This window comes from Lissotriton vulgaris, chromosome 10 (genome assembly GCF_964263255.1).
Source record: "Lissotriton vulgaris chromosome 10, aLisVul1.2, whole genome shotgun sequence".
Taxonomy (NCBI): Eukaryota; Metazoa; Chordata; class Amphibia; order Caudata; family Salamandridae; genus Lissotriton; species Lissotriton vulgaris.
Window position 1 is genome coordinate 44,987,201 of NC_141698.1, and position 144,179 is coordinate 45,131,379.

General features: G+C 43.9%; 2 protein-coding genes across 2 annotated transcripts; both read left to right on the forward strand.

The window, feature by feature from the left end:
• The first annotated feature begins 25,712 nt into the window (after positions 1-25,712).
• Positions 25,713-93,450, forward strand: LOC147684533 (extracellular calcium-sensing receptor-like). The gene is made up of 7 exons (XM_086939693.1): positions 25,713-25,846; positions 36,674-36,965; positions 46,552-47,385; positions 50,009-50,236; positions 67,178-67,301; positions 91,875-92,758; positions 93,370-93,450. Exons 1-7 carry the CDS (start codon positions 25,713-25,715, stop codon positions 93,448-93,450), a joined length of 2,577 nt encoding a protein of 858 aa, XP_086795819.1.
• Positions 93,451-121,278: 27,828 nt separating this feature from the next.
• LOC147684534 (extracellular calcium-sensing receptor-like) lies at positions 121,279-144,102 on the forward strand. Its single transcript, XM_086939694.1, has 7 exons — positions 121,279-121,305; positions 125,174-125,463; positions 132,839-133,130; positions 138,650-139,486; positions 139,760-139,987; positions 142,619-142,742; positions 143,180-144,102. The coding sequence occupies exons 1-7, from the start codon at positions 121,279-121,281 to the stop codon at positions 144,100-144,102; spliced, it is 2,721 nt and encodes a 906-aa protein (XP_086795820.1).
• Positions 144,103-144,179: the final 77 nt, after the last annotated feature.

Consider the following 144,179-nt stretch of genomic DNA (forward strand, 5'->3'; position numbering starts at 1 on the left):
TTTAAGGGTTCAGGGCTAGGTTTGGGTTTTGGGGTAAAGGGGTATTTTTAGGGTTCAGGGCTAGGTTTGAGTTTTGGGGTACAGGGTATTTTAGGGTTCAGGGGTAGGTTTGGGTTTTGGGGTACAGGGTTATTTTTATGGTTCAGGGCTAGGTTTGGGTTTTGGGGTACAGGGGTATTTTTAGGGTTCAGGGGTAGGTTTGAGTTTTGGGGTACAGGGTATCTTAGGGTTCAGGGGTAGGTTTGGGTTTTGGGGTACAGGGTTATTTTTATGGTTCAGGGCTAGGTTTGGGTTTTGGGGTACACGGGTATTTTTAGGGTTCAGGGGTAGGTTTGGGTTTTGGGGTACAGGAGTATTTTAAGGGTTCAGGGCGAGGTTTGGGTTTTGGGGTACAGGGGTATTTTAGGGTTCAGGGGTAGGTTTGGGTTTTGGGGTACAGGAGTATTTTAAGTGTTCAGGGCGAGGTTTGGGTTTTGGGGTACAGGGGTATTTTAGGGTTCAGGGGTAGGTTTGGGTTTTGGGGTACAGGGGTATTTTTAGGGTTCAGGGCTAGGTTTGAGTTTTGGGGTACAGGGTATTTTAGGGTTCAGGGGTAGGTTTGGGTTTTGGGGTACAGGGTTATTTTTATGGTTCAGGGCTAGGTTTGGGTTTTGGGGTACAGGGGTATTTTTAGGGTTCAGGGGTAGGTTTGGGTTTTGGGGTACAGGAGTATTTTAAGGGTTCAGGGCGAGGTTTGGGTTTTGGGGTACAGGGGTATTTTAGGGTTCAGGTGTAGGTTTGGGGTTTGGGGTACAGGAGTATTTTAAGGGTTCAGGGCGAGGTTTGGGTTTTGGGGTACAGGGGTATTTTAGGGTTCAGGGGTAGGTTTGGGTTTTGGGGTACAGGGGTATTTTTAGGGTTCAGGGCTAGGTTTGGGTTTTGAGGTACAGGAGTATTTTTAGCGTTAAGGGATAGGTTTGGGTTTTGGTGTACAGGGTATATTTATAGGGTTAAGATGGTTCAATGTTTAAGGGTGTTGGGGTATTTTAAGGAGTAAGGGTGGGTTTTGATTATGGGGTGCAGGGGTATTTAAAGGGAGCAGGGTTGGCACCCGGAGCTGGAATGTACAAAACCTGGGAAGAAAACACAATGAAATATTGGACACAACGCTCGCTTTTTTTTTCCGTAATCCCGCGCCTCGCACACGCCCACGCCCCCAGCACCACCCACAGCACACAATATGAGACATGGCATAAGGGCGGAACGTACCACACGCCCCCAGCATTTGTCACGCCCCCAGCAAACACCCACAGCACAACGCAGACACGCCCACAAGGGACTACTATGCTGGCATGGTTCCTTTACCTTTTAAATGTATATGGTGGGCATCTGCATAGCCTATGTCCTTCTGCTGCAACTGCCCTTTCCAACTCTGTATTGGGTGTTTTGATTGGTGCTGTTGTTCCTGAGATTACCCGCCTCAAAGGTTTGGGCTCTCTCTTTATTATATTAGTATAGATATATGAAGCACATTTGTTTGTAAACTTTAACTGTTATTCATTTGTTCTGTCTTTTGAACTCTGATATGTGAGAGTGAAAATAAAGTCAACCAATGATAAGTAATGGGCGGGCTGTGAGGCCACAGTAAGTTCTTGGTAAGCTGACAGTAGGTCTTTTGCAACCAGATAGCTTCACTGTCTGGTAGGCTCGACCTAACAAGAGTTGGAGTTAATTGTATTCGATCAAAAATAAATTGATTAGTGACCTGACTTGTAATGGACCAAAGAATGAGCACCTTATACTCTTTTGCAATTATGAGAACCTGCTTGCTATTTATAAGGAGTGATTGAGAAAGCAAATCTACTACTTTTTTCAAAATGAGGGATAAACTGCCCCACAAGCCTTTCGTTTAAACCTGGGGCGACTTGAAACAGGAGGTCCCAGCAGCTGTACCGGTGACCCTCCTTGACCGGTGTCGTCATCGGGAAATGATGGAATTCCCACTGCTGCTTCACTGCACAGCTGGCATCCAGCACTTGCATCAGCCTCTCAAAAGATGTTGATTGATGGTCTTGAAAGGTGCCACTTTTGTACTGGCACTACCCACTCATTACCAGGCAGAGGATGGGCTGTGGGAGGGCAGGTGGCTGTCAAGAGATGCACACAGGTGACAGCTCCAAAGCCAAATCCCTGGGCTCACCCAGCCCATGGAGTGGAAGAGTCCATATAAGGAGCCATCACTGGGAAGCCATTGGCTCTTTGGGGCACTGCACTCCTGCGCCCAGAGGTCGGAGATTGTAGACTTGTCTGACAATTCAGTAAGTGCTATTTTGATGAACCAAATGTTTACTTCTATTCATTTACTGCAAGAAAACCAGATCACGAGTTTGGGCCAGAGAGCCTATTTTCATGCTGTTCAAGACCTTGTTGTGACCACATGAGAAATGGGTGGATTCTATATGGGACGGGGATCTGCATAAACACATCATAGAAAACTGTAAGAAACAGAGGATCAAGCAGCACAATTGTTTCCTTTCAAACAAAAAGATGAGTTAATGGGAGCTCAGTGTGTAGGAGGAGGTCTCGGGAGAATTTCAGACAGAGAGGGGATTCAAGAGCAGTGTGTCATATGCGTTTGAATGGGTTATATCAGCGCGGTGCAGGAGGCTGGTAACAGTACCAGTATGGGGCAGGGCTGAGTGACAGAGGGCCCCTGGCTTGCTTAGTATGGGGCAGGGCTGAGTGACAGAGGGCCCCTGGCTTGCTTAGGCTGCCCCCACCTCTGGTGTGCCACTGTTAGTTCAAGCACTCTGGCGGGATGTATGACGTTACCACGCACACTCTTAGCACGCATACCTTTACCATGCAATTTTTACAACGCAGGATCCATTACAACGAAGTACCAGTACAACGCATTTTTTTACAACGCAGATGCCTTTACAACGCATACCATTACAACGTAAGTATTGGTAAGTATATAATATTTTTAAAAATGTAAGTAATTTAAATTAATATAATTTAATTTATTTTAATTTTAATTTAATTTTAATAAAAACCCAAACCTATCCCTGAACCTTAAAATACCCCTTTTCCCAAAAACCCAAACCTAGCCCTGAACGCTAAAAATACCCCCTTACCCAAAAACCCAAACCTAGCCCTGAACCCTAAAAATACCCCTTTACCCAAAAACCCCAAACTAGCCCTGAACCCTAAAAATACCCCTTTACCCAAAAACCCAAACCTAGCCCTGAACCCTAAAAATACCCCTCTACCCAAAAACCCAAACCTAGCCCTGAACCCTAAAAATACCCGTTTACCCAAAAACCCAACCTAGCCCTGAACCCTAAAAATACCCCTTTACCCAAAAACCCAAACCTAGCCCTGAACCCTAAAAATACCCCTTACCCAAAAACCCAAACCTAGCCCTGAACCCTAAAAATACCCCTTTACCCAAAAACCCAAACCTAGCCCTGAACCCTAAAAATACCCCTTTTCCCAAAAACCCAAACCTAGCCCTGAACCCTAAAAATACCCCCTTACCCAAAAACCCAATCCTAGCCCTGAACCCTAAAAATACCCCCTTACCCAAAAACCCAAACCTAGCCCTGAACCCTAAAAATACCCCCTTACCCAAAAACCCAAACCTATTATATTTTAAATATAATTAAATACTTACTAATACTTACGTTGTAATGGTATGCGTTGTAAAGGCATCTGCGTTATAAAAAAATGTGTTGTAATGGTACTTCGTTGTAATGGATCCTGCGTTGTAAAAAATGCGTGGTAAAGGTATTGCGTGGTAAAAAATGCGTGCTAAAGGTTGTATACCACTCTGGCCTCACAGCAGCCGCCATTGGAGGAAGGCGGGCATGGCCCCACTTATTCTGAATAAAACAATAGGAAATTAAATACATGGGTTTGTGGGTAAACAAAAGGTGCGTGAACTTTTAATTAAGCAAGAGTAATCTGAGTTATTTCTATAATTGTACATTACTCTTGGGATGTAAAATTACCAAAAACTAAGTGATTTTGTGCGAATGCGAAATTAAAAGCAATTTTAGGCAAAATCCTACATCAGTAGCACAGTTACAAGGAACTTAGCAAGCCTCTGCTGACTGCTGCTGCTGCTCATATTTTGTTGCGTTTAGTGCTGTTTACGTAATGCAAAATGCATCCTCCGGCCCATTTTGGTTGGGAGGTTGAATTTTACAATAAACAATGGTGCTAAATAGAAGTTTGCATGCCTAGTGTAATTCCACATAATAAGTTTGTAATTACGCTAAAGCAAATGACACGAGTTACACCCACCCCTAGAAAGCAGCCCTCTCAATGTGAAATGTCCAAAAGATTGAGTGAGCATTTGCAAATTTGGAACGGGCAGAGGTGAGCCGGAAAGGTTGCCTTTTGCCATCGGGGAATAGAGGGCAAACGAGGGACCCTGCCTCCTCCATAACCATCTTGTGTCTGCCACCTTCACCCTCCCACCGAAACGCAAAACAATTAAGCTAATGACAGGGTACCATCTGCAGCAGAGACATCCTACAGGCAAACAGGGAAACACATGAAATAAACAATAAACATAACATACTGTTTAGAGAAAGATGTGACTCCAACACTAAGGTGTTGTCTCGCACTATGGTCTGTCTACTAAAGCATATCTGAGGGTGCAATTAATCAACTTCTTGGCGCTAACGGATTATATTGTGTTGTTTGCAAATAATGGCACCTGCAGAGTGAGGGGCCCAGTCGTTGATGTTTCCCTCTCCAAATGCCACATCAGATTTCAAGGGTGTAACTACTGTTGGTGCAACAGGTGCAGTGGTACCGAGCACAATTGAACCCTTATAATTGCTACATTTTACTACAACACAACAGTCAAAAGGGACCATTTTCCTTGCTTGCAACAGATCCCCTGTCCACTTTTCTATGCCACTTTCAGCATGCCCACTCTCACCCCTCTTGCACTGGAGTGAGGAGTGCGAGAGCAGCATGGAGCTGTTTCCCTGTTTGCACTATTGTCAGTGTTACCAACACCAGGCTCTCACACCCTTAAAAGAAAAGCTCGCTATGGTTCGAACCAGCTCCACAGTCCTTGCCCACTCTTTGTTTGAAGCAGATGCGCCAGGGATGGGAGCATATGGGCTGTGATGGCACATATTAGGTTGAAAAGAGAGGTGCTTAGAGTATATAGGTGATCCCTGTTCCTGTCTGGATGTTCTGAGCATTTGTAGCAATAGCTGCCCAAACCGTGCTGCACTATGGTGATACATGTGCACATGGGACTGCAGAGAGCATCCTAGGGTGCACTTGTGCATATGGGGCTGCAGCGAGCATCCTAGGGTGCACTTGTGCATATGGGGCTGCAGCGAGCATCCTAGGGTGCACTTGTGCATATGGGGCTCCAGCGACCATCCTAGGGGTGCACTTGTGCATATGGAGTTGCAGCGAGCATCATAGGGTGCACTTGTGCATATATGGCAGCAGCTTGAATCCTAGGGTGCACTTGTGCATATGGGGCAGCAGCTTGCATCCTAGGGTGCACTTGTGCATATGGGACAGCAGCTTGCATCCTAGGGTGCACTTGTGCATATGAGGCTGTATCGAGTATCCTAGGGCGCACTTGTGCACATGGGGTTGTAGCGAGCATTTTAGGGTGCACTTGCGCACATGGGGCTGCAACGAGCAACCTAGAGTTAACTTGCACACATGGGGCTGCAGCAAGCATCATAGGATGCACTTGTGCATATGGGGCTGCAGCGAGCATCCTAGGGTGCACTTGTGCATATGGGGCTGCAGCGAGTATCCTAGGGTGCACTTGTGCACATGGGCTGCAGCGAGTATCCTAGGGTGCACTTGTGTATATGGGGATGCAGTGAACATCCTAGGGTGCACTTGTGCACATGGGGCTTCACCGAGCATCCTAGGGTGCACTTGTGTAAATGGGGTTGCAGCGAGCATCTTAGGGTGCACTTGTGCATATGGGGCTGCAGCGAGCATCCTAGGGTGCACTTGTGCATATGGCGCTGCAGCGAGCATCCTAGGGTGCACTTGCGCATATGAGGCTGCAGCGAGCATCCTAGGGTGCACTTGCACATATGAGGCTGTAGCGAGCATGTGGGGCTATCACTGCTTGGGCTGTACCAAGCTTTTAAAGCTTTACCTGCAATAACAGAGATGCTGATAAAATAATAGGCTCTTCTTGCCCATACAGGCTGCGTATTCTCTATAGTGAAATCAGGGATTAGCATTCATGTAACTTCCTGACTCTCCTGATGGTCTCTCAAGGCTCTGCATTGTATATGCAGTTATTTGTGGGATTAAGGGTACAGCCAACACTGGGCGTGTTCCTAAAACAGAAACATGCCCTGTGATCACAGTGGAGGTTACGCCCCAGACCTAGAATGCTTCCCACCCGGGCGTGGCACTGACTGTGGGACAGTGAGATTCACTGCAGGGACAATCAAGCCTGTCCCTCCCCGTGAAGGGAGGGTGAGGCCATCTGTGCAGGTGTCAAGGTGACCAGTCGGTACCTTGGGCCTCATTTATGAGGCTGTGCGTCACTTTTACGCCGCCGGTGCATCACTTTTTGTGACGCACCAGTGGCGTAAACAATGCGCCTTGTTGAGCCATATCTACAAAGTGACGTATCCTTGTAGATGTGTCACTTTGTAAACCCCTGCGCCACATTATACCTGCACCAGGTATAATGTATGCAAGGGGGGGCGTATTGACGCAAGGAAGGGTCGTAGACGTGACGCAGTGAAATTTATGAGGCCGTGCGACATATTACGCCGCCGGTGCTTCACTTTTTGTGACGCACCAGTGACGTAAAAAATGCGCCTTGTTGCCCCATATTTACAAAGTGACGCATCTAGGTAGATGTGTCACTTTGTAAACCCCTGCGCCACATTATACCTGCGCTAGGTATAATGTATGCAAGGGGGGTGTATTGACGCAAGGAAGGGTCGTAGAAGTGATGCAGTGAAATCTATGAGATTTCACTGCATCACTTTTAGGACGCCGTTGCATCAAAATCTTGCACCTGCCTCACAGCAGGCGTAAGACTGATGCAAGCCCTTTCACATGGGGCTTGCCCCATGTCAAAGGACGCATTGCTGGAGTTGCATCACTTTTGTGACACACTCCAGCAATGCGTCACTTTTGCGCTTACAGATAAGTCAGAAATACTGACGTATCTGTAACTCCTTGCGCAATGATGCGTCATAATGTAAATATGACGCATCAGGAATGTCGCAAGGAGTGCGCACTGAGAAGTGACGCATCGCTGCTTTCACGCAGCGATGCGTCATTTCTCATAAATGAGGCCCCTGGTTTCCAGCACCATAGTCAGCAGTCTAGCCGACGGACCACATCCTCTCCTCTATTTATCCTTTAATTAAATTATTCATGCTGATAATAAGTTATGCCACTCTTTCTAAATTAAATGCGGCACTTTACTTGCTTGGAGCCCTTTAGATTCCAAGTTGTCACTCAGGGCTAACAAAACTAGTGAAATAATAAAAAAAAAATTCTAGGGGATTATTCCTGATTATTAACAATGCAAAATGATCAATGATGGGGCATAATAATAATGCAAGCCCCTAGGCATTTCAAGCTCGGTTTCACTTTTATTGGCCGTTGATAAGAGCTGATTGATAATAGCTAGTTCTACTCAAATGCAAATTAAATGAAGGGGATGGCAATATTACAATTTGTTTCCAATTAGTACTAAGAGTAATTTCCCCCAAAAATAAATCTGCTAGGCACATTACCCTTGTGTGGTCATTTGCGTAAAAAGTGTATGCAATATATACTGTTGCAATGCGACACAGGGAACGGCGTCAGCGCACCATACGCAGCCGCGGCCACGTCCAGTTCCGATGTCCCTTCAAGATGGTTTCTGCTCGAAACAGTCCCACAAGGGCCAAACACTCAAACAAGCATTGGCAAAGCCGGAAGGTCTGGCTTTGGATTTAGGGGTATTTGCTTTGCTAATCCGTGTTTCCTTTACTACAGTTTATTAGGTTTACTTTTCCAAGATGGCAACTTGATAGGCATCTTAGAAAGGAAAATCTATGCCAATGAAAAGCAGAAGGATTTGTATGTTTCTCTAAAACTATTATTAGAATGTCACCTCTACCTGCAAGAGTCATGTCTAACATACAGTGCATCATTTATAAATAGATTAGTGCCAGGGCCCTAGTCAGGAGGCCACTGCACATTGCATCACCAATTGCCCCTACCAGAGCTGCCAATGACAGTACCAACACAACTACTAACCATCATACACCTACGAGTGCGACAATTTAGTCTATTCTAAGCTATAAAAAAGTGTGGGCATCAGATATTACTTCTTTTTAGTGAATATTAAATTAATAAATAACTGTTGTCCTTATCTCTAAATTTAACAAAGAGTGCCACCGAGTGGCAGACTGTCATAAGTGATGGTGTTGACAATTAAGAGCCTGTGCTGAGTACGGGAAATCACCAGCTCAAATTAAGCACTGCTAACACAGAGAAGTACAAATGTTTTACTCTTTGTGAAATTCAGTTTTACCCTCTAAAAACAATAATGCACATTGGAGCAGAACTTGCTGAATGACTCTTCCTCACTACGCAACTAATGGCCGTTGCACATAGACATTGCACTTTACCGAATTCGTAGGATGTGTAAAATAATCAGAGAATATCTATGAAGTGAGTGGGTCTGAGAGTGTTATTTGGGTCACATTGCTGCAGAGGCGGCTCTGCCAGCCACCTATAAGTCAATAATGCAATTAAGAGAAGCAACTGAAGTCTAGTTTCAATGTTGCTAATTGTGACCATAAATTCATCATATTCTGTAAAAAGGTCAATACTATCATGTAGAAGAGGGCAAATCACCTGAAGCTTGAGCCAGGCTCAATGCACAGATCTGGCTCTGGATCAGATTGTGGTTCTTTTGGAAACTCCAGCCCATGCTGAACCCTGCTTTCGTGGGGGCGATATGGTCCAGTGACTACAGCTGCAGACCATGTAACCTGGATAAACAGGTTCGGATTCCAGCTTTGTCTCACCATCTCTTGGATGTCATTCAGATCTCCTTGTGATAAAAACAAATATGTAACATAGGGGGTCCTTACAATGGCGGACATGCTTCCGTCTGTCCGCCACAATTGCGGTAGTGGGACCGGCCGCCTACGAGGCGGCCTACCCACCGACCGCATTGGGATGCGACTGCCACCGCGGCTGTCGCGTTGCCTATCTACTGTATTGTGGCGGAGATGCAGTTAGCAGATGCCTCCGCAATACAAATAAAAGGTCATTTGCATATCCCACCTCTACATGGCACACAGGATGCAGGGATGTGTGTGTGGGGGGGTGCACCTATGGTGCCCTTGCCCCAGGCCCAGAGTAGAAGAGGGGCCGGCTACGGGTCCCAAAATGTGTTTCTCTTTGCCATTTCGTGGCTGGTTGACCGCAGTGAAAAGACTGGTAAAAAGGGATATCATTATCCCGACTGCGGTGCCTCTGCTGGACAATGCGACTGCTGCGACAGGTGGTCGCAAAATGACCGCCTGTCGGAACCGCGGCAGTCCGTCTTTCCGACCGCCACGTTTCCTCCTGCCATTGTAATCTGGTGGGCAGAAAATCACAGTACGATGGCGGAAGGCTCACCACCGACAGCCTGTAGGTGGCCGGCACTCCGCCATCGTAATAACCCCCATAGTCTTTGTCTGTTGTGCTCAGTTGTGTCCTTGGGTAAGATCATGCTATGTAAAAGCGCCATAAATAAAACGTGGTATATGTCCATCACCCGCAGTCTAATCTCACTCTACAATTATTAAGGGAAATGCAATAACACCGGTGGCCAAATTTACTACGTTTTCACACCCCACAGCATAGCAAGGCGATTCGCTGCTCTGAGTTGCATAAAAGGAAGACAGGAGAAATGGTACATATTTTCAAAGACATCCACATTTCAGCTGTCTCCTAGTACTGGTTCACTGTTTGCCACCTAACCCCAATGTAAGCACCCTTGCATCATGGTGCAAGTGTTACTGCATTACAAACAGGATAGTGTTTGTGCAAGAAGGTACCCTTCCAGCTCAAAACAAGTGACATTTTCTTCTTTCTATGGATGCTGCAATCAGCACACAAAGAAAGAGGAAGTAACAAGTAGAAATAAAGATATTTATTTTTATTACGCCTCGGTCAGGGAGGAGTAACATTTTGGCACAATGCCAGGTTTACCGATCTTAGTAAATCTGTGATTGCATCAAAGTCCATAAGTAGATGCACAAACAATGCCCATGCTCCACACATAGTACAACTAGCAAAAGGAAATGGAACACAATGCAGCGCAAGCCAGTGAGTTGCAGTACAGTGCTTTACAAAGCCACCGAATGTCACTCAAATCAGGCCTTGCATGGTTTAGTAAACCCCAAATAAGCCTTTGCGTTCCCTGCATCAATGTTTGTGACACAAGGGTAAAACAAATATTTAGTAAATCTGGGCCTTGAAGTCAGATAGAGATACCCATTTACTGACTGAATTGCAGTGTCACACTGGAACATCTGGGATTAGCCCCAGCTTCCCTGCTTGACTGAATTTTGTGATCTAAGCAACATTTTGAGCCATCGTCACATATTATTTTGTAAAATGTTGATCATGTAATTTTATATGAGCAAATCTGATCGGATATGTCCTGAAAGGTTGTGGCAGAAAATTGCTGTTGAAATTCTGGGATCGTTTCCTAAATCAACTGAGGTATCTCATTGTGAAAATTGACAACCTTTCGCAATGGGTAGAAGTAAAGAGCATGTTTGAACCTACAACTTGGGGGCATATTTACAAGCCCCTTGCGCCTCTTTTACTCCACTGTTGCGTCACTTTTGTGACACAGCGGCGGCGCAAAAGAGGAGCCATGGGAAAGGGTATTTACAACGTGACGCATCTCCCAGATGCGTCACGTTGTAAAGCCCTGCGCCAGAAGGAGGCGTTCCATCGCAGGGGGAGCGTTCCGGCGCAGAAACGCCTCCCAAAAGTGGCTGAGTGAAATCTACAGCTTGAAGCAGGCGTAAGAATTGACGCAGCATTGTGGAGATAGAGCCCCCCAGAGCATTGGTGGAGCTGCATCGCGCATGTGACGCAACTCCATCAATGCGCCGCTTTTATGGCACATATGCGTGACACATCTGTGACGTTTTTGCCCCATGGTGCGCTGCATTGTAAATGCGGCGCATCCAGGGTGGCGGAGCTGTGGCGCACAATTACTGGCACATCCCTGCTGATATGCAGGGATGCCCCAGTATTTGTAAATCTGCCCCTAAATGTTTTATAGGATTTTTCTAAGAAGTTTCTGCAAAGGAAGGTTGTCCTGTGTGAATTTTTAATGGACACTGATGTCCAATATAAAATTGTGGTTGCGAAAGATTTTGGATAAAACACTTGCACACACCACTCTCCTTTTTGCAAGTTTTTATAGCACATACTCAACCCAAAGGTATTGCAGTGTTTTACATGAACACCACTTACATTTCACAAGGACACATGAATTTTGTTAGACAAGGTAGATTACGTTGTTTGCCCTGAATCACAGGATGGTGAGCCAACGCCGAGACTCCTTGTTCCCCAGTTCCACAGTCTGCAGCCCTGAACATTATGCAGTTTCCTCTACTCTTCCTATCACCCACAATTCAATGTCAAAGTGAAAGGATACAACAAAGAGTTGGTGTATTATTTCCTGAGTGCCCTGAAGTCAAGAATAGATTGCACTGGGGGCATTAGGGAATTGTTGTGGGCCTACCGAACAACTCCACATTCAACCATGGGACACATTATTTTTGAATTGTTGAAAGGGATAAATGTGGTTTAAATCTTTCACCATTTTGGATGGGGGTTGTTAGAGGACACAAGTATGATATTTTAGGAGTCTATCAGCAAAAGTAAACTAGCCAGTCATGCTGCAAATGTAGTACAATATGTTCACGAATATGGGTTAAGAAAGAAGACAGCTACAAAATTGTGTGTGGGAGATTGTGTCCCCATGAAAGATAGTTTGCTATTAAGAAAAGGATTGTCTAAATTCAAAGAACCTGTACAAATTATTGAGCCATGGATTAATTATGTATATACTTCAAGTGGCAAGTGGTGAAACTCTTCATGAGTGGCCAAGTCTGGCAAAGATGGTTGGGTCTATGGCAGGATGAATAGTTTTTGGCTTTGGCCATCTGGACACCGTTAGTGCCACAACCAAAGGTCCAGGACTGATGGGACACTTCTTGAGGGTCAAGAACTCACTCAGGCTGGGTCCAGGCGTGGGGTCAAGATGATGGGAGCCTTTTCTGTCTCTGAAGAGGAGGCCAGGAAATTATCTCTTGTAGTCATTCTAGTAGTCCTGGGTACATGTGAAGGGCCAGGGCTCAATAGCAGGGCTAGCAACTGAGGGTTCAAGGCTGCCTGCAGGCAGCAAAGTTGCCCTTTCAGGTACAGCAAAGCTGTATTCCAGAGTGCGCAGCAGGTCAAAGCAGTGGGCAGTCCTGTGACAGGCTCCTTCTGCAGGTCCAGGAGTGAACTGAAGAGTGGACCTGAAAATCCTATTTTTATACCCTGGTGCCCTTCCTCTGGAAGGTGCAAGAAGCTTTTGGAAAGGATCTTTGAAGTGAATGGCATTTTCTGACTCCTCTGCCCTGGCTCCAAGCTGGCTGAAATGAGAATGTGGGCTTGTTAGGTCCTTTATGTGAAGGCTGAACAAACCCTGCTCAGTAGCAAGTGGGGCTGGGCTTAGCTTCGCCCCCACATCCTTCCAGCAGATGGCCGATTGAGGCACACATTATCCCTTTATTGAATTCACAATTCAATCATTGTCAGCTCCACCCAGTCATGTGACACAAGACAGGTTGCAGACCCAAAGGGTTAAAGGCATAAAAATGGCAACTTTCTTAAAGTTGTATTTTCAAAATTGTAATGACAGCTCGGGTTATGAGGGTTTATCACCACAATTTCATAGATAACTAACATTACATAGCTTCCTGCTCCCAATTGTAAATTACAATTTATTAAAGGAAAAATATAATCCCCAATATTATCAGACCTGGGCGTTAAATTCTGTACCGCTCTCGGAATTTGTGGAATTTGGGTAATTTCGCATTCGGCGAAGAACACAGAATTGCTAAAAATTACACCATCTGTGGCTTCGCGGAATGTTTTGCTTGTTCGTGCTTTCAAAATGCGTGTTCGGGAGATATTTCTTCCCGAGCACGCAAACAGCGTTCGCGAACAGGAAAAAAACATCGCGAACGGGCGGAACAAGCAATTTTGCGTGTTTCGCTGAACTTTTGCGTGCTCGCAGAGATCTTTTACTGTTTCACTGAGCTTTGCGTAGCACGACTACACAAATTTCGCCCACCCCTAAATATTATCCTATGAGAGGGGTAGGCTTCAGAGTACCGAAAAAAGTGAATTTAGGAGTTTTTCACTACTAGGACATGTAAAACTTACATGCCCAGCATTTTAATTACACAGCACCCTGCCCTATGGGCTGCCTATGGCCTACCCTGGGGTGAGTTATATGTACTAAAAGGGGAGTTTAAGGCTTGGCAATGGGGTTATATTGCCAAGTCAAATTGCCAGTTTAACACTGCCTTCATGCTGCAGTGGCGAGCCTGGGGCTTATTTTAAGGTGCTACCTAAGTGGGTGGCACAATAAGTGCTGCACTTTCACGGGTGGCATTTAATTTACAGGCCCTGGGTATGATGTACACCACTTGAAAAGGAATTTTAAGTAAATTAAATATGGCAAACAGGTGCAGGCCAATCAAACCAAGTTTTAGGGGATTGAGCACAAGCACTTTAACATTTGGTAGCAGTGGACAGAGTCCTAAAGTGAAAAACAAAAAATGAATTCAGCAGAGAGTGAAGGGTTAAAACAGTAGGTTTGGGGGTGATTCTACAGGGAGCTCGCGATCCAAAAAGAAGATTAATAGTTGTTACTTGTTTTGTCTTTATTATGTTTAGTTGTGTACGTCTTATGTTAAGTGGTTTCTGTTATGCTTGCTTTCTGTCTGTTGGATATTTGTTTAGCTTGAGTTGAAGATGTGTGGCATCTTCAGTTGTTATTATTTTGTAGAGTCACTTTCTGTTATGGGATGTATACTGTTTACAATCAATCTATGTGCCATTTTAAGAGGAAGTCATTGTCCTTTTACTTTAATTTACTTCTTGCTCTGTACAACAAGAACTACTTTATGACTGTACATGTTCTCAATGCTGATTGATTCACTGCATACTTTACTTCACAGAGCCTCCTTTTGAAGAAAAAAATCTTGTTTTCTTGATGTTAAAGACTACTATTTTGTTCCATGTTTTGTAAGAATCTTGCCAAAATATATGGCACATATGACCCCGGACTTGCCTTTTTGTTCACTGCTAGGATTGTCTTCAGGGCAGGGGCAGGAATGTTTCTCAGTTCATGTTTTAAAACTCTCTCCTTTTAATAAATACTTCTCAATGCAATGATATAATCCAATGTGCAAAGATGAAACAACTTCCACATGTTGAAGACAACTTTTCATATTCTAAAATGCATGATTTACATGCTAAATATTTTTAAGGGATTTGTCATGCACAGGTTTTTAGAGACAGACCGGACACTTGGATCGGCTGTGGTTAGGTTCTCCCTGTTAATTTGTTTGGTCACACACCTCTAATATCATTACTGAAGAACAGAAAAAAAACATTGTGTTGATTTTTCTGGTACAAATTAATTGCACATTAAAAAGATGGATACTCCTCTCTAATTTAATTGAAATTCACCTTCACAAAATATAAATGGCAGTATATTGTAATAGCCAACTTTGTTCCTTGCTTTGACAAGAGGATTATATATACTCCATAATAAGTAGAAAATGTCAGAGGCACAATGCAATTACTTTGCCAATAGTATGCATCAGGCATAAACATGAACATGAATTTGTTCCTGATGTGTACAAATTAAGCTGTGATAAGTACATGTCCACTATAACAAGTGAATGTATCAATTCTATTAGTAGCTTTGGCATATTTTGGGGCAGAAGTTTCCAGGGCCACCCCTGTCCACTTTTTCAAAACATCCTGTTTGCCTTACTGCAAAGAGGCCCAAAAAGCAATGTGCAAGGGTGAACGCAAGATGGCGAACGTCTTTGGCACCTGGGCTCTGAGGTTGAGGGTGTGAGTGAGGAGTGTACTATGGTTGGCCTAGTGTACTCCCATATCTGACACTAAAATCCAGTTTGAAGCAGGCACTGTACCCACAGCAGACCCAGAGAAAGAAGTTTGATATGACAAAAGCAGCATCCTTTAGCAAATAGACAAGGGGTCCACAGTAATGATCTTGGCATCCTGTTTTCTTCCTTTCAAATACAACAAAGTGGTTCACTGACAGAATACCAACACCATAAACACAAAATATTGTGTTGTAAATATTGATGTCAAAAATATCAACATCCTATATTTATAATGGTAATTACAAAAATATCGAAAGAAATATTGGTCATTAATAAAGTTGTACAAAATATAGGGGCATATTACCAATCAATAGCGATAATTATCGCTATTGCTTGGTTAGAGACAAACATTTACCGCTGAGCTGCGGAGATTTTTATTGCAGATAAACCTTGGTATTACCAAGGTTTATCGCAAATGCGATAAAAATCCGCCGCAATGCATGAATATCGCTGAAAAGTCAGCGATATTCATGCATTACCGAGCTAATGCTCTTTGCCATGTTATCCACCTCCCATTGGATAAAATGGCTAAGAACTGCTAAGTGCAGGTGTTAGCTTTTGGAGATATTTGCGCTTAGCGCGAATATCTCCAAAAGTTGGTAATAGGAGATAGCGATGTTAGCGACTGTTTCCAGTCGCTAACATCTTGGCACGCCCACTTTGCATGTCATTAGTGATAAATATCACTGACATGCAAAGTGGGGCCCAAGAGGTCGCTATCTCCTACTAGCTGTCGCTAACTGGTGTTAGCGACAGCTAGGTAATAGGGAGATAATTTTATCTCCGCTTTCTTGGCTTTTAAAGCCAAAAAAGCGGAGATAAACCCCCTTGATATTATGCCCCATAATTCTTTAAGTATATATAAAAATAATAAATATTAAATATATATAATAAATAGTAACATTAATAAAAAAATAGATTTAATATACATCCTAACAAATATAACAAATAAACGTCATTAAAAAAGTTAAACACACATATAATATATATATATATACATATATTTACTTTCAAACTCTTATTAAACAAATAATTTGAATGTATTTTACAAGTTAAAAATGATAAAATAACAAATACATGTATATATATTTAAAGACTTATGCTTAAAGACTTTGCTGTAGATATGGCAAACAACTTTGTCCCTTTCTATCTCAGCGTGGATGGCACTGTGCTAATTCTATGCTTCAAGACTTTGATAGAAAAGCAGTCATTTGAGGTGAGCAGATCTAGAGTGTCGCTGGTGTTGAGGGTGCTCTATACAGGAGCTGCTTTCCACCTAAACCTGAGAACTACCCTACTAATATATACTAATAACATACAATCTATAACAAACAAACCAGAATCAAACCTACACACTTGCGGTCTCCAGTCCCGACCACGAGCATCATAATTGGGCGGCCAGAATGCAAACTGACCGAGTTGGTCAGAAGGGCTCTGACGCGGGAGAAGGTATTCCACCCAACATCATAATCGCCCCCTAATTATTAAATATTAAAAAAAATACTTCCCACCTTTTAGCCCTACCAACCCAAAACCTACACCCCAAAAAAGGTAATTAAACAATAAACAAAGTTAATTATCAATTACTTATTATTAATTACCAACTAATGATTAATTAATTGAAAATAATTTACTTTCCAGCCTTTGCCCCTATAAGTCCCACAACCCGCACCTAAATATAATCACCAATCACAAGTACCATAATGAATTATAAATTAATTAATTATTAATAATTAACACCTAATTAATTATTAATTACTGACTAATGAGTAGTTGATTAAAAATAAATTACTTCCCACCTTTTACCCCTATAAACCCACAACCCACACATATAATTTACAACCAAAAAATTAAAAGCACAATTAACACTATTAAATATCAATGAAATAAATATTAATAAATAAAAAATAATTATTAATGTATTAAAATTAAACTACTTCCCACCCTATTCCCCTATAAATCCACAACCCACTACAGAACTAAAAAAGCAAAGTTAATTAAAATAAAATGAATAACTACAAAAAACACCTACATTAAAAAACATAAACAATACTAATACAAAAAAATACATCACATACGTTTAAAATATATACTAAAATACATAACACTATTTAAAAAATCGATATTTTAAACAACTATTTTTTTGCAAACGATATTAATGACTTCTATATTTTGGAAAAAGATATTAATTACTTCTATATTTTGGAAATCGATATTACTTACCTTACAGTCAATGTTCTTGTCCACGATATTCTTGCTGTCGATATTTCAGTGTCACAATATTTACAACTCAATCATTGTGTAAGTCAATATTAACCACTCGATATTTTGTCTAAATACGCATCTAAGGGGCTGATTCCGATCTGGGTTAGAAATCTCTCCAACCAAGCCGGATCCGGAGTGTTTTCCGAACGAGCCCGACCCCTGCAGTCCGACCGAGCGAGAATGGTGCTGCCATATGCTGCCGGATTCAGGTCAGTCGGGCTCTCATAGAAGTCAATGGGAGCCGATTGTACGACACGTATATGGGCTCCCATTGACTGAATGAGTATGTCTCGCACAAAGACCCCGCACCGTACATGCCTGTGTTGGGGAGACCCTGTGTTGGGGAGACCCTTTGGTCTCCCCCTGTGTCCGAGTCGTAAGGCTGCGGGTGACAAGGGTCCGACGCGGACCCCCAAAGGCAGCTTCCCGGATGTTTTGCGAGCCGGAAACATCGGCTCGATCTGACTGTCCGACGCGTACATCGTACTCACTCGGGCGTAAAACATCTCCATTGCGCGGTGTGAATCGTGTCCGTGCGTGTCAGTTGGAGCGGGTTGGATTTGGAAACGGTGGGGTCGGAACACATGCGTACAGTTGCATTGTACTTGCTCGCTCGTACAGGTGTCCGAGTCGGTCAGGAAACACGCATCCAACTCGTACCTTTTTCCGGCCGGATCGCATTTGGAGCCCTTTTGACCGAGATTGGAATCGACCCCAAAGTGTTAATAGTGACTCAACAGACCTGTGAAGCAGAATTTGACACTTTCAGACTGATTATGATGTTGTTCAAAAACTGTTCCGAATGAATTGTTCTCTGACTTGTTTCCAAATAAATGGGGTTCTGCTTCCCAGCATCGTTCCATCGTTCAGTCGAACTCACATTGACTTCAATGGGAGTCTGTGTTACGCACAAGAAGACAGGCTTCCATTGAAAAAAGGGTGGGTGGTGAAAATCTTGCACCCTGTGGCAGGCACCCCATGGTGACTGCCACATTTTGCATTCTTGGCAAGCGGGATCCCTTGGAGTACCCCCACAAGCCCCATTCGGACATCTCTAGGTGAAGGGGGCCCCCAATGGGCCCCCAAAGACAGATTTCGACAGACATTTTGGCTGTTCGAATCGAGCACCGTAGTTGCCCATAAGGCTAACATAGGGTGAGTAAATGTTACTTAAACTGAAGGTTTTTACCTGTCAAAAGAGTTATGTAAACAGGTTGCACTGCAAGTTTAAACTGCAGCAGTCAGGCTACATAGGGTAGGACTGAATTCATGTTTGTATGCCACTGTAGTGGATAGCATAATAGGTGCTTTAGTATTTCAAGTGTCAATTCAATTTCATACCATGAGTGCACTTTCAACACCCCGTTGTAGAGACAAATTTAAATATGTCAATCAGGAATAAGCCAATTTAGCTGTGTATTGAGAGGAAGCAAAGGCACTTAGGTAAGCAAGTAAACAAATAAAATGTGTCAATTGTCTGATTAGTTAAAATCATTACAATGTACATGAACCTAAAACATCCTGTGATAGTAATTTAACAAGTACTGAATTGTTTCCAATTGATCAGAATGTTAAGGAACATTATTATTATTCCTATTGCTCAGCCAGTGTGACTGTGGTGGTGGAATGTGTGTGTGTGAAGTGGCTGTGGAATTTTGGTGAGTGAGAGAGTCAGTTGGAGGATGGGCTGAGCAGCAGGAAGGCTGCTCCTGGTGGGGCTCTACATCATAACATCTACCTTGAATAAACCAACCGTATTATCTACATGGACCAGATATCATTCTCCAACATATTTTGGCGACGATTCAGAAAAAGAATCTACGCATGCTGCGGACTTAGAGAGAGAAACCATAATCCTAACCTATAAGTAACTACTGGAAGAGGAATTGTAAAGGAGCCAAAAAGAAGTACAGTATGCCCCCAGCCCCACCAGTGTCCTGTGATATCGCACAGCCTACCAGCCGGGACATACTTGACAGCACTGTTTGTGAGCTGTGAATTGCGTGTGCCTTGCTGGGTTGTTTTACTACACAGAGGATCTGCACTTTTGCTGAACTTGTGTGGACTTTGCCTTGCCTTGCTGCAGAAAAGCCACTGTTGATGAGCTATGGTGAGCGATTAATGTTCCCAGAATCCTTTTATGACTGTTGCTGGCCCGTGGCATTTTAACACACCGTCAGGTGCAGCGCCTGTGCTAAACGCTGCCACTGATGCCTGCTCATGCGCCTACTTAGTTTGATGGTACTCGTGAATCTGTCTCCCGATCCCTGACAAGGGCCACAGCACAAGCTGCAATAGAAAAATTGATGTTTTCAAACATCCCTGCACTGTGTGGCAGGTACCATTCGATGCCTTTACCACATGGTGCAGGGATGCTTCAGGACACATAGCAGAAGACCAGGAGGGAAGGGAGCTTTGCTAGAGGCCCCCAAAGTCACTGTCCACCCGCCATGAAAGGGCAGCTGGAAAGCAACATCGTAATTCTGATGGCAGAGTTGAAGGTGGCTCCGCTGCCCCAATTTGCTCTATGTGCCTGTCGGAAGCGGAGCGAAATTCCCAAGTGGGTTTCCCTCCGACCGCCAGTATCATAATACGGTGGTCGGATGGAAACCTATGATGTCGGGTGTAACGCCTCTGATGAGCTGTTGGTTAGTTTTCCCCCCGACATCTTAATAAGGGACTTTGCTATGTGCCTTCCTTAGCCTGTACCTAGCTCTTTTTGTTAGGCCATCCGTTTTGGAGGAGATTGAGGAGTTAGTGGTGTTTAATATATGGATAATTTCTCCCTCTTATGTAGTTTCTTATAATACCTTTTCGTCTGCGTCTATTTTTTTTAATTACCAAGGTTTCCTGTGCTTTACATGTAATGGCTTGCTTAACAATTATGTTTTATCATTCGGGACAAGGAGTACTAGTTGTGAGGTTAACACATCAGTGACTTGACATATAGCGTGTCTAAGGCCCACTAATTTTGCAGTGTCCATGGGCTTGGGTTTTTGTAATGTAATGTTGACATAGTTTTAACTTCCTCCACGAGAATGCCAACTATATATGGCACTTGATAACTAGTTACCAGGGGTAAAGAGCACAGATTTTTAAATACAGCAAAAATGTAGTTACCAGCTAAAGGTAAAAAATCCAGAGTGATCACGCAGAAATGTTGGATTTCCTACAGTTATGTATATAATTTTAATAAAATTAAAAAGGGGTTGCTAACAATAGACCTAAAATGGGTATACAGTATGAAAGTAACATTTTTGCAAGAATTTGAAATGCGATAATTGGTATATATGCAAGATTTTGTTTGCATTATCCAAGGTGTAATAATATGTATATCACCTAGCAAGTGCTGTCTCCTTATCTCAATCTTACAAGTAGTTTTTCTTTTCATCTTTCTACCTTTGTTACTGTTTTCTCCCTCCTTCATTCTCCCTTTTCTGCCTATTTTTCCCTTGCTCTGGCTAAAAGTGTGATGATGAAAATCTAGTTCACACTTCCTGTAAACCATCACCACGAACTAAACACTGATTAACATGTCTATTTGGAGATAGATGTCAATAGCATCCACAGAAACAAAATGCAGACTGTAATTTCCTGCTGGTCTGCCGGTGTTGTTTGCGTCCATTGTATATCTATGAATGTGTTTAAAGCTCACAAGCAATACTTGTGCTCATTATATTCTCATCACTACCTAATTTTGGTACCTTTTTTAAAATAATAGGGTATTGGTTGAGAGGGGTAGAAGCCTTACACAGGCAACACCCACAATGTTTGTCAGAGAGGACCGCAAAAGGCACTAAATGAAACTGTATTTAACCCTCAGACAAACGCAGTCAGACTTTACTTAGAGGCACTGTGTTAAGAATTCATGCAGCATACAAACAGTAAAAAAGTGAAAACTCAACAAAAGAATAATCCCACAATAATTTAAAAATAGAGGAAAATTTAATGAATAAAATACCACCAAAAATTATTAAATTCAATTAGTAGAACAGTAGTTATGAATTTGTAATGTTTGAAGTGAAAATGAGCACCTAAAAGATCAAAGCGCCATTTGTTGACATCTAGTCCGTGAGTCCAGGGCATAGTCAAACATTATGGCCAACCGCAACGGAGCATGGTTCATGAAATACAAGGTGAATTTGGCTCGGTCTTGGCTTAACTGCGGACTTGGAAGAGAAAGACATTTTAAAGAAATGTTCTTGAGAAGGTAACGTGTGGAAAAGCAGCCAACAATGTCTGAGGAGAAGGCATCGTCACTAGGGAGTAAAAGTAAAAAATTCTACGTTCTTTGTCACCTTTTTGGAACTTGAAAATCTCCAGCATGAATCTGCAGGCTGTAGTCAATATGTGCTCCACAAGCCCAGATACCCTTTCTGAGAAATCCAGCAGTAAAGGATATGCTGCTGTTTAGAAGAACATGCAAAAACCACAGTTGATGGACAGAATGCAGAACAATGTCATACATTCACCCCAGTACAGAGATCTGGGCCCAAATCCATCGTTTTTTTGCACTCCACACCACCCCAGTTCAGACATGGCCATATGCAAATCAGTCTGACCCTGTGCCTCATGGGAACATTCCAGCCCGAACTGCCAAGCCATGCCTTCCCTGGACCGGAAACAAGCTTCCGAGAACCGGTTTCTGGCATTCCAGCCGTCTTCAGCCCGGCTTGCTTGAATCCAGTGGTATGGAGTGCATGGGACTCATGTCTGAGATTACCCATCCGACTCGGGGTGACAAATGCAAAAACCACAGTTGATGGACAGAATGCAGAACAATGTCATACATTCACCCCAGTACAGAGATCTGGTCCCAAATCCATCGTTTTTTTGCACTCCACACCACCCCAGTTCAGACATGGCCATATGCAAATCAGTCTGACCATGTGCCTCATGGGAACATAAGAACATAGCAGGAGCTACAGCAAAGTCAGATTGCACTACTATGCACCTTAGTGGATCTGCGAGCAGGTAGATCTCTATCTCCCGTGAGTTCTCACTCCACATTTTGGTGAAAATGTTCTAAGTCCCAAGGCAGCACTTACAAGGGTCTAGGACTAGTTGGGCCCCACTTGGAGGGATCAGGACTTACTACAGGATGAGGCTCGGTGCAGGGTTCAAGATGTATAGAGCTTGCAGCTCACACAGGAGACAAGCCAACTAGCCCTTGGAGTCACTCTGAGAGTCTTGGGAGCAAGCAGCATGGCAGGCCTTAAGCAGTAGGGCTGCAGTAAAAGAGGAATTCTTTTTAGACCAAACTGGACATTTCTACCTATTCTCAGTTAAAAGTAGGCACTTATTAAATGTAATACGGCAACCCAGTGTCCCCTTATGGGAGAGGTAGGCCTATATAGTAGTGAAAAATTAATTTAGCGTTGTTTCACTACCAGTGCAAGGAAAACGAAAAAACACATGCCCTACCTTTTAAATGTAATGCATCCCACCCTGTGAGCTGTATACGGCCTGCCGTAGGGGTGTCATATATTTTTTTAAAGGAAGGTGTAACCTTGGCAACAGGAATATTTTGTCAGGTTGAATTGGCAGATTAAAACTGCACACAGGCTGCAATGGAAGGCTTGAGCCATGCTTTAAAGTGCTACTTTAGTGGCTGGCCCAAATAAGTCCTGCAGGCCCACTAGTAGCATTTGGTACACAGACAAAATATTGAGTTTTAAATTTCGATATACAATTATATCGAAGTTTAAATATCGATGGGACAAAATATAGAAGGTAAGTAATATCAACAGTCTTAATATCGATATTAGTATGATATCAGTAATATCGAAGTTTTAAATATCGATGTAAATAATATCGAAATAAATAATTTCGATGTTACTAATATCAATTTTTAAATACATTTAGTGTATATTATATTGTATTTATTATGTTTTAGTATGTATTTATTTTTAATGTAATTTAATTAAATATTGTCTTTTAGTACTGTAGCAGGTTGTGGGTTTATAGGGGAATAGGGTGGGAAGTAATTTAATTATGTTAAATTAATTATTAATTAGTAGGAATTATTAATTAATTAATTGAGAATTAATGTTTAATTAATTGTAATTAATTGATTAATTGATAAATATGTTCTGTAGCGGTTTATGGGTTTATAGGGGAATAGGGTGGGAAGTCATTTAATAATAATTAATTAATTAATATATGTTTGTAAATATTTTAATTAATAATTAATTGGTAATTAATTTATATTAATTAGTTAATTAAATAATATAATTTTGTACATATTTTTAATTATTAATTAGTTGGTAAATAATTAATATTAATTAGTTAATTACATTAATTAGAGTAATTTGTTTTATATATAATTTGTTGTTATTCTTAATTAATTAATTGGGAAAAAATAATATTAATTATTAAATTAAATTAATTACAGCTAATGTGCTAATATATTTACTTTATTGTTATTGTGAATTAATAATTAATTGGTAATTAAATATTATTAATTAATTTTGGGTAAAGGAGTATTTGTAGGGTTCAGGGTCAGTTTTCAGTTCTTGGGTAAAGGGGTATTTTTAGGGTTCAGGGTCAGTTTTCAGTTTTTGGGTAAAGGGGTATTTTTAGGGTTCAGGGTCAGTTTTCAGTTTTTGGGTAAAGGGGTATTTTTAGGGTTCAGGGTCAGTTTTCAGTTTTTGGGTAAAGGGGTATTTTTAGGGTTCAGGGTCAGTTTTCAGTTTTTGGGTAAAGGGGTATTTTTAAGGTTCAGGGTCAGTTTTCAGTTCTTGGGTAAAGGGGTATTTTTAGGGTTCAGGGTCAGTTTTCAGTTTTTGGGTAAAGGGGTATTTTTAGGGTTCAGGGTCAGTTTTCAGTTTTTGGGTAAAGGGGTATTTTTAGGGTTCAGGGTCAGTTTTCAGTTCTTGGGTAAAGGGGTATTTTTAGGGTTCAGGGTCAGTTTTTAGTTTTTGGGTAAAGGGTTATTTTTAGGGTTCAGGGTCAGTTTTCAGTTTTTGGGTAAAGGGGTATTTTTAGGGTTCAGGGTCAGTTTTCAGTTCTTGGGTAAAGGGGTATTTTTGGGTTCAGGGTCAGTTTTCAGTTCTTGGGTAAAGGGGTATTTTTTGAATTCAGGGTCAGTTTTCAGTTTTTTGGTAAAGGGGTATTTTTAGGGTTCAGGGTCAGTTTTGGGTTTTTGGGGTACAGGGATATTTTTAGGGTTCAGGGTCAGTTTTGGGTTTTTGGGGTACAGGGATATTTTTAGGGTTCAGGGTCAGTTTGGGGTTTTTGGGGTACAGGCGTACAGGGTAAAAATAAAATAAATTTACATTAAATCAGTTTAATGAAATTAAAAAAAATAAAATTACATTAAATTATTAAGTGTTTTATTTATTTTAAATGTATATGTATTAGTTTTAATTTTGTTTTAATATTTTTATTTAATATTTGTAAAATTATATGTATTTTAAAATTATTTTTACATTATTATTAATCCATTAAAAAAACGATATTTTTAATTTCGATATTTTTGTACGACGATATTAATTTTTTGATATTTTTGTACTTACCTTTATGAAGATATGACTCCGATATTTTTGATTTCGATATTTTTGTGCCGATATTTTTGTATTTCAATATTCTGTCTGTCGATATTATGTCAGACATTCGTAGCATTTCATGTACAGGCCCTGGGTACAAGTAGTACCACTTTACTAGAGACTTATCAGTAAATTTAAAGCGCCAATTGGGTGTATGAAATTGTTTCCATGTTTGAAGGAGAGAGCACACGTATTGTAGTACTTTTAGCAGTGGTAAACAAAATTCAGAAAACAGGAGTGAAAGAAAAAAGTTTGTAGATGTCCCTCCAGAGAGTGCTAAGTCCAACAAAGAGGTATGCAGATGTTACTACCACTAGAGAGAAACTGGTGCAAACAGTACAAAAAATCCCAGAGCAGGATCAATTTGAAATCACTTCTTGAATGTGGATCTTGGTAATATGGTCACAAATGCAGTTTGTGCTAATTTATACAACATGCATTCTATCGTGCATACCTCCTTAACTGCTTTTGCTGTTGATGAATGTGTGATTAGGAATAGTTAACCATTGCACAATGACTCCAGTTTTTCTTTTCTAGCCCCAGTTTCATCCTCATGCAGTGAACACCTGATACACACCAAGTACTGCACCTTGGAATGCTTCTGGCACACCTGATGATGCTGGCACTTTTGTGGTCGGACACTTTTGGAGGTGAACACTCAAAACCCCACTGCAGGATGTCCAAACGAAGCACAGATATGTTTTCTAAAGAGGGAGATGTGATTTTGGGAATTCTAGCTACTATTCACCAGGATACTATTTACCCTCCAACCACATTTGCTGAGCCCCCTCCTCCTAGACGCTGTGAAAGGTAACTATATCTCCTTTTGTAGAGTCATTTCTTCTTTCATTGAATGTTATGATATGTCCAACATGAAAGAGTGCATCTACCACTCGACGGTCTCCTGGCACCACAGGTATGGGATAGGAGAAGAGAGGGAAATAAAAAGTAAAAAGGTGACTAGTGAGATTGATAGGTAACATATATGTTGCTTCAGACACTTGTCCATAAAACCAATACACAGTTACAAAATTCATTAGCATACCAATATTCAGTTTAGGTTATATGTATCTAGGGGCCAGGTGTACAACAGTTTTTAGTGGTTGCAAAAAAAAATCATCTGTTTGCGACCAGGAAAGAGCGTTGTAGCTTGTACAAACCCAACTTTGAGAGTCAGTAACCTATTACCAACTCCCAAAATAGGGTTTGCGAATTCCTATTAGGAAAGGGCATGCCAAGGGCGTCCCTTCCTAATAGCGAGTCACAGGGGGATTTATGATTGTTTTGCAACCGCAAATATGGTTGCAAAACAATCTCAGTTACTACCCACTTTGGGTAGGTGGTAAGCCAGTTGCAAACAGGATGGGGTCCCCAGGGGACCCCTTCCCCTTTGTGTTTGGCAGCAAAACTATTTTTAAGAGAAGGCAGGGGTCCCCGAGACCTCTGCCTGCCCTTAAAAAATTAAAAGAACACTTTTCATTTTTTTCTTTTAAATACATCCTATTTTCCTTTAAGGAAAACAGGCAGCATTTGAAAAAAATAAGTTGCTTTATTTAAAAAGCGAACACAGACATAGTGGTCTGCTGTCACCAGCAGGCCATCATCCCTGTATTATTTCCCATTCCCAATGGGCCGCAAATTGCAACCTGCCTCATGAAAATTGCGGCGATAGGTCACTTGCGACCCCATTGGGAGTCACTAAATGTGTCTGAGACACATTAGTATATTCTGATTTGCGAGTCGCAAAAATTGCACTTTGCCATCCGCAAAAATGGAATGGTCATACATCTGGCCCTAAATTCTCCACAGATCACAATACATCTTCCAAACCAACTGTAACATCTTGAAATCGCATATTTAATAAAATGTACCCCATATTTTAAGACAAAAAATGTAGATGCATGTTAAAAATTTGAGGGCAATCAATTAAAACATAGACAATGGTACACTTCATCTTTAAAGGTCATATACAAAAGCCTCCCTTTTCATTAACTGTTATAGCCAGACATGAGACCCAAATTAGAGGGTTCCATCCTAATTTATATTTTAAAATTTCATGAAGAAGAAATGGGTCTGGCAAATCAAAAAGGGATGGAATCACTTCACGATTCCCCATATAATTTCACATGGACAGTATCAAAACACCTTCTTTTTATGTGCAAATGGACCGAACTCCCAAAAGATCCTGAAGACAAAAAGTACTTTTGATGTTATTTGTGAGCTTCAAAATAACCTGTGTTAATTTTTTCTTGCTAATTTGTCCTTCAAGCCAGCAAATCTGGCATAACTTATTTACACTGCAATCTAATGGGAGTTTAAGCTTGTATTTTAACTTCCTCTACTCTCATGTTATTTGAAAAAACAGCTCTAATAAGACCCTCTATTCCCAAAAACTAAACTTACCTGTTTCCATTTTTCCCTTTAAATGGTCTGTCATACAATCCTCTTCTTTTGGAGACCCTTTAGACTGCGTAGTCTAATATGTGGGTTCCTCCCATTTTTGGTGAAAAGGAATTTGAGGTATTTAAAGTACACATATAGTTTGAAAAAAATGAGGGTTAGAACATACCGTTGGCACAGTCCATTGCCTTTATAAGTCTTTTCAGTGAGTCGCCCAGAAGGGTACATTTCAACTCGGGTCCAATTCGATGTATGCAGAGCTTGAAATAAATTTAGTAAACCCCTCTGTATTTTCCAGGATAACAGTTTACCCTGTAGACTCCCTCTATTTCTGGTTTCTTTCAATTGAGTCTTTATAATTGACCACAAGGCAGACCAATGATCAATAGGGGAAAACCTCTCTGTTCTTGGGGCAAAAGATTACTCCCCATAACCCAATCCTCAAGGATGGAGAGCAGGGTTTCAGAAAATATCTTCACAAAAATATCTAAAAGGCTGATTAGCGTATTACTTGCGAGGAATCTCCATCACCTTTCTTTAATAATGGTGTTATTAGAGAACCCCTCCAGGTTTCAGGGATATTACCCGTTTCTGATGTCCACTGAAATAAAAGCTTAAGGTTTACTGTTTTCCAATCAAAATTAGTCTTAATAGAGGTTACTGGAACATTATCAGATCCAGCACTTCTGCGCAACTTAAAAGCTAATAGTGTTTCTTTTATTTGAGAATAAAGTGATTACATCTTTATCTATTACATAGGCCTATTTTTTGTACATGTACTGAGGGAGCACCATGTAAAGTGTGCACATGTAAAACCCATTCTTCTGCTACCGTACGGGATGGTGCTGCTGCACATACATAAAATATGTTACTTACCAATCCCAAAATATTTTTCCGGACCAATAACTGTATCACTTTCTTGGATCTGGCCTTCTATGCAGGATCACCCCCCACACATTTTGCTTTCACCCCTCCTGTTTTCTGGATTTCTTTTGTTGGTTTCAGGACTCTGTGAACTTTACTACTGCTAACCAGTGCTAGAATGTGTTTGCTCTCTCCTTAAAGCATGGTAAAGTTAGTCTACCCATATTTTGCACATTTAATTTACTTGTAAGTTCTTAGTATGTGGTACTACATGTTACCAGTGTCAGGTCGAGAGATCCTCAGAAACAGTACTTTCCAAAGCCCACTTTCCAGCAGCTCCAACTCCGGTTGGAATTTCCATAGTGTAAGTGTAGCTGGGCAAAAGGAAGGGAAATTAGGAATCGGACTACTGAGAAGGAGACCTGCAAGAAAAGAGTTACACCGAAGACTTCAACACTACTATAACTGGACTCTTTCTAAAACACTAGTGTCACCGGAACATACCTATGGCACTGCTAATAACATGATCCATTGAACTATTGCCATGAACAGTTATCAATACCAGCAATACATAAAACTCTCATTTCTCAACAACAATATTGACAAATGCCAAAGAAAATCGAACATCATACAGTTATGAATTCAAATGACACTACTTGTTTTACATCACACAAGATTGTACCACATTGTAAACAAATTCCACAAACAAAAGTTTGGCTTTCCAAGACTTGGGGGCGTCTTGGGCGAAACACTGGAAATAATGTTTGATAAGTTGGTCATAACTCTCTGTTTGACTGTCACTTTGAGGGTGAAAGCTGGTGGAAAGACACAATTGAATTCCTAAATGACAACACCAAGTTTTCCAAAAGCGGAAAGTAAGCTGGACCCTCTGTCTGAAGTAATAGTTCAAGAAAGTCAATGAAGCTTGACTACATGCTTTATCATCATTTGAGTTATCTGAGACGCTGTGGGGAATCCTTGCATGGGTTGAAGTGAGCCATCTTGGTCAATCGATCTAGGACCAACATAATAACACTACATTAATTCTGGAAGGAAGTCCCACAGTTAAATCTGCTGAAATATCCCAAGCATGCTTGAGAGAGTGGGTAAAAGTAGCAAGAGCCCCCTAGACTTTGATCGATCTGCCTTGGCTTGGGTACAAATGTCACAAGTAGTTACATATTCAATCACATTGTGGGTCTTTGGGACCACCAAAAATTTCTTAATACTATTTTCTGAGTCTATGTCCTTCCTGGATGCCCTAACATGGGAGTCTGGTGACACCAAGCATAAAGGGGGGGTAGGTGCATATAGCTTGGACCCTTAAATAGGTAATCCTTCTTAAATGCTTTGATCCTCCCTTGAAGCAACCCTTGCTTCAAGATCTACTAAAGAGGGGACATTTTTGATGTCATCTATGAAGGTTTGTACTACATTGGTGTAGACTCCTATCAAGTGAGAGGATTATATCATGTACTAGCAGCCCGCCCCAGCGTTGCCTGGGGTAGAAGGGGGCTGGGGGCTGCATTTCAGGTTTGCGTGCTCTCCCGCCCAGGCCCCCGCCCGCCACGACATTGTCTGTGTCCCGGACAATGTTGTGGCGGGCGGGGGCCGGGGCGGGAGAGCACGCAAACCTGAAATGCTGGCTTCCCCTACCCCCGCCTGCCCTGACATTCCCCAGCAGCCCGTGCCCCGCCCGCCCCGACCCTGGCTGCCCCGGATTCTTACCTTGCCTCTGCTGCTCACACCGCCGGTCCATATTTCTCCGGTGCGCCGCTCTGCCACTCACCACCTGTCCGCCGCCGCTCCTCCCCGCGCCATATCCGCCTCTCCACTCCGCCGCTGGCCTCACTTCACCGCTCCTCACCTGCGTGCCATGTCCGCCGCACCTGGGACGCTGCTCCTCCCCTGCTCCTGACGTGACGACGCACAGTCACGGCCGGCGCTACTTTGGGGGAACTACTTTTTGTAAAAATGTAACTTTTTATATAAAGTTTAATTTTTTAAAGCCTATGACCATCTACACACCCTGCCGATTTCAACGGTGTATCGGGTGTGTAGATTGGCGCTGTGGTTCCCGAGTTTACCTTGCCTAAAGGTGCAAGTTCTCTCTTTCTAATAGTAGTATAGATATAGATAAACTCACATGTGCAAGTACAATCTTGTAGGCCCAGTTACAGCCATCAGATACCAAATCAAAACCTCAGTTGCCCAAGGTCAACCATTTCATGTCCATGCTAGATCATTATATGCCAAGACTCAGCCATCATTCACCCAGGCGCTATCATCATACACCCAGGCGCAATAAAAATATGCTCCGGCTCAACTGATCCCGGCAAACCCCTCAAGTGCACAGAGATATTCTTACATACACAAAATCTATTCAGTTTGGAATAGTATGTCATTCTCAAAGAACAGAAATGGCCAATGCTTTTTTGCAAGTTTCTGCTGAAGTTCTCATAGAGCCACATTTCCCATATTTTCAACATTTTGGGCTTTTCTCATATAAATCCTAGAATCTTGACAAAGGCTGGAAGAGAGCAGGAGGGACAGCTCAGTCTATGTGCAAAATGGTCAATGTCCAGTGACACCGTCATCCAGTCTTGGCTTTTGGAAGATAACACTTTGCCGGATGTGACACAGAACATGGGACCCGTTGAGCTCTTGTCAAGTCCAGAGCATGTTTTGCTACCTGCCCACTTTTCCATCACATCCAGCTTCCTGCTTCGCTGGCATTAATAGCGCCAGATTGCATCAGAAAAGAGTAACAGTTCTCCTCATCTAAATGCAGGTCTGTGATTGGATAAAGCCCCTATGAGAATCTTACTTTTAACCAATGGTGGCCAAATTCACAAAACTATTTGCATATGAAAGTTCAAGTTAAATGATTCGCCTTTTGAGTATTTAAAATTCAATTTTGTAATTCTCAGAGGGGAATTTGTTGTCATTGAAGGATTTACCGCATAATTCTACACATGAGTAAGTACACTCTCATAGGCGTGGAGAGGACATCTCAGGGCAGGAATCAGCGTGGGAAATTTGAACTCGCGAGTTTGCAGGTATTCGTGTCCATGACCCATTTAGAGCCTGGAAATAGGCAGAGATTTACCCCTGTAGAGCAGGAGTAAACTATTTTCCATCGTGGGAATGGGAAGGGAATTCCCCCAAAACGGGTTGAGGTTTTCTTCAGGGGATTTCTTCATGGGAACATTTTTTTCCCCTTTGAAAACACATAACATTAGGACCTGGCTTCACCGGCACGGAAAATGAATTTCACCAAATGCCTGACCCCTGAACCTGTTCCAGGTAGCCAGGAGAACTCTCACAAACATTTGTGATTTCACGAAAGATTTAAGTCTGCGTCCTCTTGAGGGAGTAAACCTGCAGGGACAGATTTGCAGACGTTTTGTGAGTCGCCAGTTTACAGGCGTCCTCGTTCCAGGGGGCAGGCAGGCTCTCTGTACATCCTCAGTTTAAAAGGAAAGCTTTGTTTTTGTACCACATGGCCCGCGGTTTAGATTCCCTCCCCAAAAAACAAAGAGATCTGATTCTTTACAAATCATTAGATGTCTGCTACCAAGGTCATTGGCAGTGATAGCTGAGCAGGCAGGGGTGTAGCTTCCATGGGTGCAGCAGGTGCAGTGGCACCGGGACCCACAGACCTGATGGGCCCCCTGATTGTTAGAGTATTCCATATTTCAAACAGCAGCCAGGGGGGCTATTTCCTCCGTGCACTGAGACCCATGATAAACTGACTACGCCACCGTACCTGTGAAGAGGGGCAATGCACAATAGCTCGGTATTTAAGTGCCTGTGTTTAAATAAAAAATATGCATGAGACAGATATAAAATGCATTCTCAATAAAATAGTTTATTTTGAGTAGAAACCCCCTAGCTTTAGGACGGATCCTCAAAAGAAAGTCCCACGCCAACAGTGAAAGGCTTACAATTACCTTCAAGGTATACTTAAATTCTTTCCTTGAACTCGCAACAATTTCCAGCAGCACACGGCTTTGCGTTATGGACCGCACCCCTCATACAGAAACATCTGCACCAGGGCATGTTCACCTCGGTGTAAACAACAGCACGTGTAGCCACAGGGCCCAGATAATGGGGCCGAGCCAGCCCTTCAGACAGCTGTTTCCTCTTATGAGTCCCTGGGGAAGGCTCGTTTATGGAGAGGGTTTTCAACACCGCATAATCATCCGAGCTCGGATCTTCCGTCGCCCCCTGACCTCTGACCCGCGGTGGGACTTTGTTCTCCAGGCATTTCCGAGTGCAGTGCAGGGAGTGTTTGAAGTGCCTGTGATTAGCGGGACCATCGCAGCATCCTGTGCCTCTCCTCCCCGTGCTGACGTGAGCACGCACGTCGCGGCCGGCGCTACTTTGGGGGGGGACTACTTTTAAAAAAAAATATAAATATTGTAAATACCAGTTAATTTTTACATTTATCTAGCTTATAACCATCTACACACCCTGCCGATTTCAGCGGTGTATTGGGTGTGTAGATTGGCGCTGTGGTTCCCGAGTTTACCTTGCCTAAAGGTGCAAGTTCTCTCTTTATAATAGTAGTATAGATGAAAGGTCCAGTGATTTCTAGATGTTACCCTCTTCATCTCGTTGACCCTGATCAGAATGTCACAATTAATTTTAATTCAGCAAAGAAGAGTGACCATCAGAATTGCCATGGTGTTAAAGCCCTAGCATATCTTAAAAATTGTAGATTGAGGTTATCAGTGAACACCATAGTTGGATATATACTTGCAAGGAGGTAATGTTGCCATTCTTTAAAGACAGTGCAAATTGCCAGAAGCTCTTTTTCATGTAATTGTGTTGTTTTGTTTAGTGGCACTGAATTTCTGGGACAAGTACGCCACAGGACGTAACTGCCCTGAATTAACATCTCTCTGCTAGAATATAGCGCTGATTGCTTCATCTGCTTCTACAATGAACAGCCTTTCTATGTCTGGATGAGCTAGAATGGGAGCAGTCGTGAAGGCCTTTTTTAACGTGCAAAAACTTGTTCAGCTACTGGAGTCCCGATTAAGTTGGTATTCATATGCAGTAGCTTAGTAATCAAAGTTACTGTTGCGGAGAAGTTGTGAAGGAACTAGAGATAGATGTCTGCAAACCCCAAATACTTGTGAATTTCCTTTAGATTTTTTGAGGTTGGCCAACATTTGTATTGCTTTTAATTTTACTTTCTATCATAATTTTCCCTTGTTGAGTAAAGATAAAACTGAGGAATTTGATCTCAGTGGCATGCAACTCACACTTGTGTAGTTACAGAAAAGCCCATGCTGGTGCAAAGTGTTCAAAATGGTATTGACATGTATTAGATATTCTCCTTCCAAACTAAGAGTAAATGTCATCTATTGGCATGAAGACAAATTGATGTAAATACACTTGCAAAACATCAATTAAATTGAAAGGCTTCTGCCGCATTACAAAGCCCAAAAGAAATGACACAATACTTGTACAAGGATAAGCGGGTACAGAACGCGGCCTTCAACTCATCACTAGCCCTGATTCTGACCAGATGACAGATGACACTGAGATCCAGTTTGGGGTAAATTTTGGCTTAGTGTTCTTGGTTCAATGAGACTGAGACGAGTGGTATACGGTAACAATTCTTAACATGTAATATTATTTAATGCTTGACAACCAATACATGTACGCTGCTCACCATTGTACTTGGGGTTTGAAAATCAATGGTGAGGCTGTCGGCAATTTTGGGGGCCTGATAAAACAATAAAAAAATATATTTATCTACATATTCTAGTAAATTGAGTTTTTATTGTTTGGTTAGAGCATGGATGTGACTACATATAATTTTGGTAGCTGTTTGTGTTTGAGGAGGAGGCTTTGTCATAGCGGAACAGCTGGATGATGTTGCAATGAAGATTTCTACGTCTGGATTTTGCCACTTTTTTAAAAGTCAAGATTCTCTAGTGCAATGAAGCTTCAGGCTGTAGCAGATGAGGGCCTCATGAGGGCCAGATGTCTTTCCAGAGAGGAGCCTCTGAACAGAATTTGCTGCTGTGGAGAAGAACATAGCGGGACCTACTGCAAAGTTAGGCTGGCTGGTCACTCCTACTCAGATGAAGCAATTAGGGCTATATTCTCGCAAAGAGATGTTTATTCAGGACAGTTAGATCCTGTGGCGTACTTGTCTCAGAAATTCAGGGCCATTGAACAAAACAAAGGGCTTTATTTACAAGCCCATTGCGCCATCGATACATCACTTTTAACATGGGGAAAAGTGACTCACCGGTGGTGCAAGGGTCTTGTAAAAAAGATCCAAAGAATGGCAACATTACCTCTTTGGAAGTAAATACCCTATATCCATCTCAAGGCTCACTTCCTATTTAATGATTACTTCATCTGATCCTTCCACATATTTTCAGAAGCCCTGATTTTCACCCTTTGCTTTTTTTTATCTTTCTCAAATTATTGATGACTAATTCTGTTTAAGAAAGTCTTATGAGTTTTCTGAGACTGTCTTGAAGGCAATGTAGTAGGTCCTGCAGGTCTGAAGAAGAAGTAAGGTGATATATGTAAGGGGGGATTCATTTGGTCATATTTATTCAAACTTTCTTTAGCCAATATATGATGTGCAGGGCAGCTTTGGGTTAAGTGCTTGATGTTTCAGAGGGAGCAGCATTTAAGGAACTCCACTTATCTGAAAGGAAGAAGATATGGCACCTGACTACATGGCATGGCACTCCAGCAGGGTGTATATGGCACATGTCACACCTGCTAAAGTAATATACTGCTGAGTTGGGAATTTATCAGGTTCGATAAATTCTGCCTTTCACAACTGGGCTAAATAGTCTGCACAACTTGAAATTCTGAACCACGTGCAAACATGAGCTTGCAAAAGGGGTTGGAATGTATTCAGACTCCATTGAGACTATATTTAGATGGAGGTTTTGAGACTGTATTTAGATGGGGGTTTGGGTCTCTTTCGATGAAGTAAGGTGTTATTTCTCACAAGAGTGAGAACTGGTGCTGGATTGTCTCAGATTGTGTTGAGAACTGTGGTTTAACTTTTGTTTTTGGAAGATCGGATATTAGCTTCATTTTTGATAGCCATTCCTGTATCCAAACGTGTTCAGTGTTGGCAAAGTGAATTATTTTAAGGTTCAGTTCTGTTTGACATAGGAAAAAAACAACCCGTCTTGGAGAATGACAAGTCCCATAATTTTCAGATACATTTGAAAGTCATTAGTGTATTCTTGGATTTTGGTTCTGTGTTTAGAATGAGTAATCAAGTCAAGTCAAAAAGGCTTTATTTCGATACAAAAGTTATCATAAAAGCTACACAATAAAATACATAGGTTCATTTGAGTAAAAAGTGAGAAAAGGGGGAAGGAAAGTACATCGATTTAAGTACAATTGGTTAAAAAAGTTTCAGTTTTCGTATAAAAAAACATTTCATAAATAGTTAGTTAAAAAGGAATTAAACAATTGCTTTAAGCCTTTTAGTTCTAATAATCCAAGCCCATGAAAGGAACTTAGCAAGAGTACAAACATACAAGGTGCGGCAGTCTGACATTAGAATGCGTAAAGCCTCCTCATGGCACTTGGTCCCCAGTTGGCGGCACAAGTGCTTGAGCCATTTCCTTCTTGGTAGGGCATACTCGTGGCATTCAAACAAAAAGTGTGTCACTGACTCTGGTCTGGATATGCACACAGGGCAGAACTCTGTAGTTTGAGTTGGTGGTTTCCACCGGGATGTGAAAGCACGCAGAGGAAGAGTTCCTGTTCTAAATTTAAAGTAAAGGACCCTATCAAATGGTTTCTCAATGATGTCTAAATAGAGTTCCCGAATTGGTAGGTCCTTGAATTTCAGGAAATCCTCTGTGAGTCTTCCCAATGAGCAGTTAGTACTCCGTTGGGTCAGTATCCAGTTCCAGTAAAGGTTCTTAAGCGTAGCCTTTGGGGGAGAAGATCTAATGAGTAATCATGGAGATTGAAAATTGAAGTTCAATATAATGGGGAGAGGGTAAATCCTGCGGTGTTCCAAAAGACACTAGTAGTCACTCATTTTAGAGAGTTCGTCTTGCTGATTATGCTAATTGAAGCTATAAAGTGATCAATTAAGTATGATATCTGTAAATCCCATGCTTTGCTGACAGGACATTTTTTGGGTGCTTGAAAGTCAACCACTTTAAGTTCCTTAGAGAATATATTGCCGTTCCTTCTGCATGTTCTTTAACATTGTTTTGTCATCCCCTGCTCAAGGTAGAATGAGTGTTTTGCTAATATTATGACCCCCCATGACATTGTGAAAATAAAAGATGTGTCTATGACTATGAATCACTGTTGAATTCACTAATGTTTTCTTGAACAATGTATTTCTATGTCCAGGATCAATACAATATTTTACCAAAGCATCCTTGCCATGAAGTTTGCTATCAATGAAATCAATAGCAGTCCTACACTTCTGCCTAACACCACCCTGGGATTTCAGATTCATGATTCTTGTTTCTCTGAATTGGGGGCTATTGATGGGACCTTGCAGCAGCTTTCTAATGTAAAGGAGACAATCCCCAACTATAGCTGTCGTTCCTACCCAAAGCTGGCTGGTTTCATTGGAGATGGCCCATCGGCAGAAGCGCTTCCTATGGCCAGAATACTGGGAGTTAGCTGGTTTCCCCAGGTACAAAATATTCAAAAGAAGTACGAAGCCATATTTAGAAATGATGTTAGACATAATCTGAATAGATCCTGAATAACCTGCATGAAATCATAACAATTAGTGCAAGATCTGATGATTGGTCAATAACCCGGAGCTATGAAGATTCCAAGGGTAAAGATTTGGATTGAACAAGGGAGCATTTTATACCATTTCCAATTCCAGATTTCAACGTTGATTACAGTGATCTGATTTGCTTGTCATTAAGGAACATTTTGTTTTATTGCAACTATCATTCTTCTATTCGGGTGAACCAAACCTACTTGTGAAACCTCTTTTGCAGATAAAATTGTGATGGTATGAGAGAGTTGTGTAGTGTTGCGAAGTATCTTATATTCCGTTAATAGACTGGATTCCACAGTACAAACAGGTAGCTTTTTTATTTACTCATTAGTTTAGGTTCAGAAAACATGAGATTCAGTTACTAGTACGTTTCTACATGATGCCCACCATAAGTGTATACTTCCCTGTTCAGCCTCTGGTCTTAACCGGTGTAACTAGTAGATAGGCACTCTAAGTGACCTAGGAATATTCCATGGAGCATTGCTCTCTTAGTGGAGATGGGACACATATAACACAAGGAAAGCAAAACACAAATCATTGCACTCCTTTGGAAAAACAACAATAGGTGACAAGAACAAAAACAAGGTAAGATTGGGCAAACATGTTGAAGTGACTTTGGGACCAAAGCAGAGCAGATAGAAGCATACTACAGACTTGCAGAGAATTATTTCATCATGACACATCCTTCATTAAGCAAAGTACACCTTAAAACACCACCAATTGCTCCTCAGACTCACAGCCAACCAGTCAATGGAAACATGGATATGGGTCTCTTTCTACTCTCACTCTGAATAGAAGAGGTCTTCTTGTTAATACATCAATAGAGTCCAGATTTATTAACATTTTGTATTTGGGTTGCATCACTTTTTAGATGCAGCCTGAAGCAAAATGTATTTCTGGATTTACTAAGCCACGCAAAGCCCGATTTGTGTGACTTTGTAAAACAAAAAAGGAAAAAAAGGCAATACATAGAACTGCCATGCACTACTTTGAGCCGGGAGGCGTTCTATTTGTGAAGCATGGGGGATCCTGTCCACCCACCCATGTATGTTGATGCACAACCCAGATTTACTAAAGTCAGTCTTTTGCCAGAACAAAAGTCTCCATTTCTTTCGACTTATATCAGTAAGTTTTCTCCAAAGTAGAAATTACAGGCACACCTGCAGAAGCAGTTATTTTTGTCATTCCAAAGGAAGGTAAATAGCTTTCATTTACCAAAAATTGCAGGCCGATATCATTGATTTATATAGATTGCAAAATCTATGCCAAAGTTCTTGCCACACGGTTGGATAAAATGATTCCTAAACTAATTCACCCCACCAAAGTAGGATTCATTAGAAATAGACTGTCCAGTGATAACATTAGGTTGTTTTGCCATGTTTTGGAAAAAGCCTTGCTGTCCACTTCCCCTGTAGTTGCTATAGCAATTGAAGCCAAAAATGCACTTATCACGATATTCTGGCAGTTCTAAACAAATTTGACCTAGGAGAAGACTTTATTAAAATGGTTAATACCTTATACACTCAGCCTGAAGCTTGAGCCAGACTCAGTGGTACAATTTTGACCCAAAACAGGGTATGAGGCAAGGCTATCCACTTTCACCCTTTATTACAGGCCATAATCGACAACAAGGGCATTGCAAGTGTTACATTTGGTGATCTTACAGTTAAGCAGCAGCATACGTGAAAGATATATGGTAATTTACCAAACTGTATCCTCTATTCATGCCTTGACAAAAACTATTGAAGCTTATTCACGAGTATCAGGATATACATTAAATAAAGATACATCTGAAGTGATGCCCTTGAATAATATATGGGGAGCAAAGAAGTACTAGGCATGTCTGGCCTATTTTGGCAAAACACATTTTTAAAGTACCTCAGTATTGAATTCATGATGATCTGCATGAATGCCTTAAGCATAATGAATCAATCTCATTACAAAAGAATAACAAACATCTTGAAAAGCTGGTCCCCAAAATTTCTGATTTGTAGGCGTGAAATTGAATACTACAAATGATGATCACACCCATGATTCATTCTATGATTTCTATATGGCTGAGATACCCGCCACCCCCTCTCAACACGATCCCAAAAGGAGGGAAACCGGAAACAGTTCTTGAAAGTTTTTGGATGTGGGAGGGAGTGACCCTCCCGCGGCCGTATTTATTAAAACAAAAAATTAAACATTAAACGTTTCATGTTATGTACAATTTCATTATCACATTGCGATGTTTGGCTAACCTTAACATATTCTCTAATACAGAGGTTCTCCTAGCCGAACTAGCATCCTACAAAACATTCTCTATAACACTGAAATTGTACATCCTAACGTTTAAGGGCCAACGGCAAGGTCATAACCGGTGTCAAGATCCCTAACCAGACTTACCCCTCCCACTTGGGAGGGGCGACAGCACAGAGGCTTACCTCAAGTGCAACTACTAACAATTTCCCTTGACTTGACGGGGGCACTTAAGACTCGACGCCATTTAAAGGTCGTTCGAAGACTTGTGTGTGGTATCTAGAAGGTATCGTGGACCTCCCCCCACCCCACACAACTTACCGCATCTGCCGTCGCAGATGACACTGGCCCCGGGAAATTCCACAGGAGGGGGCTGTAACCCCTCCTACAAAGGAAGGGGCCTTGACCGCCTTTCCTTTACTTCCGGCGACCCGCCCTTAGACGGGACCGCCTCCCCATTGAGGGGCCAATGGCCACCTCTCCCGAGCGCTCCCATCCGTGTTGGGTGACGCCCACTCATAGGGATCTACCAATTAGTGCTCACCGATCATGACCTTACCGCCTACCAAAAATAAATACGACAATTTTACTCAAATCTATGAAAACATTGGTCGCTACGACCGAAAGAGCATGCTTCAAATGCAACACTACATCAAATCATTTTAATTGTAACAAACTACACGATAATCACCATACTTTATTATGATCAACGACAAACTGATACTTTCACAGCCTGTAAACAAAACAGAAAAACATACTTATAAGATTCACTTTATTGCACAACAACTTGCTGTCCTCAGGGGCTGGTGGGTGGGTCAAAATTGGCTCTTCGTTCTGTCCCGAGCTCACGTGTAGCGAGGAGGTGCAGCTTCGGAGCACAAGAACAAGAGGACGTCTTCTGGTCTTGCGTCCCTTTTTATCCGTCTTCAGGGCGGGCGTAAACCCGCCCCTGCCCGCCCCGGGGGCGTGGCTGGCTACGTCGGTGTCTAGGCCAGCCCACTCTAGGGCGGGAAAAAGCGCGCCCCGGCTACGCCGCTTCGGGCATACCAGCCGAGACGCGCCTCCCGCCCCAAAATGGCTTCCCGGGGGGATCGAGGCACTCCGCCATACGTGCGGGGGGACCGAGTGGTCGCCCCTTTCCATATGGCTGAGATACCCGCCACCCCCTCTCAACACGATCCCAAAAGGAGGGAAACCGGAAACAGTTCTTGAAAGTTTTTGGATGTGGGAGGGAGTGACCCTCCCGCGGCCGTATTTATTAAAACAAAAAAATTAAACATTAAACGTTTCATGTTATGTACAATTTCATTATCACATTGCGATGTTTGGCTAACCTTAACATATTCTCTAATACAGAGGTTCTCCTAGCCGAACTAGCATCCTACAAAACATTCTCTATAACACTGAAATTGTACATCCTAACGTTTAAGGGCCAACGGCAAGGTCATAACCGGTGTCAAGATCCCTAACCAGACTTACCCCTCCCACTTGGGAGGGGCGACAGCACAGAGGCTTACCTCAAGTGCAACTACTAACAATTTCCCTTGACTTGACGGGGGCACTTAAGACTCGACGCCATTTAAAGGTCGTTCGAAGACTTGTGTGTGGTATCTAGAAGGTATCGTGGACCTCCCCCCACCCCACACAACTTACCGCATCTGCCGTCGCAGATGACACTGGCCCCGGGAAATTCCACAGGAGGGGGCTGTAACCCCTCCTACAAAGGAAGGGGCCTTGACCGCCTTTCCTTTACTTCCGGCGACCCGCCCTTAGACGGGACCGCCTCCCCATTGAGGGGCCAATGGCCACCTCTCCCGAGCGCTCCCATCCGTGTTGGGTGACGCCCACTCATAGGGATCTACCAATTAGTGCTCACCGATCATGACCTTACCGCCACAGGTCCGGATAGTTGACCGGCTATCCGGACCCCCCACAAAACTCCTACCTAAAGGTCATGTTTTAACGATTTTAACCAAGCTAAGAAGTCTCCTATGAGTAACTCATTGCCCACCCTCGACAAATGCACACCATCCCCCAAATACATACTGTCATCATTAATACAACTATGCGAGATCGAATGCAATGTCTTGGAACGGAACAACCTACTCACTTTGTTATTCAATTTTCTAACCGAATGATTTAAAGCAGGGATCGAGATAGCCCCCCGCCATACTTTTCGTGGGATCATATGAGACCATGCAATTACGCACCCCGGAACTCTCCTTGCTAACCAACTTACCGTGGAAAGCATAGACTCCAGGAGAAGCCGTCTACCGGTGGTGACCAAATCATTGCCCCCCAAATGCACTATGACTATGGACGGCGGTGACCTCATCCGCTCTAACAAACCCTCAAAGAATGCCTGAAACTGGTCAATACAGAGACCGCCCCTTCCGTAGAAGGACACTCTGTACCCGTATTCCCCAGGTACGTGAATCATGTCACCTGCTTTGAATACGTCTGCGGCCCGTCTCACGTATGAGTGGCCCACGACCCACACCTCCTTCCTCTCAGCCGGTGACGTGCGACCGCTGGCCTGGTGTTGGGTCGACTGCACAGTCCGCCCTGCCGCGTAGGCTTGCGCAACTGAAAACAAACAAAAAACAAGAAGCGTGAGTACATGATTACAGCTTCACAACATGTGCAATCGCACGTACCTCTTATAACAATTGGAGGACCAGCGCCCCACACGTTTCACTTGTTCTACAGTAAGACCCCCGGCTGCAGCTTCAGTGGCAGCCCCTATTCGAAAGGAATGGGTCCCAAATTCGCCCGGGTCCAAGCCCGCTGCGGCGATGGCCATTGCAAGCACCCGCTGAAACTGAAACCTCGTCAGCGGGGTGGCGTCTGCATGCCTTAACAATGTCCCTCCCCATGATGCCACCCTTCGTGCTAGGTAATCTTCTAAGCACTGTACCGGACACATGGATGACCCGGGGATCCTGCGAATGATCGTGCAGTCCCCCCTCCCATCTTGGTCGGTCTTGGACCTGAGAAAGGAGACAATCATCGCATCGCCCCTGATCTGAACATGCTCCCTGCACAAGCCCCCCGCCACATCCTGTTTGTTCCTTGCAACCAGCTCACTAACTCTCATAGCCCCGTGAAATGCTAGCGTAAATGCAGTCCGGAACAAACAGGTCTCGAAGGGAGACGAGCATGTATTAGGGAGCGAGGCCAGTAACTGGGACAATCTATCTAGCCCTATCGGTCGTCTTACGTCTACACTGCGACCCTCTAGGCGTTGCCACCCACGCAGCGCCTTTTGAACTGTAAAAGACGCTGTCGGGTCCTGGATGCCATGGGCCCTGGCAACAAAGGAAATGGCGGCACGATGCCTTTGGGCCGTAGCCACCGATTTCCCAGCCCTACGTAAAGACATCAGAAAAAGTATTACCGACTCCTCCTGACCCCAAAGTCCCCCTCTCTCTGCCCCCAAAAAGGCTAAATAGGCCCGAAACGCCCCTTCATATGCCTTCCTTGTCCTGGGTGCTAGACTCTCTCCCACGAGGTGACGAAGTTCGGGGCCCCGAGAGACCAGAGAGCTTCGGGGAAGGGTGCCGGCTCTGGGTCCGCTGAAGGAAGGAAACCCGAGAAAGCCTGCATGTGAAAACGAGACAGTGCATCAGCAGCCTGATTCATCACCCCTGGGACATGTTTTGCTCTGAATATCACGTTCAGTTGCATACACAGTAAGACAATTTCTTTGAGCAGCCTCAAAATCAATTTACAACGGGCTGCCTGACTATTGATGCATTCTACCACGGTCATATTGTCGGACCAGAACACAACAGAATGATCTCTCAACCCTTCTGGCCAGGTTCTCAGGGCCACCAGAATGGGAAACAGTTCAAGGAAAGCGATATTACCCGTCAGCCCCTTCTCGTGCCACCATAGGGGCCACTTTTGTGCCGACCATTTTGTGCCGAAGATGGCGCCAAAACCTACGCTTCCTGCTGAATCTGTCCATAGCCCAAGCTCTTCGGAGGACACGGCTGGCTTGCTCCAGACGACTCGGCCATTGAAGTCCGCCAAGAATGCTAACCAAATCCGCATGTCCTGGCGGACCTCAGCCGATAACCTTGTGCGATGATGACCCTCCTTCAGGCCCACCATCGCTTGGGCAATTGAGCGGGAAAAAGGGCGAGCCATTGGTATCACTCTCAAGGCAAAGTTCAATTTTCCCACTAATTGTTGCAACTGATGCAGTGTAACTTTGGATGCATTTAAACAAACTTGGAGGGCTGCCCTGAATTTCGAAACTTTGCTTGCTGGTAAACGGAAGCACCCCTCCCTTGAGTCCAACTCGATCCCCAAAAACTCGAGGCAAGTCGTGGGACCCACAGTTTTACCCGGTGCCAATGGCACGCCAAGATGACCCATTAACACACAGAATTCAGCTAAGGCCTGGGCACATTCGAGATTACCGGCGGGGCCAAGGAACAAAAAGTCATCAAGGTAGTGCATTACATTTCGGAAACCCGTTCTCTTCGTGAACACCCATTGCAGGAAAGTACTGAATTGCTCAAAGTAAGCACATGATATAGAGCATCCCATTGGCATACACCTATCCATGTAGAATGACCCCTGGAACCCGAATCCCAGAAGACGCTGATCGTCTGGGTGTACCGGGAGCAACCGGAACGCTGACTCGATATCAGATTTCGCCATCAACGTCCCGTGCCCCAGGCGATTCAAGATGGCTACTGCCTCATCAAAAGATGCATATCGCACCGAACAAACCTCTGGATCAATTGCGTCGTTCACCGAAAGACCATGTGGAGCAGACAGATTATGGATCAAACGAAACTCACCTGGGTCCTTCTTGGGGACTACCCCTAACGGAGAACAAACGAAATCCGGTACCGGGGGTACACTAAACGGGCCGGCGACCCGTCCCCGGCTAACCTCTTTCTGAATTTTTTCTTGCACTACAGATGTATGTTGTAAAACGGAAAGTTGGTTTTTGCACATCCCTACACCCTGAAAGTCCCCTACCGGGATGCGGAAACCATGTGTAAAACCGTTCCGCAGCACCCCGGCAGAAGTACGATCCGGGTATTCGCTGAGCCAGGGAATCATTGCCAAGGTATCAATCGGGGTTGGTAAAGGCGCCCCTCGGCCTAGCTTAGACCTGTTTGGCGCCTCCCTTACCCCCATTCTCACTCGTTCTGGCTCTGCACGATGACTCAGGATGGGATGACCCACACGTACTACATTCGTGTTTGAATTTACACGATCCAGGAGGCCTGGTACATTTCCCCTTGTTGAAATTAAAACAGAAACCCTTTCTCCCTGTATTACCTGCGGGCCTCGACTGGTCGCCGGTGCTCGTACTTGGTCGAAAGGGCGTCCCCACGTTTTGGCGGGAGTAATCAACAACATTGCTCCCGGCCAATGGCATTCTTAACATTCCCGATTCTTTCATTTTATCCCATGTTAGAGAATCGTAACAATCCCAAGTCAAACTCTTGTTATGTTCCTTTTCTTTCCTGAACAGATTATCGTAACAAAACCAATGGTTACCTTGATACGTTGTCGAGTAACCCATAATCCTTGATTGATAAACGGGAAACTCAGGAAGCAACTCGGGCCTACGTTCCCCCAAAATCGATGTAAAAATACCCCATGCATTGCCCCAATTGCCAATGTTCTCATTTACCTTAAAGGCGGCCATTTTTGCGCGCCAAACACTCGGATGCACTAAGTCCTTCTGACTTTTCACATGCTCCACATCATAATGATCAACAAGCAAGGAAAAAATATTCACGTATTCCCCTGCCCAGATCTTTTCCTTTATAGCTAACGGCACATGTTGTCCCAATCTCTCTCTACGAGAGGGTGCTGACTCGTCCCTTGCAATCGGCAATGGCCGCTTACCTGAACTGGACGCAGCTTCTGCCGCTTGCGGCTTGTCTATCCCCGCCAACGGCGCAGCCACTCTAGCTGCCTCTCTCTTCTCACGAAGCCCTTTTATCAGTGCCTGTGCCTCGGCAGCCGTGGCGCCATCACTAATATCCCCCAACCAAGCTGCTAGCTGTGCTGCCAGCTCGGGGGGCATGTCTTCCTTAGATGTCGGGGTGACGACAACGGGGATTGGATTCCCCTCCATCGGTACTGGGGTCGGCGCCTCGAGCGGGGCAGAGGGAACCGGGACGTCTCCACCGGCTGGAACCCTTCTCGGCCTCTTAGGTCTCCCGCCAGCCGGCGCAGGGCCCGAACCCTCCTCCCCATCTCGCTCCGCCAACCGTTTCTTTATGTCGGACACCTCTTTGCAAAGGGCCCGCACCATCTGGTCGGTCGTCATTCTCTTTGCTCCTTTCTTGGGCATCTCTCCGAGGAAGAATCTAGAAGACAAAGAAAAAGATCAAAACGCTCAAAATTGGCTCTTCGTTCTGTCCCGAGCTCACGTGTAGCGAGGAGGTGCAGCTTCGGAGCACAAGAACAAGAGGACGTCTTCTGGTCTTGCGTCCCTTTTTATCCGTCTTCAGGGCGGGCGTAAACCCGCCCCTGCCCGCCCCGGGGGCGTGGCTGGCTACGTCGGTGTCTAGGCCAGCCCACTCTAGGGCGGGAAAAAGCGCGCCCCGGCTACGCCGCTTCGGGCATACCAGCCGAGACGCGCCTCCCGCCCCAAAATGGCTTCCCGGGGGGATCGAGGCACTCCGCCATACGTGCGGGGGGACCGAGTGGTCGCCCCTTTCCATGATTCCAATCTCCCTATCAAAAGGTTTATTTTGCAAACTAGATGATATTTTCAACAAATTTCTTTGGAGTGGCAAGAGACCATAGATGTCTTGAAAAAAAACTTGGATTACCCAATCCTACATAATGCATTCCCTCACACTATATCCTTTACTCTATCTATCCTTCCTCACTTCCTTCATGCTTTTCTTTCATCCTCTCTTCCTCTGCTATTTTCTTTATTCCTATCTTCTTTCCTTTCTTACTTCTTTTTTTCACCTCTTACTTCTTTCTCCCTGCTTTTAATCCTTCCTTATCGATACCCTGCATCTATACTTGCTTCTTTTCCTATTTTTCTTCCTTCCTTCATTCAAATTTTCTTTCTTTACGCCACCCTTCTATAATCTCTCATTCATGGAACCAGGTCTTGCTTCCCCACAAACATGTCAAGATTTATAATTGTCTATCTAGTACTTTGCAATTCCCTCATCCAGCCCCATGCTGCAAAGAACTAAATTGTAAAAACTATTTGTAAGAAAATAAATATATGTTTATATCTCAACAGATAAGTTATGCTGCAGCGCTCCCAATCCTGAGCGATAAATTCCTGTTCCCATCTTTCCTTCGGACAGTGACCAGTGTCTCATTCCAGCCATATGCTTTGGTGCAGTTACTGCTCCACTTTGGCTGGACATGGATTGGAATTCTATCCTCCAGCAGTGACCTAAGTCTACAAGGCAGTCAGATGTTTAAGAAGGAGGCAGCAAAAAATGAGATCTGCATTGAATTCTATGAGACTCTTCGCACAGAAACCTTCAAGACCTCGCTAGCAAATTTAGCTCACATTCTGGAGACGTCCTCCGTTAATGTCATTGTCTGTTTTACCGCTTCCGATATCCTCCCAGTACTTAAAGCAGTGTCTCCACCAAAGATGACCAGGAAAATCTGGATTGGTGTCACAGGCTGGATTCCTTCGCAAGTGTTTTCCTTTAGGGACCTATGGGAAATACTGAATGGCACACTGGGACTGGCTGTGTACAGCGGACACATCCCTGGGTTCAAAGATTTCCTTCACAATATCCAGCCTTTTAAAGAGACTGAGGATGTATTCTTGAAGCCGTTTTGGGAGTCGGCCTTCAACTGCAAATTGGTGAATGGATTTAATGAAACAAAAGATGGTAACATTGGGTATAATGGTAAAATTTGCTCAGGGAAAGAAGAACTGGAGTCGCTTGATGTTTCAGTATTTGAAAAGAATGATTTTAGGTTTCCATACTCTGCATACAAAGCTGTCTATGCCTTTGCCCGGGCATTGCATGATCTGCTTAATTGCAGGCCACATGAGGGTCCCTTCACCAATAGGTCATGTGCAGATTCTAAGGATTTTAAACCTTGGCAGGTATGTACCTTATACATTATGTGGATATTCCTTCTCAGGCACCGCAAAACATTAACGTTTGTATATTATGCCTAACAGTTTGAAGACCCTCTTGTCCCTATAACCATTGACACCTCTATAAATGTCCTCTACAGTAATGGTTTATGCATGTGAGTGTTACTCCACTTGATAGCTGATCTCTGACAATGATACTTTCATTGCAAAAACCAAATGCTAAATGTTTTCCTCTTCAAAGTCAAAACAATTTTGGGATTTCAGGTGTGCTCACAAATCCACAAACTCTTGAGTAATGTTTGCAAATTGTGGTCCTAGTAGGGAAATCTTAGGTGGGGATCAACATATTGCAATCAACAAAGTGTATCACTGCACACAGCAACTGATGTTTTTACATCCCCATGCAGTCATGGAATTCCTAGGGAAGGATGTGGAAGAGAAAGAACGCAGCCCTGACATAGGTCTTAGCTCTCACAGGGCCCAAACAATGAGACTCCCAAACGTTAATAAGCTTCTATGAGGAATTTTGCGGCTGGAGTGGTGTGGCTCACTGGTTTGAGGCAGCAGACCCGGAAGCAGAGAACGGCCTGGGACCAGGGTTCAATTCCCGTTGCGGCAGAGTCGTGGACCAGGGTCTGCGGACTCGATAGTTCTCGCCTCGGTGCCTACTCCAGCCAGGGCTCACACTCGGCAACTCTGGGCATTAGCTTGCCTCACCTCTACAACGGCCCCCCACATTCGCCGGGGATGCCTGTTTTCACCTTGGAGATACCCAGTAGGGACCATCTCACAGGGAAAGCCAGGACGGGTTCCCCAGCGGTCTACAGCGCCACGACGCCTCAGGGCAGCAGTGCGCTTTACAAGACACATACATTTACATACATTTACCTTTGGCAGCATGGTATGACTAGTAATGCCTTCCCCAGAAAAAAATGAGTTTAGCATGCGTGCAATAACTAGAAAAAAACAACCAAAGCAAGGAAATAGAAAATGTGAATGGTCTTAACTAGGGTACAGATATACAACTACGTTTGATGGTTACAAACACTCCAACTTGAAGTTTATGGCAGCCAAATGCTGTGTTTAATGTTTTAATCCCATTTTAGGAATAAGCGAATCAGTAAATGTTTTCAGACTCCAAAAATGGGATAGAGAACCCATAATGATTTGTTATTTGGAAGGGATGTGTTGAAGGCATACCTTCTACACACTAATATGCATTGTATCAATGTTTTACACCTGAACACCATTGAAAAGCTACTGATGAAGTGGCAAGTCATTTGCAAAAGAGATCAGACACACGCGGGTGCCTTGTCCCACTGACAGCTCTAACCTTCAGTCTAAGAAACACTTCTAGAGGAAAATATCTTCAACTTTTCAAAATGTAAGTGCTACAAAGTATCTGTTATATGGATTAGGAAAGCTTTCAACAACCTCAAACCTTGTGCTGCAAAGCAAAGTTAAGCCCCCATAGTAGTATTCGTTTCAGCAAGAGTTTCAGGTCGGCTTTCGTCCAGTACATCATTTTTAAGTTTTGGGAGCTTTGCTAAGTTCAGACATATTCATAAGTAGCCACTCAGACGCCAGACCACTTCTTTTATTTAGAGGGGAGATCCCATAACTCAGCTTCCTGGTCCACAAGAAATGACCAGTAGCACTGGTCTAATGAAATGCATTCACATGAAAAAAAAACGTTCTCAGAATCAGGGTGTTCTACACCCAAACCTTCCACTCCAAGTTTATTTATTTATTTATTTATTATTTAAGCTTGTAGAGCGCGACAGCTACCCGTAAGGGTCTCCCGGCGCTAAGATACTGCAGCTAACAAGGGATGGTTGGCCAATTAGTTATAGATCGAAAAGCCAGGTCTTAACGGCTTTACGAAAACAAATAAGGCTGTCCTCAGACCGAATGGCCAAAGAAAGTGGCCAAGTGGCATATTTATGGCAGATGTGCACCATCCTTGCACCACACAGTGTGGTACATGCACGACACAAACTTCTAAGTCAGATATTCTTTGCATGGGTTAAAAAATCTGGAGGAATGCAATGCAGTGCCAATCACTGTGTTGCATTAATCTGCCCAATGGAGTCATTCTATGGGTATTGCAAGGGTGTTCCCATGCGACTTCCTTGGTTTTGACGCACTTCCAGATTTACCAAACCTATTGAACCTGGGAATGCATCAAAAGGATTTGCCTCCCCAGGAGAGGTGTAACGAGGAGGTTTTCTAATTTCTGCCTCTCAGGATTGTTTATGTGCAGGAAGGTGCCCTTCCTGCACAAAAACAATGCTGCCTACAATACAGACACCCTTGCACCATGGTGCAAGGGTATCTGCTTTAGCATAAGGCTGCCAAAAAAGTGCCATCAAAAGGGAAAAAGACGGGAATGCATCATATTGGATAAATAAAAATCATTCCTGGACCTTCCCTGTGACGCAGGGCGGTGCAGAAGGTGACTTTCTGCGCTGCACTGCGAAAAAAATGTTTAAATATGCCCCCAAGTGTATCTATCAAAGTGATGTACTATTTGTCCTGGTAATTTGCTTCATGCAGAGAAATGTGAATTTCTTTACAATGATCTTCATCTGGATACCTTTTGAAATCTTATTTTATGATTTGTGTCCAGATGCTGCACTATTTGAAAAATGTACACATGGAGACGACTAACGGCAGTCATTTGCTTTTTGATGCAAGTGGAGACTCACCACCATTTCTGGACTTGCTATACTGGCACGTGACCTCTAATGACACAAGCAGTTATATTAAAGTGGGAAACTATGATGCAGCTGCTACTCTGGGCCCTAAACTGATCATTGAGGAGAGTTCAATCCTATGGGGTGGAAAATATTTTCAGGTAAGACATATTTTGATTATCTTTGAGGCAAGACAATTACTTCAGAAGTTGCAGATTCGAAATTAGATAAATAACACGATTTCTGGAATCTAGGTGCCAGAGAGTTACTAAAATACTTAATGGCATTAATTTGTTGCTAGGTTGTGGCTAGACATGCCTTACCAGGGAGAGGCCACAGCTGGCACCACAGAGGACACATCACTACTAAGTTTCAGCTAGGATCTATTTCTGAGCTCAGGAAGGGGGTGGGGGGATCTGTGGAGTGTATCAAGAGTGGGTGGGTTCTAGCAAGGCTATAAAGAATGGTGTTTGAACCTCATTGAAACCACAGCTGAGCCAATACATCTCGTGGATCAGCCGCGCTGGGGTCTTCCAGGATCATGTCCACTGGGAGCCAGCTGGAGACAGGCAATGTCAAAGGCCTCAGTGGCTGCCTCTGAGGAGTCAGCAGTGGTGGCGTGAGATGCTCAGAAATCCCTGCTGGGCCACTCCGTCCCCTACCTGATGATCAATGGAGAGACGTGACGTGGAAGGGACGGGGGCCTCAGAAGTGAGTAGCCACCTGCTTGAGCAGCCAGATTACAACCCCTGCCACATCCCTACCAAGGCTCACTCTGACAAGCTGGGATTACAGGGAGTTTGCATTGTTGAGCCTCAGAGACAGGAGGGGCAGCAGAGGAGCCCAGCATGCCCCCCCTCATACCACAAGTATAAATAGTCTCCTTAGTGCCTGTCCCATAAAGAGAGGGGGTGCACAGCAGCCCCCTTCTATGACTCTGCTCCACTGTGCCTCTGCCCACTGGAAGGGTGGGGTGCCCAATAAAAACATTATAGGGCCCTAGATTACAGAGAAGGCGTTATGCTGCAGAGACGGATGTGTAGCCAAGTGTACCTCCCACCCAAAACCACAAGCATAAATAGTCCCCGCAGTTCCTGCCTCATAGGGAATAAGGGAACATGGTCTACTTCTGCAAGGATGCATGATGAGTCCAGTAGATCATGTGGTCAGTGAATGCCCTTCTTTCATTCTTTTTGCGTGCTCTCCCGGTCGCACTTGTCTGTTTCAAGTGTGAAGTCCTATATCAAATAGATCGTCTTTATGTAGGAGAATACCTTGAGGCACTGCGTAGAAGAGCCCATGCTCTCTAACGTATATTGGTAATTCTCCACAATTATTCAAATTCAGCTCAGTCATTACTGAGATTCCCCTTCCATCTGCCTCTAACAACAATGATGCCTTCATGCTTTAACTGAAAAGGGGAATACATGCCCTGAGAAAATGACAGACAAACAATTCTCACTGATATCCTGAGTTCCACAGAGTGTAATCTATGATATCACCAACTCTAAATCACATCAATATTCTCAAGTGACAATCATGCTTCCATGCCTTTTGTGCATGAATGCCTTCTTTGAAATTTCAGTAACCTTACGAGCAGTTGTGCACAGATAACACTGTTTGAATCAGACAACTAAGTAAATTACAAATGCTCTTAATAGCTCTAACTGATTCACTGCTGACTTACATGCTTAATCACACTGAATGCTCACCATGACAGTCATAAAAAACCTATGTATCTGCATTACCACTGCTTGTCCCAGCTACCCTTCATCCTCACAGTGACATGGAAATGCATTAAAATGACCATACATTGGTTACACCATTTCCCCAAATATACATCACCTAGCTATTTTCTTCTTTCTCCTCTATTCATGCAGAACTCGAGACCAGCTGTGCATTAGTCCTTGTCCTTATGGCTACTGTGTTAAAGCACCAAAAGCTATCCAACATGCTCATTGTTAGTCATGTGTTTTGAAACTCTAGTTAATTAATATTGCGTTTCTCAAAACATCCTCAAACTGAATGAATTAAACTTGCTACTGTGCTTAAACTGAAATTGAACCTGAATAGATTTCCCTCTTAAGTAATATGATCAGTTAATTCCCTGTAGAAGCTGTGTTGAAATGGAGAAACTTACATATTACTATTAGAATCTACCTTAATGACTCAAATCAATGTGACACATTTTAAATTGTGAACCCACCTGCTAATGGTACTAATAATTAACCTGCAAAAACAACATATTTTAAACAATTTGACATGATGGGTTCTTAAATATAAATAACAAGACATTTTAAGGCACTCATTCAGCCCTTTAGGGTGAAAAGTATCCAAAGTCTTAACTCAAATGATTATCCCTTGAAGACTTTTTTGCCCATATCTGTGGCTAGTTTTCTGATATATTTTCCAAAATCCGGAACCTCAAATGTGTTACTTTATGTTTCTGCTCAACAAAATCATTAGCCGCTGTGGATTTTTTTGATATCTTTGAATCTTGCGTTGTGTTCTGTGATATCTGTTTCCTTTTTTTCTTCTGATTCCCTATGCACAATAAACCACAAGAACATTTCAAGACATAAAGGCAGTTTTTAGTGTCAAAAATACCATTGTGTTGAAGTTTAATACAATGTCATTTATGAGGGTGATTAACCACTGTCCCTTTAATTACATTTGTAGTACATACAATATCCACATGATGTGTTACACCTGATAGTACTATTGGTTTGTCTTAGAGTAAGTTGTGACATTACTATTTCTTTTAAGTTCTCAAATAAGCAACTGCTGTTTTATTGCTAAACAAAGTACTGAAATCTTCTTCCACCTGGAGTAATTCCCATATTTTGTTTATAATCCTTTTAATACCAATCTAGTATTCTCTCTCTTAGTCGATTTTTCAGTAGCCTGTCTCTTGATAGTGCATCATCTCACATTTTTGCCACTCTGATCACTGTTAATGGATAGCCCCTCTTATAAAATCATCCATCATATTTTTCTGCAATGGATTCATATTTGGAAGAATCAGAAGTTATCCTCTTTAATCGGCCTAAAAATTGAAAATGGCAAATGTTTCTTCAAGAAGGCTTCTGGATGAACACTTGAATAAAAGTGTGTTGTTTTTATCTGTATCTGTCGGATTTTTATATACCTTAGTAGTGATGCTTGAATCTCGAATGGTTAATAATGTATTCAAAATAGATATTTCATTCTTACGGGTGATGTAACTGAACTTCAGATGTTGATTCTTTTAATGTGTTCCATGATAACTTTATTCCAAGACGTTCATATTCCCATTCCAAATCAGGAAAATATCATCAATGAATCTTCCATACATCAGAATATCATTTTGCCATTTTTCATCTTTATGGATATGTACTTCTTCAAATGGCAATTCCAATCTCTACAATCATGGCTCAAAGACCATGTAAATTCTCATTCTATCTTGGTAACTTATCCAAGCAAAATTCAAGCGTTGGTCACCATTAAGCATGGGCGAATTTTGCGAATCTCGCGTTCGCGAATTTTGCGGATTTGCGAACTCGCAATCCGCAAAATCCGCGAATTCTCGCGAATTTGCGGATTTTTTTTTTTGTGTTTGCGCGGGTTTCTGCCAGTTCGCGAGGGTTTTGTACAATGTCGCAAATTGCGAACTTACCTGTCGGGTCGCAAGTTTCGCGAACTTGTTGTTTCTACGTGTCCAGCCTGTTTGGGACACTCTTCTTCATCACTGCCACTCTCTGTCACCACTGCCACTCTCTGACTACTCATGCCACCCTCTGGCCCACCCATGCCACCCTCTGTTTCATCACAGCACCCTCTGGTTGTCCAGTCAGTGTACATAATTGTGGCAACGCAAGCACACCTTCCCTGCCTCAAGTGACCTGAATTAATTTGGGGCTGATTAATGTGTCACAGAATATTTTTTTAGCTGGCACCTGCTTCCTTAGTGCTTCCTGATTAGTGATCTTTTGCACTTGCTAAGTGCTTTCATTGTTGCAAAATTAGTTACAACACCTGCCCTGCCCCAACTGACAATAATGAATTAGGGGCTGATTAATGGATTTGAACTTCCAGCCTGGCTCCTGCTTGTCTCCCTTAGCTGTAATTCAGGACCTTTGTGGCATATGTGTAACTATTCTGAGGTTCAGAGCAGGGTCACATAATAGTTGCAACTGGCAACTGAACTCTGGAGGGGCCCCTCAGGAAGCACTACAGGAAATGGCTACTAATGATGAGCCTGAACTTTTGAACCTGGTAAGTAGTTTCAGTTTTGCTAAGATCGTATTTCTGCAATTTTGCACTTATTCGCGGGGCGCGAAGTTGTACTGGGAAGCCGCGAACTCACGCGAACAGTGCGAGCAAAATCCGCTGCTCGCGGATTTGCGGATTTTGCGGGAGATTCGCGAATCTCGCGGATTGCGAATTTACCGAAAATCCGCAAAATCCGCGAGCGAAACGGATTTTCCGCCCATGCTTAGTCACCAGTGCAGAATGCATCATGCATCGAAAGAGGAGGTAATGGGGTCAAATAAATATTTCTCCTCACTACACCTTTCTGTGGTAAACACCTCAATTTGATGCAATTACAGCTTTACAAACCAAAGTAAATCTGAAAACGCATGAAATCCACGGGTGGGTGCATGGGAATGCCGATACTCTACCCTTGTAAGAAATGTAACTAATTTCAAGGCCACAAACTTGTGGGGCTTGGTAAATCCACAATAAGCCTATTGCAATGCCCTGCCTCTAAAGGCAGTTTGCCCAAGACAGATAACAAAGGTTGCTGAGGCTGTTGCCAAAGTCTTGGGGTATTTTTACATCCACTAATGGACATTGGCTTCTTTGAACCTCCAAATTTGAGCAGGAAACCTACTCAGCTCAGGGCTTTCTAGCTCCCCTTGCTTCCACTGTGTGACATTGGCTCTTCACTGAATGACTATGTGAAGGGAGCTGTTATTATGTAGGTCATGCTGGCACCATGTGAGTTGGCAGGTCCAGTTTGCCGATTTCATGATGATCATATCGACTTTTCTTGCACTGAGGCAATTGGACTTTATATAGGCTTTTCTATTTTTTACTGATTTAGGTGTATGCAGCGTCTTAGAGAAATATCTTTCCACATATTGACATAGTCATATGGTTACTTATTGATGGTTTTGAATATTTCTTGTAAGCAATTATTAGTAGTGATTTAACATGTGTTTTTAAGTCTTCTAATGCAGATGCTGGAAAAAGGAGCTGCGTGTGATTCTATTGACAACTTGTCTACAAGCTGTCAAATAGGGTCTAGGCCAGCATCAAGTGGAAATGTCCAAACTCTGGCTCATTGAACCATTAAATCTTAATGGCAAAGACCTCTAAACATCAGATGCCGGGTGCTGATAACCTAATTTACCTTTTTTGACTTAGTTTCCAGGTAATTGTGAAATGTCCACAAACCTTACAGTAACTCACAAGGTCCAGACAGGATTGACCAACTTCATTGTCACCTATTTGGAAAACAATGTGGTCTACAGCTCAGGTTGTTTCCCACAGGTTGGACAACAAGACTACTCTAGTGAACAATCAAAGCACCTTTCAGGTTGGGATGAATACCTGTCCTTGATGGAAGTGGTAGTCATTAGTAAATTGGCTATGTACATATCCTTTTCCACAGAACTGCCAGAAGTTTTGTTGTGACTCACTGTTTTTCAAAAAGGCAACATTGGGACATTCAACAGCTGTGGAAATTGGCTCCTTCAGTGTCGTTTTTTTTGCTATCAGAAGATCTAATGCTCTTCAAACAGTTTGGTCCAGCCCAGAAAGTGAGGCCAACAAATCATGGCTTGTGAACCACAAGCCAATTTCAGTTTTAAATGCTTAGGCCTATTCCAGATTTTGAATATTCTAAGTTATCATGATCAGCGTACACAGTAGCTAGATGTTGGGTATCAACCAATGGTACCTCCATTCATCCATTGACTGAGTTGATAGCTGAAAGTCCATACCTTCTATGTTTCTATTAGTTTCTGGTCCTCGGAAGCTTGTTTCCGCTCCAGGGAAGACATGGCTTGGCAGTTCGGGCTGGACTGTTCCCATGAGGCACAGGGTCAGACTGATTTGCATATAGCCATGTCTGAACTGGGGCGGCAGAGTGGGCTAAAGAACGGTGATGGATTAAACCTAGATCTTTTGACTGGGTGTGAGTGTTTGATTGATTCAGATGCTCCGTCCATCACCACCCCCTTTTGTACCGCTTTTGGCCGCCATAAGTGTGGCAGGGTATGCTCAGACTTGAGTCCCTTGCTCACTTTGCCACTGGATTCAAGCAAGCCGGGCTGAAGACGGCTGGAATGCCAGAAACCGGTCCTCAGAAGCTTGTTTCTGGTCCAGGGAAGACATGGCTTGGCAGTTCGGGCTGGACTGTTCCCATGAGGCACAGGGTCAGACTGATTTTCATATAGCCATGTCTGAACTGGGGCGGCAGAGTGGGCTAAAGAACGGTGATGGATTAAACCCAGATCTTTTGACTGGGTGTGAGTGTTTGATTGATTCAGATGCTCCATCCATCAACACCCCTTTTTGTACCGCTTTTGGCCGCCATAAGTGTGGCAGGGTATGCTCAGACTTGAGTCCCTTGCTCACTTTGCCACTGGATTCAAGCAAGCTGGGCTGAAGACGGCTGTAAGGCCAGAAACCGGTCCTTGGATGCTTGTTTCCGCTCCAGGGAAGACATGGCTTGGCAGTTCGGGCTGGACTGTTCCCATGAGGCACAGGGTCAGACTGATTTGCATATAGCCATGTCTGAACTGGGGCGGCAGAGTGGGCTAAAGAACGGTGATGGATTAAACCTAGATCTTTTGACTGGGTGTGAGTGGTTGATTGATTCAGATTCTCCGTCCATCACCACCCCCTTTTGTACCGCTTTTGGCCGCCATAAGTGTGGCAGGGTATGCTCAGACTTGAGTCCCTTGCTCACTTTGCCACTGGATTCAAGCAAGCCGGGCTGAAGACGGCTGGAATGCCAGAAACCGGTCCTCGGAAGCTTGTTTCTGGTCCAGGGAAGACATGGCTTGGCAGTTCGGGCTGGACTGTTCCCATGAGGCACAGGGTCAGACTGATTTGCATATAGCCATGTCTGAACTGGGGCGGCAGAGTGGGCTAAAGAACGGTGATGGATTAAACCTAGATCTTTTGACTGGGTGTGAGTGTTTGATTGATTCAGATGCTCCGTCCATCACCACCCCCTTTTGTACCACTTTTGGCCGCCATAAGTGTGGCAGGGTATGCTCAGACTTGAGTCCCTTGCTCACTTTGCCACTGGATTCAAGCAAGCCGGGCTGAAGACGGCTGGAATGCCAGAAACCGGTCCTCGGAAGCTTGTTTCTGGTCCAGGGAAGACATGGCTTGGCAGTTCGGGCTGGACTGTTCCCATGAGGCACAGGGTCAGACTGATTTTCATATAGCCATGTCTGAACTGGGGCGGCAGAGTGGGCTAAAGAACGGTGATGGATTAAACCCAGATCTTTTGACTGGGTGTGAGTGTTTGATTGATTCAGATGCTCCATCCATCAACACCCCTTTTTGTACAGCTTTTGGCCGCCATAAGTGTGGCAGGGTATGCTCAGACTTGAGTCCCTTGCTCACTTTGCCACTGGATTCAAGCAAGCTGGGCTGAAGACGTCTGTAAGGCCAGAAACCGGTCCTTGGATGCTTGTTTCCGCTCCAGGGAAGACATGGCTTGGCAGTTCGGGCTGGACTGTTCCCATGAGGCACAGGGTCAGACTGATTTGCATATAGCCATGTCTGAACTGGGGCGGCAGAGTGGGCTAAAGAACGGTGATGGATTAAACCTAGATCTTTTGACTGGGTGTGAGTGGTTGATTGATTCAGATCCTCCGTCCATCACCACCCCCTTTTGTACCGCTTTTGGCCGCCATAAGTGTGGCAGGGTATGCTCAGACTTGAGTCCCTTGCTCACTTTGCCACTGGATTTAAGCAAGCCGGGCTGAAGACGGCTGGAATGCCAGAAACCGGTCCTCGGAAGCTTGTTTCTGGTCCAGGGAAGACATGGCTTGGCAGTTCGGGCTGGACTGTTCCCATGAGGCACAGGGTCAGACTGATTTGCATATAGCCATGTCTGAACTGGGGCGGCAGAGTGGGCTAAAGAACGGTGATGGATTAAACCCAGATTTTTTGACTGGGTGTGAGTGTTTGATTGATTCAGATGCTCCTTCCATCACCACCCCCTTTTGTACCACTTTTAAAAAGCTGTAATTTTCCTCTCCTAAGCATTTGATGCCTGCATCCTGTGTCCTGGGTCACATGACTGGGTGTAGTTAGTAGTTGACCCTTGTGTATTCCTACCAGAGAAGGAGACAAAGGGAAAATAGGTGTTGGCATGATGGGTCATTGGCCAGGATGGGGGGTGGAGCAGTTCCCTGCCCCACTTGCATTTCAAAGCGCAGCCTCCAGCACACTTACCAATACCTTGACACCAGCCCTTTTTCACCCTTGACCTCTTGGAGCCTGGGCAGGGAAGGAAAGGAAATTTCCAGAACCAGGTGTGGGGGAAAATGTAGACGTTACCCCACAATTCAAAGGCTGTTATCAGGTACACATATTGGACCCTAAGACTTCAGTATACTCCTGGACCTGTGGACATACAGAAGTAGGCCTGCCGTCTTCACCAGAGGACTGCCCTGCTGATTGTGGCCGGCCTTGTTCCCCAGAGATCTGCTCTGCTGCTTTAGGCCTGCCTTGTTCTGCCTTCTTCAGAGAACTGCCCTACTGCTACCAGAGGAATACCCTTCTGCATGAGGCCTTCCATGTTCTTCAGAGGACTTCTCTGATGTTTGAAGTCTGTCCTGCTCTGTGAGAAGGAAGACTAGACCTACTCCCCCAATCCCAGGCTAACCTGAGTGACTCCAAGGGCTTGTTGGTTGACCTCCTGTTCTGAGCTACAGGAACACAAGCTCATGAGGCCTGTCTGCAACCATCCAGCTGACCCTGATGGGACATGTAACTGGACATGACTGGACCTGCAACTGGACCTCCCTGAGTCATGCTGGCCTCAGCTGGAGTGAGATCCTGAGTACCAAGGAGTACCTTCCCAAATCCTGGGCCCCATGCTGGCATCAATTGAGCTTCTCTGAAAACCTGAAGATTTGAACTTTGTTTATTTGATTTTGGGAAGATAACATTTTTAGCGGGACTAACCTGCTCCCTATATCTGGCCCTCATTCCATTTTGGTGGGCCTGAACCCGGTCTACAACAACCAGATACCCACAGTTACCTCTTCCTTCTTCTTGGCACTATTTTTACTTACACCTTTAAAATGGCACATCTCTGGTCTACAGATTGGATGTTTGTCAAAGTTGTTCTTATTTTAAAATGTATGCTATTTTTCTAAGTTGGCTTGGAATTTTAATTGTGTTGTGTTTTCCCTGTATTACTGTCTGTGTGTTGCATAAATACTTTGCACTCTGCCTCTTTTTTTGCCAGGTTACTATAGGGTTAAGCACAAGTAGTGGCTTTTGTGGTATCCCTGACAATGATTGTGGTTGTTGTTTGAGTAAGCTTTCACCCCCTTCAATCCATACCCAATTTCTTACATTTTTACCCAAAGTTTTTTATATCCTGACGAGAGCACAGCAGCTTCTTCAAAAGTTATGATTTGCAAAACCCATGACCTTTTTTTGCAAGAGGGATTTGCCTCCAGTCAGACATAATTAATTTTCGGCTTTTTTCCCTTCATGGGAGATAACCAATTGGTCCACAAGGAAAGGGGAATCTTATTGTATTTGCATTTAGTGGATGCCCCAAAATTCTAGAACTGTCTCTTACAAAAAGTTGAGGAAAGTGTGTGATTTTATCAAAAATATGAGATTTACAGACCATTCTGTGGAAGAACGCATCTTGTGCACCACAGTGTTTCTAATTTTCAGCAATGTCTGGGTTTGGTGGGATTCCCTGGGATTTGGCAAAGCCCACTCCCAAACACAGCAGCAATCCAGATCCCCAAAATGAATAATAGGCCCAGCCATACCAGTGGCATAACATTTTTCCGCAAGAAGAGTGACAACTCTAGGAGGTAGAACATGTTTGGATTTCTGCAGATTCTATAACTTTGGCTGCATAAATATCAGGACAATATGTCGTTCCTGCCAAAGTTTGATGTTTGAAGAACTTTTGGGTTAGGAAACATAGGGGCATCCAAGCTGGTTACTTTGCCCTGGACTCCCACGAATGTCTAGTTTTCAGAATGTCTAGGATTGAAAGGTTTTCCAGGGTGGTGGACTAACTAGCCTGACTCTGAATACCACACCTACCCACATCACTAGAATGGGCCAATTTCCGGTTCCTTTATAATCTGGAGGGGTGTGAGAACAACGAATAGTAGAACATGTGTTATTATCAACTGAAATTCTTTCAATTTCGGGTTCAAAATATAAACTACTGTGCAAGAACGTGCAGCTTATCTGCAAAATTACCTCTGAATCACATGTTGCATGGGTAGTCCCGAATTCACAGGTGTGCAAATATTATTATTCTCAAACTCAGGATCCTTGGCATATTTTAAAAAATGCATACCTTTCCCTCATACCTATTTTAAATTCATAAGATTTTACCACATAACTTGATGCAGAGTCTGTACTCACTGAAAACAATAATTTTAGGCTGAAGGTAAGTTGTTGGCTCACAGTAATGCTTGTCTTTCAATAACTAAAAAAACACTATAAATTCCTGAGACTAGGGGGTCCATTACGATGTCGGGCGGATCACCACCGCCATGGTGGCGGTGGCGATCCGCCCGACATTCATGCCTGCCCGCCACCCATTTCCCCCCGCCATATTACTATGGCGGGGGGGACCGCAGCGGACGGAAACACCGTCCGCCGCTTTTCCGCCCCGGTCGCCTTGCGGCCGGGGCGGAAAATGTATAATATGGTGGAGGTGTCTATTAGACACCGCCAGCCATATTATGATGGGCTTTCAGACGTGCCTTTCCGTTGCGGCAATGCCGCCACAGAAAGGCTTGCAGAGACTCCCTGCGGGGGCCCGTTACAGGCCCCCTGGGACTCCAGGGGGTGGGGGGTGCACATGGGGGGGTACCTATGGTACCTCTTCGCATTTTAAAGTGCAACATGGCAGGCACCACGCGGTGCCTGTCATGTTGTGCTTTGAAATGCACAACGTGCAATTTTACCATTGCGGCAGGCGGCGCTTTCAGCACCGCCAGACGCAATGGTAAAAATACAGGGTGCGCCCACCAGTGTGGCGGGCGCATCCTAATTGCCAAGGCGGGACCACCGCTCCTATGGCGGGCGGTCCCGTTTTGCACAGGGATGGCGGGCGGGCAAAGTCCGCCCGCCATCCTAATGGGGGCCTAGGTGTGCCTGATACACCTAACAGTGTATTTTGTTTGTAAATTGGCAATAAGGGCAAAAAACAATTAAGATTAATATGTCACCTGTAGTGGCCAGCTGGTCACTGTCCTAGTCGTTGTCAGCACCAGCCACTCCCAGTGGGCTGGCTTACACCCCACACCCATCCAGCACAGGTGTCACAGGACATGTTACCCTGACAATAAAAGGGGCTGGGCACATGTGCCCTGGGCAAGTTCTAAACCTTAACTAACTGTGTCTCTGTGGTCATTGCATATGCATAAGGGCCTAGGGTCCCACAGCATTACATTGGCGACAAGCGGGCCGAGCCCACGTGTGCAGCCGCCTTGCTTGTTTGATGGTTGAAGGGGGAGAGTGTTGCCCGTGTCAAGGGCACCCCTTGCGAGCAGGCGCAGGATGCGCCTGATGGCCCGTGGGGCATGCGAAGAGCCCCGGGGATGAAGGAGGTGATCGGGAGCCCACCCCGCACCTGAAGTGCCAGCAAGTAAGTGATGGTACAGGCATGCGGAGAGACCTCGTGGTGAGAAAAGGAGCCAGTGCCAGGACCCTGCCACCAGCCTGCCGAGGCCCAACTGATGTGAGAGCTGAGCAGAGCCCACCCACATCGGAAGCGACTGCCTACTGGGCCAGAGGTGAGCCACAGGGTCTGAGCCAGAACACTGAGAGAAATTTGGCTGTGTGAGCCGGTGAAGAGGTGTGTAGTACCCTGAAGCGTGGTGGCAGGTGCACAGCCCAGAGGATTACTGCGCCCCTACCGAAATGGAAGGTGTACCCCTTCGTGGTGCGGACCGGCCAACTTCGTGGTGTGCTGTCGGCCGTGCAACGGTTCAAGTAAGGAAGTGGGCAGGTTAAATTAGTGCCCTCCCCACACCACATAAATTCTGAAGCGAGTTGGGTACCAGAGTGAAGAGAAAAAAGATAACACAAAAAAAACTACTTGGCAAGGAAAGGACATGAGTGTGTCCAGACGCGTGACATCAGGTAGCAGCCTTCGGAGACGGTACCCCACCCCGACGGAGGAAAAAGAGCGGTGTCTCTGATCTCCACTGAGGCGGGGAGGAGGGTGAATCTGATTGCACTGAGCAGGGGCCTACCTTGAATTGAAAGCAGGAGTGAGGACCTGCGCGGGTGTGAAGAGAAACCCACACCAATCTGAGAGGAGGACAGAGGCAGCCTGCACTGTCCAGTTTGTGCCTCATGGTGACAGGCAGCTGGGAGGATGATGTCTGATGGCGGCAGAATAACCTCTGAGATAGAGAGCACAAAGACCTGCAGCATGAAGGATGGTGCCGGGGCCTGGGACTGAGGCAACAGTGCCATCTAGTGGCCGTTTTGAGATTTATGTAAATGTAAATGTAAATGTGATTCGATTTATATAGCGCGCTTTAACCCAGGGGCCTCAAGGCGCTTGCTTAGGGAACCCGTCCTGGTATTCCCCTGTGAGATGCCCCAGCCGGGTATCCACAAGGTGAAAGCCAGGCATCCCGCCGCGAGGGGCCGTTGTGGAGATTAAGCAAGCTATTGCCCAGAGTCGCAGAGTGTGACCCCGTGAGTCGAGTAGGCACCGGAGCGAGAATTGTCAACTCCGTGGAATTTTGAGCCCGAGACCCGCCGAGGCGGGGAATAGAACCCTGGTTCACGGCCGATCTCAGCTTCCGGGTCTGCCGCCTCTAACCACTGAGCCACGCTTCTCCATTTAGGAAGAGAAGTTATCATAGACAGGTGTGATACAAAGGGAACTGACCGCTGTGGCCTGCAATCAGTGCCAGGGGAGAGGCAGCTAGTTCCTCTCCAGAAGAACAACATATAAAGGGAGAAGGAAGGTCGCACAGAAGGGGTGCTGCAAAGATAAACACTGGTGCAAGAGCAGTCTGCTGTGTGCAAGGCTGATATGGCTATGATGTGGAGCACCAAGAGCCAGCTGGTGGTGTCAACCAAACCCTGACGGAAGCTTAAAGTGAAAGGCAGCAGAATGGCTGCGATGGCACATAGTTAATGGGGGAGAGAACTGGATTTGCCTCATGAAGAGTGTACCTCGGAAACGCTAGTACATTGCTGGTCGAGGGAGGCAGCATGGCCTGCCACGTGAGGGAAATGCACAGCAGCACAGGAACAGCTGCTTCAAATCTACATATTTGGGGGAAAGAGTACCTGCCCAAACTGAACTAGCAGACCCCAAAGACTCTGTCATGCGAGAGAGGCATACAGGGCGACATACTCTGCGAGTAAGCACTGAAGGTACTTTAGGTGGAAAGGCTGCCAGAGCCTGAGACGGAGAGTGAGTGCAGTGATGCCTAGTGGCCACAGGTGGTCATTGCAACAGCAAGGACATAGGAAGAAGTGCCACCAAGTGTGGTACAGGACACAAACCCAAAGTAGCAAGTCCCCAGAGAATGGAAGAAGGTGTGCTGCATGCACGCCCAGTGGCAGAAGCACGTCGCCGCCAGGGAAAGAAGTGGGTGAGCAATACTGGCCAGCAGGACAAGAACCCATCATTGAAAGACTGAAGAGAATGATCTTAAAGTGTGTCCAGTTAAGTAAGGATGACACTGCAGGAGGAAGAACCAGGTGTGCACGGCACCAAAGACAGACACAGAGAGGGTGATTGCCAGGGCTGGAGCCCGAGAGTGAGCACCCTGCAAGGAAGAGGGCCCAGGTAGTCACACGGCGTGTGGGGGCTGCAAAGGGAGAGCCACTTTGGTGTGGTAATGAGGCGCCTGGAGCGCGCCCTCAAGAGGAGATGACCTGCTAGAGGTCGGTTGAGATGACCTGCAAGAGTTTGGCGGAAATTACCTGCCAGAGGTCAACAAGGATGACCTACCAGAGGTCAGCAAAGAGGATCTGCCAGAGATCAGCAAAGAGGACCTGCCAGAGGTCAGCAAAGAGGACCAGCCAGAGGTCAGCAAAGAGGACCTGCCAGAGGTCTGAGGAGACAACCTGCCAGAGGTCGGAGAAGCAGTGACCTGAGAAGAGGTCTGATAAAAGGACTGGTCCATGCAGAGGACCAAAGAGCTAAGAGAGGTCTGACAAGATTGACCTGAAGTTAAAAGTAATGAATGGAAGAAGGTCGTGACAACAGGTCTGGTCACTGAAAGAAGAGAATCCATTGTCCTAGGGGTAAGACTGGACCAGGGAGTCCTAAGTTAAGTGCAAGTCACACGGAGAGGCCTGGTCAGTGAAGAAGAGCAGGAAGATGGATTTAGATCGCTTTGTGAAGTGAAAGAACCAGAAGGAGAAAATTTCAAGAAGAAGAGAAAAGAAGAGACGAGTGTGTGATCTGACAACTTGCACACCAGAAGGCAAAGGTGACCGAATGCAAGAACATCTGGAATGGAGTACAGTACCTGGAGAACATAGGTGGCAGTTGGAGAAACTAGCCATCCAGGAGTTTTCAAAACAGCAAGCAAACCTGGTGATTGCATAAGAGAGCAGGCTGGACCATTTGTGACATCCACCTTTGGGGTCACACAGGAAACTGGACTGTGAGACTGCTCGGACGTCCTGAAGAAGAGGATCCGAGCACTGGCCTCTGGGACTCCAGTGAGAGCAGGTCACGCCCAGAGAGATGAGTCTACAGCCGCTCTTCCGCAAGACCCAGGAGGATGAAGATCTGGCGCTAAGTGGCAGGAGTAAACAACTACCCTTCAGGTGGAGTTAGAGACTCAAAGGTGGGACTCGTAGCGCTTCTTCCATGTACCGAGCGAGTGGCGTTGGAGTGTTATTGCAAATTACATCCAGTGGATGCCTGGTGAAGAGGGCCTCCGGGACATCCCGTGAGAGGGGTATACCTGTGACAGGGGCATCCTAGTGAGGGAGGGATGTTTGCAACTACTCCATGAATCTGTAGAGAGAAGCATTGCAGCGCTTGAGTGGATGCAACAACAACCAGGACTGATGAGTGATTCACCATCACTCCACATGCACCGTCACAGACAACAGTACAGAAAAAGAGACTTTGGTGCCTACTTCCACATCTTGAGTCCAAGGAGGACCAGACGCGCAGGGCACCACTGCATTGTGCCCAATAGAACTTGTGGTCCTAACTGCAGGTGTATCATTGTCTTGTTTGGCAAGCAGCTGAAGTGAATCAGTGAAAGTTTCTATTGATGTTTTATTCTCTCCCAAAGGTTGAACTTTATTGTTTCCAGTTTGAACCAAGTTTGAGAGGGATGTAGTTACCTGTAGTTGTTGTCAGCACCAGCCTCTCCCAGAGGGCTGGCTTACACTCCACCCCACACCCATCCAGCACAGGTGTCACAGGACATGTGACCCTGACAATGAAAGGGGCAGGGCGCACGTGCCCTGGGCTAGTTCGACACTCTAACTAACTATGTCTGTGTGGTCATTGCATATGCATGGGGGCCTAGGGCCCCACAACATGACATTACTTATTTCCATTTTTTCCTAATTATTTCATTTACTTTTTTCTTTTCGATGATTAGTTTATTTGGTAAAACCATGAGTGGTCTATAATTTAAGCAAAATATGCTGTCCCCAACCTCAAAATTGGTATTATGTAGCAGGCAGAAAATGTTCCCTGTCATTAAAAAAAAGCTTGGCCTCTGGTATGTCACTCCTGGACACTCAAGTCAAAGTCTATGACCTAGCAGTGTCCAGCAGCACTGCTTCTCGGAATAGGAGGTTGTCATACTCCTGCAGCCCTGGCAAGAACAGACTTACAACTACTGCATATGTCAGCAGTAGCAACATTCATATCCATAACATTTAAAAAGCATTACAGGCTATTGTACTAGGAAGAACAGGCAGCAAAGCTTTTAAACAAAGCAGTGGGCTCTCGTACCGGATGGAAGAAAAAGCGTGCACCGTTATGTATTCCTATGAACTGAGGCCCATATTTATCAAAGTTTGCATTGGCCTTGCAAGGGGACGTAAGGGCGATGCAAAACCTAAAGGAGAATTACCAAGCCGCAAGGCCACCTTGCGTGGCCCTGCGTGGCTTGCTAAATCCCTTGGCAGCACAAATCGCTGCCTTGCATTGCCCTGTGGCAGGAAGGAATGCCTTGGGTGGAGTGTATGTGTTCCCACATATCCACTCATGTATTTTGACACATTCCAAGATTTACCGACATTAGTAGACCTGGGAATGCATCAGAATTGTACTTCTCCCCTCCAGAGGCTCATACTCTTTGTTTCCTCTTTCTAAGTGTGCAGCATTTTGCAGTACACACAGAAAGAGTAAAATGCCTCTGAGGATTGCTTTTATGCAGGAAGGTGTCCTGCTTACAACACAGGCCCCCTTGCACAAATGTTGCCACTAGGCAGCAGTTTGTGCACCAGTTCAGGCAGAGAGCAGGAATGCCCTCTCCCTTTCATGCACCGCCATGCAGCAAGGTAGCTTGATGTGTTGTGTTGAGTGAAAGATTGATAAACATGGGCCTGAAAGTATCTGGGTGGAAGAAATGGCCTACAGTTCACCCTCCTTTTATTGTTTGTGCTCTGTCGCTGAGCCAATAAAAGGAGGGCTAGCCTGGTTATTTTAATGACTATCTTTTTTAATATTGTGGACACTTTTGTAAAACTCGTTGAACAAAAGTGCTGATTTCACGATCTATTTGCAAACGAAAAAACATGATTTTCTGTGAGGTCTGCTTGGAAGTCAGCTATGCATTACTGATCTACAGTGATGAAACACCACAGCCTAATGTGGACAGTGCAGTGATTCACAAGCACATTCACCTCTGTTATCTTTACAGGTTCCTGTGTCAGTCTGCAGTGAGAGCTGTGCTCCAGGATCCAGGAAGTCTGGCATTGCTGGACGCCCCATTTGTTGTTTCACCTGTGTGCCCTGTCCTGTTGGGAGCATCTCCAATCAAACAGGTGGGTTCAGTCCATTTTTCATAAGAAGAAGTTTGGATCAATGTTTAATAAAAACTAAGGGGCAAGAACAAAAAACTCTGGGCATCCTACCTAAGGTTATTGTAAACTAGTGAAAAGCATCTATTGTGAAAATATGAAATTTTTGGGCACAACATAGGGGCCGATTAGGATTGCGGTGATTTCGCATCCTCCGGGCAGGCGCAAGCCACTGCCGGCCCGGAGGATGCGGAATCACCGCAGCAGTGCCTTCAAAGACCACCCGCCAGATTAGGATGGCTGGGGGTCATCGGAGGAAAACCGTGTGCCGCTTTTTCGCCCCGGTCGCCTTCCGACCGTGGCGGAAAAGCTCTAATATGGTGGCGGTGTCTATAAGATACCGCCAGCCATATTAGGATGGGACAGGAAACATGCTTTTCCACGGCGGCTTTTCAGCCGTGGAAAAGCATGTGGTCTTTTGAGTTTGGGGGCCCGTTGCAGTCCCCCAGGGTGTCAGGGGGTGGACATGGGGGTACCTATGGTACCCCCCTGCATTTACATGAACAAAACGGCAGACACCACGCAGTGCCTGTCGCTTTGTGCATGTAAATGCAATACATGCATTTTTAACCTTGCGGCGGGTGCTGCTTCAAGCAGCACCCACCGCAAGGTTAAAGATACGGGATGTGACCGCCAGGGTGGCGGTCACATCCTAATTCAAATGGAGGGACCGCCGCTGCCCCTGCGGACGGACCCTAAACCTCGGGGGTAGCGGACGGACGCAGGTCCGTCCGCCATCCTAATGGGCTCCACAATTTGGTATATTGAGTGAATTATGATACCGAGGCATTTGGCCAGGTTATGTAACCAGCATTTGTGTAGTGCATTTCTACTAAATGGAGGGCCCTGCAGCCCTTTCGGAGGCAGAGCAGGATTGCCAATTATTCCATCTAGGGGTGCCACCTGGCTGGTTTTTACCAGCCTGGCCTATATTGTTAAATCCACGTGGTAATAATCGTGGGAAAAGTAGTGAACTCCTGTATTTTTCTGTCTAAAAGAAATGTAAAAAAGAAAACATAAAAGATAATCATTTAAAATGTATTTGAGAGCTGTCTAAATCATTTTAAAATAGATGGATACATTTTTGCTACAGAAGAATCTTGCCAATTTTACAGGATTTTTTATTCACCTACCAGCTCTCGACTCCACAGGGAATTTCCAGAGATGGAGAGGCCAGAGGTGTTGGAGCCATCTGAAGCCTTGTTTTGAAGATCAAGGAAACCTGCCTGCGTCTCCCATAGAGGGGTTTATTTCACCATAAGTGGCAGGGTGCACAAATCAGTCATATTGACCAACTGAGACAATGTGAAGGAATTTAGGGTCAATGCCAAAGCTCTCAATCATGGCTCATTATGAACAGTGTTTCTAACTGAGAGCACTAGAGTTGAGGCTGAAGTCAGTGCAAGTGTTTCAGAGTGCCTTTCAGTGGGTCAATATCATAACATGAAAAATCGATCGGGTCACCTCCTCCTGTCCTCTTCTACTCGGTGCTCCTCGGTTTTGCGGGAAGCACATGGCTTCAGACCCAATAACCCTAACCACTCCAGACACTGCTTTCATGCGGGTGATAATGTTAAGCAGCATGAGAGAAGTGCCAGGATTGGTTGGAGCGTGCTGGCTCAGCGGTCCCTCAGGCACTGGGTGTCTGCGATTGCTCCACCCAGTTGTCTAAGGCAGCTCCAGTTGGAGAGGTTTAAAGGGAGCATGTCTGGGTGGCTGTCGCAAGACAGCTGGCCAAAGTGACATGCACACATTCAACTTAAGTGCCCACCACTTCTCCCTGCTGCTGCCACTCAGGAGCAATGGCCCACCCCAACCTGAAACTCAGCATGTGAGTAGTGAAAAATAATATGATAATAAATTAACTTTATTAGCATTTTATTTTTTTACTCTACAGCATTTTATTTAGTGGGGCATGGCTCCTCCCCCCTAATGGAAGAGCTGTGGCTGGTCAACAGGAACAATAGTCAAAAAAGAGAGCTGAAGAATGTCACAGTGAGAGAAAACAGGGACAAAAATTGCTTTTTACATGAACAGGAAGGGGGCTGGGGATGTTTTCTGGATTATAGCAGGGAATGACTTGAACATTTTTGCCAGGGTTTCTTCTGGTTCCCAGTCTGACCCCCTGATTGAAGCTGAGGCGACACTTGAATGTTGATAAACTCATTGTTTAGAGTCAATGCAGTCCTGTTTCCTTTTGTTTGGCTCTAGCAAAATGTCGGGGAGGTGAATTATTTTCTCTTAGTATGAATGTGCATTGGGCAGCTCTAATGTGTCATGTCACAGATCTTTATTAGCGCATGATGTGTTTGGAGGTCTATGTCTACTGATGTAGTTGTTTCTTATACGCTCACTTGTGCAATGTCACTGTCCTATTGAAATACAATCATACAGTTAGAAAGACAAATAAGACGCAGGAACAATTTTATTGCCATTCAAATGTCAGGGAAATCAATAGTAAACAAAGGCCGAGCAGACCACAAATCAGGCCCATAATGAGCTAAAAGCTGTCCATACATTCAGGGCCAGCTTTAGCACTGGTGGTGCCCAGTGCGACTATGTTTTTTGCCCCCCCCCCCCCCCCCCCCACACCAATGACCACCTCTGCCAGGGGTTCCCTCCCTACCACTCTTTAACTGTCCCCATAATCACTCTCTCTCTCTCGGATGAATTTAAATAACTTTATAGCGTCACTCATAAAAGTGAAGGGTGTCAGAGCACTTTACATAACACACACATTACACTGAGACAATCAATCATGGGTGTGTAAATCAGTGAATTGGAAATGTTACATAAGACAGAGGACAACAAGGGGTGGATTCACATGTCATCCATACAGATTCCCCAAGATCAGGCTCTAGAGACACTAGCTTGGTTCTTGGAGACACGTGTCAGACCTTGCCAAGTACCTTCTGATTTCATTGTACAGCTGGCATCCTTCGCATTGAGAAAGAATTTTTTCACTTTTGATTCACTTTTGATTCCGACTACTTCCTTCAGGTGAAGGGAGTAGCCATGGGATGTCCTTTTGCCCCGGAACTAGCAATCATGTTTATGGGCCTTTATGAGAAGAAATTTATTTACAACGACAATCCCTACAGTCATCAGATTTCGCATTATATGCGGTACATAGATGATATCTTTTTCATCTGGACTGGGACTACAGAAACCCTTGATGGGTTTGTTGAGTGGCTCAATGGGCGCTCAAGCGACATTAAATTTAATTGCACATCGTCCAGCCAATCTATCACATTTTTGGACGTGAAAGTTGTCCCTGATAACGGAAACCTGGCAACAACTTTATTTAGAAAAACAACCGATAGGAACAAGGCTTTGCTGTTTACCAGCAACCACCCCCGGAGTTTGAGACAGAACTTACCCTTTGGACAATTCCTGAGGATCCGCAGGAATTGTTCAGGCAAAGAAGATTATTTCTACCATGCCAATTCACTCATGGAGAGGCTTCTCCTTAGAGGTTACCCGAGAAAACTCCTAAAGCAATCTCTTAAGCGAGCATGGTGGACGCCCCGCGAAACACTAATGGTTAAGAAAGCCAGGGTCGAGCAAAATCGAATGGTTTGTGTATCAACCTTTTGCCCTGCTGCCAATCAACTTAAAAGGCTGATAAATCTTAATTGGCATCTAGTTAAAAACCTACATGAGGACTTGAGAAATTTACCATTATTTGCATTTAAGAAGGAGAAGAGCGTGGCGAACCATATTGTAAGGGCAGCCTTACCTAGTAAACAATCACCAACTCTAACAAGCCTTTTTGGCTTCCCCCAGACAAAAGGACACCACAAATGTGGCACTTGCATCTGTTGTCATGACACCATGGAAGAAACAGTATTTTCCTTTAACAACATCCACTGGAAGCATGAATCATTCACCAACTGCAAAACCAGGAATGTAGTTTACGCGATCGTCTGCCCCTGCCCCAAACTATACATCGGGAAAACATCCCAGGAGGTAAGACAACGTATCACGCAGCATAAATCGAGACTGCGTAGAGAAGTGGAGAATGCGCCATTGGTACATCATTGGTTGACGAATAAGCATGATAAAGATATCCTCAAATGGACCGTCCTGTCCAAAATCGAAAAAGATCCAAGAGGAGGGAATTCAGAATTAAGATTAAACCAAAGAGAGGCACTTTTGATAATGAAGTATGATACAGCAGTCAGTGGATTGAACGAAATTTCGGAAATCTACAAAACTTCTCCATGATTCAGCCCACAGGACTTCATCTCCCAGAATTCTCCTTGATGAAACTACAACTCCCTTCATGCTTTGGGAGGCGACCTCTACCTTCAGTCATTCAACATCACGACTTCAGTAATCTGCAAGTGATTGCTGAGTGAGGAGCGAGGACGTTCGAAATACTGTTTTGAGAGTTTTCAAGTGGTTTTTCAGGCAAGCGGACATCGGAACGCTTCAGCGCGATCTTTAAGCAGCTGACGATGCGCTCTCTCCCGCCTGCCGAATTCAAACGTTTACCGTCATATTTTATCCCCAGAGGCACCGGACCCAGAAATTGCGGACCGAGCGCCATCCAACAAGCATTAGTGAGCGCACACGCGCTGCAAGGTGAGCACACGAAACCTTCCAGCCCCGCTCTAGTGCAGACACAGTTAGCATGTTGTGAGTCGGCATGACTGAACGCATGTATTCTTTTCTCACAGCACCTCTTCGCTCCCCTACGATGGGAATACATCGGCTTTCATTTACTATTTGAGGAGCTTTGACCCACATATTAAGGTAGGCTGAGTGCAGTGGGACATCGGTTGAGATGGTGATCTCCCAGGTTCAGTATAGTGATTGTTGCTTTCCTCTTCCCCTTTAGTAACACTGTGGTCCTGATGAGAACCCGCTAAGGATAGGGTTCGAAACGCGTCGACCTGACCCGGTCCCATATCATCATTGTTGTTATGGTTGTGTCATTCGAGTGATGGATTATTATTCCTTCTAAAGAACTGAAAAAAAGTTTCACTTTCGTTTGAAATTTACAACTGTTATTATTCTTGCATTATTACAAACTGTATTGTGATGATGGGACCTGTATGAATGTTTTTTGTATGTCTGGATGGCCAAGAATGTGTTGAATGCTAGTTTGAGTGAATTATGTACATACCAAAGTGTGTTTTTTCTTGTTTGTATGTAAATGTATAGTTTTTTCCTACACAATTTTTTGTATTCTCATGCCAGAAAAAACAAGCAAAAGACTAAAAAGCAAAATAGTCTGCAAAAGAATTAAAAGAAACGTTGCAATTTCAAAAGCCATTGTTCATGTTTATTGTTCATGTACAATTATCAAAGTATTGTTTCAAGGAAAGCTGCTCAGTATAGGCAGGTGTGTTGTTTTTCAATCCATACAGGTGGGCAGAACAGTTAAAGAGTACTTGGTCTGGAGAAGCACAAACTTTGAATTTTAAATGTAACACAATGGATTGGGGCTCTCTTTAAAAACAAAAACTGATTTATACCCAAATGAACCCTTTTTTCAAAAATTTGAATAATGAAAGTCTGGGGAAACATCCATACACTCTTTGATGACAGTTAATAGCTCACTGTAAACTAACAAAAGGAAGTCTCTGACAAAAGCAGTAACCCACTGACCTGTTTACATTATATTCACTTTGTGATCTGCATGGTACATGTTCTTTGCAGCCGGCATATTAGCCCTCTGTGCTACCTTACCATGAATAAAAACTTCCACAAGTTAAAACTTCTACTAAACAAAACCCCAACCTCGCCAGGAAGAACATGAATCACAGAAGTTTTCTTGACATTTTAATTGTTGTCTGAAAAATACTGGAGGCCAAGAATGAGGCAGGCGGTGCTTTTAAGCACAATATATATTAGCAAACAGCTGCCCCCATGCAAGGTCTGCACCCGGTGCAGTGTCACCGGTCGCACCATCCTAGAGCCGGCCCTGCATACACGGACCTGTCAGACCAGCCCATGGGGCAATGTCTGTTTGCCCTATAGGCAGTGCCTTCTAAATGCATGGGAATGCTGGGCAGTTGCCAGGGGCCCCCACAAGCATAGTGGCCCCCATGGTGACCAGAATTTAACACTAATTTTCCATTATTATTCCTGTGAGTGGTTGTGTAGACAGGGCACAGTGCACTGCTTTGCCCGGGGGCCGAGAATGCTGTTAAGATGTCCCTGCCTATAGGCCAGTCCTACCCTGGTAGAGTGTTTTCAAGATGCAAAGTCAACCCATCCAAGATTTGACCTCAGAAGCGAAACAGGAACAAAGGAGCTGTCCAGAGGAGTAGCTCAATGCCTATGTGAGTTTCACTCTGCTCTACATAGATGTTGTCCTACTGGGATTTAGGCAAGTCATCCTCATCCAGAGGTCCGGGGCAATGCAGAGTCCGCAAAAGGTGCTGGTCTATCCACTCCACACCCTGGGCCTCCTTTACAGGGCCCTAGCAGCCCTTTTCTGCTGCTGGAGCATCACTTTTTTTATGTCCATTGATGCAATGTGCTGAAGCATATTTCCAAGGCCACACAAAGCCACTTTGCATAGCTTTACATGGCCTTGTAAATATGTGCCCCTTTCACTCAGAACACTGAGTGAAAGGGGCATTACATGGGTGTTGCTGTGGGTGTTCCCACGCAACTCCCAAGGAATCTGAAGCATTCCCAGATTTTTGAGGAATCGTAAACCTGGGAATGTGTCAAATTCGAATGCCACCCCAGGGGTGACATAAGGGAGGTGCAAAGAGGAGAAATATCTGCAGCATATATAGAAAGAAGAAAACACCTCTCATGATGCATTTTGTGCAGGAAGGTGGCCCTTTCTGCTCAAAAGCAATCACCCCTACAGCGCAGCACCCTTGTACCCTGGCACAAGGGTGCTTGCTTTGGTGCATGACAGCTCATTGTGCGCTAGCGCAGGAGAAAAGGACAGGAATGCGTCTTATCTTGCAGATACAGCGCATTCCTGCCCTTTTCTCTTGATGCAGGGCAGTGCCTATGATTTCTTAAGACAGGTTGTATGAAGGTATAGCGCATACCGTTGCAACGCATGCCTTTACCACGCATGCGTTACAACGCGAATGCCATTACCATGCCTAACCTTAACCAAGAAAATGCCTTTACCATGCATACCTTTACAAAGATTTTCGTTGTTAAAGTCATGCATTATAATGGCATGTTCATGGTAAAGGCTCCGATTGGTGGCCCCAATACAGCGGTGGGATTCTGTTGTGTTACTCCGATAGATGGCACATGCTGCATTTATATGCAGTTTGCTTTCAAGAATGATCTGTTTTAATTCATTTTACAATTCATGTCGATATAACAAGTTACAAATAAAAAGTTCCTTTGCCCCATTCCTTCTTAGAAATACCCCTGCCCTTAACATTTAAAATATTGCCCTGCGCAACACGACTCCCTCAACCCTTAAATTGTTTTTAACTAAAATTCCCCAGGACCTCTCCTGTCTATGCTCTTTCTACGTGCGTTGTATGTCGTAAAAGAGGAAGCAAACGTGTTTTTCTGTTTCCTCTAATGATGCTGATTGCCGCCACATCGTGACGGAAACAGGGGCTTTTTGGGGGGGGGGAGACCCCACGAACCCCCCTTTTTGAATCACACACTTTTTTTGGGTGGGAGACCCCCCAAGACCCCTTTTTTAATTTTACCTTTAGCACACATGCCTTTACTACGTATTTCGTTGAAAAGGTATGCGTGGTAAAAGTTATTCGTGGTAACCACGCATGCGTTGTAATGCATGCATGGTTATGGTAATGCGTAGAAACGGCCGCGTTGTAGTGGCCGTTTCCCCTTGTGAGACTGCCCTGCGTCAAAACCTCGTTAATGAGTCCCTCTGTTATGAACTTTGAATAAAGCAGTCAAGCACAGAGCAGCACTTGAGAGGGGGAATCACATTGGTTTGTGATATCCTCACTAATTCTTCTTTGTAATTTTAATGGATCACCATGTAAGGCATGTCGGCTTAGATTTGTGTTGTTTTAAAGTGACAAAAAGGCTTGGAGGGGGGGGGGCTCTTCTCACAAAAAAAGTGGGTTGTTCTGTGTCGTTTTTCATCAAGGGGGCATTGCTGGGGCATTCCTTAGGCAGATCATATGTTTTGTCGTGCACCCTGATCTGCTAAAATAACCAGCCCAAGCTTTCAAAAACTATCATTTGTTTGAATTAGGCATTGACACGAACAAATGTTTTAATTACTCAAAACCCCCTGCATTGCATGAGTGCGGAAGAGTGCGGCATAAAACCAATGTGTGGGATTCTTCTCAAATGTGTCTGTGCATAGAATGTTTCAGTGGAAGGATTTGATTCAGTTAAAATCCTATGTTAGACAGCACACACTGACCTCTGCACCACAGTATGAGGCTTTGTATTGCACATGCAGACTAGTTAGAGGCTAGAGCCCCATCGCTGGGCGATGACATCAGCAGCTGACCAGTCCTCAAAAACATGGCTCTTCAGCATGTTTTATACCTTGTACAATGTAGCACAGCATATTTGATTGCTGCGTTATGTGAAAAAATATGTAAATCCACCCTCCAGTGTAATACACTTGGATAGCTCGTTAGAATTGCAAGTTTGAGTTTTACTTCTATAGGAGATATGTCATAATTGATCCATTTGTAATGTGAGTGTTAGTGCATTATTGTTTTCTCAATAAGTATATTAGCTTTTTTATATTTTGTATAAGTATTCAACATGATTTTCTTTTGAACCAGTGTGACTAGAGGGTGATATATGGAATGTATCGGTGATTGAAAGCTCTGGTGGGATCAGGGGCCAAATGTGGGTGGCCGTTTCAGGCCATTTACCGACCAGTAACGGCCGATTTCGGCAGTTACCGATCGGTAAATGGGTGACAGGTATGTAGGGGGCATTATTTTACCGAATCGGTAAAATTACCTATTCGGTAATTTTACCGATTCTGTAAAATAAAAATTCGGTAAATTTACCGATTCTGAGGCACCCAGATGTAGGTGGGACTCTTCAGAGTCCCAGAGGCCTTACCGAATCGGTATTTTACCATCAAATCCAATTTGATGGTAAAATACCGATTCCGGTGTGCATGCACATGTGTGCATGCACACCTATGCCATGTGACAGGCAGACCTGCCCTTAGGGCATGTATGCCTGCCACATGGCACCCAAGCCTGTTTTGGGGGTGCCAGAGGGTGTCAAAGTGACACCCCCTGCACCCTTGTGAAAATCGGTATTTACCGATTCGGAAAATACAGAATCGGTAATGCCCATTCATTCCTATGGGCTTCAAAGCCCATAGGAATGCATGGGCATTACCGATTCGGTATTTACCAAATCGGTAAATACCGAATTCTTCCGAATCGGTATTCCAGCACATCTGGAATACCTACATATCCACCCCTTAGATTTACCGATTTTTAATTACCGAATCGGTAAAATTCGGTAATTAAAAATCAGTAAATCTATTTCACCTACATCTGGCCCCAAGTTTGAAGGGGATCCGTGATCGAGAGTGTAAGAGATGGGGCGTGGAATCAGTGGCGGTTGATGATCTTTGAAACTGGAGTGGCGTAATACAGTCACTGAATTCCAGTGATCTAACCCAACTCATTCTATGTGCCTATGGTCACTCACACTCATTCTCACTAACACTTATCCTCACTCACTTCTCATAATTCACCGCACTCATTCTCAATCACTCAAGGTTATTCTTCCCACTATTCACTTGTAATCACATGCTCTCTCACCCACACACCCACTATGTTCACCACAGCATTTTCGTTTGCGACTGTCACTATGGTAACTGCTGTGTATACCTCCTTTACACATAAAATGGCAATGACTATTGGCACATATGTGACCATCATAATTGTGTGCTCAGCAGAGACCATACCACAGACTGGATGATAATATATTCTGCACACCTTTAGGACCCAGTATCAGCACAGTTAAAATCTCAAACTGCCTTCAGCCTCAATTCTAGAGCAAAAATCCACTCAGCCCAACTGGAGATTTTCACTTTCAAAAAATAGTACCAAAGGTGGTATTGTGGCCTTGTCTAGGTATATGTACATCTAGTGACCATGTGGGTGCAGTGCCCTAGGAAACTCTGTCTAGGGTTATGTCCGTCACGGGGTAGTGTAAGGGCGTAGAGAAAAGCTTTTATCAAAGCTTGATGTCAAAAGTGTAGAGCAGTATATGGAGAGTCCCGAATGGATCTCTAAGTAGTAAACTCACCACAGGGGATATCATTGTTGAGCCTTATTTTAGGTATAGCTCAATCAAAAAAAAATGTTTTGGGGCAGATTTATGTTGGTAATGCGCCACGTTTGCGTCACGCAACTGCGGCGTAAACATGGCGCATCCCTACGACCCATTTACAACGTGACACATCTAGGCAGATGCGTCACGTTGTAAAGCCCTGCGCCGCTTGTGGGCGTTCCGGCGCAGGGTGGGCGTTCCGGGGCAGGTGCACCTCGCAAAAGTGGCTGAGTGAAATCTATAAGTTTTCACTCAGTCACTTTCAGGCCAATGCTGCGTCAAAACCCTGCGCCTGCTTGAAGCAGGCGTAAGGCTTGACGCAGCATTGGACAGATAAGGCACCCCCGAGCCTTGCTGGAGCTGCGTCGCGCCGAAACTCCAGCAATGCGCCACCTTTACGGCACAGATGCGTCACGCATCTGTGCCGTTATTGCCCCTTGGTGCGCCGCATTGTAAATGCGGCGCACCATGGGTGGTGGAGCAGCGGCACAAAATAACTGGCGCATCCCTGGGGATGCGCCAGTTATCATAAATCAGCCCCTTTATCCCTATGAAATAGGGTGTTTTTATTTATCTGTGTGTGTGCCTCCAAGAATGACCAAAGGAAATCATCAGGAGTATGCTGTGTGACAATAACATTTGTGCTCATTCTGGTAGTGTCTTGTTTACAGCATATGCCACTGCGGTGTTTCATGGTTCTGATCTTCACTGCACATATGTGCCAATAGACTGTGGCCACATTGGTGGATTTCTGTCAGAGAAATAATTCAACCTCACCCTTGTATAAATCTTTTTAACATGCACAACACATGCCCCTTTCCGGTCTGCCCTGTATGCTCTTTGAACAGCATGACTAAATCTAGAAAGTCAATAAAGTGGTATTTAGCCTACATACCCTACCCTGGTGTATACTTTTTTAGCATCTTGTCAACAATATTTAGCCATATGTAATAGCTTAGGTTGAGTGAGAGTTTGGTCTAAACAATGCAGATGGAAATGATTTCGACCAAGTTCTCTACAGAGTCTGCTGATTCTAGCCAGCCTATTATCCTCTGCTGTTGTGTAGCTATTTATTTTTTATTGAAATCTGAAGCACGAAACCCACCATCCGTGATCAGCTGTAGTTTGTAAAAAAAAAAAACTACATCTGCCTCACCGCTGCAAGAATCATGGGTATGTTAAGAAATAGCGTAAATGCACTGCACTGACTGCACAGCACAGAAAAGTGCCTTTGCCATGTAAAAAGATCCTGTATTTATTTAGCTGTAAGTTTGAACCCTAAAATGTACCTTGTAACCTTATAGAGCAGTGTACCCCATATTTATAAATAAGGCCTGTGATATGTTGCCCTCACAGTGAAATGAAAGTCAAAATCTATGTGACTGTGTAGGTCTGGTTGGGCTTTTCCCTAATAATCCTAGTTGTATTTAACCTAATTGTTTTCAATTTCTACTGAGGAAAGGGAAAGAAAAGTGGTTACAAAGTAAATGTAAATACAAAAAGATGGAAATTTACTTGATTATACCCGTTCCTGTAACAAAGAGTAATTTGGCCCAAATATCCTACTGCAGGAATACAAGAACAATAAACTTAGCGAGCACGAGTGGCTGCATTTAACACTAATTTCTGAGCACTGATGCATTTTGGACGCACACTTGCATTTTTCAGTAAGAAAATAGCTAAAAGCTGAATTACACTCCTTCAGTAATTCCACGTAACCTTGCATAATTTTGTTGTAAATTCCCATAATTGTGCTACAGAAAATTGGGTGAGTGAAGAAAACTCCCTCACACAGCAAGTTCAGTTCAGGAGTTTTATTTCCAGACTTCGCTCTCTGCCACAGAAGAAATAAAATCCCTACAACAACAACATTCTAATGTCAGCTCCAGGTAGAGGGAAGAACCAAGGAAGGTGTAGGGGGAGACAGAAGAGGACAGAACCAAGTCCAAATAGGTAGGCTAAAGGAACACGGGGAAAAGGCACCCAATAAACCTTAGATGTAACAGTGAGTGACGCCAATCCCTACTACACATCTTGCATGGGATTTGTAATAAAACTTGCTCAGAGAACAATAACCTGCCTTTGAATGCAGGAAAGATCACTACGCATTAACTGCTGACCACTTTACAAGGATTCACTATCTGGGAGTGGATCGGAGCAATTAGCAGAACAAAAGGGATGTATGTCGTTACAACGCATACTTTTACAACGCATACCTTTACAATGCATTTTTTACACCGCAACATCCATTACAACGCATTCCATTACAACGCATGCCATTACAACAAAATCTTTGAAACTACCTTTACAACACATTCCACTACAACGCATACTACATTTACAACGCATACCATTACAATGCATACCATTACATTGCATGTATGGTAAGTATTGGATAGTGTAGGGGTAAAAATTACTATTCTAACTCCAGGGGTGCAACAGTAGGGCAAGTATTGGATAGTGTAGGGGTAAAAATTACTATTCTAACTCCAGGGGGTGCAACAGTAGGGCAAGTATTGGATAGTGTAGGGGTGAAAATTACTATTCTAACTCCAGGGAGTGCAACAGTAGGGTAAGTGTTGGATAGTGTAGGTATGCGTTGTAATGGATTGACAGTGTGCATGCAACGTGGAGGTCTTGAGGCGGAAGCCGGGACCTGGTATGAACGATTGATGTTCTGTTACTAGCGGAAAATAGTTTTTAAACCTGCGAACTTGATCGCTTTTAAAAGAATAATTTTTAGAAGTGTATTTTCTGTTGTTGTGATACTGACGCCTCTGTTGGGCCTCACCTCACTCCCTTGTTCCCGCCCCACCGCAGCTGTCAGGCGCTGCCCGGGACCCTAGCGGAAATCACCTTCAGGTGAGGAGCAGGCGAGCGGCACAGTGCTCGGCCCCTCCCACCTTTACGGCTACTAATGAACCACCCCCCCCGCAGGAAGCGCAGCGGACGAGCGCAGCGGGCGCGTCGACGGCGCACCGAAGACGCGCCTAAGACAAGCCCGTCTGCGCCCGTCCGTGACCGGCCGGGGCCAGGGGCAGACCATGCTGCCCGTCCCAGCGCCTACCCGAGGTCTGTCCTCCTGAGTTACAGAAACAAAGGACAGGGCTTGTTATCAAGGGACACTCTTAGTCGTCTCTGCTCCAACGGCATCCTGTCCCAGGGTTGTCATTTAACCACCCCAGCGCTACAATACACGCAGAGAGACCCACTCCTGCCACCGCTCACCATCTTCTACCTGAACACTCGTTCCCTGGTAAAACATCAGTTGGACATTTTCCTCCTATTAGATACAGAGAAACCGGACATCCTCCTGCTCACGGAGACATGGTTAACCCCTAACTCTGCCCCCGATATAATCGTGGCACTCCCACCCAACTATTACATCATCCACACTGACCACACCAGCGGGAAAGGGGGAGGAGTCGCAGCTATTATTCGTTCCAACCTGACCGTCTACTCCCTCGCTGGCCTTTCGCTGCAGGGGTCAGACAACCTTGTGCTGAAAATCACCACCCCTGACTCGACAATTGCGTGTGTCCTACTGTACAGACCCCCGACCCCAATGCCTACATTTCCTATGAATCTGACCGACCAACTTGCTAACTTAGCACTCGAACACCCCAAAATCTTTCTGATAGGAGACCTAAATTACTGGTACAAAGATCCCCTAGAAGGACCCCACTCAGCCGAACTGTCGGACCTCCTTTCCAACCTAAATCTCACCCAACTGGTTGACTCTGCCACCCACTGCAAGGGCCACATCTTGGACCAGCTATGGTCGAACACCACCTGCACAACTGCCCCATCCATACTACAATGCATCTGGTCTGACCACGCTCTCCTTCAATTCAATCTATACATTTCCCCTGCGACTACTACCGCACCAGCCGGAGGTGGGCCAGCCAGGAACTGGAACTCAATTAACAAACCTGCTTTTTTAGAGTCATTAGCCAACACCATCCCACCCACTCAAGACAAGATCAACTCCTCTGTCTCCTCGCTTACCAGCTGGCTTAATACGGCCAGGGATTCTCATGCCCCTTGTTGTAAATAAATAGTCCAAGGTGTAGGCCGAGTGGTAGGTTCCAAAGTAGTTCCTTTATTAGATTCAGTTACAGTTGTAGAAGATGAAGGTAGGAAGGTAAATAGGATAGAAGTAAAGATGTATAGGATGTACAGCCCCACCAGGAGCAGTCTCCCTCTGCTTACCTTCCTACCTTCATCTTCTACAACTGTAACTGAATCTAATAAAGGAACTACTTTGGAACCTACCACTCGGCCTACCCTTGGACTATTTATTTACAACACCCCTCTTAAAAAAATCAAACTGGCAAGACGTGCTGACGCCAACCGGTGGTTCTCCACTGACTTAAAAGCAAGGAAACTGGCCTTACGGCAATTAGAACGTCAGTGGCGTCGGAAGTACGACCTTGACTTAAAAAAGACCTTTACCAAAGCTAGGAAAGAATATATGACGGCCATCCTGGCGGCGAAAGCGTCTTACTTTTCCTCTAAAATTCTGGAATCCACAAATAACTCCAAGGACATCTTCTCCATCCTCAATGAACTCACAAACCTAGACACGGTCCGACCCAAGATCATCCCCACCCAGTCTTTATGTGACTCACTTAACGCTTACTTTATTGACAAAATACTGGACATCAAAGCCAGCATTCCTCGACCAGTGTCCCCCCTTACATCTGGTATGTCAATCAAGCTGATTCACTACACCCTGAGCAGTTTCCCACCCATCACCCAGGACCAATTTCGGGAATTACTATCTAGAGTAAAATCCGGTGTCCCTTCAGATAGCTGCCCGCCCCACATCCTAAAAGAGTGCTTCCTGACTCACCCAGCCCCTGCCCTTACACTCTTGAACAAATCCCTGACTCTTGGACTAGTCCCCACAGCTTTTAAAGAAGCCATAGTCATTCCGCTTCGAAAAAAAACGGGGGCAGACCCAGCCTGCAAAGCCAACTTTCGACCGATCTCGCTGCTGCCCTATTTGGCAAAAGTCCTTGAGGCACACGTGGCCAAATGCCTATCTAATTTCCTCGAGGAATCCTCCTGCTTCGACCCCCATCAGGCAGGCTTCCGGCCTGCTCACTCTACCGAAGCAGTAGTCACGACAGTTCTGGACACCCTGCGCGACTGTGGCGACAGACGCTCTCCACAAGCCCTGGTGCTCCTAGACCTCTCGGCCGCTTTTGACACGGTCGACCACAACATCTTGGTCGACCGTGTCGAACAAGCCGGCGTCAGGGACCTTGCAGCCGGCTGGCTGAGATCCTTCCTGACTGATCGTAACCAAACTCTACGCCTTGGTGACTTAATGGGCACCAAACAGGCCATCACTTGTGGAGTGCCACAGGGCTCCTCCCTGTCTCCCCACCTATTCAATCTGTATATACTCCCTTTGATCCAGACCTTAAGAGACAACCAGGTGAGAGTCTTCAACTATGCAGACGACTTACAGCTGCTTTTTACCATCGATAACACCGAAGACTCCATAAGGCACTTCCAGTCTACCATGAGCTTCATCAAAACCTGGATGGACCAGAACCAGCTCAAATTAAATCCGGGTAAAACGGAGCTAGTCCTGACCGGCGAAAGCGGCAAGTACTGGGGCCCGCATTACTGGCCTTCTGAACTAGGCCAAGCCCCAACACCTTCCTTGTCAGCTAAAACACTTGGAGTCACTGTGGACCGTGACTTATCTCTTAAAACTCAAGTTGGTCAAGTGGTCTCCAAATGCTTCTTCCAACTGAAGAAAATCCGGAAGGTACGCCGCCTGCTCACACCCGAGGCAATCACCCAGGTGGTGATTTCTACTGTACTATCCCATCTGGACTAGGCTAATGCCATCTACCTAGGTCTTCCCAACTACCTAGTTAAGCGACTCCAGATGGTACAGAACCATGCCGCAAGGCTAATTCTGAACCAACCAAGGCGCCAGGCAGCCACCCCCCTCCTTAGGAAACTACACTGGCTCCCTGTAGTCCAGCGCTGTGCCTTCAAGACTGGCTGCATAATCTTCAAGTCCCTATACTGTAAAAGCCCATCATTCATCAACAACCTGATTTCCAAATACACCCCGTCCCGCAACCTACGCTCACTCCATCAGAACCTCCTGCAGTCGCCCTCTTTCAATCTAAAGCGTACAGGAGGTCGTAGTTTTGCCACCCTCGCTTCCTGCTTGTGGAACTCTCTCCCGGTGGAGACCCGGAATTGTCAAGACCTCCTCTCTTTCCGGAAAGCCTTGAAGAACCTCCTGAGGTTCAGGAAATCTCTCAAAACCCTACTCTTTCCCTGAGCCATTATCTCTCCTGACTTTCTCCCCCTGTAAGTAAGAGGTTCAGCGCTGGGATACCTTCTGGGTGACTACGCGCTTTAGAAAAACCTAAAATAAATAAATGAATAAATAAATATTCAGACAAGCATTTTCATAATTCTCTCCCCTCTATGTTCATGTCATTGCTGATCACAGTGCCAAGCAACCAATCGGTGATAGTGCGCTCTAGAAATATTTTAATAACATAATAACATAACAATAACAATGGTATGCGTTGTAATGACTGCATTATAAAGGTATGCGTTGTAGTGGTATGCGTTGTAGTGACATGCGTTGTAATGGTTGCGTTGTAATGGCATGCGTTGTAATGGATGTTGCGTTGTAAAAGTTTTGTTGTAAAGGTAGTGTGTTGTAAAAGTTGCGTTGTAAGTGTTGTTTCCCGAACAAAAGGGCAGCTTTAGCACTATCTTCTTTAACTTGGAGAAGCCAGGGCAGAATTCTTCTATTCATCCTCAGGACTCTTCTAAGACAGTTAGGCTCCAGCCATAGTAGGAAGGAAAACTGATTTTGTCCCTGTCATGTAGGAGATTGGCCAAGGAGACGGAAATAGGCTTATCTGGTTGCAGCTGGGTGAACCATGGTGCCAAGGGTAATTTTACAGTGAGCCAAAGAGGGTCTGCTTCATAATTAGGTGGAGGACTTGGGAAATATAGTTTAGATTGGATGGTGGATTTTACATAATCCATGTCCAGCACACGGGATAAATCTGGCACCTCAACCACCATCTCCTCAAATGAAGAAGGTCCTAATGGAAGAAGAATCCTGCTTTCCATCTCCTGACTCCTTATGGAAGGCGAGGACTTAGGTAAGGAAAGGCACACCTAGTGAAATTGCCACCATGTAGGGAGCAGTACACATGGTCATCAGGGCTAGTGCTGGGGTAAAATTACTGCAATCCTTGGCCACATTCCTCTGGGAAAAAGGAGTGAGGGGAAGATATAATGTTAAAGACCGAGAAATTTAAAGTATGTCACAGAAGGGCAAGTGGATCAGTGTTAGACCTAGCATCCTTAGGGTGGTCTTTCACCAAGCCTTTGGTTTCACCTCCTCTGTTTTGCTGAATCCTTTTTGTTGGCCTTAGGACTCTGAGCAATTTACAGCTGCTGTCCAGTGCTAAAGTGCATGTGCTTCTCCCCTAGACATGGTAATATTGGTGTATACACAATTGACATATTTAGTTTACTTGTAAGTCCCTTGTAAAGGGGTATATCATATACCCAGGGCCTGTAAATTAAATTATACTAGTGGATCTGAAGCACTGGTTGTGCTCCCACAAAAGTAGCCTTTCAAACCTGTCTCAGGCCTGCCCTGCAGACCACGTGTAAGCAGTTTCACTGCCATCTCGACTTGGCATTTAATACCCCTTGCCAAGCCTTAAACTCCACTTTTTATTAAACATAAGTCACCTGAGGGTGCTGTGCGAGTAAAAGGTACAATAAATCAAAGGGGCGCGCGGAGCGGGTTAGACAGACCCCGTGCCCAGGCTCCTAATTGGACAATCTATTTCTAAGAAGGGTGCAGTTCCCCAGGGGAAGGGAGAAGGCTGTCAGGGGGAGGTGTGGTGCAGCGACCAGAGTGGATAACTGGAGCGTGGGGATCACAGTTCGATTCCTGGGAACAGCTCAGCTCAGCACCATGTGACTCTGGGCAATAGCACACTTAATCTCCCCCATGGCCCCCAGTGCTTTGAGACTGTGATTAGTTTGAGCTTTACAAATACTAGATTCATGTTTTTATTTGTCTGGCAAGTTGACTCAGAAGGATCATGTGGGGGGAGTGGAATCTGAGTGATCAGATTGTTGTATATTTCCTGCATGACACATTGTAGTTTTTCCTATGTTAGCCTAACTGTTTATGTTGTAGGCTGGCTTTATTTTTGCACACATTACTACATAACACGATTGCTTTGTGCCACATTTCATTTTCACACAGAACTTACACATGTTTTCATATTCTGTTCTTTTCCTGGGATCTAGTCTGAACACACTAGACAAGGTCAGACAACAATGCCCCTTGTTATTCTCTCTGTTCAGGCACTAGCAGAAGACATAACAAGAAAGTGCAGCTGTTGTTTGTGAAAACACAGATCTTATATAACAGAGGTCAAGGGTTCTAAAAAAACACACATGCACACAGAATGAAGATCTCGAAGCAAGAGTGCTGTGTCTGAGATGAAGAACACCCCTCTATGTATGCTAAGGTCTGCCACTAAAACCAGATATCTATAATATATAATCCTTTACCTTCAGTAGAAGAAGGGGGAGGGGGAGGTTTAGGCTAATCTGTTATATAGTATTACAATGTTTTTTATGGTATATGGGTTATTAACCATGGTAACTATATTCCTGGTATGCATTTGTTTTCTATTTGTGCCACAAATACTGCATCTTAGAGCATGATAGTTTAAATAAATATTGTAAACTACTTTTGTGTCTCTTGTTTATCTTATTGTGGACAAGTAAAAGTGAGAGAGTCAAATGGTGTGTCCTGGTATTGCGATCCCTGGGAGGGTCAAGAGTGTTGTGTTCTGGGGTGCCAATTCGCTTGTATTTCTGGAAAGGTTAGGAGAGCAAGTGAGACACTATAGCTAGTCGGACTTAGGCTCATAGATACTGAGGTAGCACATGTAAAATGTTCTATGGTCCAAGCATAGTTATGTTCCTGAGCAGAATCTCTGCAACAAGACCTGAATGCCCTCACACACCCAAAAGGGTGTTATGATTCATCATTGGGCTACTCCTCGTCGGGCCGGCACTGCAGTGCCCGAAAAGCCCCTCAATAGGGGCTCTTTTGCTGAGATCTTTTGAACTTAGCCATTTGATGAATGCAGGTGAGGGAGTATAAGTGTAGGGTGGTGCACAGGTGATTAAAATAGCCTAAAGGGTTTATTAATGAGGTGACCCCCTTGACAAGATAAAAACAGGGGATCTATCTTTGGTAGTAATGTACCAAGATAGCTTCAACAAGAGTGAATAGAGGTCAACATGTTGCATGCCTCATTGCCTTGAGGGTCAGTGGCATTTCTTCAGGACCAGGTAATTATATCTACCCTACAACGGATTGGCACCCAGGGTAGTGGAGTGAGAGTGACTTACCCTGACAAGGATTGTGGTTCCTGCTTGTACAGGGTGCATGCTCCTGGTTTCTAACAGGCTTGCAGGAGAAAGAGTGGAGCATAAAAAGGTTGGTAGATGAGTGAGAGGCAGAGAATCTTTGAGGAAGACTTACTTTTGGTCCATAGCTCACCAAATACATTATAAATAAGCAACAAACCAGTAAATAATCAATGCATCAGGACTATATGAAGACTGCCACAATATTATAACACATAGTGAACAAAATGATTTCCTTTATTCTGTAGATGAAATGTTTGAAATTCAGATCTGAAACATGTGGCATGGAGGTGATTCAAAAAGATACTGTTTCTTCTGGTCATTAAATATGCCTATTTTGAGAATTGATTACATCAGACCAGCTTATTAGTTAGCACATTTTGACCTATAAATACATTATTTAATATAGAACCTAAAAAGTGCATACATATTAAAGCTAAAAATAAAAACGACATTGGTAATAAAACCCCAAACATTAGTAAAGGACAATTTGTCCAGCACATAGAAATCACCTTTGGATGCATGGGCATAAGTATTCATATGAAAAAGTGACTTATGTAACCATATATACAATACAAGAAAGAAATTGATTATAGTCACAAATGTCAGGAGTCACCACTCATTTTTAATCATTTTCTTGAAGAAGCCACACATCCTCGACACACTGAAATGTGTTCAGCCTGCTGAAAATCAGAAACTGTTTACCTTTACCAGCATGTACTCTTTTTCTAAACATCAAAAAAATCCATGGTCACCCGAGTTTTAAATATGTCAGAGACAAGTTCTCAAGTATCTTCAAGAAGGGACTTCTCAATCTTTAGGTACAGCTTGTCTCAATCAATCCTACCATGGCCAGAAAGCAACATGTTACTTTAAAGGTTGGCCTGATATTTTCTGAATTTCTAAGTTTGCCTGAATGTTGTCATTAATCGCTAAAACATGTTTAAAATATGTACTACATAGAAACATAATTACAATCATTGTTTTCACAGAGTGCATTCTCTTTTGCACTGGAATGACATGCTGCAGCCAGATAGCAGCGTGACTGGCTCAGTGTTCAATCTTGCGTCACAGGGTTTCCATATTCTAATATTCTTGGCCCTAAAAATTGTTACTACAAAGGGGTGTGAATACTACATTATTAACGTATATAATAGACCTATAGGTCGCTCCAGGGTCTCACCTACCCTGGAAATTCTGGATTCTTTCCTGAGGAGGGTGGTCGGTGAAGTCCGTGTAATTCTGGGAGGCGACTTGAACTGTAACTTCGAACCGATCCTTGGGATTACTGATGTTCTCGAGGATGAGGATCAAGCCTATAACATTCCCCAGCTTGAAACCTCGAATTACGTTAAGTGCACCACCCTGGCGGTCCAACTACTGAGGCTAACAGTTGACCATGGTTTGAGAGCTTGTAACGGCCGCCTTCCGTCTGACTTAACCAAACAGCCAACCTTTGCGAAATCAAAAAGTAGGCTTGACTTTATTCTTGTCTCACTAAGCATTTGGCACTTTATGATGGATTTTAGAGTAGTAACAAGGGAAGAGAGTGATCATTATCCCCTGGAACTCCACATTGATGCACATATGTTCAGCGATATCTCTGTCCCTACACCGAGTGAGGTAGTTACTGGCGAACCATGTGAACTGGTACACATTAATAACAATAGACGTGCTTTAAAATGGCCGCACCTGCTATCTGACGGCAAACCCCTAGCATCAGTTTACTCTCTTTTTGGCACGATCTTTGGACCTATAGCCGGCCAACCTTCCTAATTGAGAACTATGAACATTTTGTAGAACTACATAAAGTATTTTTTAATGAACTTAGAATCTACATGACCAAAATGCCAAGGAAAAACCAACAAAATGCAAGAGTGGGATGCCATGGGAAGCTCTGGTATAACCGCTCATGTAGGATGGCCAAGAAGAAGCTCCTAACTACTATCAAAGATGGTTCCAAGATAGATGTTAAACTCGCAAGGGAAGAATACAAGCACGTCCTAAAAGAATCTAAAAAACAATGGGAAGAGTTGATCTGGGCAGATATGTTGACTGCTGCAAAAGCAAATGACAATGTTGGTTTTTGGAGGTTGGTTGCAAATGGGGGGCATGCAGGAAGAGTCGTGAAGGACACGTTTCTGGACGAATCAACATGGGTGACACACTTTACATCTCTGTACAAACAATATGATAGTGGTGCTGGAGAGGTCCCATGGTTACTTCCATCTCCTGAATGCCTTGATTTTACCCTGGATGAAACAAAAAAGGCAATCAATGAACTAAAAAACAGTAAAGCCCCCGGCCCTGACAAAATACCGGGTGACCTTTATAAGCATGCAATTGAAGTCTGGGCTCCTTACATAAATCGTTTATTTAATGTTTTGTCCAAAAATTGTAAATTCCCCGAAAGCTGGCGTGCAGCAGAAGTTGTCTTAATTTTTAAAAAAGGTAATAGATCTGTCCCCTCAAATTATAGACCCATTAGTTTAATGGACACCTTGCAAAAACTCTATGCCAAGCATCTGCTATACCGGATAAATGATTGGCTGGAGGAGTCTGCAATACTTTCTAAATTTCAGGCAGGCTTTAGGTCCAAGACCAGCACTTTGGATCAGGTCTTCAGATTCTGCTGTATTTACTGGAAGTATGTACACATCAGGAAAGGTCATTTGTATGTAGCGTTCGTTGATCTTAGAGCGGCATTTGATCTTGTTCCTCGAAATTTGCTCTGGAGATCTTTAAACAAAGCCGGTATGCCAGGGAGTCTTTTGATACAGGTAATTGAGCTACATGCTAAAAATCATGCCAACATTAGATGGGGTCCAAATGGTGAACTGACGCGCGATATTCCAATCAAGCGCGGCGTCCGGCAAGGATGTGTCTTGGCCCCCACCTTATTTTCTATATTTGTCAATGATGTCCCAGAATACCTAAATGCCTGTAACAACGATTCACCTCAGCTCAATGGAGAGAGAGTGCCTGCGTTGCTCTTCGCGGATGATACCATCTTAATATCCCAAACCAAGAAGGGCCTCCAGGCACTCTTAAACTCCTTTAGTAGCTACTGTGAGAATAAAGGCTTAGAAATTAACATTGATCAAATTAATGTATGGCATTGAACCCTAGCAGACCGGACAGAGGGAAACTGACCCTGAATGGACAAACTCTTGGAACTGTTGATAATTTTTCTTATTTGGGGGTGGTACTTGATTCAAAGTTAACATGGAAGGCCCAAATTGAGAAAAGCAAGGTGTCATATGCTCAAAATGTTAAACCAATAATGAACAAATTGAATGCTAGTACTAGCAAGAGTGTAACACCTGTTCTTGAACTCTTTAAATTCAAAATCCAATCTGCCGCCCTATACGGGGCCGAAATATGGGGTCCATGGGCCAGGGAGAGCTTCCAAGGATTGGATAATAAATGTATGAGATCAATTGTAAGGGTCCCCACTAGTACACCTTTAATTCCCCTCCAATTTGATTTGAATTTTAAACGAACTGATTATCTTACAATTATAAGACCATTAATGTTCTGGATTAGGATTTGGGCCACTCCGGAATTGTTAGATTACAGGAACAGCCTTTGTGAGGTATTAAATCTTGACTCCTTTAACTCTATCCTATGGTTTGGACATATTCAAAAATGGTTCACAACGTTGGGTTTGCATTCATTATGGGAAAACCCAGACAACTTACCACCCTTTGCTAAAACCATGGTGAAGAGAGCTTTTTGGTCCTATATGAACAATAGGTTTGTACATGAGAGCAGAATTGGGACCTTAACTCAAGACTTTCTATTGTTTTTAAAGGTGAACCCTGTTTCGAATCCCTTCTGGATGAAATAGAGCCCCTTGCTGCTAAGACTCTCTACCTGAAATTCAGGTATGGGAATCTCATTTTGAACTCTAATATAGAACGTTGGTCAAAGAAAAACCGGTCATGTCTAAATGGCATTAGTGGAAGATGTCCTATGTGTTTAGCTTCATGTATGGAGAATGAAGTTCACATGTTGTTCATATGCAAAGCGTATTTGAAAGCTCGAAAAAAATGGTTAAAACCCATGTGTGCTCTCCTAGGAACTAGATCTTGCCTTACAGCATACAGGATTGTAAAAACTAATACTGCCCCGTTTATTGTATTCAGTATCAGTAGGTTCCTTCATTCACTGTTTATTATTCGAAAGAATTCGGGTCAGACGCTTTGAGGAGGCCCATTTTATATCCCACTCCTGCTGCTAAATAAATTATGTTAAATGAACCATGCTTTAAGGAGACTGATGAAATTTGATGTTGCACTTTACTTTTTAAAAAATTGTTTTATATGAATTGATGTATGTAATTGATTGATTCTTTGTTTTATGTATGTATTTATATGTGTCTTTTATGGCTATTTAGCCGAAATAAAGATCTAAATACATAAATAAATATTCAGAAAGATTGAAGGTCAACAAGGAGTTTGGAGAAGGTTGCATTATGTCATTTTGGTAGTATCTGCCCAATGTCAAATGACAGCAGAGTTGGCATTTCAATCCAACTCTCTTTAGGTTGTTATATATGTTGATGCATGCAAGAACTCAGAACAACAGATTCAAGTGCAACATATAGTCTTATATTAGTAAACCAAAGATCACCCAGAGTTAGATGTTACAATTGTAACTTGTAGTAAAAACAAAGTGATCATCCTTCAAGAAAGTTAACTTGTTCATTGGTCAAACAATTCTGTACAGTGGTTGTAGGTGCAGGTGTATGATCCATTGACTGTAATAGTAAATGCAACACTATCAAGCTATTGTCGCTAATTAACTGCCTATTGTTGTTCTCAGATTCCTTGGACTGCATGAAGTGCCCAGATGATCACTGGCCAAACAACAAAAAAGACACATGCATACCAAAGGAAATTGACTTCTTGTCCTTCGGTGAACCGCTGGGTTTAATCTTGGCTTTGATCTCCATCTTCCTATTCTTCAATGCCTCTGGCACTTTGTGTATTTTCATTAGGTATCGGCACACTCCTGTAGTACGGGCCAACAACCGACAACTCAGCTACATTCTTCTTGTTGCCCTCATGCTGTGCTTCCTCTCTTCAATTATTTTTATTGGTCGGCCGGCACGATTGACCTGCATGCTCCGTCAGGTGATATTTGGCATATCCTTCTCACTCTCTGTTTCCTGTGTGATGGCAAAAACAATCATGGTGGTCATCGCCTTCAGGGCCACCAAGCCTGGCAGCCAGTTAAGAAGATGGATCGGTTCCAGGACATCTTATTCCATTTTGCTGATCTGTATCTTCATAGAGTTGGTTCTTGGATTTATATGGATTGGGATGTCTCCTTCATTCCCAGATCTCAACAACAGTGCCACATCTACAAAGATAACAGCTGAGTGCAAGGAGGGCTCCATCCTGATGTTCTACAGCATGTTGGGCTTTTTGGGAATCTTGGCTTGTGTCAGTTTTGGCATTGCTTATCTCGCACAGACATTGCCAGACAGATTTAATGAAGCCAAGTTCATCACCTTCAGCATGCTGCTGTTTGTCAGTGTCTGGCTCTCTTTTATCCCAGCCTACCTCAGTACAAAAGGGAAGTACCTGGTAGCTGTTGAGATTTTTGCAATCTTGTCCTCTGGTGCTGGCCTTCTCTACTGTATCTTTGCTCCCAAGGTTTACATCATTTATCTGAAACCAGCAATGAATACAAGGGATATTTTGGTCTCAAAATCAGAAATCCCTGTTAGAAACTGTAAAAAGGTTGCTTAGGAGCTGATGCAGAAAACTGTTGTGTTGAATGATTGAATGAAAAGGCACAGACCTCAAAAGAATTGATTTATTTCCCTCACTCTAGAAAATATGCAACAGTGATTAATGTGGCTTGACCTTGTTAAATGTATTCTTCTGTCCCCTGTCTAGGTAAACGTTCTGACACTTACTTATACAACTAAAATTGTTCTTGCCTTTTTTGATTAATTCTGATGTATCTGACTGGTGTTCTTATTCATTGAAATTGTAGTAGCTTTCACAGCAATTATTCCTTTAAATAAATAAATATGAAATGAGTGGCATGCTTGCACTTCCCTCTCTTGTACTGCTCTGTTTATTAGATTTAATGTACAATACTTGAGGGTTGCATTTCAGTAACTTATCTAAGTTATCAGAGACTCCATGATCTGAAAGATCCTACAGGCGATAGGAGGGGGCGAATGCCATAACAATATCCTTTGGAACAAGATTTAGAAAGTGGTATATCCAGTCTTCGGAATCAATGAGAATTTAAAGATGGAACTGGAGCTTTTGTCAGTCTGATCACCCAACAGTGTTAAAAGCACAAGAGTTTATCCAGAAATATTTTCCTCCATAATATTATCATTGAGAAAACAGACTCAACAAAGACACAACGTGGATAACTAGTGGTGTCTTCTGAGCTAACAACCTTGGAAAGAATAATGTTTAAAGCCAGAAGAGAAGAGATGTTTTTAAAAGGAATTACTAAAGACACCATAAGCTGTATCATGAGTCGTCTACAATGTATACAGCCAGATGGAATCATATCACAAACAACAGAAAAGGCACAAAAGAATATACAAAAAGTGCAAATTTATGTATATTTATGGTTCCAGTACGCGCATCCTTTTCGACCTTTATTCTCTTTCTTGTTGAATGTTAATTTTACTTGTTTGCGTTTTGTGTTTATGGTATATTCTGTAAAATGTTCATTTAAATATTGTTGAGAGTGTGCCTATAAAACATATCATCATTGAAAAGTCAGTTTTTGTTTGTTTCTTAAGTTATGTATTATTGTTGTAACTCCTCATTCAAGTTGTACGTTCCAATGCTCCTGTACAATAAATCTTTCTTAGCAACACTGATAAAATAATTCTCTTATTGGTTTACATTTGTTGAATTTCATTTGTTTGCCCCCACTGAATGTTTGTTCTTCTACAAATTCTAACCTCTGTTTTCTTGCACCTGAATTTTCTTTGTGTCCACTCTAACTTGGCAATCTTCCATGGCACTCATTGAGTATCTCTGTCAGAGGTTACTCGTGTATTGCCGGAGCTGAGATGCAAAGATTGTGTCTAACAATGTAGAAGAAGATACGTATGTGCACAGCATTTTTTTAAATCAGTAAAGCACCTACTTGTGATTTTATATTTGATAAACCGCTATGTTTAATCATCTTAAAGTTTGCACCACAATTAAAACTATTTTCTGACCGTTGGACTATGTATGATTAGGATCACATTTCCGTAACCACACCTATTTAACAGACTCACCCTTGTAAAACCATTAAATATTTTGTTCATTGTAATCATGTCCTGCATGTTAACCTTCAGATTGTTTCTCTGTTGAAACTGCACAGTGCACAATTCAAGTTTACGTACCAGAGGAGCATGCATATGTGACATTTAGATAGTTCTGGACATTAAGTTTAATACTTTTCAATTTTAAGTATGGGGTTTGTGTATGTTACTTGTATCAATTTGTAACAGGCAATTTTGTATTGGTTTCTCTTGAAGAGTGGACAGAAATCAAACCTGTGTTTCAGGAATGACCTGCCAAAGAGATATAATGATTTGGCTTGCTTGAAAGCCACTCTACAGGTATCTTCCAAGCACAACAAAATTATAACATAACATAACATAACAACAGAACACTTCTGGTGGTTTCTCTGCCCTTCTTTGGGCACCGCCAGTCATGTAATACTAATGTCTCATCCCTTACATGGTCTTACTTCATGCTCCTCTGTGCTTGTGGACCTCTATTTTTTCTAGCTGGACCTCTGCTTTTGTTTTCCTCTTCTTTAGTAGTTTCACTATACATTCGATTTCCCTCAGGTGCTAAACTGGATGACACCCTCTCACAACTCATATAGGACTGCTTGGGAGCCCTAAAGCCTGCATGTTCAGCTTAGCTCATCATCTTACCTGCCACCCAGATTTGTAACCAGATAGTGGAGCCAATTCCTCTTCAGCAGCAGTCTTCCTTCTCTCCTGCACACTCTGGCTATTGCAAGTGCAGAGGGGAACTCATTCCCTCAGCAGCCGCTGATGTTGTCCCCTGAGCCCCTGGGTTGATTCTCCTCTGACCATTACCCCACTCTAATGGGGTGGGGCACACAGCCTAACTCTGCTTCAACTCTTGCTGCAAAGTACCACTGCCCCATGGCAAAGTACATTCTGTGCTTGAATTCCTGGTCACTTGCCTAACTGTCTAGAAGAAGTCAATGGCACCTACTCCAATGGAATACACCGCAGGCACAGCCCACAGGAGTCCAAAAGAACTACGGGCATATTACCAACAACTAGCGATACAATTATCGCTATGTTGGTTTAGCGGCAATATTTTTATCGCCGAGCTGCGGCGATTTTTATCGCTTAGGAGCCTTGCTATTATCAAGGATTATCTCATAAGCGATAAAAATATCGCTGAAAAGTCCGCGATATTCATGCATTACCGAGTCAATGCTCTTAGCCATGTTATCCACCTACCATTGGATAACATGGCTAAGAACTGCTCATCTCCAAAAGTTGGTAATAGGAGATAGCGATGTTAGCGACTGTTTCCAGTCGCTAACATCTTGGCACGCCCACTTTGCATGTCATTAGAGATAAATATCACTGACATGCAAAGCGGGGCCCAAGATGGTCGCTATCTCCTACTAGCTGTCGCTAACTGGTGTTAGCGACAGCTAGGTAATAGGGAGATAATTTTATCTCCACTTTCTTGGCTTTTAAAGCCAAAAAAGCGGAGATAAACCCCCTTTACTTTCCTTCAGGTTCCCAGCAAGTCCATTCTCTCCTGTCCATAAAGGAAATGAGGAAGATTCCAAACAAATTTCGAGTCCTTCCATTCAAGACAGGTGTCTGTCCGCCTGGTCCTTCCTTCCTTATTTGAGGTGCCACTTTTCCACCTCGTTGGGGCAGCGCAGAGCCTGGCACCACCCTCCTGCACAGTTTCAAAAAGGCTACATCAACTAAACCAACCCATTGTTTGAACCTGGCACTTCCCACACAAAACGCTTTTCGTCCCTCCACGCCTTGGAAGGCAATGGCTGGTAAGAATTGAGCCGAAGTGCTGCTTGTTCTCCCTTTGTGTCTGTCAAGAAGACATGCCCAGGATTTTCAGTGCATGACAGTTAGTCACCCCACTGCCTTTCATTTCCTCAGGGGCAGGCACATCCTTCCGAGCGGACTTCTTGTTCTGGAAGAGACATTGACCTATCAGCTTGGAACAGGGTACTTAAATGCTAAAGCTTCTATGGGCTGGTTCTAGGAAATATTGCACAAGTAAAAATACAAAAAAGTGGCACCCATGGAGGTCGAGTCCCCAACATGCAAGGGGTGGCGGAAGTGACAGCACATGCCATTTGACCCCATGACAGCACAGGGTGTGGCATCACACGATCGTTAGCCTTGATGACATCATAGAAATTTGTATCATGTGATTTTTGGCCCTCATTAGCCACAGAAAGTGACAGATAGGAAATGGATGTCAAATTATAAAATGTAGCCAGGACAGTCTATTGACAAAGGTTCTAGTGATTTCTTCCTTTAGTGCAATTTAGGCCTGCCACATCGCAAGTATTTTACAAAAATATTTGGTATATTATTGCCAATGTCAGTGGGAAATCAGCTGGTGGTTTGACCACTTTGACATTTTGAAACAGTTAATACAATAGAGATTAACTTCAAAGGGCCTCATTTATGAGGCTGTGCGTCACTTTTACGCCGCCAGTGTGTCACTTTTTGTGACGCACCAGTGGCGTAAAAAATGCGCCTTGTTGCTCCATATTTACAAAGTGCCGCATCCAAGTAGATGCGTCACTTTGTAAACCCCTGCGCCACATTATACCTGCGCCAGGTATAATGCATGCATGGGGGCGTATTGATGCAAGAAAGGGTCGTAGAAGTGACGCAGTGAAATATATGAGATTTCACTGCGTCACTTTTAGGACACAAATGCATCAATTTCTTACGCCTGCCTCACAGCAGGCATAAGACTGACGCAGGCCGTTTCACATGAGGCTTGCCCCATGTGAAAGGACACATTGCTGGAGTTGCGTCACTTTTATGACACAATCCAACAATGCGTCACTTTTGCGCCATACAGATACGCCAGAAATACTGACGTGTCTGTAAGTCCTTGCGCCATGATGCGTCATACTGTAAATCTGACGCATCATTGGTGTCGCAAGGAGGGCGCAGTGAAAAGTGACGCATCGCTGTTTTCACTCAGTGATGCGTCTCTTTTCATAAATGAGGCCCAAAGTATTTTGAAGCTTTCTAAGCTACCCCACTTATAATATGAAATCAGGCATAAGATTAATTATCCTGTTGTAAAATATATAGGGGCTTGAAATATCAAAACTCTTAACATACATTGTCAAATATCCCTTATAATTCTGTGAGAAAAGTGGGCACCCTAAATTTAGTTTATGGCAGTGAATCATACCAGAGCCCTGAACCTGAAAGACAAGGTGGAGTCGGGGCCCCAGGAGACTTCAAAGGGAGTGTTGGTACCAACACCTGATTTTAATGAGAATAGTTTATACAGTTTAATGTTTCAACTGTGCACTGTCCCGAGGAAGCAGGGACAGATAGAGTTTCCAAGACACAAAAATCCCAATGCTGTTTTTATTTCCTTACGTGAAAATGGCGTTGCCGTTACAAAGCTGAGGTCAGGGGTCGTAAGATCAGCTTCAGGGGTACCAAGGGACTAGACACTGGAGACCAATAAATGACGTCCATTGTAACATCTGTATGTAAAAACTGATATTTTAGACGTGCTCTGCACTGAGGGAAATATAAGAAACATCTTCTACATCAAACCAATCAAAAATGATACTTTAAGCACTTTTCACCCAAATTATAAACACAGTTAGACACTACAGAACTGCATAACAGTCAAAAGAAAAAGGGGCATTTCTATTTGGTTTCAAGGTTAAAAAATGAGGCTTACTCGGGCCATAACTGCTTTCTTTATGCGGAGTTCCATCAGTGATAGGCGTACCTGTCTGTAGATAGCACCTTGGGGCAGGCAAGTCTTTCTTGCTGAGCCTGCCACCTGTGTGCACATGTGCTCGTTTATCATCAGGAAAAGGCTTCGTGCTTCAGTTGTGCAGCAGAGGACGTGTATTTAAAAGGAGCTACTTGTGGGTACAGCTCAATCCCATTTTGACATTTTGACTTCTTGGGGGCCCATTGTGGGCCCCCAAGAAGTTGGGGGGTGCATATGGTACCCCCCTGCACTTGTATGCACAATTCGACAGGCACCGCGCTGTGCCTGCCACTTAGTGCATGCAAATGCACAACATGGATTTTTACCATTGCGGCGGGTGCTGCTGAATGCACCGCCCACCGCAATGTTAAAAATGCGTGATGCTCCCGCCAGTGTGACGGGCGCATCCTAATCTCCCCCACAGGACAGCCGCACACATGGCGGGCGGTCCCGTTTTCCATCAGTTTTCCACTGCTTTTATACAGTATGGTCTTTGCTCCGGTGAGCATTGCTCTTTTGACCAGACCCTAAGGTGGCGTCCTTTTAGAAGAGCGGGGAGCCCTACTCCCTCCCCTTCTGGTCTACGTGTTGGAATGCTATGGTCCTGGGCAACTGTCTCAGCTGTGCTACCTGTTTTTGTAGGATATGAACTATATGATATACAGTATCATCTTCATTCCGGCGATCTTTGCTTGTAAGGCCTGACGCTCAGAGCATGCACAATGCTGCGTCCCCCACCACCATCCGGCCTTCTACCCCTATGGACATCTCCACCATGTTAGGAGTCTGGGTCGAGTTACAGGAATGAATGGTGTGAGAGATGAGATAAAGTGTGTGGGTTAGGGAACGGGTAAAGGATTTGGATAGGGTTAAGTCAAGCTAGGGTTCGGAGCTGGGGCACAGTAATGGGGTAGAGTAATATAAGATGTAGGTGATTGATAGAGAAAAAGGCATGGAAAAAGGAAGTAAAAGTAGGAGATTCAGGGTCATCATACATACAATGACAAAGACGACATGGTGGGTGTGAAGGAAAAAGGGTTAGACTTTGAATTAAGGCATGAATAGCCGGGATTGTGTAACTGTTTAAATATGTCTATGTATGTATGCCTATGCAGAGTTCAATAACATACTATTAAAAAGGTTTTAAAAAATGTAGCTCTCCATTTTTATGTCTTCAAAACACGCTGTATTCACTCTGTGGACTTACAGCCCACCCATTGACTTTTTAGTAGTCCCTTCGATTGTCTTTAAAAAATGCTCGCTTGATAGTCGTTAATCCTTCCTCTTTGTCCCTCCTTTTTGTATTTTGTTTCCTCCCACACAGCAATGCCCAATCACTTGTATCTTTACACTTCTGTGTTTATGTGTTGTTTTGGGAGACTATTTTTTTCTTTAAATCCTGCTAGTGTTTGCCATTGCTTGTTTTCTATTCTCAACTCTCCTCGGTGCTGCACCTTACAACAATATTGCATGCTGCACCTGCATCAGGGCAATAAACACCCTTGCTTTCATGGGCCAGTTGCCTAGCCTACACCTCGCTCTTCCAAAGAAAACCATCCATGAGGGGCATGAACTTTGCAGTGGAATGCTTGTTTGTTTACTGCTATCTGCTTTTCTAAACCAGTGTAGACCAGCCAGTTCACATAGCTTTCTAAAGCTCCTATTCTTTAGAAATGACACAGCAACCAATTCCCTCCTGTGTCCAATGTATTGTTGTACATTGGGACCAAAGTGAATCAAGCTACTGCCTTTCAATCTGTAAAAATCTTTGGCATGGTGTTCACCATCATAATCACCAGCGGTGTAGTAGGTTGTAAGAGAGTACCAAACTAAGAAACTGCTTTCAATTGTCTGCACTGTATATGCCATCTTATAATACTAAATACACGCAGCATGTATGACAGTCACATGCCTCCAATTTAATACTTGCTTATATTTTTACGAATCCAATGCCAAATGAATTTGGTAAATAGAGAATAACGATTGATCCATGTATAGGAGAGTTTATGCACACCTCGAAAACCTTTTACTTTTGATGGCTTTCATAAATACCTGGTAGAGCGGCACTATAAATGTAAAATAAAATGTAAATCCAGTACTTGTATAGCGCACAAATCACCCCCGAAGGGGTATCTTGGCGCTGGGGGCCGTTGGGAAGATTAAGCAAGCTATTTCCCAGAGTCGCATGGTACTGGGCAGACCCCTGCCGCCGGAGCCGGGGATTAAACCGTGATCTCCAGCACCAGGGTCTGTCGCCCTGGCTGCGGTCCCACACCTCAGCCCCATCACTATGATGATTCTTCCTGGTGACACTAAAAAAGGACAAAAGTAAACACATGCCGGCTGCAGAATTTAGATGTCTGATCTTTTCTTTAGTCTGGTTGTTGGTGTTCTATCACTAACCCTGGCTGGGTTATGGACCTGGAAGAGAGCCCAGTGTGTGCGGAAGTAGCCGTGGCTGACAGGCTTAGCACGGAGCTGAGATTTACAAAGCTTTTTTAATGGTACTTGAAGAGAGAGACTCCATTTGTTAGACCAAAACTTTAAAAGTTACCTACTTTGCCCGTTTCTTCTTAGAGCGTGATCATCCATCATTCCAATGTCAGGAGGTATTTGAAAATATCTTCCTACTAGATTTGGCTGCTAATTTATAGAGGTGGAGGAGCCAAGAAATTAATAGAGCTGAGTCAGAACCGAGCAAGGGGGTCTATTAGGATGGTGCTGGGACCGGCCCCTAGTGGTGCGGCGGGCCTTCACCGGCAATTAGGATGCCACCGCCATGGTGGCATCCCCCATCCACAACATTGTGGCGGCTATGCTCACATCACCGCCCGCCACAATGCTGTGGATGCACCATGTGCATTGGCAGGCACAAGGTGACAGGCACAGCGCGATGCCTGCCACCTTGTCCACGCCAATGTAGATGCACCTCCTACCCCCCCAACAGGCCCTCACATTCTGTAACTGCATGCCTTTCTTGGATGGCGTGGTCTGACAGACACTGCCCCCATATTCAGCCCCTTTTCCGCCCAGTCAACTCGTCGCCATCGTAATATGGTGGGGGAAATGGGAGGCGAGCGGAGAGAAATGGCGGGCAGATCACCACCGCCATACAGGCATGGAGATCTGCCTGCTATTGTAATAGACCCCAAAGTGTCTAAAGCCCATGCACAAGCGTGGCCCAGATTTCTTTTGCGGTGTTAATCATACAACAACAATTATTTATTCCCCCATCCACAACATTGTGGCGGCGGTGCTCACAGCACCGCCCACCACAATGCTGTGGATGCACCATGTGCATTGGCATGCACAAGGTGACAGGCACCGCACGGTGCCTGCCACCTTGTCCAAGCCAATGTAGATGCACCTCCTACCCCCCCAACGGGCCCCCACATTCTGTAACCGCATGCCTTTTTTGGATGGCGTGGTCAGACAGACACCGCCCCCATATTCAGCCCCTTTTCTGACCAGTCAACTCGTCGCCATCGTAATATGGTGGGGGAAATGGGAGGCGAGCAGAGAGAAATGGCGGGCAGATCACCACCGCCATACAGGCGGTGGAGATCTGCCTGCTATTGTAATAGACCCCAAAGTGTCTAAAGCCCATGCATAAGCGTGGCCCTGATTTCTTTTGCGTGGTTAATCATACAACAACAATTATTTATTCCCCCATCCACAACATTGTGGCGGCGGTGCTCACAGCACCGCCCGCCACAATCCTGTGGATGCACCAGGTGACAGGCACCGCGCGGTGCCTGCCACCTTGTCCACGCCAATGTAGATGCACCTCCTACCCCCCAACGGGCCCCCACATTCTGTAACCGCATGCCTTTCTTGGATGGCGTGGTCTGACAGACACCGCCCCCATATTCTGCCTCTTTTCCACCCAGTCAACTCGTCGCCATCGTAATATGGTGGGGGAAATGGGAGGCGAGCGGAGAGAAATGGCGGGCAGATCACCACCGCCATACAGGCGTGGAGATCTGCCTGCTACTGTAATAGACCCCAAAGTGTTTAAAGCCCATGCATAAGCGTGGCCCTGATTTCTTTTGCGGTGTTAATCATATAACAACAATTATTTATTCCCCCATCCACAACATTGTGGCGGCGGTGCTCACAGCACCGCCCGCCACAATCCTGTGGATGCACCAGGTGACAGGCACCGCGCGGTGCCTGCCACCTTGTCCACGCCAATGTAGATGCACCTCCTACCCCCCAACGGGCCCCCACATTCTGTAACCGCATGCCTTTCTTGGATGGCGTGGTCTGACAGACACCGCCCCCATATTCTGCCTCTTTTCCACCCAGTCAACTCGTCGCCATCGTAATATGGTGGGGGAAATGGGAGGCGAGCGGAGAGAAATGGCGGGCAGATCACCACCGCCATACAGGCGTGGAGATCTGCCTGCTACTGTAATAGACCCCAAAGTGTTTAAAGCCCATGCACAAGCGTGGCCCTGATTTCATTTGCGGTGTTAATCATACAACAACAATTATTTAAAAGTTTGATAAAGGCTGTCTCTTCAAAATTCTAAAAGTGTATTTCTTTAAAATGCGAGACCGTTTCACTTTTTTACATCAGATTGTCAAGGAATTGCGAGGCAGTGAAAGCTTTCAAACATGAATTCAGAAACATTCATGCCCCACCCCTGAGGACAATGACATTACTGAAATAAAAGAGAAGCCTATTGTTATGTGTACCCTACACGTGTCCTAGTTTCATAATATAGATGGAGCAACATTATAGTCTATTATAGTCTATTAAATACAATTTTGAACCTTTGCGTAACAAAGAACGAAGAGGTTCAACAATTTGCGCATAGCCTTTTACAAAACGGGCATAATATTCGGCTAAACCAAGAAAGGAACGAAGAGCATCTTTGTCTTTGGGAGGGGAGGCATGAGTAATAGCCTCAATCAGAGACGACGTGGGTTTTATGCCTTCAAGAGTTAAGGTATGACCTAAGTATTCCAAAGATTGAGAACCAAATTTACATTTATCAGCTCTGACTGTCATGCCAGATTCATTGAGTTTACTTAAAACAGAAGTCAGATGTGACAAATGAGAATCCCAATCAGGAGAAAAAACCAAAATATCATCCTGATAGGCCTGTACACCAGGAATAGACTGAAAAAGATGATCCATTATTTTTTGAAAAACACTAGCTGCACTAGCTAGTCCAAAAGGAAGTTTCAAGTATTTGTAAACTCCAAATGGGGTCACAAATGTGGTAAGATCTTGGTAGGCCTCAGTGAGGGGAACCTGATGGTAAGCTGAACGCAAATCAATTAAAGAAAAATATTTTGCGCCACCCAGATTAGCCAGGAGATCATGAATTTTGGGGAGGGGATGGCAGTCAACCAAAATATTTTTGTTTAATGTGCGTAAGTCGGCACATAGCCCGACCTCGCCATTCTTTTTGCGTACGATAACAATGGGCGAAACCCATTCAGAAGAGTCTGAAGGTGCAATGATACCATCATTTTTAAGGGAAGTGAGAACAGACTTAAGTTCATCCCTTGCGCTAATAGGGACCGGGCGAACTTTATGGACTATAGGTTGAGCAGATGCTTTCAATTTGATCTCATGTCGAAAACCTTTGACAGTACCTGGTTGATTGGAAAAGACTTTTGGAAACTTGTCCAAAATTTGTTTAATGTCAGACTCATGATGATTGACGAGAAGACATTCGGGTACGAAAGGTGGAGCAGGAGAGTAATCCTCAGGAGGGTCACCTACTCTTATTGGATTGTCAGAACCAGGCATTAAGTAAAGACCCATTTTGGCGAGATCTTGCTATCCAACAATATTGCGATCATTAATCGCAACATAGATTTTTGTAATAACTGATCTCCCAAAGCACTCTAACCTATAATTAAAATAACCAAGCATGATAATATCAAATTCTCCAAATGCCTTAGGACTGAGGTCGGATTCATTTAAAGAAATGGAGTTGTTCCATTTTTCATGAAACATTGTGTCATTCAAAATGGTTATTGGAGATCCACAATCTGCCATTACTAAAATCTCTGTGTCACCAAAAAGTGCAGAGCAGAATGGACCTTTAACTAATTTAGGAGCATGAATATAATTGCACTGAATAGAAACAACCATATCTTGAAATTCGTCTATGCAATCATCAATATCAGGACATTTAATGTTATTAACAGAAGGTCTGACAGATTTTTTGACAGATCTGCTTAGACCCTGAAAATGTCCTATTTTTTTGCATAAAACACATCTTTTGCCAAGTGCAGGACAAGTAGGGTTGTTACCGATATGAGACTTAGAACCGCACCTGTAACAAAAGGGGTTAGGTTTCTTAAGCAACTGTTTAAAAGATCTATTCACATTAACAACATTAACAGAATTAGAATTATCTTTTGAGGAAGAATGAAAAGGAATGTGAGGTTGGTCCTTCTGAAGAGCATTAGACGTTGTTATAGACCTTTCAATGCTCTTAGCAATGTCAATGGTCTCTTGAAGTGTAGGTTTCTTACAACTCAACAGGCGTTGAATCTTTTTGGAATAACAAGCAAAAACAAATTGATCCCGGATATAGATGTCAGTATTTGATTCAAATTCACAGGTGGATGCTAAAATTCTTAATTGAGCAATATACTCTTCAATGGATTCGTCTTCACGCTGCCTTCTTTTAAAGAAATTATGTCTTTCAAGCATTTCATTTGGTTCTTCACCATAATGTCTAGCTAGGCGAGATAAAGCTTCTTTATATTCGTCCCAATGATCACCTGCATCACCAGAGGGAACAGGAGATCTTGGAAGATTTTTGAAAACATTTTGTGCAGCAACTCCTAAGCAACCATATAATATAGCAACTTTTCTCTCTGGAGTGAATTTTACTGCGTCAATTGCAACAATGTGATTAGCAAAAGCTCTGACCCATTGACGCCAAGGTATAGTTGGTTTGCCAGGAAGTTGAAGAAAAGGTGGAGGTTGAGCAAACTGTTGAGAAGAAGCCATTTGGAAATGGATTGACTCCTCAGAGAATGTTAAAGTTAAATGTTAAATTGAAATAAAAATAATATATGCCCAAAAATGAATGAGATTAAACAAATGAAACAATTGAATGAAGAATTATGAAGAAAACTGAAGTGCAGGCAGTGGTGTGCCTGTCACCGAAGGAATAATATATTTGAAAATGAAGAAATCAAATTCTCACAATATAAACAATGTTAGTAGAATAGTAAAAAAAAATATAAAATACCAGTGGGTGGAGTTTTAAATGCCGATGTAATACAGGCAAAACGAGATAAGATATGCGCCGTTGAAGAAGTCAATTTCAGCAAAGCCGATTCCGTGTGAGAGCGTAGCTAGGCAACCAACAAAATGGCTGCCCGACGTGTGCCTGACGTGTGCGTGTTGACAACACGACGTAGGGAACGTCAATCCGAGCTCCGTCGAACACACGTCTGAATAGATGATGACGTGCGTACGACAATGACGTACGTGGAGCACGGAATAGAAGAGCTGCGCAGGGGTACTCACGGGCTCGAGACGAACTGCCTGGAAGATGTTGAATGAATGGAGAAATCCGCCGAAAGCAGGCAAAGTATCCGGTGAGGACGGGACAGCTAGGCAGATCAATGTTATTTGAAGAAGGTGAGCCGTCCATGTGGAAGTGAGACGGCAGGCATTGAGGATTGGCCGAGACTCTCTTCCTGGTGGGTGTGTTGAGGTTCTTGACCCGCTCTTCGCCAAATGTAATAATGAGGCTTCGTAGGAAGAATGCGCTGTTTGAAGTCTTCTTTATTGAAAGTAATCCAACACCCACAGGAATGTGCTGCCGCTCGACTCCAGGACTCCGGGCAACTGACTTTCGTTGGCCAGAGTACTAGAACCGAACGGAGCCATTGGAATGAGATCACAGGTTATAACATAAGAAGTGTGCCCTCGTGCTGAGTGCAGCACGAGGACACAAGAGGGATATACCACAATTACCCAGCATGAGAGAAGTACTGGGATTGGTCTGTGCGGGCTGAAATGCCGGTCAGTTAGGGACAGGGAGCCTGTACAAGACAACTGTTTTGGAGAAATGTAAGTGCGCATGTCGGTTTGGCCGTACTAAGACAGACAGCCAAACCGACATGTGCACCTACAATGCACATACTACTCCTTCTCCCTGGGCCTGGTTGCTGCTGATGGAAAGCATGGCCTGCCCCTCCCTTGACTTAGTGAACTCGGCCGAGTAAGTGAAAAGTCAAATGATAATAAAATGGTTTTATTATCATTTAATTTTTCGTCTGCTGCCTTTCAGCAATGAGGTGATGCTCGTCCGCCATAACAGAGGAGCTGCCCCAGAGTTTCTTAATTGATAGTGAGCTACTCATATGGTGTGAAGACTCAGTTCACAGTCTGAGACTCTATACGTTCTCTTGGCTTTTGTGATTGGCTGGGTAACCTGTTCTTCAAATAGTTCACAATGTCATGAACTTATGCTTTTTAAAAATCCAAACAGACATTTGGCGAGACTCTGCAGTTTGTGTACATTAATGCACTGCAAGGGACTGCTTATAGTGCTTATGTTTTTCATATAAATACCTGTTGTAGAGAGTTATATGATTTCACATGATTAATATTAGATTGATGGCCTGGACATTGCAAGACCAAATGATTGTTCTTAGACATGGATTTACCAGACAAGGGGGTCTTTTACGATGGCGGGCGGATTTTGTCTGCCCGCCATCGTAAAAGACCCACCTCAACAGCAAAAGTGACTGCCCGCCATAGGTGCAGCGGTCCCGCCATACAAATTAGGATGCAGCCTCCACACTGGCGGGGGCATCCTGCCTTTTCAACATTGTGGCGGGCGCTGCTGTAAGCAGCACCCGCCACAATGTAAAAAATGCATGTTGTGCATTTGCATGTACAACGTGACAGGCACCGCACGGTGCCTGTCACCTTGTGCATGCAAATGCAGGGGGGTACCATAGGTACCCCCCATGTGCACCCCCCAACACCCTGGGGGCTCGCAACTGGCCCCCAAAGCAAAGACTGCATGTCTTTCCATGGCAGCAACGCCGCCATGGAAAGGTTGATCACCGCCATCAACATAATACATAATATGGATGGCGGTGTCTTGCAGACACCGCCACCATATTCACGCCCTTTTCCACCCGGTTGCCTGTGTGCCCAGCGGAATACTGGTTTTCCATCCGTCGGGGTTCCCACCACTATCGTAATATGGCGGGGGGAAATGGTAGGCGGGCGGTGGAATATGGCAGGCGATCTGCCCGCCATCCTAATGACCCCCTATGTGTTTAAACCAAACGTGGGTGACGCAGCTCTTTATAGATGTACATGGGTGTACAATCATTATGCAAAAATGCTAGTATTTTAGTAATACTGGAATCTGAGCGCAGATTATATACATTCTGCCTACAACCAGATGCCTGCTAATATACTTATTTACTTATTGCCAAAGAATACTAAGAAGCATATTTACAAAGAAGTGGCGCAACGCAGCATACCAAGCACATTTCTGTATTGCGTTATCTGGAGAATGCAGAACTGTGCCATATCTTCAAAGAGATAGCAAAGCTTTGCTCTCTCCATGCACAAGGACACTTTAGGATGCCTAGCGTCAATGTAGGAAACCCTGCACAGTGCAGGGGTGCTTGTGTTGTGGTCAAAATACTTTTTGTGCAGGAATGGGTACCACAGCGTGCCCCTGTGGGTTTGTGGAGGTATGTTGTAAGTTGTGTTGATGTATGAAAATGGAGATGTCAGTGTATATTGGTTGTGTTGAACTATCATGCGCGTTTTGAGTAGGAGGTTTGCATTTTTACCATTTGCATCTAATTGTGACCTGTACTAATGTTAAAAGTATTGTACCTCAATTTCTATTTATTAGATATGTTATTATTTTATTTGCCTCAAGCTAACCTCAGTAACTGATGATGTCTGTGAGGGTGAAAAATAAGTGAGCAATCACTAGTCTCACTTGAACTCTGCTACCTCCTTGGAGAGAAGCATATTCCCCAATCTACGTAACAGTTGCCAGAGCACTACAGTTGTAATTGTGCTCATCCCCGGGATGCACCACGAACAACGGGGGGCCTGGCAGATGGAGCGGTAGGCCTCAGGCACACCCCAGTGGCAAAACGAAGGCAGGGCAGGCGGACTAAAAGAGGTTGTGTCGGCTTGCAAGCAGCACTTGCCTAATGTGTGCTGTTTCTGCAAGACCGGGTGGATTCGCAACTCTGGATTCCGGGGCTGCCATCCGTTGCCTGCCCACCCTCACCACACCGCACCAAACTCACCGGATCAGATCGGGCTATGACATCACGCTCCTGGTGGCGGTGGGTTGGCAGGCAGGTGGGGAAAACTACGGACTACAAGTCCCTGATGATCCAGCCGCAGCACTTGCCACAGCACTAGCCACTCGCTACTCGCCTCTCACTCTCAACGTCCAGCTTCCACTTCTGTGTAACAACCAAGGGCCCCATTATGATGGCGATCCGCCCGCCATCAAAACCTCATTTACTGTGGAAAGTCTGGCCGACGCTTTTCTGCCAGTCAGCAATCATTACGATTGCCGGCCGGGCGGAACTCAGGCACAATATGGTGGCGGTGCCTGGAAGGCATCGCCATCCATATTATGATGCCGGAAGGTTCAGGCCTTTCAATGGAGGCAAGCCTGCCATGGAACGGCAGGCAATAATTTCTGTGGGGGCCCATTGCGTGCCCCCGGGGGGTGGGGGGCTGCACTTGGCATTGCCATGCACAAGGTGGCAGTCACTGCATGAGGGTATTGAGATTTCAGGGCTCTAGACATGCTGGTGTTGGGACCATTGGAATTTCAATCTGTGCACTGGGTCCTGTGTACATTTAGGGCATTACCTGTCCCTTGGGACCTTTCAGTAATGTGTTTCCCTGTTGTTTATGAAGCCCTTCAGATGGTGTCACTGTAGATAAATCCAGCTGCCATTCTGTATATATTTGTATTTAGTAGTTAAGAGTAAGTGTTGTAAAATACTTTTCCCATTTATAAAAATAGCCAATGTCTTGTTAGTAGTTTATCAAGTGAGTTGCATTGCTGAGTTCTGATTCTCTATACCACAGCATCCCCCCTGTTAAAACTTAGACTGTTTTGGCCATTATCCTGCGAATCAAGTGCCAGAAAGGGGTACTTGGGGGCTCATTACGCTATCGTAACGTGGAATACCCCCTGCCATATCATGATGGTAGGGCTATCGTGGCGGATGCAAAGTCCGCCTGCTGCTTTTCCGCCAGTCGGCGATCGTTCCGATTGCCGGCCGGGCGGTGCTGGACCAATAACATGGTGGTGTGGCCTATCAGGCAGCGCAGCCATATTACTATGTGGCTTGTGGACAGGCCTTTCCATGGCGGTGATGCAGCCATGGAAAGACTGGCAGGGTTTGGCTTTATGGGCCCGTTGCAGTTCCCTGGGGGGATGGGGGCATGCACTTGGGGGGTAGCCGTGGTACCCCCATGCAGTTCCCTGCACCAAGTGACAGGCACCACGCGGTGCCTGCCACATGGTGCACAGAAATGCTGTGCATACACTTTTACCATTGCGGACGGTGCTGCAGCCAGCAGCACCATCCGCATTGCTAAAAGGACAGGATGCACCAACCAGTATGGCAGGAGCATCCTAATTGAGCCAGTGGGACCGCCGCACGTCTGGCGGTTCGTCCCATCCCCGATATGATGGCGGCCTGACTGATGTTTGCCCGCCATCATAATGAGCCCCATAGTTCTCAGGTGGGATGTTTGCAATACAAGGGGCCCAGGACACCAGAAGCAAAAGACCCTTGTTGTAACATCTGGGCCTCAATAACCCTGGTCTGCATTGGTATTCTCTGACCCAGATTACTTACACTTCGCACTAATAAACAAACCCTCTTACTGCTGACAGTGCCTTAGCTACTTTAGAATTCTGAATACTCAGGTGTTTTACATGATTTGACAGTAATTGAACAACTTTTTCATGATACAACATTTATTTATAGTCTATTTTATTATTCATTCAACCAGATCACCTTTATCCTCATATAGAATTTCTGATCGTACTTTGGCAAAAAGTTAATTTACAGTGATAAATGCAACAAAATGATCAAACAAACTCTTTGAGGGTCTTCAATTATCTGCAATTCACATTCCAACTGATCTTGTTGTGATGAAGTATCGGAGTTCCTATTCTTAAAACCTGGCCTATAAGTTATAAAAAAGTAATAGTAGGAAAAAATGAGGTTACTCTGAGTTGCCAAGGGCTATGTTCTTGAACTGATTTCAAAGACTGCACACTTCTGTGTTCTGTATACACACCTACAGTGTGTTTTGTTTCCATTTGAACTGTCCTGGTTGCCCAATCAATACAAGGGGTTTGTAGAGTTCATCAGGACATACCCAGAATCAACTTCAAATGAGCTGATACAATGAGGTCAAAATTAAATTTCTTGTGATGATTTTCAAAACAAACCATAGAGTTCATATGCACATGCAACCTCACTAAACATGAGAATAAATTGAAACCATTCCCTGCCTTTACATGGTCAGGATTTCTTAATGACTGGAATCTGCCATGCCCATGAACCTGAGCACCTATCTGTGGTCATTGGTACTTGACTTGCATCTTTCTTTTCTGCCTACAACAAACTACCTATTTCCTTCTCAATTGTAGATGGGTTATTATTTGATATAGATATATTGACTTCCTGTTCTAATATAGGGGGTGATTAGGACTTAAGTCCGCCCGTCACCTTAGCGGTAACGTAACCGCCCGCCTGCCATGCGGTGGTCCGGCCACCCCAATCATGATACGACGGCGGTCGCATCAGGCATTTTATCATTGTGGCGAGTGCTGCTGGTCGCAGCATCCGCCTCAATGGTGAAATTCCATGTTGTGTATTGCCATGCACAACGTGGCAGGCACTGCGCGGTGGCTGCCACCTTGTGCATTGCAATGTAGGGGTGTACCATAGGTAGCCCCCAAGTGCAGCCCTCCACCCCCCACAGGGCGCACAACGGGCCCCCAAAGCATCTCCCCACCAGCCTATGGGTTTGTATGTGTAAAATCTGAACCTAATTATAACATCCCTGTGGCCTTTAGTTTTGTCAGTGAATTTCAAAGGTTTTTTGAATTCTATTTCCAAACTAAAACGCCCTGTAATCTTTGGATTTTTTTTTATCACTGATATCATATCGAACACAAAAATATCTACCTACACAAATATTGATGCAAAAATATTGATAGTCAAAATACCGACATCCTATCCTTATCATGTGAATTACTTTAAAATCGAACAAATTACATGGATGTAAAAAATATTGATGTAAAAAATATTGTTTTTATAATACATAAAAAATAATGGTAAATAAATTAAATATTAAAATGAACTTTAAAAAAATTATTTAGATGTAATGTACATTAAACAAAATATAATAAACACATTTAATTTAAAACACTTTAATCATAAATATATAAAATGTGATGTCTAATTATTAAACTAATGATATTTTTTTAATATTATAAATACATACAAAGTAACTAATAGATAGATATATACATACAACTATAACAGAAAATCTAATAATAAAAATATATCATAAAATAAATTGTTAAAATATTTATACATTTTTAAACTTACATTGTGCCCTCCATTGAGTGTAACAGTAGAACAATTGTTGGATAGCATAGGGGTAAAAATTACTATTCCCACTCCAGTGAGTGCAACTGTAGGCAAAGTGTTTGATAGTGGAGGGGAAAAAATTACTATTCCCACTCCAGTGAGTTCAACAGTAGGGAAAATGCTGGATAGCGAAGAGGTATAAATTACTATTTCCACTCCAGAGAGTACAACAGTAGGGAAAGTGTTGGATAGCGTAGGTGTACAAATTACTATCCCACTCCAGAGGGTGCGACAGTAGGGAAAGTGTTGGACAGCGAAGAGGTAAAAATTACTCTTCCCACTCCAGTGAGTGCAACAGTAGAGAAAGTGTTGGATAACGAATGGTAAAAATTATTATTCCCACTCCAGAGAGTGCAACAGTAGGGAAAGTGTTGGATAGCATAAGGAAAAAAATACTATTCCCACTCCAGTGAGTGCAACAGTAAGGAAAGTGTTGTATAGCGAAGGGTAAACATTATTATTCCCACTCCAGAGAGTGCAACAGTAGGGAAAATGTTGGATAGCAGAGAAATAGAAACAAAATATCAACTACAATACAGAAATTGTAAATACCACAAAAAAAATATAAAAATATAAAAAATTAAAAAAGATAGACACATATAATGTTAAACACTACTAAAAATTAATTACAAACATTAATTTATAAAAAAAAAACATTTTACAAACAAATAACTTTATTTAGTATAAATTAGTTATAATCAAAAACATCAATTATTACACAAAAACAATACTTTTTATTTCCTACCCTATGAACCTACACCTTTCATAACACACATCTACATTTCTATAAAAGTGTACCTCCATAATTAATATGATTAATTATCAAATAAACAATTATTATTAATTAAAAAACTAATTTTTAACATATACAAATTCATTTACTCACCAAACATTACGCCTATAAATTCAAGATCCCCACACAAAATAAAAGTAAACATTTACCATAAAAATGTATCAATTAATAAATCAATAATAATTAGCAAGCATTTATTAATTAGTCAAACTTTAAATAATTTCCACGCTCCACCCCAACAAACCCCACAGCACACACATAAAAATAATTACACAATTTCCATAACTAATTTAACATAATTACATTATTATCCATTAACAACGTATTCATTAATTGAAATTAATTTACTGCCCACCGTTTACTACTATAAACCCCACAACTCAAATATCTAATTAAGTACACAATTTCTATATTTAATTTTTAATTAAATAATTACCATTAAACAACAATACATTATTCATTAATTTTAAATAAATTACTTACCATATAAACCCACAAACGTCTCCTACATAATTGACACAATTATCATAATTACCAATTCATTAATAATAATTATCAATACATATTAATAAATGGACTACCACAAACAGCACTATAAAATAGAAATTAAATAAATACTAATAAATAAAACATTTTAATTACTTTACTAAAATTAAATTACTTCCCACCCTATTCCCCTATAAACCCACAACCCATTCCCAAAAAACCCACAGTCAACGTAATTATCTATGAATTAATTAATTTAAAATGAATAACCAATTAATAATTAATTAAATATTTATCAATTGATTAATAACAATAACTAACTATTAATCAACTATTACAACATTATTTATAAATTACTTTCCACCCTATTACCTTATAAACCCACAACCAGCTACAGAACTAAAAAACACAAAATGTAATTAACATACAATTATTAACTTCTAAAAATTTTACACATACATTAAAGAAATGCAATACTTATACAAATAAATTCGATCCTTTTCAACTTATATATCGAACCGTTTGCCCAGGTTTTGCGGGAGGAGGCTAATATTCCATCTTTTAAGTTTGGAGAGTGGGAAAGGCGAGTAACACTCTATGCGGATGACATCCTGGTTTTTACATCTGATCCAGCAAAGGCATTTCCAGCTGTCATCCAACGGGCTGAAGAGTTTGGGTATATCTCGGGATACGACATCAACTCGAGTAAAAGTGAAATATTGACATGGAATATATCAGATACACGGTTGGAGGTAAACATTTCAACCTCCATGCGTTACCTAGGGATGCGAGTTACTCAAGAAGTGGGTAGCATTGGTCAAACCAACTTGGACAGAATATTTAGTGAGAGTAAAAGGCTTCTGAAATCTTGGACCCACTTGCCACTTTCTTTAATGGGTAGGGTCAACCTGGTCAAAATGTGTATTCTTCCAAAGTTTACGTTTGTTTTTAATGCCATTCCCCTGGCGTTTGACCTTGAAACAATTGAAAAATGCCAGCGAGAAATTAACTCCTTCATTTGGAATTATAAATCCACTAGGGAGGTCTTGCTCTGCCTAATCTATTATACTATGCATGGGCCTTCCAGATGTCACACTCTAGGATGCTTTTAAAAACACCATCTAATCTTCCTAATGGGTCGATGTATAGAGCTATGCTAATTGGGGCAAATCTAGCAGTAGATGGGTTCATGTTCAAGTTTGGGAGCCAGAATTTAAAAAAAAAAATCAAACTCAATATTTTGCAGTCATGGACTAATGCCTGGTTTACCATCAGAAAAAGATTGGGGCTGTCCTACTACTCTAATTTCGCCCCAATATGGGACTCGCCTGGTCTACCACTATGTTTGAGAGACAGTCTGTCCTCCATAATAGAACAAGCCGGGATTACAAGATGGGGTCAGTTACTGAAGGAAGGATCATTAATAGCCTGGCATGAGTTATATGATCACACTGGCCCCGGGCTCTCCAGATTTAAGTACATACAACTGGACATCTGGGTGAGATCCCAGCGCTGCAAAGACGCGCATCTTGGGAAAGCTTGTATATTGGAGCAGCACTTAGTCGAACAAACAGGGGGAGGAAAGGAGGTAGCCCTTTGGTACTGGCAGTTGTTGGAGGAAATTGATGGGTAGTTTGCCCTTCCAGATGAACTGTGGGGGGAGGCGACTGGCCTTCATTGCGAGGAGATGTGGCTAAACTCTTTTGTTCATCTTCACAAAATTGTGAAACCATCATGGCTAAGACGAAACCATCTCTTTTCAGTTCACCGTGCATATATTACACAGTTGAAACTTTCCAAATTTCTCCCGGATAAAAAGTGCAATAAATGCAACCTTATGGTAGCATCTGATTTCCATATGTTCATGGAATGCCCTGACATCGGCCGGTTCTGGGAGGAAGCAAAGCTTACTTTTAACTATTCTAAATACATCCCTGTCAATAACTCTATCATCTTTGGTGTGGAAGATAACATCACTGGCAAAGCAAGGTCACTCCTCTTTTATGCCATTTTGCTGGCCATAAGGCAAATCTGTATGCATTGGGTAGAGAAAACAGCCCCATCACACTCTGGGTGGCTCACGTCCCTATATCAAACATCCAAAGCTGACCTTAACAAATCATGCAGTAAACATAACCTGGCTTTTTGGGATCTGTTGACCAAGTGGAGATAGCATTCCGGGGTTTTTTAGTTTTTTTTTTTTCCCCGGGTCCTATGATTATGCCATATATACTCCTTGGACCGGGTCTAGCCTCATTAAGATATTGGTCCTACAGGTTGAAACATACCTAGATGGAGTCAGCGCAAGCCCCTCTTGTTTTGGGACCTCTCTGCCACCTTTATAACAACTCGCGTCCTGGCACAGGAGAAGGGAAAAATGATATTTTGCTCCGCTCCAAAGTGAAGGACTCGCAAGGTGGTTGGTATCTCCTATATTGAGGGTAAGGCAAATAAATTCGATCACATACTTTTAAAATACATACTAAAATACATCACACTGATATAAAAATCAATATTATAAACAACAAAATGTTTACAAATTATATTAATGACCTTGATATTAAAAAATACAATATTTCTTACCTTACTGTCGAAATTCTGGACCACGATATTCTTGCAGGCAATATTCTTGTATCACGATATTTGCAACTCGATCTTATGGTTGTTCGATAATCACAACTCGATATTCTGTCTGTGCACCATTTTTTTCATAACATTTCTATGTTTTTTAATGGTATTTCCAAACAGAAGCGTTCCTGTAACCTTTGTTTTTTTTATTTCACAGTTTAAAAGAATAGAAGTTGTACTACAATTTGACCCATAATTGTAATTTACTAATATACATTTCAACAAGTTTATAAATAAATTGTATTCACACATTCATACATATCATATACTTTAAAACTAAACAGAAAAGCATTAAGGTAATGTAACTTATCCCGTCACCCCGGGAAATGGGACCGCCCGCTAAGGGTGAGCGATCCCGCATGGGCAATTAGGATTTTGCATTGCAGCGGGTGGTGCTGTCAGCAGCACCCGCCCCAATACAAAAAAGGCATGTGCGCATTTGCATGCACAAAGTGGCACACACCGCGATGTGCCTGCCACACCGTACATGCAAATTCAGGGGGGTACCTAAGGTACCCCCATGTGCCCTCACCCCCGAACATCCTGGGGGCCCACAAGAGGCCCCCAACTGAGGAAACCACACACCTTTCGATGGCGGCAACACCACCACAGAAAGGCTACTTCCCGCTGCCATCATAATATGGATGGGGGTGTCTAGCAGACACTACCACCATATCAGGCCCCTTTTCTGCCCGTTCACCTGTGAGACCGGTGGAAAAATGGCGGACAGTCTTTCCGTCCACCGGGGTCCCCCCGCCATACTAATATAGCGGGGAAACGGCATGCGGGCGGAGGAGAATGTCAGGGGGATCGCCAACATTCTAATAGACCCCCAAGTCTTTCTTTTTTTTAATTCATTTTATGGATCTGTGGGTCCGATCCCAACCAAACTCACACATTCAATGCTAAAACAACAACACATTTAATACAAACATATGCTATTGCACATTAGGGGGCTCATTAGGATATCGGGCGGATTGCCACCGCCCGCATGGTGGTGGTGATCTGCCCGAGATCCGCCCCCGCTCTCCACCCATTTCCCCCCGCCATATTACTATGGTGAGGGGACCACGGTGGACGGAAAGACCGTCTGCAGCTTTTCAGCCTGGTTGACAAGTCGACCGCCAGAAAAGAGTTTAATATGGTGGCGGTGTCTGCTAGACACAACCATCCATATTATGATGGGTGCAGACACATGCCTTTCCGTGGTGGCGTTGCCGCCATAGAAAGGCATGCAGGAATCTCTTGCAGGGGCACGTTGCGGGCCCCCAGGAACTCTGGGGGTGGGGGCTGCACATGGGGGGTACCTATGATACCCCCCTGCATTTCAATATACAACGTGGCAGGCACCGCGCGGTATCTGTCACGTTGTGCATTGAATTGCATGACGGGCATTTTTAGCATTGTGGCGTGCGGTGCTTTGTTAAATATGTGGAATGCTCCCGCCAATGTGGCAGGCGCATCCTAATGGCCCCCACGGGACCCCCGCCCTTATGGCGGGTGGTCCCTTTTTACGTCGGGATGGCATCCTATTGTGCCCCTAAGTGTATCTCTGCCTGTGTGTGAGTTTGTGAGCGGCTATGTGAGTGACTATGTGGGTGATTGAGTAGCTGTATGACTGTGTGAGTGGTTGTGTAGGTGTGTAAGTGGGTGTGGGAGTAGGTGTGTAAGTGGATGTGTGAGTTGTTTTGTGGGTGTGTGAGTGAGTGTGTGCGAGGTGTGTGAGTGGTTGTTTGGTTGTGTAAGTTGTTGTGTGAGTGGGTGTGTAGTGGTCATCTGAATGGCTGTGTTGGTCTGTGAGAGGCGGTATAAGTTATTATCTGGGTCTGTGAGAGGGTGTGTGAGTGGTGGTATGGGTGTGTGAGTTGGTGTGTATGTGGATGTGTGAGTGAGTGGGTGTGTCAGTGGTTTGTGTTTTTTTAAATGTAGTCTGGATCTGTAGACCTGCCAGGGAGCACACAGGGGGTCGGGCTTAGCACTGTGGTGGATCCATAGACCGTCCTATGCTTAAATAAAAGTTTTTGGACAAGTTCCTGCCCACAAGAGGTCCCTCATACCCCTCCATCAGTCCCATTGGGTCAGGGTACCTCTACCCTAGCCACTTCTATCACTTTTAAAGTTAATTTCCCCCCCCCTGGGAACTGAAAACTGGTGCACAAAATGGCAGCCACAACTTTCCTCTCATGTGGAGGCCAACCAATCAAGCGGCCTATTAGGACGGTGGACGGACCAGCGTCCGTCCACCGTGAGGTGGAGGGACCGTCCGCAGGGGCAGCGGCGTTCCCTCCGCGTGAATTAGGATGTGACCACCACCATGGCGGTCACATCCCGTATATTTTACATTGCGGCGGGTGCTGCTTTAAGCAGCACCCGCCGCAATGTAAAATATGAATGTGTAGCCTTGGCATGCACAACTTGGCAGGCACCACGTGGTGCCTGCCACCCTGTGCATGCCAAAGCAGGGGGGTACCATAGGTACCCCCCATGTGCACCCCCAACACCCTGGGGGCTTGCATCGTGCCCCCAAACACAAAGGACCACATGCTTTTTCCACGGCGGAAAAGCCGCAGCGGAAAAGCATGTTTTCTGCCCCATCCTAATATGGCTGGCGGTGTCTGATAGACACCGCCACCATATAGGAGCTTTTCCGCCACGGTCGGAAGGCGACCGCGGCGGAAAAGTGGCGAACGGTCTTCCCGTCCGCAGCTGACCCCCCCGCCATCCTAATGTGGCGGGGGGTCTTTGAAGGCACCGCAGTGGTGAATCCGCATCCTCCGGGCCGGCGGTGGATTCCGCCGGCCCGGAGGATGCGAATTTACCGCAATCCTAATCGCCCCCAAGTGATGGCTTTTGGCATGTAAACTAATGGATCTTCTGCAGAGTGGTTTGCACCTCTAGATATACGTACATCTGTTCATTTTACTAGCTCCAAACTACTGAACAGATTTATGCCAAATTGCCAAAAGCACTCTTTCTGGACCAAGATCTAGCTTTCTCCCAACTTTGGTGTAATTCCATTAAGCGCTTCGGGCTGTAGTCGTGTCTAAATCCCTACAGGAAATTGCATAGGGAAACGTGTTTTGTGACACCCTCCCCCTATTTCTTGACCCTCGCATTATGGCTCACCCAAAAATGTTCTAGACAGCCGCTGAAGTGACTGGCAAACACATTTTTCAACTTTCATGAAAATATGTCAAATAGTGTCACAGTTAATAGCAAAACAAAAAACGCTCTTATAAATAATATATATATTTACATGATTAAAGGATTAATATGAGGACACACACATACAAAATATGCAAGGGACTGTTGAAAAGTTCATGTTTAGCAACACACAACTTCAGAATATTTCTCACTATTCCATAATGACCATAACAAAATCCTTTAGGTTACAATAGGTCTTCTTAGTCAACTTAAGTCTTTTGTCTATATAGTGAGGTTCTGGCTGATGAACTAGCATTATTGCTAAACACAGGACACTATGGACCACAAAGAAATGTATACCTGAAGATCCAAGATGGCCACCATCCACCTTCTGTAAATCATAGTTCACTGCCAGGACAACACCTTGTGGTAAGTCCTACACACAATCACAGCTCAAATCCTTGGGTGGCAGCCTTTTCTTCACTGAACATACTTCATCTCTGCATACAGACTACATTAATTGGTAAGCAGACTTCAGCTCTGTTATTGCAAAGACTCTGTCTTCTTTGATTGTGCTGGAGCCCTAAAGTGCCATGTCCTTCCCTTCTTTGCTCTGGACAGTTAAAAAGTCTCCTTAGAGCACTGGCAACAGTGATGTCACCTGGTCAACAGTGATGTTATGGTATGGTTGGCAAGCCAAATTTTTCAATTAAAGCCGAAATAGTTCCTTCAGCATTGGCACAAGCACTGTTGTTAAAAGTGGGCTGCCACACAAGTGGCATTTCCATGATTTTGGCAGAGGTCTGCAGCTGGGGTTTTGAAGGTGCACCCTCTGCAGCTTTGATAATTAGGTGGCCAAAGGAACTATTCTTACATTGAACCATTCATTTTCAGTGCCTATTCATGATGTTCTGCAAACTGACCCCATACCTTTTTTCCAGAACTGATACCTTTGGAAAGACCAGTAATTACCTGTAGGGTATCAGATATTTCCTCTTCAACATAAAGATGCTTTTAAAAACCTAGCACACTTTGAGCTCCGAATAGCCGTTCGGAGCGTTTTTCCCATACGAATCGTACCCTGCAACGTCCCCCGTACGTACGATGAAGTACGATTAGTAGCAGGAGCCGTACTCCGTACGAGTCGTACAGAGACCGTACGACTCTAATCTCCTCGGAACCCGCTGTACGCAACATCTGTACGGTTCGCGGCTGGTTTTTATGACCCAGCAAGTACGATACGTGTCGGGTACGCACCCTACGTCCCTTTTTCTACGGGAGCTGAAAACAGCCGTAAAAGCAAAGTTCGCGCCAAAACAGGTACGGAAAGCCCCCCGTGGTACGGTGCGTACCCCCATGATCGCAGGGGTACGCCCCGTCCCCCTGCGATCATGGGGTGTACGAGCCATACCCCATATACGATCGGTGTATGAGCCGTACCCCATGTACGATCGGTGTACAAGCCGTACCCCATGTACGATCGGTGTACGAGCTGTACCCCATGTACGATCGGTGTACGAGCCGTACCCCATGTACAATCGGTGTACGAGCCGTACCCCATGTACGATCGGTGTACGAGCCATACCCCATGTACGGTGCGTACCCCTGTGATCATGGAGTGTATGGACCGTACGGTGTGTATGTGTTTGTGTGCTTTTCCGTACGACTTGCCCTTACCTAACGTGGACCGTATGAATCGCGTCCTCATACCCCGGTCCGGTTCGTACTCGTCAGGTCATACGGCATGTGTACGAGTCGTACGGCATGTGTACGAGTCGTACGGTTCAAGGTTTCAGCCCTGCAATACGTACAGATCGCGACAATTTGGTCGGATTCACGGAATACGCATCGTACTACGCGACTCGGACGGACGGGTACGATTCGTACCGAGAGGGCTCCGGATACAAATCGTACTGACATTTTTTTTCCCGAATCGGAATCGACCCCATTGTAAGCCTCAAAAAGGGTTATATTGTGAGAAGAAATACAGCAAAAGCAGTTTTTACTCAATATTTCTTGGCAAAAAAGCTTTTTCAGTGGGTTATTTTTTCCACAGAAAACGTTTGGTTGAAAATCATTTCTCCAAAAATTCACTTTGCAATGAATTACAGGCGAAGCTGTACACATATGTACATAGTTAACATAATGTTGCCACTATCCCGTATGGTAACGTTTTTAAGAGAAATGTAAATTTTGATTCTCCAAAGAGTTGCAAACTCTTCATTGCACAGCTGGTTTCTGACAATCACATCTGCCTGTGATGTGAAGATGATTGATTGAAAGGTGCCAATTATCTGTTCTTGCTAACCAGTCATTAGGGGAGTTGGAAGGGGACATTAGACAGAGGCTGAATGATAACTGATTAACACTGGTAACTAATAATAATCATCCTCTCTTTGCTCCGATAAGCCCAGGGAGTGAAATGGGATATAAAGGTGCACATTAAGCAGAAAGAGGATTTGCTGTTGGGTCGTTGCAAGCAGACATAATTCTTTCCCTCATAGCCATGCCTGCATTCCTCTCCTACAACTCGGTAAGTTCTATTTTAGTGTCTTAAAATATTTTCTCTTTAAAATATGCTTTTATAGATTAAATGAAACATAGATTGACGTACCAAATCAGTGTAATACCCCCAATTCAAAGTTGGGCATGCACACAGAAGTCTGCCACTCAGAAATGGAGGCGCTACCACTGACCCACCCACCCACATGTGCACACTTACCCAGTAATATTAATATCAGATGCTTTGATGCAGCGTGAATGTATGGGACATGCACCCACCCCTGCATTTTTTGCCCATATAATCGTAATTGTTACCATTGCATGCACAATGTAATAAAATAAGACACAAATGATGTATTGGGACCCAGATGCTTTCCATGCACTGTCATTAAATACAATGCGTTATAGAGGCAGTCCAAAAGGGCAGGTTGTGCTCTACAGCAATTTCAAGCCACCATACACAGAATTAATCTGCTGCAATTGTGTTGGCTTTTCGGGACCATATCAGCACCACTGCATTTGTTCAGTAGGAAGAGAGAAGCACTGCAGAAAATTGTTCATGTCCCAGGATAAATCTCACCCATTTGATAAAGATACCAAATTACATTTATCGCCCTTGAAAACTCATGTGCAGCTCGACGCACAATCCATGTGCATCTGCTACTAGTTACAGTGATGCTCCTCAAAGGTGGTGAACATCCTTTACAACGCAACTTTTACCACGCAGAGCCTTTACGACGCAACTATTACAATGCATGCCATTACAACGCATTGCGCTGCGGGCGCTCTAGGGTAGGGAATAGATTTAATTTACTATCCAACACGTTCCCTACTATCCACGGGGACTGGAGTTGGATTAGTAAATTAAACTATTCACTATCCAGCACCCCTCAACACTATGCATTGTAAAAGCATGCGTTGTAATACTTGCGATGTAAAGGCATGCGTCGTAAAAGCATGCGTTGTAATGTCATACATCCCTCTTCTACACCCATCAGATTTCCCGTGTGCAGAGATCTAGATAGTGCCACTTACTAGTAACTGGGGCATATAAGAAAGTTCAACATCTAAAAAAAATGTTGATGACTAACTTGATACCAAGACAGCTGATTAGTTTATGGGCACTTTAAAAGAGCTCAACTCCAGCCTGTATTAATGCGACCTTGAGTCACCTTGTGCTGAGTATAACTGTTCCCTGGATGCCTTTCCTCATCTTACACACTTTCACCCTCTCTATGAAATAGCTAGTTTTGCCTAAATCACACACAGATTTAGAAGGTTAGGTCTAAGGCCGTTGTACACCAAATAACATAATTACACAGAGAAAGTCAAGGATCTACTTCTTTACCTGCATATTTAACAATATTCAAAGCTTTAGGTTGTATGGTTGTAACCGGGGGGGGGGGGTGAAGTGGTGGGGGCAGCAGGGTGGTGTTTAGCAAAACATCTTTATACTTGGTCTAATATTAGAAAACACTCATGGGCGCGGCAAAGATGAATCCATGTATAATGACCGTGGGGCTATTTACAAGACTGTGGTGCCGCTGGTGCGTCACTTTTATTTTAGGAAAATGGGACCTACCGGCTGCGCAAGAGGCTTGTAAATAAGCCCCACAGATTTGGAGTGCTTCTATGTGCTCTATTTAAGATTCAGGTTTGTTGGCAGTTTGACTACATAGCTGTAGGAATGTTGTAACATGGATATTCCACTGCGTTTTATGGATAAATGCCAAGGGGCAGATTTACAAAAACTGGCGCATCCCCAGGGATGCGCCAGTTTTTGTGCGCCATAGCTCCGCCACCCATGGTGCGCCGCATTTACAATGCGGCGCACCATGGGGCAAAAACGGCACAGATGCGTGACGCATCTGTGCCGTAAAGGCGGCGCATTGCTGGAGTTGCGATGCAGCTCCAGCAATACTCTGGGGGGACATATCTGTCCAATGCTGCGTCAAGCCTTATGCCTGCTTCAAGCAAGCACAGGGTTTTGACGCAGCATTGGCCTAAAAGTGCCTGCATGAAATCTTGTAGATTTCACGCAGGCACTTTTGCGAGGCGCACCTGCCCCGGAATGCCCACCCTGCGCCGGAACACCCACATGTGGCGCAGGGCTTTACAACGTGACGCATCTGCCTAGATGCGTGACATTGTAAATGGGTCGCAGGGATGCACCATGTTTACGCTGCTGTTGCGTGACGCAACGGCGGCTTAAGCGTGGCGCAAGTCCGACATAAATCTGCCCCCAATTGTGTATATTATGAGACTTTTCGAACCCAGGTGGTGCGCTGATGACTTAAGTCAAGACCAAGGCAGTGCCTCTCCTGATTGGATGCACCTCACTGTGGTGCCTTAAGGACAAGACCTGCAAGTGTTTGCTCACCACAATCTGCACATCAATGCCGCCCAATAGAATGTCCCCTTTTTGGAGGCTGACGTCAGTAACAAACACCCAGGAGGAGGACCTAGCACACTGGACATAGTAACAAGTAACTTCTCAACTCCGAGACTCTCTTCCTTCGTTTTACATGCCAAAATGTGTACTGTATAGTCCACTGTTGTTACGTTGTTGCAAACCAAAATATTGAATTTTGAGTTTTTCAAACTGGTCAAAAACTCTCGGCATAGCAAGGATCACTGCATCATATATTTTACAGTTTGATTGAAATCAATATATATTTGCCATAATTGTTGAACCATTCCAATGTTCTCATCATCTCCTTGTTGTTGCATTATGTTCTCATTTCCAGGATTGGGCTTTTATTCACAATAACTTAGTGATTATGAACAGTATATAGTGACGATACACACACGCAGGGATATAGACATAGATATAGACACATAGATATCTACTGTAAGATAATACTAGTGTTGAATACTCACAAGTCTGCCTCGACATTCCAGCGTATATTGCAGCTGTGATAACTGTGTTGTGAGGTGCCCGCTACACACCCCTGGCACCCTTTCTTGAGCTAGGCCTAGAGCATGCAGCCATGCACTCCTGGAGAGTAGAAAGTTCATGAGGACCATTCTCAATCACAGATAAAGCGCCTAGAGTCCTCATTAGTGGGGATCACCAGCTCTGATTTTCGTAGGAGATTGGTTGTCCATGTGATTCCACCTCCTGGAAAAACGTCCAGACAAGGCAACTTTTGCTTCGTTGTATGAAAGGAAGGCAACAGAAATACATCATATTTGATAAGATATGGCGAACGTCTGTTCTCTCTTTCTACTGGCGCACTTGTGGCTTCATAGGGCCAATGCAGGCACCCTTGAGCCATGACACAAGAGGGCCTGTGTTCTGGTCATGACCGTATTTGTGCACAAAGGAATACCTTCCTGTACACAAACTATTCTTATAGGCTTATTCCTTTGCATGCAGCACACATGCAAAGAGGAAATAGATAGTTCTCTGCATTAGGCCAGCCTGATGTAGGTGCTCCATTTTGGTTCACAGACTGTGGTGAAATATATGGGTGGATGCACAAGAAGGGCCATGGTCCACCTGTGTCACACCTCCCTGACACACAGTAATGCAATTGAGCCTTGTGATACTTTTCTTTACAAAACCATGCAAAGCCCCGCAAACCGGGCTTTGTGTGGCTTTGTAAATCCCGAAAGAAATTTTTGCGTCATGGCTGCAAACAAATCTGGGTCTGTATACAAAATTAAAGTAGCATCACAAATTATTGGTTAAAGCTGGACCTACAACAGTTGCCTGCCTTATTTTAATAGTTAGCTAAGGTTTATTTTTCATCATGTCCATCCTAGCTTGCCATTCTTTATTATTGTCTTATTTTCCTGCTTATGGTAGGTTAATGCTTCTTAAATCAGAATTGTTTAAAACAACAACTAGACCAGGTTAAAGAATTCCTAACTCACACATGGAATTTTTTTTCTAGCCCTGTTTCAACTCCTGGCTGAGGAAAAATGACTTTGTTTTCCAAGAAGCTTCAAGGTTTGCTACTTTCCTAACAAGCATGAATGTATTGGTACACGTTTTGGCCAACGTGCCTGCTGTTGCATCCAAGGACAAGTCAGCCTTCTGCGGGCTCTCCACATCAAACATCGAGGGATACTCCAGGGATGGAGATGTTGTGTTGGGGATTCTGGCTTCTGTTCACCTTGAGACAGTTTTTCCTTCAACCAACTTTTTCTTTACAGAGCCCCCTGCTCCCAGACGCTGTGAAAAGTAAGTAGATATCTCTCAACTGAGACCTAATGGCGTGACTTGCCTTGCACTTCAGAGACAGTTTGCTTTCTCCAACGAAATTCTGACTTTTGTGTGAAATTGGGTGAAATGAATGCAAGGTTTCATCGAAGTCATTTCCTGCTCTAGGGAGATGCGTCATGTTGTAAAGCCCTGCGCCACATGAAACCTGCGTCAGGTTTCATGTGGGCGTTCCAGGGCAGGGGGGGGGGGGGGTTCCAGCACAGAAACGCCTCGCAAAAGTGGCTGTGTGAAATCTACAAGATTTCACTCAGTCACTTTTCCGACCCCGCTGCATCAAAAACTTGTGTATGCTTGAAGCAGGGGTAAGGCTTGACGCACCATGTTGGATATAGGCAGGGTTGGAACAGTGCTGGAGTTGTGTCGCCCCCGTGACGCAACTCCAGCACTGCGCCAACCGTACGCCGGCAGATGTGACATGCATCTGTTTATCCTTGCTTCATGATGCGTCGCATTGTAAATGGGGCGCATCTGTGGTGGCGCAAGGGTAAACTTGCATGATACATCTTTCCTGGCGCATCCCTCCTGATTTGCAGGGATGCACCAGGAAACATAAAACTGCCCCGATGTGTCTCGCAGACAGTCTCCTCCTGCAAGACACATTCTGCTCAAACCAGTGTCCTGCGAGAAACTATTTGCGCAAAACAGACTCCCACTACAAATAGTAGGCGAAAATCAGAAGTTTTACACATTTTTCAAGTGCAATAAAAATTGTGCACACCCTTAGGACGTGTGCATATTTTAATGGAACTAATTCACATTGTTCGTTTTGCGAAATTAGTTAAAAATAGTAAGCTAGTTGTATGTTGAAATGAGATCCATTTCATCTTTTAAACAATAAAAAAAGACATCATGTCATTTGCTAATTGTTTCAATTGTAAAATTACAGGGTCACCTTTCAACAATATTCATTGTGCCAAGTGTATCAGTACTAAAGCCCATTACCTCCACTTGTTGGATGGAGGTGTTGATTTCAGTCCTTGGTGAGGGACTGCCTGTTTGCACAAATATGAAAACGTGTTTGCATGTAGAGCTTGACACCACACGTCTGATGTTTCTAAATGCTGCCAATTGCAGGCTTACCATCAGCCAATGTACCCAATGCACTCTGGCCTACATTTATGAAAAGTGACGTCTCGCTGTTACAGATACATCAGTATTTCTGACGTATCTTTAGGTGCAAAAATGAGGCATTGCTGGAGTGTGTCACAAAAGTGACACAACTCCAGCAATGGGTTATTACTGATGGGCAAGGCACATGTCCAATGTGCCTGCATCAGTCTTACACCTGCCATGAGGCAGGTGTAAAATATTGATGCATTTGCGTCCTAGAAGAGGCGTAGGGAAATCTTATAGATTTCACTGCATCACTCCTATGACCCTTTCTTGCGTCGGAACGCCCCCCTCGCATACATTATACCTGGCACTGTTATAATGTGGTGCAGGGGTTTACAAAGTGACGCATCTGTCTAGATGCGTCACTTTGTAAATATGGTGCAACAAGGTGCATTTTCTACGCCGCTGGTGCGTCACAAAAAGTGATGCACCGGCGGCGCAAAAGTGACACAAGGGCTCATAAATAAGCCACTCAATGTATTCGACTGACATTAGGGAATGAACGGCAGAGTTACGTTGCCAAGGACTCATTTGAACGTCTGAATCTGGAGACCACAGCAGATGTCAAAAGTGAGTGATTAACTCAAAAAGCCTTGAAGGAATGGAAATCAATTGTGCAGCTAAAGTATCCAATGTCTTAAACTGAGCTATCCATATTTTATCCCAGCTGTGACAAGTATCTCTCCACATTTAAATCTCTGCAGTGCTATTAAAGATTCTCCTCTCCTTTCTCAGCTGTAAAGTCAGCCCAAAACAGAATCTGACAGAAGCACCCATGTGAAAAATTCCTCCTTGAGGTGCACGCTTAGGGAATGTTTGTCTTAGTAAATGAGTGCTCCCTCCTGGTATGTCTTGTGCAGTCCAGTAACTCCTTCTCTATAATAGTGCTCTGTCTGAATGTGCTATAATCCTGACATCCCATCCTAACACAACTAAGGGCACATTATCCAATAACCGGAGAGGACATGTCAACAGATATCAAATTGATTACATTTATATAAATATGGTCCTTAATATATATTTTAAGAATGTATAAATAGCTCATATGTATGTTGTGGATGCATGAGAAGGTATGAGAGATTGTATGGTTGAAATAATTCTAATATGCAATGTTGTGAGGTATTTTAGATGACATATGACCTATTTCTACATTCTTCATTTTCTTAACAATAAATTTCATCAATTTCATATCTGTTCATATGTCCCTCTAGTTCTTGTACCATGTGCCCTTAGTTGTGTTATGATGTATTAGATTTGGTGTAAATGAAGAGTTGCCTATGATTTCTTTAAACCTGATCAGATTATCCCTACCTTATGAACTATATTTGTTAGCAAGGGACCACCTTGATATTTGCATTACTGTACTCCCTAGCATCCACACTCTCCCTGTTTCACATGTATACCTCACTGTGAAGACAGCCCTTTGCCGTTAGAGAAGTAGATCCTCCAACAAAGGAGCAAAGGCTCTGCCTGTATCACCATCAGTGTGTCCCTTGAGGGAGCAGGGTGGTGTGGAGTGCAAAAAAAACGATGGATTTAGGCCCAGATCTTTGTACTGGGGTGAATGTAAGACATTGTTCTGCATTCTATCCATCAACTGTGTTTTTTGCAATTTTCACCCCGAGTGGGCTGGGTATGCTCAGACGTGTGTCCCAGGCTCTCCACATCACTGGAGTCAAGCTATCCAGGTTGAAGAAGGCTGATAGCCAGAAACTGGTCCTTGGGTGCTTGTCTCCGGTCTAGGAAAGACATGGCTTGGTAGTTCGGGCTGGACTGTTCCCATGAGGCACAGGGTCAAGGCTGATTTGCATATAGCCATTGTCTGACCTAGGGTGGTGTGGAGTGCAAAAAAACGATGGATTTAGGCCCAGATCTTTGTACTGGGGTGAATGTAAGACATTGTTCTGCATTCTGTTCATCAACTGTGTTTTTTGCAGAAATCACACTACCTTCTCCAGGTATTGTGCTTTTTTCCGCTTATACTTCAAGGGTGGATTCACATAGGATTGACTAGTATGGAATCATGTGACCAGAACACTTATTAGGGCCTGGCTGCAGACAGCTTTAGATGACGGGGAAGACTCTGATGTCTCTACTATGCAAAAAACACAACACAAATGATACAACGCATTACCTACAGATAGAGCTTTAAGGCATTCCTCTTCAGCCTTTGCCTGCTGCACGGCATTTCGCAGACAGATACATTCTTTGTTACTGTTGCAGTTTGAAGAATATCATTTTTTTATGGCTTGCAAATATGTCCTCCTTCTTCGATGCTCTACCAAAGGCAAACCCATCTATGCCCATCTGCTCCTAGACCGTGCCCATCACCAGGAACCATGGCACACCCCCTCCCATTGCTACCCCGCTGTGACCTTAAATGCCCTCAACCATGGGTGCCACTCAAGGCACTGCTGCCTCACTGCAACTTACAGCTAGAGCGGTTGACCTCGAAGCTTGGGAACTCTGTTCGAGTCTCTGCAACGATAATCAGCATGCTGTGATTCTGGGCAAATCACTTAATCTCCCCATGCCTAACAAAAATGAATGTGTCCATCTGTACTGAAATTGGTTCTCATGTAAAGTGCTCTGATACTTGATATCTTTGGGTCTAGTTTGCGCTATATAAAACTCTTTAATAAAAAATATACAACACAGGGGGAGCATTCTCATGTGCTACTGCACATTTTCATACTATTACTCACACCCTGCACTCACTGTACCCACACCAACAGCATCCAACACCCCTCTCACACACACACAGTCCTGCAACCACTCCCACAACACTCCGCACTCACATGCATGCTCCTTAACACCTGTTCATTCAACAAGCAAACCACAGAGATCTGGGACCTTCTGCAGAAACACACCCTGGACTGGCTTTTCCTCATGGAAAACTGACATCACCATAGCCGTACCCCCTGGTTACAAGATCACTAGCCATGGCAGATTTCACAAGTTCGGAGGCGGAATAGCCATCATCCACAATAACTTCATCAGCTGCACCACCACTATGGACACACCCCCCTTCAACATGAAACACCGTTCGTTCAAGCTCCACATCACTGCCAACTTTACCCTAAGTGGCACTCTCATCTACAGACCACAAGAACCACGCACTAACTTCAGCAACACCATCACGGACCTCATGATACCACTCACTTTACGCTAGCAATTACAGCCTACTTGGACACCACAAATGGTGAATGAGACATGTCAATTCAGAGAGGGACATATTCAAATATACCCTGGGACACTACTAACAAATGCTATGCACCACCAAATGTGCTACTCTGGTGAACTACACCAATCTTAGTACCAGCAGAAGTGAGGGAATCTTCACCAATGTACAACATTTCACCTCACCAGAAGCCATTTCCAACTTGATCACCCACTTGCAGGAACTCTGTAATAATCTCTCTCAATCCTACAGCAACAAAATCACTGCCATTTACGGGAACTTCAACCAGCAACTGGACCCAGTAGTCATTGCCAAATGTCTCCTGATATAATCCAAACAACCAATGCTAACCACATGGCCAGTCATCACCTCATTAGAAACCTCCACCACCATGAAGTCCATCTACTCAGGGGCCTATTTGACCACTGCTGCCACCACGCCTACTCCAGAGAAGTAGAAGCTTATCTTGAAACCACACCAGTACCTTGTATTTATCTTGTGATCTCTGCTGGCTGCTACATATTTGAGTCACAGAGTGAGCAGCTCCTTTTTTCAGTGATTCTCTGTCTTGATTGTTGGAATTTGAAACTCTTTTTCACCATAGTAAACTACAGACTTGAGCTGAGTGTAGGGCATCCGAATTTTAAACACAAAATACATTACAGGTTACCAAAATACAGAAACCATACTTGCTAGAAGGATTTGTCCAGATTGTTTTTGGAAACTAAATGTATAACATTTAAAAAACAGTTATCATGACAATGAGTCTTATTTTTGGATTGATGAGTAGCCCCCTATCCCACCAGGGTAGCTGATGTCAAAATGACCGCCTGTCATATTTTTAGATCTATGCCTCCCTGTGCCATGGCACCTCCTCTGAAAGCTTTATAGTTTTGCTGAGTTGCTGTCTGGATGTTTTTGGAAGTTCATCAATCAATGAACTTATCATGTTTTATAAAGCATGGCAAATCACCCATGAGGGTCTAAAGGCACTGGTGTTTCTGGCTGATTCGTGGTGTTTGTTCAATTAACAGCCAGGTCTTGAGTCCTTTCCTGAATTCCCAGAGCATTGAGGTGGTCCTGATGTGCAGGGGAAAGTCGTTCCAAGCTCTGGCCAGTAGGTGTGAGAAGGAGCATCCTCCGTTGTTGTTTTGGTGAATCCAGGGGGCATTAGCAAGAAAGAGGGCTGCGGATCGTAAGTGTCTGGTCGGTTTGTGGGAGATCATGCATTTGTTGATATGTGCTGGAACTTCATTGTGCACGGCTTAGTATGTGTGGGTCAGCATCTTGAAATGCCATCTCTTCCGGATCGAGAGCCAGGGCAGCTTCTTGAGGTGCAGTGTGATGTGGGTCCATCTGGGAAGGTTGAGGATGAGTCATGCCACTGGGTTTTGTATTGTCTGTAGTCTCTTCAGGAGGCATGCAGTGATTTCTATGTAGAGTGCATTCCAGTAGTCCAGCCTACTGGTGACAAGGGCATGTGTGACAGTCCTTCAGGTGTTGATTGGGAGCCACCCGAAGATCTTGTGGAGCATGCGTGGGGTGTGGAAACAAGCAGATGAGACTGCACTTACCTGTTTCTTCATTGAAATCTTGCTGTCCAAGATGATGTTCGTGCTTAAACATCTATAATTGTTCCTCCACTGAAGGTATCCATGCCTATTTTGTGTCCGCTTTTCCATCATAATGGGGATTCTAAAGATATCGAGGATTTGTAAATTCCCTGGGAGGGACTGAGAAAATATCTAACACATACATAAATTGAGTTTGTTTTGGCAAAAATGTGGTCTGCAGGGAAAAGTATTGCTAAATCTGTCCTCTTTTCACAATTTTTATTTAAGGGATTGTAGGTAAATACCTACCTATGTTCCCACTCTCTTCATACATATATTGACCACTTGTCCAACGAACTCTAAAACTGTCACCAAAGGTACCTCAGTGTGACATTTGCTGTATTTCATTTAGAATATGCACATTACTGCATATCTGTTCTAGTACTGCTGTTTAATCAGGTGTCTTTTATCTACTTGTTTTCAGGAATTCATCACCATTGTGTGTGTGTTCTAATCTAGGGGAGATTTGAGGAGAGGGGTTTAAGGGAAAGGAGTTGGCCTAACGGCTAGGGCGGTTAACCTCCAATCTGGGTAACCGGGTTCGAGTCTCGGCAATGACGCTGAACATCCTGTGATTCTGGGCAAATCCCTTAGGGGCAGATTTATGATAACTGGCGCATCCCCAGGGATGCGCCAGTTATTTTGCGCCGCTGCTCCGCCACCCATGGTGCGCCGCATTTATAATGCAGCGCACCATGGGGCAAAAACGGCACAGATGCGTAACGCGTCTGTGCCGTAAAAGTGACGCATTGCTGGAGTTGCGTCGCAAGCGCGACACAGCTCCAGCAAGGCTCGGGGTTGCCCCATCTTTACAATGCTGCGTCAAGACCTACGCCCGCTTCAAGCAGGCGCAGGGTTTTGACGCAGAATTGGCCTGAAAGTGACTGAGTGAAATCTTATAGATTTCACCCAGCCACTTTTGCGAGGCGCACCTGCCCCGGAACGCCCACCTTGCGCCGGAACGCCCACAAGTGGCGCAGGGCTTTACAACGTGACGCATCTGCCTAGATGCGTCACGTTGTAAATGGGTCGTAGGGATGCGCCACGTTTACGCCGCAGTTGCGTGACGCGAACGTGGCGCATTCCCAACATAAATCTGCCCCACAATCTCCCCGTGCCTAAAAATAAAATGAATGTGTTCTCATGTAATGCAACTGGTGGTATGTAAAGCGCTCTGATACCCGATTCGGGTCAAGTTAGTGCTATATAAAACTCAGTAAAATGAAAAAAACATAATAATAATCTATATATTCACCTCTGTTCAGAGAAACAGTATAGCTTGCGTGTTTTGTTAAATGGATTTCACTCTGAGATAGAATGAACAGTTGTCCATGGCCTAAGCTATTTAACGTTCTCTTCCTGGCTACTTGCTAATATCATATAAGTGCATTCTTCTGATTTGAGTACCTTTTGCTTTTATTTTCAGGTTTGACACAGAGTTCTACCGGAATGTCCTCGCTATGATCTTTGCTGTTGATGAAATCAATAGAAGTTCCAGTCTTCTACCTAACACAACCTTGGGGTTTGGTATTTATGACTCGTGTTTCTTTGAGATGGGATCTATTAAGGGGACTTTGCAGCAGCTCTCAGGAGGCACGCAGACAATCCCAAACTACAGATGCAGTTTAAGCCCCCGGCTGGCTGGTTTTATCGGTGATAGTCCATCAACAGGAGCTCTCCCAATGGCCAGAATACTTGGGATTAGCAGAATCCCTCAGGCAAGTGATAACTTTATCATGCACTAAGTAATCTTTGCACTTGCTAAATATTGTACAGCATATACATGGTTTGGCAAAGTCTATAAATAGGTAAAAATTATTATAATCAATACCTAAATTCACATCAGTGACATTAAATTTTTAAAGGACATGGGGAGAAATGATTCAATGTGTCTCGGGTCTCATTCACAAGGACCTTTAACCATTCTTCATTTTACACTAAAATAAATATTGAGTTTAGCCAGCACATTTAAATGGAATGAACAGTGTGTGTGTGTTTTGGGAGGGATATTTTGTCTTTGACAAAGTTAAGAGAAAATGCATCACAGTTACCCTAAAATATTCAGTTTGGAACCCAATACTAAAGAATGTGTTCAATGATTAGAAAACTGGCCAATTCTTTCCAGGGGAACAATAGATTAGGTTCTAGGTATGTCATGTATGCATACATGCCAACCCTTCCAATTCAGGCAGGAGACTAGCCATTTCAAAGCTAGTCTCCCGCCTCCCGATTCCCGTATGTAAAAAACTCAGTTGCAGCCAGCATGGCTCGCGTGTGGTGGGTGCGGGGGAAGGTTGCAGGGTGGGGGGGGGGGGGGGGTCCCACAAGGATGCGCAAAACAAAAAAGTTAAAAAAAATGTCACTTACCTTCCCACTGGGTCCCGGGTCTCTGCCCCATGCAGCCTTCAAGAATCTGGAAGCTCAGTTAGGCCCCACTGACCAATCATAATGTTGCATTCCAACGTTGTGATTGGTAGGCTCCCCTGACCAAGCACAATGCTGCAATGCAGCGTTGTGATTGGTTTTGAGCGTCCTGGTTTGATGCTCAACCAGGGAATGGGGGCCTGGGCATGTCCTCCATGCAGGCTGTAATGCAGCCTGCAGGGAGAACGGGGAAATTGCTCATGAGAGGGCTGACCCCTCCGCCCTTGCCCTTCTCTGAGTGCAAAGCTCCCAACTTCCTGCAAAGCAGCGCAAACACAAAATATAATAACTAAAAGTTATTATCATTTTATGTTTCCTCTTCTCACACTGCTTGAAAGCAGTCGGGTGATGGTCCTCCATCATAGCAGAGGAGCCTCCACTGAAAAAAATCCATTCTTTGGCAGGTTTCTGGAGACAGGGACTGGTATTGTGTGACTCAGAGAATGCACTGCCAGTAACCTGCTCCGGTAGGCCGGTTCACAACATTTTAGTCACACTCTCTGCCTGCCACAGCACTTTCTCTGTGCCACTGATAGGTAAGGGAAAACACCTATATTTGCATTTAGTCCAAGCACATGACAATAGATCCGATTCAGGCCTCAATGGAAGTCAATGGGAGAAATACATTCTCCCAATAATTTTTAAAAAATCTCCCACTTTCCCTTTCTAAAATGTTGGCATGTATGTTTATGAGAACTGCCCTGAGGTCTACCCATAGCACATATATACAAGACATATGTGGTACTTCAGAGGTTGACAGCAGACACAATTTATAGTCTTCAATCTCCTGGCCTCAGTGTACTCTAATTTCTCCCAAACCACTGGAAAAAAGGTGATGTCAATAGGTGGAGAAGAAGACGGAAATCTGAGACAGTGAAAATAATGAGAAATACACAGCAAACCAGAGCTACCTGAATCTGAGCTGCTGAGCTGCAAACCTGAAGGGAGGGGATGGTCAAGGGTTTCTACCAGCAATGCAGATGCACACTTCTTGCATAGGAAATTAGGAGAAAAGTGTCTCATTGTGGTATGATCATAAGTATCACCTTTTAAACAAATCAGAGGTTACTTTGTAATGTGGAAGTTCAAGCTGGATGGAACCCATGAGGAACAGGGCCATGACTGTTTTGCATATGGCTGGGGCCAAACTGGAGTGGCGTAGTGAGCAAAAGAACAATGGATTAAACTCAGATCCTTGTGACTGGGGGTGAATGTTTGCATTGTTCAGCATTCCATCTACCAATTGTTCCTTTTGCTTTTGTCGACCTTTGTAGGAAGGGTATTCCCAGATGGGCGTCTCGTGCTCACTGCGCCACTGGATTTAAACTTGCCTGGTTGATGAGGGGTGTTACCCTGAAACCGGTCCCAGGATGCTTGTATCCGGTCCAGGGATGACCAGGGAAGACCTAGCTTGGTAATTTGGACTGGACTCTTTCCATGGGGAGCATGGTCAAGACAGATTTGTATATGGCTGGGTCCAAACTGAAATGGCGAGCCAAAAAAAAAAACAATGAATGGTACCAGATCTCTAGCTAGGTGTGATTGTTTGACATTGATCAGCATCCCGTCCATACATTGCTCTTTTTCCATTTATCACCCGAGTAAGACTGGCATCCCCAGATGTGGGTCCCATGCTCACAATGATTCAGACTATCTTGGCTGTTGAAGGGTTAAAACACCCAAAAAAAACGGTCGTAGGATGATTGTTTCTGGTCCAGGGAGCACCTGGTCTGATAGTTCTGGCTGGAGTGTTCAGAGGTTACTGTGTCACTGTTAAATTCCTAAGCAGTATCCTATTCTAAGAAACATTCAAGCAACTTATTGTGCTATTGCTATTTGGAGGTGTCCAAAATTATATGTAACATCTAACAATGAATCTTCACACAAGCAAGTAAACTAGGCCTAGCAAGCAAGTAAACTAGGCCTAGCAACAAAACTACAGCGGAAGAACTTTGAGAAGTGTTGCAGTTTAAGAATACTTGGAAGTCCATTCACAATATGTGCAATTTGTCTTTGCTCTTTGGAGTCTGTGTGGGAGAGAAAATGCACAGGGTGACAAAATGGGAGGGCAGAGCAGGAGTGAATGAGCAGCATCAGAACAGCATCCATCTTAATTATGACAAGTTTGTGGAAAAGTGGCACAAGTAAATTATATCAATAAACACATTATTGAAAATCATATTAGAACATTGGAATGTTGGGAGCTCCATTGAAAACAATGGAGTGCTCTGGGCTTATAATGGCTGGTATAAGCCTGGAGCCCCAACATTCCAATGTTTCTTTGTTCACAGCTCTGGCTGTGAAAAAAGGCTTCAGGGAGCCTGAGGGGACTCCAATCCCCTCACGCTTCCAAAAGGCTTTGTTTTTGTTTTTTAGAACATTATTTCCTCTAGTGACAGAATGTTCTAATAGCCTTATAGCCCTTCGTAGATGGGCTATACCGCTATTAAAGTCCCTCTCCTTTGTTAAAGGCCCTCGCCTTCGGCTCGGGGCCTTTAACGCTGGAGAGGGCCTTTAATAGCCGGTATAGCCCTCTACGGCGGGCTATAAGGCTCTAATAAACTTGTTTCAACTGCAATATTATTAATTCAGCATTTGCATATTGGATTTCTCATAAAAATCATTTTTAACACCATTCTTGGTTCACAAAAATATAAACCTAGATAAATGCTAATACACAGTGGATCAACCAAATGTACTGCATTGTGTAGCGCAAGGAGGGAAATGAAGAACGGAAACATATCTACTAAAATTGCCCTACTGCTACTACTGCCACTCCCTGCTCTGCTGCACAAACATGCTAAATGCCTGGGATTTGAACCAGAAGCATACGTTTGCAGTATGAATTCCAGTACCTAGAAACCTCAAGAGAATCCCACACACTAAAGCAGTGCTGTGCCCTGCAGCTCACATGTAATGCGTTGAGTTTATTTTGTTATAAACATATTTTCACTTGTAGGTACCTGCTTCATAAAGTGTTCTAGTAGGGAGACTTTTAAGGCATGTATGTAATTGGGTGTGTCTGTACATGTTTGTTTGTTTGTGTGTACTTGTATAAGTTGTTTGATTATCCTGTCTCAATGATTATACAGCCATGTGTCCGCATGTGTGTATATTTGCAGTCGCTTGCAGTGTGTGTGTGTGGGGGGTGAGGGCGGGTTGTGTGTGTGTGCATTCATGTTCAGGTGTGGGCGTTTGAGCATTTATATCTGTCCTATGTCTTTCCACATGTTAGAATGTGTGCAGGAATTGTTGCCTGTTATGTGGGAAGAGTGCATAACTTTATGCTGTGCCATGCACAGTGGTGCCCAATGGCTATAAAACAGAACTCTTTCTAAAGACAGTGGTCCCTAGACATGTGAGCAAACTATAAATATAGACCCAATCAGTGCTATATTTTTACCGCTATCCAGCGGACAGGAGTATTTTAATACGCAATTAGTTAACTAAACAAAAAATGTAACAAAGAGCAATTTAAAGTGGGACACAAGTCTGCATCCAATCTCACATAACATGAAACAAAACAGAAAGGCTCAGGCAGAGTAAATTGTTTGTATGATACATTTTTTAGCATGACAAACCAATTATAGTGGAGACACCATTACACATAATTAGTCTTCAATAGCGAAGTGTGTATGGTGAACAACAAGTCGACGGCGTTTCGATCCATACAGAAGATATAGGATCATCATCAGAATATTATCAATCTTAAGCCAATATTTATTTGCCTGTAATAACTAGTTCCAAGTCAAAATGACTTGGAGGAGTTTTGTCCCAGGCAGAGACCGATTAGGTTGTAACCATTTGTGGTGAGAAAGTTGCCACTTGAGTAGAAAATCCACTTGGGCAGCAGCTGCACCAACTCAAAGAGCAGCGCGCTCTGGAGTGCAGCACGGTGCCGGCACTAAAAATCAATGTGAGCAGCAAGATGTGCCAATTTCCACCCGTTCGCAGAACTCCACAGAATCTTGCTAAGTTTTTATGATAAACTCTGCAAGTTCTGCCCATTATTAGTTTTGTTATCATCTGTTGCCACATCATACCCATTGAAATAACCTTCAGATATCTCTTAAGTGATTATTTGCACTGGCTTCTATTTCTTTCGATCTCAAAATTAGTGGTGAAAATTAGGGCTGCTTTGGATGAACTTCAGACAGTGGCAGTCACCATAGGTAAGAGCGGTGGGTGGTGGGGCAGGGTGGGGATCAGGGAACTCGACATACGACAGGATAAGTTAACTTAAAATAGAAATAAAATACAAACCATGCACTCTCAGCATCACTGACTCGGTATATGCATGTTTACTTACATGTTAGTTTCGAACAGAAAATATATTTTTGTTTATATCCTACAGTCATACATACCACAGCTTTGCAGGCACAAGCAGCACTTACACACATGATGCTAGTCACCTGATGTGTAAGAGGCATGCAATCTAAGGCCAAGTGGGTTAGTCACTGGTTTACTGGTGGCACAAGTGTGGCTGCTTGGCATATATTTGTGTTCTGGTGACACATATGCTGCAAAGAGAGATGATTAGACAAGTTGACATGAGGAGAAGAGTGAGATAGACATTGCAAATATGAAACAGGACATAGAGAGATGGGTAGCATAACAGTAACAGTCGGTGAATGCAGCCCAAATGTTTGTGTGAAATACTAGGTGAAAACATGCAACAATCCCATATTCCGCCAGTTGTGTCCTCTGGTATAGGTAATTCTGAGGGGGGAACAACAAAATCTGCCAGATTATGTCATGATTTTGTCATGGAGCCCTAAGCATTTGAATTTAATGTGTATGTTCTCCTCCACAGATTAGCTATGCTGCAACACTGCCCATCCTAAGTGACAAAAGGCAATTCCCATCATTCCTGCGGACAGTGACAAGTTCTTCCTTGCAGCCTGATGCTTTAGTAAGACTACTTGTCCACTTTGGATGGACATGGATTGGGATTCTGGCCTCCAACAATGATCTTAGTCTCCAAGGCAGTCAGATGCTCAAGGAAGTGGCTGCTACGAATGGGATCTGCGTTGAATTCTTCGAAACTCTTCCCACACAACCCAGCATTGTCTCCTTAGCCCGTATTGCTGATACTGTTAAAATATCTACGGCCAAGGTGATTGTGTGCTACTCTTTTTCAATCCACATTACTCCACTCCTTAACCTTCTGTCTGGAGAAGGAGAATTTGGAAAAATTTGGATTGGGGTTACCAGTTGGATTCCATCAATAGTCTTCTCCCGGAGGGACTTGTGGCAAACATTGAATGGCACACTGGGGTTCGCGGTCTACAGTGGAGACATCCCAGGGCTCAAAGAATTCCTCTACAGCATCCACCCTTTAAAGGACCCTAAGGACATGTTAATAAAGGGATTCTGGGAGCAAGCCTTCAATTGCAAATGGGTGAATGTAATCAATGGAACCCATGCTGGGAATGTGACAGAGGATAGCAAACCCTGCACCGGATCAGAAAAGCTGGAGTTTCTTGATGCTGCGATTTACGATGTGAATGACTTCAGGTTTCCTTATTCTGCATACAGGGCCATCTATGCTCTGGCTCTTGCCCTGCATGATCTGATCAACTGCAGAGACCAGGAAGGCCCCTTCGCCAATGGCTCATGTGCAGATCCTAAGGCTTTACGACCATGGCAGGTAAGGACACAGTCATATTGAATTCATCTTTCCAAACTATCTTAGAAAAACATCCCATTTGTATTACATTTATAAGATAAGCTCCCTTATTTAAACAATTAACAATTCCATGGAGTCCCTGAATGAAGCACCAAGTGGTCTCTGTCTTTCACAATTTAGTGCCCCCTCCTCCTGCATTTCAAGCCAGCCTCAAACAGACTATGAAACATATAGCATGTTCTTTTCAATGTCTTCCATTTTTATTTTAAATCACAATATATGTTTTATATGCAGATGTTGCACTACGTCAAGAATGTTCATCTGAGCAGCTCAGAAGGCAGTAAGCTGTTTTTTAATTCGTATGGAGACTCCCAGCAATTCTATGATTTATTATATTGGCACGTGTCATCCAATGAGAGCAGCAGTTTTGTGAAAGTGGGAACCTACGATGCCAGTGCTACTCCACATCCTAAACTGGTCATTAACTCTTGCGCCATCTTATGGGGAGGAAATGACAGTCTGGTGAGAATGATATCGATTACCTTTAATTACAAATTAATAGTATTAATATGGCCCAGGATCACTATTCCTAATTATTCGTTGCACTTTTGAGTTGGTAAAACTGAATTGCTTGGAAGAGAATCCTTGAAAAAGTGGTCTGATAGGTAATGAAAATATATGCAAATCAAGGGGCATTTTCAGTTTTCTGCGTTAATCTAATTTGTGTGCTACCACGTTGGCAAATGTGTCTTCAATGAGACATGGATAACTTTTTCCCCCGTTTCCATTTCATTGGAATGAACTTAATTTAAATATATCTAAGATTGTTACACCACCTACTCTTCTCTCCATGTATGTCGTCTACTCCCCTTTCTAGAATTGATGAGGGTTTTATAAGAATGTGCTCAGTACATTTTTATTTGGTGAAAAGACAAATTAAGCAATTTAAGAGTACAAAATGTAATTCCCCTTTATACATCTATCTAGTCTGTTTACTTTCCTTTGATTAAGTAAGAAGATTATGGCCCAGATTTGCTGAAAAACTTTCCTCAGGGTTGCGCCTTTTTTACAGCACAGCCTGATGCAAAATCCATTTTGACATTTACTAATCCACACAGTCGATTTGGGCGGTTTTTGTGTTACTTTGCATCAGGCAGAAGTTATATGGGCTATTATGGGTGTATATGTGCTTTTCTGTACATCAACCCTTAAATTTTGACGCAAATATAGTTTCAAAGAAACTTGCAATGCTGGGTTTGCATCTAAATGGTGCTCCTACCTGACAGGGGCATAACAAGGAGAAATTTCTTATTTTCTCCTGATTAATTCCTCATGCATTGAATTCAACACATATTTTGCACACATCCAGCATGCCTCTAATTTTGATTAGATGTGCAGGACATCTAACCTGGGCTTCTATTGGAATTCTATAACGCATACTAGCAAGCCCATTATCGCCGTTTTAGCCGCAGTTTCCTGCTGCTAAAACAGCGATAATTTTAACGAGGTTCTTGCTAATATGCCCCTGAATCTGTTAACAATATTAACTGATTCTCCGAGTTAGACCAGTATTGTATTTTTATTATTGTTTTGATTTCCATTTGAAGCAAACGACTAGTACAAGGTATTTTTGTAAATTGCAGCAATTATATGGGTTCAATGGACTACGGTGTACTGCACTCGCTGCACCAATGGTACTACATCCCTGCGCCTGTGGGAAACGTATCCAGATGTCCGGCTTGTGGAGCACATGATCACTACATGTACTGTGTGCACTATGTCCTGACTGGCTATGTGTTCCTAACTTCATGTGGCATTTGATTTTATGGTGTGTTGGGAACGTACTTACCACTCCAGCCATGTGTTTTTTATTGGGGTCATTCTCCCTGGTGGTATCGATCTAGAGTTTCCTTTTTGCTAGTTTGTCTGCTGGCTACGCCCTCTTCACCTGGGACCTGTCAATCCGTGGCCTTGGGTCTGGGTCTCAGAGCCTGCCTAACTCCGTATTTCTGAGTTGGGTTGACATGGAGTTCATAACGTGCGAATTTGTCAATAAAGATGAAATTTAATTTCTTTAAACAAATGTATTGTTATTCACATTGACATCAACTTTCTCAAGATTAACTCAATCATAAATGGTGTATGCCATTTCACATTTTGTAATTGCTGGATATTTATATTTGGCATGGTGGAAAACCAGCCTGCCTTTTTTGCAGTCATTGCAATAGGCATTTTGGAACCCAAAAAGATGGCCACCATTTGTGGGTTGTGCCTATGCACCAGTTGTAGAATATGCCATTACTGGGAAGGTATCGCTGCTGATTCTTAACTGCTGTCAGGCCCCCTGTGTCACGTCCACCTGTGGCATTACACTCTGGTCCAGGGGTTAGTTGGTAAATTCATTGATTTAATTAATTAAGCAGAATAGTGGACATTTATAGTAAGATGCTGCAACTTTCACCGCACCTACACAATCCACTAGTGTCAGTCTTTCTCTGGGCTATGGGTGAACAGGATATCCAAGTCTGAAATGTGAAGGCACCATATAGCATCACTAGAGGTTGTACAGTGTCCGATGATTAAAAAGGCCCGTCCGTCATCCATCTCAGGGCAAGTAGCTTGCCAAGCTTTTCAAAGTTCTCTATTTCGATCCATAGGGGTCTTCCCTCTAATGCCCCTTTCAAAGAAAAAAAATCAGCATGAACTCTCAAGCACAGTAGCCTGGTACCGTCCAGTACCAGTTAAATAGGACAATACCATGCTCAATGGCACCAAGTTCAACCTAAAAAAAACCTTACACTCCAGATGTTTTTCCCCACTCAGATTGTTCCTGGTTGGATGTTGTGAAATGTGTGCAGGTCAATAGCCACTGGATCAGTAACAAACTGGCACACAGCTTGCAGTGCTGAATAGGGTGCAAACCCCTGTTTTGCAGAGTTGAAATTAGAGCCCAACTCAGAATAAAGACACTAAACTAATGGGAAAATCATACAACTGTACGTAAATATGAATTGTGAGCATGGTAAAGTGAATTTTTGAAAACCTGAAGATTTTGTTGGCTTGAGGCATTAATATGTGCATTTTTGTCTAAATTGATTCAGTATGTGTTAGTGCAATGATTCAGAGATGTAGTATCCTTTGTCATCGTTACAGGTTCCTGTGTCAGTCTGCAGTCAAAGTTGTGGTCCAGGATACAGGAAGTCTGCCATCACAGGACGTCCCAAGTGCTGCTTCTCCTGCATGGCATGTCCTGATGGGAGTATTGCCACACAAAAAGGTGGGTTGAGTCACTTTCTTCAGTGAAGATTGAGAAATCAGAATTTGGCATTTCAGGTAGAACCTCTGCGGTTTTCCAAGCTAAATAATTAAATCTGAAATTCATCTTACAGTCAAGATGTTCCATCAAACACATAAAGTGATCACTAAGTCTGAGATTGTGCAATAGTATCAATAGTATCAGATGCTAATGTATGCCCTCAGAGGATATTCTGGGGTATAAGATAGGGGAGGCAGAATAATCTGGATATTTTGGTGGATAATATGCAGGACAAATTCAACAACAAGGCCAAAGGAAAATGCATGAATGTTTATTCTGTACAAACACCATCCATGTTTTCTGAACTTAGCCCCGCAAAAAATCTATAAAAAATGTTGCAATTATTACATGAAACATAAGTAAATTCTAAAAATGTCTCATCATCTTTTTTTCCTCAGATTCACTTGACTGCCTGAAGTGCCCAACTGACCACTGGTCAAGCAGTGGAAAAGACAGATGTATACCAAAGATTATTGAATTCTTATCCTTAGAGGAACCTCTGGGCTTCATCTTGGCTTCAGTTTCCATCTTCTTCTTTTTCAATGCCACTTGCATCTTGCTGATTTTTATAAAGTATCGGCACACCCCAGTGGTGCGGGCAAACAATGTCCAGCTCAGTTATATTCTTCTTGTTGCCCTGATGCTCTGCTTCCTCTGTTCCCTGATTTTCATTGGTCGACCAGGGAGAGTGTCCTGTATGCTTCGTCAGGTTATCTTCGGCATATCATTCTCACTTGCAGTTTCCTGTGTGATGGCTAAAACAGTCATGGTGGTCATGGCCTTTAGTGCCACTAAGCCCAATAGCACTCTAAGAAGATGGATTGGCTCCACAACTTCTTACTCCATTGTTTTGTCCTGCTCTTTCATAGAGTTAAGCTTTGCAGTAATCTGGCTGGGAACTTCATGCCCGTTCCCAGAACTTAACACTAGTGCCGGCAATTGGAAAATTGAAGCTCAATGCAATGAGGGTTCATTTCTGATGTTCTGCTTCATGTTGGCCTTTTTAGGTCTCTTGGCATGTGTAAGCTTTGTGATTGCTTTCCTGGCCCGAAATCTACCCGACAGCTTCAATGAAGCCAAGTTCATCACCTTCAGCATGCTGGTGTTTTTGAGTGTCTGGCTCTCTTTTATACCAGCTTATCTCAGCACAAAAGGAAAATACCTGGTTGCTGTGGAAGTGTTTGCCATACTGTCCTCTGGTGCTGGTCTTCTGTACTGTATCTTTGCACCCAAGATTTACATTATATTTCTGAGGCCAGAGATGAACACAAGAGAATCTTTAGTGACAAAATCTATGGTGTCAACAACTTCAATAAAATGATTGCTTGAATGAAGTGGAGGTATAATTAGTAAAGAGCCTCTATTCAACAAAAATATCTATTCCATTCAATGAATTAA

Coding starts and splice junctions, on each gene's coding strand:
- LOC147684533 (XM_086939693.1), top strand. CDS start 25,713: ATGTCCAAACGAAGCACAGATATGTTTTCTAAAGAGGGAGATGTGATT. Junction 25,847..36,673: donor CCTCCTAGACGCTGTGAAAG/GTAACTATATCT, acceptor TTCTATGTCCAG/GATCAATACAATATTTTACC. Junction 67,302..91,874: donor GAGCATCTCCAATCAAACAG/GTGGGTTCAGTC, acceptor TGTTGTTCTCAG/ATTCCTTGGACTGCATGAAG.
- LOC147684534 (XM_086939694.1), top strand. CDS start 121,279: ATGCCTGCATTCCTCTCCTACAACTCG. Junction 121,306..125,173: donor CATTCCTCTCCTACAACTCG/GTAAGTTCTATT, acceptor TTTTTTTTCTAG/CCCTGTTTCAACTCCTGGCT. Junction 133,131..138,649: donor GGATTAGCAGAATCCCTCAG/GCAAGTGATAAC, acceptor TCTCCTCCACAG/ATTAGCTATGCTGCAACACT.